The following is a 144179-nucleotide window of genomic DNA, read 5'->3' on the forward strand; positions in this document are numbered from 1 at the left end:
GGAGCATACGATAGAGGATAGGATAGGATGGAGCATACGATAGAGGATAGGATAGGATAGAATATAGGATTGGATTGAGGATAGGATAGGATAGAGGAGAGGATAGGATTGAGGATAGGATAGGATAGTGGATAGAATAGGATAGAGCATACGATAGAGGATAGGATAGGATAGAGGAGAGGATAGGATAGAGGAGAAGATAGGATAAGATAGAAGATAAGATAGGTTAGTGGATAGGTTAAGATAGAGGATAGGATGGAATAGAGGACAGGATAGGATAGAGGGTAAGATAGGATAGTGGATAGGATAGGATAGAGGATAGGATACGATACAGGATAGGATAGGATAGAGAATAGGATAGGATTGAGGATAGGATAGGATAGAGAATAGGATAGGATACATGGTATAATAGGGTGGAGGATCGGATAGGAGAGAGGATTGGATAGGGGATTGGATATGATAGAGGATAGTATAGGATATGAGATTGGATAGGATAGAGGATAGGATAGGATAGAGGATAGGATAGGACAGAGGATAGGATAGGATTGAGGATAGGATAGAGGATTGGAGAGGATAGAAGATAGGATACGATAGAGGATAGGATATGATAGAGGATAGGATAGGATAGAGGATAGGATAGGATAGTGGATAGGATACGATAGAGGATAGGATATGATAGAGGATAGGATAGGATAGAGGATAGGATAGGATAGTGGATAGGATAAGATAGAGGATAGGATAGAATAGAGGACAGGATAGGATAGAGGATAAGATAGGATAGTGGATAGGATAGGATAGAGAACAGGATAGGATAGAGGATAAGGTAGGATAGAGGATAGGATAGGATAGAGGATACGATAGGTTAGAGGATAGCATATGGTAGGGGATAGAATAGGATTGAGGATAGGATATGATAGTGGATAGGATAGGATAGAGCATACGATAGAGGATAGGATAGGATAGGATAGGATGGAGAATAAGATAGGATACATGGTATTATAGGATAGAGGATAGGATAGGGGATTGGATAGGATAGAGGATAGGATTGGATTGAGGATAGGATAGGATAGAGGATAGAATAGGATAGATGATAGGATAGCATAGAGGATAGGATAGCATAGAGGATAGAATACGATAGAGGATAGGATAGGATAGAGGAGAGGATAGGGTAGAGGAGAGGATAGGATAAGGTAGAGGATAAGATAGGATAGTGGATAGGATAAGATAGAGGATAGGATGGAATAGAGGACAGGATAGGATAGAGGATAGGATAGAGGATAGGATACGATAGAGGATAGGATAGGATAGAGTATAGGATTGGATTGAGGATAGGATAGGATAGAGGATAAAATAGGATAGAGGATAGGATAGGATAGAGGAGAGGATAGGATAGAGGAGAAGATAGGATAAGATAGAAGATAAGATAGGTTAGTGGATAGGTTAAGATAGAGGATAGGATGGAATAGAGGACAGGATAGGATAGAGGGTAAGATAGGATAGAGGATAGGATAGGATTGAGGATAGGATAGGATTGAGGATAGGATAGAGGATAGGATAGGATGGAGCATACGATAGAGGATAGGATAGGATGGAGCATACGATAGAGAATAGGATAGGATAGAATATAGGATTGGATTGAGGATAGGATAGGATAGAGGAGAGGATAGGATTGAGGATAGGATAGGATAGTGGATAGAATAGGATAGAGCATACGATAAAGGATAGGATAGGATAGGATAGGATAGAGAATAGGATAGGGTACATGGTATTATAGGGTAGAGGATAGGATAGGATAGAGGATTGAATAGTGGATTGGATAGGATAGAGGATAGGATAGGATAGAGCATACGATAGAGGATAGGATACGATAGAGCATACGATAGATACGTTAGGATAAATAATAGGATAGGATAGAGGATAGGATAGAGGATTGGATAGGATAGAGGATAGGATACGATAGAGGATAGGATTGGATAGAGGATAGGATTGGATTGAGGATAGGATAAGATAGAGGATAGAATAGTATAGAGGATAGGATAGGATAGAGGAGAGGATAGGATAGAGGATAGAATAGGATAGATGATAGGATAGCATAGAGGATAGGACAGCATAGAGGATAGAATACGATAGAGGATAGGATAGGATAGAGGAGAGGATAGGGTAGAGGAGAGGATAGGATAAGGTAGAGGATAAGATAGGATAGTGGATAGGATAAGATAGAGGATAGGATGGAATAGAGGACAGGATAGGATAGAGGATAGGATAGAGGATAGGATACGATAGAGGATAGGATAGGATAAAGTATAGGATTGGATTGAGGATAGGATAGGATAGAGGATAAAATAGGATAGAGGATAGGATAGGATAGAGGAGAGGATAGGATAGAGGAGAAGATAGGATAAGATAGAAGATAAGATAGGTTAGTGGATAGGTTAAGATAGAGGATAGGATGGAATAGAGGACAGGATAGGATAGAGGGTAAGATAGGATAGAGGATAGGATAGGATTGAGGATAGGATAGGATTGAGGATAGGATAGAGGATAGGATAGGATGGAGCATACGATAGAGGATAGGATAGGATGGAGCATACGATAGAGGATAGGATAGGATAGAATATAGGATTGGATTGAGGATAGGATAGGATAGAGGAGAGGATAGGATTGAGGATAGGATAGGATAGTGGATAGAATAGGATAGAGCATACGATAAAGGATAGGATAGGATAGGATAGGATAGAGAATAGGATAGGATACATGGTATTATAGGGTAGAGGATAGGATAGGATAGAGGATAGGATACGATAGAGGATAGGATATGATAGATGATAGGATTGGGTTGAGGATAGATAGGATAGAGGATAGGATAGGATAGAGGATAAGATAGGATAGAGGATAGGATAGGATAGTGGATAGGATACGATAGAGGATAGGATATGATAGAGGATAGGATAGGATAGAGGATAGGATAGGATAGTGGATAGGATAAGATAGAGGATAGGATAGAATAGAGCATACGATAGAGGATAGGATAGGATAGGATAGGATGGAGAATAAGATAGGATACATGGTATTATAGGATAGAGGATAGGATAGGGGATTGGATAGGATAGAGGATAGGATTGGATTGAGGATAGGATAGGATAGAGGATAGAATAGGATAGATGATAGGATAGCATAGAGGATAGGATAGCATAGAGGATAGAATACGATAGAGGATAGGATAGGATAGAGGAGAGGATAGGGTAGAGGAGAGGATAGGATAAGGTAGAGGATAAGATAGGATAGTGGATAGGATAAGATAGAGGATAGGATGGAATAGAGGACAGGATAGGATAGAGGATAGGATAGAGGATAGGATACGATAGAGGATAGGATAGGATAGAGTATAGGATTGGATTGAGGATAGGATAGGATAGAGGATAAAATAGGATAGAGGATAGGATAGGATAGAGGAGAGGATAGGATAGAGGAGAGGATAGGATAGAGGAGAAGATAGGATAAGATAGAAGATAAGATAGGTTAGTGGATAGGTTAAGATAGAGGATAGGATGGAATAGAGGACAGGATAGGATAGAGGGTAAGATAGGATAGAGGATAGGATAGGATTGAGGATAGGATAGGATTGAGGATAGGATAGAGGATAGGATAGGATGGAGCATACGATAGAGGATAGGATAGGATGGAGCATACGATAGAGGATAGGATAGGATAGAATATAGGATTGGATTGAGGATAGGATAGGATAGAGGAGAGGATAGGATTGAGGATAGGATAGGATAGTGGATAGAATAGGATAGAGCATACGATAGAGGATAGGATAGGATAGAGGAGAGGATAGGATAGAGGAGAAGATAGGATAAGATAGAAGATAAGATAGGTTAGTGGATAGGTTAAGATAGAGGATAGGATGGAATAGAGGACAGGATAGGATAGAGGGTAAGATAGGATAGTGGATAGGATAGGATAGAGGATAGGATACGATACAGGATAGGATAGGATAGAGAATAGGATAGGATTGAGGATAGGATAGGATAGAGAATAGGATAGGATACATGGTATAATAGGGTGGAGGATCGGATAGGAGAGAGGATTGGATAGGGGATTGGATATGATAGAGGATAGTATAGGATATGAGATTGGATAGGATAGAGGATAGGATAGGATAGAGGATAGGATAGGACAGAGGATAGGATAGGATTGAGGATAGGATAGAGGATTGGAGAGGATAGAAGATAGGATACGATAGAGGATAGGATATGATAGAGGATAGGATAGGATAGAGGATAGGATAGGATAGTGGATAGGATACGATAGAGGATAGGATATGATAGAGGATAGGATAGGATAGAGGATAGGATAGGATAGTGGATAGGATAAGATAGAGGATAGGATAGAATAGAGGACAGGATAGGATAGAGGATAAGATAGGATAGTGGATAGGATAGGATAGAGAACAGGATAGGATAGAGGATAAGGTAGGATAGAGGATAGGATAGGATAGAGGATACGATAGGTTAGAGGATAGCATATGGTAGGGGATAGAATAGGATTGAGGATAGGATATGATAGTGGATAGGATAGGATAGAGCATACGATAGAGGATAGGATAGGATAGGATAGGATGGAGAATAAGATAGGATACATGGTATTATAGGATAGAGGATAGGATAGGGGATTGGATAGGATAGAGGATAGGATTGGATTGAGGATAGGATAGGATAGAGGATAGAATAGGATAGATGATAGGATAGCATAGAGGATAGGATAGCATAGAGGATAGAATACGATAGAGGATAGGATAGGATAGAGGAGAGGATAGGGTAGAGGAGAGGATAGGATAAGGTAGAGGATAAGATAGGATAGTGGATAGGATAAGATAGAGGATAGGATGGAATAGAGGACAGGATAGGATAGAGGATAGGATAGAGGATAGGATACGATAGAGGATAGGATAGGATAGAGTATAGGATTGGATTGAGGATAGGATAGGATAGAGGATAAAATAGGATAGAGGATAGGATAGGATAGAGGAGAGGATAGGATAGAGGAGAAGATAGGATAAGATAGAAGATAAGATAGGTTAGTGGATAGGTTAAGATAGAGGATAGGATGGAATAGAGGACAGGATAGGATAGAGGGTAAGATAGGATAGAGGATAGGATAGGATTGAGGATAGGATAGGATTGAGGATAGGATAGAGGATAGGATAGGATGGAGCATACGATAGAGGATAGGATAGGATGGAGCATACGATAGAGGATAGGATAGGATAGAATATAGGATTGGATTGAGGATAGGATAGGATAGAGGAGAGGATAGGATTGAGGATAGGATAGGATAGTGGATAGAATAGGATAGAGCATACGATAAAGGATAGGATAGGATAGGATAGGATAGAGAATAGGATAGGGTACATGGTATTATAGGGTAGAGGATAGGATAGGATAGAGGATTGAATAGTGGATTGGATAGGATAGAGGATAGGATAGGATAGAGCATACGATAGAGGATAGGATACGATAGAGCATACGATAGATACGTTAGGATAAATAATAGGATAGGATAGAGGATAGGATAGAGGATTGGATAGGATAGAGGATAGGATACGATAGAGGATAGGATTGGATAGAGGATAGGATTGGATTGAGGATAGGATAAGATAGAGGATAGAATAGTATAGAGGATAGGATAGGATAGAGGAGAGGATAGGATAGAGGATAGAATAGGATAGATGATAGGATAGCATAGAGGATAGGATAGCATAGAGGATAGAATACGATAGAGGATAGGATAGGATAGAGGAGAGGATAGGGTAGAGGAGAGGATAGGATAAGGTAGAGGATAAGATAGGATAGTGGATAGGATAAGATAGAGGATAGGATGGAATAGAGGACAGGATAGGATAGAGGATAGGATAGAGGATAGGATACGATAGAGGATAGGATAGGATAAAGTATAGGATTGGATTGAGGATAGGATAGGATAGAGGATAAAATAGGATAGAGGATAGGATAGGATAGAGGAGAGGATAGGATAGAGGAGAAGATAGGATAAGATAGAAGATAAGATAGGTTAGTGGATAGGTTAAGATAGAGGATAGGATGGAATAGAGGACAGGATAGGATAGAGGGTAAGATAGGATAGAGGATAGGATAGGATTGAGGATAGGATAGGATTGAGGATAGGATAGAGGATAGGATAGGATGGAGCATACGATAGAGGATAGGATAGGATGGAGCATACGATAGAGGATAGGATAGGATAGAATATAGGATTGGATTGAGGATAGGATAGGATAGAGGAGAGGATAGGATTGAGGATAGGATAGGATAGTGGATAGAATAGGATAGAGCATACGATAAAGGATAGGATAGGATAGGATAGGATAGAGAATAGGATAGGATACATGGTATTATAGGGTAGAGGATAGGATAGGATAGAGGATTGAATAGTGGATTGGATAGGATAGAGGATAGGATAGGATAGAGCATACGATAGAGGATAGGATACGATAGAGCATACGATAGATACGTTAGGATAAATAATAGGATAGGATAGAGGATAGGATAGAGGATTGGATAGGATAGAGGATAGGATACGATAGAGGATAGGATTGGATAGAGGATAGGATTGGATTGAGGATAGGATAAGATAGAGGATAGAATAGTATAGAGGATAGGATAGGATAGAGGAGAGGATAGGATAGAGGAGAGGATAAGATAAGGTAGAGGATAAGATAGGATAGTGGATAGGATAAGATAGAGGATAGGATGGAATAGAGGACAGGATAGGATAGAGGGTAAGATAGGATAGCGGATAGGATACGATAGAGGATAGGATAGGATAGAAGATAGAATAGCATAGAGGATAGGATAGGATAGAGGAAAGGATAGGATTGAGGATAGCATAGAGGATTGGATAGGATAGAAGATAGGATACGATAGAGCATAGGATATGATAGAGGATAGGATAGGATAGAGGATAAGATAGGATAGTGGATAGGATAAGATAGAGGATAGGATAGAATAGAGGACAGGATAGGATAGAGGATAAGATAGGATAGTGGATAGGATAGGATAGAGGACAGGATAGGATAGAGGATAAGGTAGGATAGAGGATAGGATAGGATAGAGGATACGATAGGATAGAGGATAGCATATGGTAGGGGATAGAATAGGATTGAGGATAGGATAGGATAGTGGATAGGATAGGATAGAGCATACGATAGAGGATAGGATAGGATAGGAGAGGATGGAGAATAAGATAGGATACATGGTATTATAGGATAGAGGATAGGATAGGAAAGAGGATTGAATAGTGGATTGGATAGGATAGAGGATAGGATAGGATAGAGCATACGATAGAGGATAGGATACATGGTATTATAGGGTAGAGGATAGGATAGGATAGAGGATTGAATAGTGGATTGGATAGGATAGAGGATAGGATAGGATAGAAGATAGAATAGCATAGAGGATAGGATAGGATAGAGGAAAGGATAGGATTGAGGATAGCATAGAGGATTGGATAGGATAGAAGATAGGATACGATAGAGCATAGGATATGATAGAGGATAGGATAGGATAGAGGATAAGATAGGATAGTGGATAGGATAAGATAGAGGATAGGATAGAATAGAGGACAGGATAGGATAGAGGATAAGATAGGATAGTGGATAGGATAGGATAGAGGACAGGATAGGATAGAGGAGAGGATAGGATAGAGGAGAAGATAGGATAAGATAGAAGATAAGATAGGTTAGTGGATAGGTTAAGATAGAGGATAGGATGGAATAGAGGACAGGATAGGATAGAGGGTAAGATAGGATAGAGGATAGGATAGGATAGAGGATAGGATACGATAGAGGATAGGATATGATAGATGATAGGATTGGGTTGAGGATAGATAGGATAGAGGATAGGATAGGATAGAGGATAAGATAGGATAGTGGATAGGATAGGATAGAGGATAGGATACGATACAGGATAGGATAGGATAGAGAATAGGATAGGATTGAGGATAGGATAGGATAGAGAATAGGATAGGATACATGGTATAATAGGGTGGAGGATCGGATAGGATAGAGGATTGGATAGGGGATTGGATATGATAGAGGATAGTATAGGATATGAGATTGGATAGGATAGAGGATAGGATAGGATAGAGGATAGGATAGGACAGAGGATAGGATAGGATTGAGGATAGGATAGAGGATTGGAGAGGATAGAAGATAAGATACGATAGAGGATAGGATATGATAGAGGATAGGATAGGATAGAGGATAGGATAGGATAGTGGATAGGATACGATAGAGGATAGGATATGATAGAGGATAGGATAGGATAGAGGATAGGATAGGATAGTGGATAGGATAAGATAGAGGATAGGATAGAATAGAGGACAGGATAGGATAGACGATAAGATAGGATAGTGGATAGGATAGGATAGAGAACAGGATAGGATAGAGGATAAGGTAGGATAGAGGATAGGATAGGATAGAGGATACGATAGGTTAGAGGATAGCATATGGTAGGGGATAGAATAGGATTGAGGATAGGATATGATAGTGGATAGGATAGGATAGAGCATACGATAGAGGATAGGATAGGATAGGATAGGATGGAGAATAAGATAGGATACATGGTATTATAGGATAGAGGATAGGATAGGGGATTGGATAGGATAGAGGATAGGATTGGATTGAGGATAGGATAGGATAGAGGATAGAATAGGATAGATGATAGGATAGCATAGAGGATAGGATAGCATAGAGGATAGAATACGATAGAGGATAGGATAGGATAGAGGAGAGGATAGGGTAGAGGAGAGAATAGGATAAGGTAGAGGATAAGATAGGATAGTGGATAGGATAAGATAGAGGATAGGATGGAATAGAGGACAGGATAGGATAGAGGATAGGATAGAGGATAGGATACGATAGAGGATAGGATAGGATAGAGTATAGGATTGGATTGAGGATAGGATAGGATAGAGGATAAAATAGGATAGAGGATAGGATAGGATAGAGGAGAGGATAGGATAGAGGAGAAGATAGGATAAGATAGGTTAGTGGATAGGTTAAGATAGAGGATAGGATGGAATAGAGGACAGGATAGGATAGAGGGTAAGATAGGATAGAGGATAGGATAGGATTGAGGATAGGATAGGATTGAGGATAGGATAGAGGATAGGATAGGATGGAGCATACGATAGAGGATAGGATAGGATGGAGCATACGATAGAGGATAGGATAGGATAGAATATAGGATTGGATTGAGGATAGGATAGGATAGAGGATAGGATAGGATTGAGGATAGGATAGGATTGAGGATAGGATAGAGGATAGGATAGGATGGAGCATACGATAGAGGATAGGATAGGATGGAGCATACGATAGAGGATAGGATAGGATAGAATATAGGATTGGATTGAGGATAGGATAGGATAGAGGAGAGGATAGGATTGAGGATAGGATAGGATAGTGGATAGAATAGGATAGAGCATACGATAAAGGATAGGATAGGATAGGATAGGATAGAGAATAGGATAGGATACACGGTATTATAGGGTAGAGGATAGGATAGGATAGAGGATTGAATAGTGGATTGGATAGGATAGAGGATAGGATAGGATAGAGCATACGATAGAGGATAGGATACGATAGAGCATACGATAGATACGTTAGGATAAATAATAGGATAGGATAGAGGATAGGATAGAGGATTGGATAGGATAGAGGATAGGATACGATAGAGGATAGGATTGGATAGAGGATAGGATTGGATTGAGGATAGGATAAGATAGAGGATAGAATAGTATAGAGGATAGGATAGGATAGAGGAGAGGATAGGATAGAGGAGAGGATAGGATAAGGTAGAGGATAAGATAGGATAGTGGATAGGATAAGATAGAGGATAGGATGGAATAGAGGACAGGATAGGATAGAGGGTAAGATAGGATAGCGGATAGGATAGGATAGAGGATAGGATAGGATAGTAGATAGAATAGCATAGAGGATAGGATAGGATAGAGGAAAGGATAGGATTGAGGATAGCATAGAGGATTGGATAGGATAGAAGATAGGATACGATAGAGCATAGGATATGATAGAGGATAGGATAGGATAGAGGATAAGATAGGATAGTGGATAGGATAAGATAGAGGATAGGATAGAATAGAGGACAGGATAGGATAGAGGATAAGATAGGATAGTGGATAGGATAGGATAGAGGACAGGATAGGATAGAGGATAAGGTAGGATAGAGGATAGGATAGGATAGAGGATACGATAAGATAGAGGATAGCATATGGTAGGGGATAGAATAGGATTGAGGATAGGATAGGATAGTGGATAGGATAGGATAGAGCATACGATAGAGGATAGGATACGATAGAGCATACGATAGATACGTTAGGATAAATAATAGGATAGGATAGAGGATAGGATAGAGGATTGGATAGGATAGAGGATAAGATAGGATGGAGGATAGGATAGTATAGAGGATAGGATTGGATAGAGGAGAGGATAGGATAGAGGAGAAGATAGGATAAGATAGAAGATAAGATAGGTTAGTGGATAGGTTAAGATAGAGGATAGGATGGAATAGAGGACAGGATAGGATAGAGGGTAAGATAGGGTAGAGGATAGGATAGGATAGAGGATAGGATAGGATAGAGGATAGGATATGATAGAGGATAGGATAGGTTAGAGTATAGGATAGGATAGAAGATACGATATTATAGAGGAAAGGATATGATAGTGGATAGGATATGACAGAGGATAGGATAGGGGATTGAATAGGATAGAGGATAGAATACTATAGAGGATAGGACAGGATAGAGGATAGGATAGGGTGGAGGATAGGATAGAGGATTGGATAGGATAGATGATAGGATATGATAGAGGATAGGATATGATAGAGGATAGGATAGGATAGAGGATAAGATAGGATAGTGGATAGGATAAGATAGAGGATAGGATGGAATAGAGGACAGGATAGGATAGAGGGTAAGATAGGATAGCGGATAGGATAGGATAGAGGATAGGATAGGATAGAAGATAGAATAGCATAGAGGATAGGATAGGATAGAGGAAAGGATAGGATTGAGGATAGCATAGAGGATTGGATAGGATAGAAGATAGGATACGATAGAGCATAGGATATGATAGAGGATAGGATAGGATAGAGGATAAGATAGGATAGTGGATAGGATAAGATAGAGGATAGGATAGAATAGAGGACAGGATAGGATAGAGGATAAGATAGGATAGTGGATAGGATAGGATAGAGGACAGGATAGGATAGAGGATAAGGTAGGATAGAGGATAGGATAGGATAGAGGATACGATAGGATAGAGGATAGCATATGGTAGGGGATAGAATAGGATTGAGGATAGGATAGGATAGTGGATAGGATAGGATAGAGCATACGATAGAGGATAGGATAGGATAGGAGAGGATGGAGAATAAGGTAGGATACATGGTATTATAGGATAGAGGATAGGATAGGAAAGAGGATTGAATAGTGGATTGGATAGGATAGAGGATAGGATAGGATAGAGCATACGATAGAGGATAGGATACATGGTATTATAGGGTAGAGGATAGGATAGGATAGAGGATTGAATAGTGGATTGGATAGGATAGAGGATAGGATAGGATAGAAGATAGAATAGCATAGAGGATAGGATAGGATAGAGGAAAGGATAGGATTGAGGATAGCATAGAGGATTGGATAGGATAGAAGATAGGATACGATAGAGCATAGGATATGATAGAGGATAGGATAGGATATAGGATAAGATAGGATAGTGGATAGGATAAGATAGAGGATAGGATAGAATAGAGGACAGGATAGGATAGAGGATAAGATAGGATAGTGGATAGGATAGGATAGAGGACAGGATAGGATAGAGGAGAGGATAGGATAGAGGAGAAGATAGGATAAGATAGAAGATAAGATAGGTTAGTGGATAGGTTAAGATAGAGGATAGGATGGAATAGAGGACAGGATAGGATAGAGGGTAAGATAGGATAGAGGATAGGATAGGATAGAGGATAGGATACGATAGAGGATAGGATATGATAGATGATAGGATTGGGTTGAGGATAGATAGGATAGAGGATAGGATAGGATAGAGGATAAGATAGGATAGTGGATAGGATAGGATAGAGGATAGGATACGATACAGGATAGGATAGGATAGAGAATAGGATAGGATTGAGGATAGGATAGGATAGAGAATAGGATAGGATACATGGTATAATAGGGTGGAGGATCGGATAGGAGAGAGGATTGGATAGGGGATTGGATATGATAGAGGAGAGTATGGGATATGAGATTGGATAGGATAGAGGATAGGATAGGATAGAGGATAGGATACGATAGAGGATAGGATATGATAGATGATAGGATTGGGTTGAGGATAGATAGGATAGAGGATAGGATAGGATAGAGGATAAGATAGGATAGTGGATAGGATAGGATAGAGGATAGGATACGATACAGGATAGGATAGGATAGAGAATAGGATAGGATTGAGGATAGGATAGGATAGAGAATAGGATAGGATACATGGTATAATAGGGTGGAGGATCGGATAGGAGAGAGGATTGGATAGGGGATTGGATATGATAGAGGAGAGTATGGGATATGAGATTGGATAGGATAGAGGATAGGATAGGATAGAGATTAGGATAGGACAGAGGATAGGATAGGATTGAGGATAGGATAGAGGATTGGAGAGGATAGAAGATAGGATACGATAGAGGATAGGACATGATAGAGGATAGGATACGATAGAGGATAGGATATGATAGATGATAGGATTGGGTTGAGGATAGATAGGATAGAGGATAGGATAGGATAGAGGATAAGATAGGATAGTGGATAGGATAGGATAGAGGATAGGATACGATACAGGATAGGATAGGATAGAGAATAGGATAGGATTGAGGATAGGATAGGATAGAGAATAGGATAGGATACATGGTATAATAGGGTGGAGGATCAGATAGGATAGAGGATTGGATAGGGGATTGGATATGATAGAGGATAGTATAGGATATGAGATTGGATAGGATAGAGGATAGGATAGGATAGAGGATAGGATAGGACAGAGGATAGGATAGGATTGAGGATAGGATAGAGGATTGGAGAGGATAGAAGATAGGATACGATAGAGGATAGGATATGATAGAGGATAGGATAGGATAGAGGATAGGATAGGATAGTGGATAGGATACGATAGAGGATAGGATATGATAGAGGATAGGATAGGATAGAGGATAGGATAGGATAGTGGATAGGATAAGATAGAGGATAGGATAGAATAGAGGACAGGATAGGATAGACGATAAGATAGGATAGTGGATAGGATAGGATAGAGAACAGGATAGGATAGAGGATAAGGTAGGATAGAGGATAGGATAGGATAGAGGATACGATAGGTTAGAGGATAGCATATGGTAGGGGATAGAATAGGATTGAGGATAGGATATGATAGTGGATAGGATAGGATAGAGCATACGATAGAGGATAGGATAGGATAGGATAGGATGGAGAATAAGATAGGATACATGGTATTATAGGATAGAGGATAGGATAGGGGATTGGATAGGATAGAGGATAGGATTGGATTGAGGATAGGATAGGATAGAGGATAGAATAGGATAGATGATAGGATAGCATAGAGGATAGGATAGCATAGAGGATAGAATACGATAGAGGATAGGATAGGATAGAGGAGAGGATAGGGTAGAGGAGAGAATAGGATAAGGTAGAGGATAAGATAGGATAGTGGATAGGATAAGATAGAGGATAGGATGGAATAGAGGACAGGATAGGATAGAGGATAGGATAGAGGATAGGATACGATAGAGGATAGGATAGGATAGAGTATAGGATTGGATTGAGGATAGGATAGGATAGAGGAGAGGATAGGATTGAGGATAGGATAGGATAGTGGATAGAATAGGATAGAGCATACGATAAAGGATAGGATAGGATAGGATAGGATAGAGAATAGGATAGGATACACGGTATTATAGGGTAGAGGATAGGATAGGATAGAGGATTGAATAGTGGATTGGATAGGATAGAGGATAGGATAGGATAGAGCATACGATAGAGGATAGGATACGATAGAGCATACGATAGATACGTTAGGATAAATAATAGGATAGGATAGAGGATAGGATAGAGGATTGGATAGGATAGAGGATAGGATACGATAGAGGATAGGATTGGATAGAGGATAGGATTGGATTGAGGATAGGATAAGATAGAGGATAGAATAGTATAGAGGATAGGATAGGATAGAGGAGAGGATAGGATAGAGGAGAGGATAGGATAAGGTAGAGGATAAGATAGGATAGTGGATAGGATAAGATAGAGGATAGGATGGAATAGAGGACAGGATAGGATAGAGGGTAAGATAGGATAGCGGATAGGATAGGATAGAGGATAGGATAGGATAGAAGATAGAATAGCATAGAGGATAGGATAGGATAGAGGAAAGGATAGGATTGAGGATAGCATAGAGGATTGGATAGGATAGAAGATAGGATACGATAGAGCATAGGATATGATAGAGGATAGGATAGGATAGAGGATAAGATAGGATAGTGGATAGGATAAGATAGAGGATAGGATAGAATAGAGGACAGGATAGGATAGAGGATAAGATAGGATAGTGGATAGGATAGGATAGAGGACAGGATAGGATAGAGGATAAGGTAGGATAGAGGATAGGATAGGATAGAGGATACGATAGGATAGAGGATAGCATATGGTAGGGGATAGAATAGGATTGAGGATAGGATAGGATAGTGGATAGGATAGGATAGAGCATACGATAGAGGATAGGATAGGATAGGAGAGGATGGAGAATAAGATAGGATACATGGTATTATAGGATAGAGGATAGGATAGGAAAGAGGATTGAATAGTGGATTGGATAGGATAGAGGATAGGATAGGATAGAGCATACGATAGAGGATAGGATACATGGTATTATAGGGTAGAGGATAGGATAGGATAGAGGATTGAATAGTGGATTGGATAGGATAGAGGATAGGATAGGATAGAAGATAGAATAGCATAGAGGATAGGATAGGATAGAGGAAAGGATAGGATTGAGGATAGCATAGAGGATTGGATAGGATAGAAGATAGGATACGATAGAGCATAGGATATGATAGAGGATAGGATAGGATATAGGATAAGATAGGATAGTGGATAGGATAAGATAGAGGATAGGATAGAATAGAGGACAGGATAGGATAGAGGATAAGATAGGATAGTGGATAGGATAGGATAGAGGACAGGATAGGATAGAGGAGAGGATAGGATAGAGGAGAAGATAGGATAAGATAGAAGATAAGATAGGTTAGTGGATAGGTTAAGATAGAGGATAGGATGGAATAGAGGACAGGATAGGATAGAGGGTAAGATAGGATAGAGGATAGGATAGGATAGAGGATAGGATACGATAGAGGATAGGATATGATAGATGATAGGATTGGGTTGAGGATAGATAGGATAGAGGATAGGATAGGATAGAGGATAAGATAGGATAGTGGATAGGATAGGATAGAGGATAGGATACGATACAGGATAGGATAGGATAGAGAATAGGATAGGATTGAGGATAGGAAAGGATAGAGAATAGGATAGGATACATGGTATAATAGGGTGGAGGATCGGATAGGAGAGAGGATTGGATAGGGGATTGGATATGATAGAGGATAGTATGGGATATGAGATTGGATAGGATAGAGGATAGGATAGGATAGAGATTAGGATAGGACAGAGGATAGGATAGGATTGAGGATAGGATAGAGGATTGGAGAGGATAGAAGATAGGATACGATAGAGGATAGGACATGATAGAGGATAGGATACGATAGAGGATAGGATATGATAGATGATAGGATTGGGTTGAGGATAGATAGGATAGAGGATAGGATAGGATAGAGGATAAGATAGGATAGTGGATAGGATAGGATAGAGGATAGGATACGATACAGGATAGGATAGGATAGAGAATAGGATAGGATTGAGGATAGGATAGGATAGAGAATAGGATAGGATACATGGTATAATAGGGTGGAGGATCAGATAGGATAGAGGATTGGATAGGGGATTGGATATGATAGAGGATAGTATAGGATATGAGATTGGATAGGATAGAGGATAGGATAGGATAGAGGATAGGATAGGACAGAGGATAGGATAGGATTGAGGATAGGATAGAGGATTGGAGAGGATAGAAGATAGGATACGATAGAGGATAGGATATGATAGAGGATAGGATAGGATAGAGGATAGGATAGGATAGTGGATAGGATACGATAGAGGATAGGATATGATAGAGGATAGGATAGGATAGAGGATAGGATAGGATAGTGGATAGGATAAGATAGAGGATAGGATAGAATAGAGGACAGGATAGGATAGACGATAAGATAGGATAGTGGATAGGATAGGATAGAGAACAGGATAGGATAGAGGATAAGGTAGGATAGAGGATAGGATAGGATAGAGGATACGATAGGTTAGAGGATAGCATATGGTAGGGGATAGAATAGGATTGAGGATAGGATATGATAGTGGATAGGATAGGATAGAGCATACGATAGAGGATAGGATAGGATAGGATAGGATGGAGAATAAGATAGGATACATGGTATTATAGGATAGAGGATAGGATAGGGGATTGGATAGGATAGAGGATAGGATTGGATTGAGGATAGGATAGGATAGAGGATAGAATAGGATAGATGATAGGATAGCATAGAGGATAGGATAGCATAGAGGATAGAATACGATAGAGGATAGGATAGGATAGAGGAGAGGATAGGGTAGAGGAGAGAATAGGATAAGGTAGAGGATAAGATAGGATAGTGGATAGGATAAGATAGAGGATAGGATGGAATAGAGGACAGGATAGGATAGAGGATAGGATAGAGGATAGGATACGATAGAGGATAGGATAGGATAGAGTATAGGATTGGATTGAGGATAGGATAGGATAGAGGATAAAATAGGATAGAGGATAGGATAGGATAGAGGAGAGGATAGGATAGAGGAGAAGATAGGATAAGATAGGTTAGTGGATAGGTTAAGATAGAGGATAGGATGGAATAGAGGACAGGATAGGATAGAGGGTAAGATAGGATAGAGGATAGGATAGGATTGAGGATAGGATAGGATTGAGGATAGGATAGAGGATAGGATAGGATGGAGCATACGATAGAGGATAGGATAGGATGGAGCATACGATAGAGGATAGGATAGGATAGAATATAGGATTGGATTGAGGATAGGATAGGATAGAGGAGAGGATAGGATTGAGGATAGGATAGGATAGTGGATAGAATAGGATAGAGCATACGATAAAGGATAGGATAGGATAGGATAGGATAGAGAATAGGATAGGATACATGGTATTATAGGGTAGAGGATAGGATAGGATAGAGGATTGAATAGTGGATTGGATAGGATAGAGGATAGGATAGGATAGAGCATACGATAGAGGATAGGATACGATAGAGCATACGATAGATACGTTAGGATAAATAATAGGATAGGATAGAGGATAGGATAGAGGATTGGATAGGATAGAGGATAGGATACGATAGAGGATAGGATTGGATAGAGGATAGGATTGGATTGAGGATAGGATAAGATAGAGGATAGAATAGTATAGAGGATAGGATAGGATAGAGGAGAGGATAGGATAGAGGAGAGGATAGGATAAGGTAGAGGATAAGATAGGATAGTGGATAGGATAGGATAGAGGATAGGATATGATAGAGGATAGGATAGGATATGAGATTGGATAGGATAAAGGATAGGAAAGGATAGAGGATAGGATAGGATAGAGGATAGGATAGGACAGAGGATAGGATAGGGGATTGGATAGGATAGAGGATAGAATACGATAGAGGATAGGATAGGATAGATAATAGGATAGGATAGAGGATAGGATATGATAGAGAATAGGATAGGGTAGAGAATAGGATAGGATAGAGGATAGAATAGAGGATAGGATACAATAAGAGGATAGGATAGGATAGAGGATAAGATAGGATGGAGGATAGGATAGGATAGAGGATAGGATAGGATAGAGGAGAGGATAGGATAGAGGAGAAGATAGGATAAGATAGAAGATAAGATAGGTTAGTGGATAGGTTAAGATAGAGGATAGGATGGAATAGAGGACAGGATAGGATAGAGGGTAAGATAGGATAGAGGATAGGATAGGATAGAGGATAGGATACGATAGAGGATAGGATATGATAGATGATAGGATTGGGTTGAGGATAGATAGGATAGAGGATAGGATAGGATAGAGGATAAGATAGGATAGTGGATAGGATCGGATAGAGGATAGGATACGATACAGGATAGGATAGGATAGAGAATATGATAGGATTGGGGATAGGATACGATACAGGATAGGATAGGATAGAGAATAGGATAGGATTGAGGATAGGATAGGATAGAGAATAGGATAGGATACATGGTATAATAGGGTGGAGGATCGGATAGGAGAGAGGATTGGATAGGGGATTGGATATGATAGAGGATAGTATAGGATATGAGATTGGATAGGATAGAGGATAGGATAGGATAGAGGATAGGATAGGACAGAGGATAGGATAGGATTGAGGATAGGATAGAGGATTGGAGAGGATAGAAGATAGGATACGATAGAGGATAGGACATGGTAGAGGATAGGATACGATAGAGGATAGTATATGATAGATGATAGGATTGGGTTGAGGATAGATAGGATAGAGGATAGGATAGGATAGAGGATAAGATAGGATAGTGGATAGGATAGGATAGAGGATAGGATACGATACAGGATAGGATAGGATAGAGAATAGGATAGGATAGAGTATAGGATAGGATTGAGGATAGGATAGAGGATTGGATCGGATAGAAGATAGGATACGGAAGAGGATAGGATATGATAGATGATAGGATTGGATTGAGGATAGATAGGATAGAGGATAGAATAGCATAGAGGATAGGATGGCATAGAGGATAGGATAGGATGGAGGATAGGATAGGATAGAGGATAGGTTACGATAGAAGATACGACATTATAGAGGAAAGGATAGGATAGAGAATAGGATACGATAGAGGATAGGATAGAGGATAGGATAGGATAGAAGATAAGATAGGATAGTGGATAGGATAAGATAGAGGATAGGATAGAATAGAGGACAGGATAGGATAGGGGATAAGATAGGATAGAGGATAGGATAGGATAGAGGATAAGATAGGTTAGAGGATAGGATAGGATTGAGGATAGGATAGATGATAGGATACGAAAGAGGATAGGATAGGGTAGAGAATAGGATAGGATAGAGGATAGGATAGGATAGAGGGTAGGATAGAGGATTGGATAGGTTAGAGGATAGGATAGGATAGAGGATAGGATAAGTAAGAGGATAGGATAGGATAGATTATAGGATAGAGGAAAGGATAGGATTGAGGATGGGATAGGATAGAGGATAGGATAGGATAGAGGATAGGATAGGATAGAGGACAGGATAGGATAGAGGATAGGATACGATAAGAGGATAGGATAGGATAGAGGATAGGATAGGATTGAGGATAGGATAGGATAGAGGATAGGATAGGATACAGGATAGGATAGGATAGAGGATAGAATAGGATATAGGATAGGATAGCATAGAGGATAGGATAGGATAGAGGATAGGATAGGATAGAGGATAGGATAGGATAGAGGATAGGATAGGATAGAGCATACGATAGAGGATAGGATAGGATAGAGGAGAGGATAGGATAGAGGATATTATAGGATAGAGGATAGGATAGGATAGAGGATAGGATAGGATAGAAGATAGGATAGGATAGAGGATAGGATAGGATAGAGGATAGGATAGGATAGAGAATAGAGGATAGGATAGGATAGAGTATAGGATAGGATTGAGGATTGGATAGGATAGTGGATAGGATATGATAGAGGATAGGTTAGGATTGAGGTTAGGATAGGATAGTGATATAGGATAGGATAGAGCATACGATAAAGGATAGGATAGGGTAGGATAGAGAATAGCATAGGATACATGGTATTATAGGGTAGAGGATAGGATAGGATAGAGGATAGGATAGGGGATTGGATAGCAAAGCGGATAGGATAGGATAGAGCATACGATAGAGGATAGGATAGAGGATAGGATAGAGGACTGGATAGGATAGAGGATAGGATTTGATTGAGGATAGATAGGATAGAGGATAGAATAGGATAGAGGATAGGATAGCATAGAGGATAGGATAGGATAGAGGATAGGATATGATTGGGGATAGGATAGAGGATTGGATAGGATAGAAGATAGGATAGGATGGAGGATACTATAGGATAGATTATAGGATAGGATTGAGGATAGGATAGGAATGAGGATAGGATAGGATTGAGGATAGGATTGGATAGAGGATAGGTTAGGATAGAGGATAGGATAGGATAGAGGATAAGATAGGATAGTGGATAGGATAAGATAGAGGATAGGATAGAATAGAGGACAGGATAGGATAGAGGATAAGATAGGATAGAGGATAGGATAGGATAGAGGATAAGATAGGTTAGAGGATAGGATAGGATTGAGGATAGGATAGATGATAGGATACGATAGAGGATAGGATAGGGTAGAGAATAGGATAGGATAGAGGATAGGATAGGATAGAGGGTAGGATAGAGGATTGGATAGGTTAGAGGATAGGATAGGATAGAGGATAGGATAAGTAAGAGGATAGGATAGGATAGATTATAGGATAGAGGAAAGGATAGGATTGAGGATGGGATAGGATAGAGGATAGGATAGGATAGAGGATAGGATAGGATAGAGGACAGGATAGGATAGAGGATAGGATACGATAAGAGGATAGGATAGGATAGAGGATAGGATAGGATTGAGGATAGGATAGGATAGAGGATAGGATAGGATACAGGATAGGATAGGATAGAGGATAGAATAGGATATAGGATAGGATAGCATAGAGGATAGGATAGGATAGAGGATAGGATAGGATAGAGGATAGGATAGGATAGAGGATAGGATAGGATAGAGCATACGATAGAGGATAGGATAGGATAGAGGAGAGGATAGGATAGAGGATATTATAGGATAGAGGATAGGATAGGATAGAGGATAGGATAGGATAGAAGATAGGATAGGATAGAGGATAGGATAGGATAGAGGATAGGATAGGATAGAGAATAGAGGATAGGATAGGATAGAGTATAGGATAGGATTGAGGATTGGATAGGATAGTGGATAGGATATGATAGAGGATAGGTTAGGATTGAGGTTAGGATAGGATAGTGATATAGGATAGGATAGAGCATACGATAAAGGATAGGATAGGGTAGGATAGAGAATAGCATAGGATACATGGTATTATAGGGTAGAGGATAGGATAGGATAGAGGATAGGATAGGGGATTGGATAGCAAAGCGGATAGGATAGGATAGAGCATACGATAGAGGATAGGATAGAGGATAGGATAGAGGACTGGATAGGATAGAGGATAGGATTTGATTGAGGATAGATAGGATAGAGGATAGAATAGGATAGAGGATAGGATAGCATAGAGGATAGGATAGGATAGAGGATAGGATATGATTGGGGATAGGATACAGGATTGGATAGGATAGAAGATAGGATAGGATGGAGGATACTATAGGATAGATTATAGGATAGGATTGAGGATAGGATAGGAATGAGGATAGGATAGGATTGAGGATAGGATTGGATAGAGGATAGGTTAGGATAGAGGATAGGATAGGATTGAGGATAGGATAGGATTGAGGATAGGATAGGATAGAGGATAGGATAGGATAGAGGATAGGATAGGATTGAGGAGAGGATAGGATATGAGATTGGATAGGATAGAGGATAGGATTGGATAGAGGATAGGATAGGATAGAGGATAGGATAGGATAGAGGATAGGATACGATATTATAGAGGATAGGATACGATATTATAGAGGAAAGGATAGGATAGAGAATAGGATAGGATAGAGGATAGGATAGAGGATAGGATAGAGGATATTATACGATAAGAGGATAGAGGATAGGATACGATAAGAGGATATTAAAGGATAGAGGAGAGGATAGGATTGAGGATAGGATAGGATAGGGAATAGGATAGGGGACTGGATAGGATAAAGGATAGGATAGGATAGAGCATACGATAGAGGATAGGATAGGATAGAGGATAGGATAGGATAGAGGATAGGATAAGATAGAGGATAGGATAGGATAGAAGATAGGATAGGATAGAGGATAGGATAGGGGATTGATAGGATAGAGATTAGGATAGGATAGAGGATATTATAGGATAGACGATAGGATAGGATAGAGGATAGGATAGGATTGAGGATAGGATAGGATAGAGGATAAGATAGGATAGAGGATAGGATAGGATAGAGGATAGGATAGGATAGAGGATAGGATATGATAGAGGATAGGTTAGGATTGAGGTTAGGATAGGATAGTGGATAGGATAGGATAGAGCATACGATAGAGGATAGGATAGGGTAGGATAGAGAATAGTATAGGATACATGGTATTATAGGGTAGAGGTTAGGATAGGATTTAGGATAGGATAGGATTGAGGATAGGATAGGATAGAGGATAAGATAGGATAGAGGATAGGATAGGATAGAGGATAGGATAGGATAGAGGATAGGAATGGATAGAGGATACTATAGGATAGATTATAGGATAGGATTGAGGATAGCATAGGAATGAGGATAGGATAGGATTGGATAGAGGATAGGATAGGATAGAAGATAGGATAGGATTCAGGATAGGATAGGATTGAGGATAGGATAGGATAGAGGATAAGATAGGATAGAGGATAGGATAGGATAGAGGATAGGATAGGATAGAGGATAGGATATGATAGAGGATAGGTTAGGATTGAGGTTAGGATAGGATAGTGGATAGGATAGGATAGAGCATACGATAGAGGATAGGATAGGGTAGGATAGAGAATAGTATAGGATACATGGTTTTATAGGGAAGAGGATAGGATAGGATAGAGGATAGGATAGGGGATTGGATAGCATAGAGGATAGGATAGGATAGAGCATACGATAGAGGATAGGATAGGATAGAGGATAGGATAGAGGATTGGATAGGATAGAGGATAGGATAGGGTAGAGGATAGGATTGAATTGAGGATTGATAGGATAGAGGATAGAATAGGATAGAGGATAGGATAGCATAGAGGATAGGATAGGATAGAGGATAGGATATGATTGGGGATAGGATAGAGGATTGGATACGATAGAAGATAGGATACGATAGAGGATAGGATATGATAGAGGATAGGATAGGATATGAGATTGGATAGGATAGAGGATGCGATAGGATAGAGGATAATAAAGGATAGAGGATAGGATAGGATAGAGGATAGTATAGGATACAGGATAGGATAGGATAGAGGATAGGACAGGATAGAGGATAGGATAGGATAGAGGATAGGATACGATAAGAGGATAGAATACAATAAGAGGATAGGATAAGATAGAGGATAGGATAGAATAGAGGACAGGATAGGATAGAGGATAAGATAGGATAGAGGATAGGATAGGATAGAGGATAGGATAGGATAGAGGATAGAATATGATAGAGGATAGGTTAGGATTGAGGTTAGGATAGGATAGTGGATAGGATAGGATAGAGGATAGGATAGGATAGATGAATAGGATAGGATAGAGGATAGGATAGGATAGAGAATAGGGTAGAAGATAGGATACGATAGAGGATAGGATATGATAGATGATAGGATTGGATTGAGGATAGATAGGATAGAGGATAGAATAGGATAGAGGATAGGATACGATAGAGGATAAGATATGATAGAGGATAGGATAGGATATGAGATTGGATAGGATAGGATATGAGATTGGAAAGGATATGAGATTGGATAGGATAGAAGATAGGATACGATAGAGGATAGGATATGATAGATGATAGGATTGGATTGAGGATAGATACGATAGAGGATAGAATAGGATAGAGGATAGGTTACGATAGAGGATAAGATATGATAGAGGATAGGATAGGATATGAGATTGGATAGGATAGGATATGAGATTGGATAGGATATGAGATTGGATAGGGTAGGATAGAGGATAGGATACGATAGAAGATACGATATTATAGAGGATAGGATAGGATAGAGAAGAGGATAGGATATAGGATAGGATAGGAAAGAGGATAGGATAGGATTGAGGATAGGATAGGATAGAGGATAGGAGATAATAGAAGAGAGGATAGGATAGAGGATAGGATAGGATAGAAGAGGGGATAGGATAGAGGATAGGATAAAATAGAAGATAGGATAGAATAGAGGTCAGGATAGGATAGAGGATAAGATAGGATAGAGGATAGGATAGGATAGAGGATAGGATAGGATAGAGGATAGGATACGGTAGAGGATAGGATACGATAAGAGGATAGAATACAATAAGAGGATAGGATAAGATAGAGGATAGGATAGAATAGAGGACAGGATAGGATAGAGGATAAGATAGGATAGAGGATAGGATAGGATAGAGGATAGGATAGGATAGAGGATAGAATATGATAGAGGATAGGTTAGGATTGAGGTTAGGATAGGATAGTGGATAGGATAGGATAGAGGATAGGATAGGATAGATGAATAGGATAGGATAGAGGATAGGATAGGATAGAGAATAGGGTAGAAGATAGGATACGATAGAGGATAGGATATGATAGATGATAGGATTGGATTGAGGTTAGATAGGATAGAGGATAGAATAGGATAGAGGATAGGATACGATAGAGGATAAGATATGATAGAGGATAGGATAGGATATGAGATTGGATAGGATAGGATATGAGATTGGAAAGGATATGAGATTGGATAGGATAGAAGATAGGATACGATAGAGGATAGGATATGATAGGTGATAGGATTGGATTGAGGATAGATACGATAGAGGATAGAATAGGATAGAGGATAGGTTACGATAGAGGATAAGATATGATAGAGGATAGGATAGGATATGAGATTGGATAGGATAGGATATGAGATTGGATAGGATATGAGATTGGATAGGGTAGGATAGAGGATAGTATACGATAGAAGATACGATATTATAGAGGATAGGATAGGATAGAGAAGAGGATAGGATATAGGATAGGATAGGAAAGAGGATAGGATAGGATTGAGGATAGGATAGGATAGAGGATAGGAGATAATAGAAGAGAGGATAGGATAGAGGATAGGATAGGATAGAAGAGGGGATAGGATAGAGGATAGGATAAAATAGAAGATAGGATAGAATAGAGGTCAGGATAGGATAGAGGATAAGATAGGATAGAGGATAGGATAGGATAGAGGATAGGATAGGATAGAGGATAGGATACGGTAGAGGATAGGATATGATAGAGGATAGGATAGGATAGAGTATAGGATAGGATTGAGGATAGGATAGAGGATTGGATCGGATAGAAGATAGGATACGGAAGAGGATAGGATATGATAGATGATAGGATTGGATTGAGGATAGATAGGATAGAGGATAGAATAGCATAGAGGATAGGATGGCATAGAGGATAGGATAGGATGGAGGATAGGATAGGATAGAGGATAGGTTACGATAGAAGATACGACATTATAGAGGAAAGGATAGGATAGAGAATAGGATACGATAGAGGATAGGATAGAGGATAGGATAGGATAGAAGATAAGATAGGATAGTGGATAGGATAAGATAGAGGATAGGATAGAATAGAGGACAGGATAGGATAGAGGATAAGATAGGATAGAGGATAGGATAGGATAGAGGATAAGATAGGTTAGAGGATAGGATAGGATTGAGGATAGGATAGATGATAGGATACGATAGAGGATAGGATAGGGTAGAGAATAGGATAGGATAGAGGATAGGATAGGATAGAGGGTAGGATAGAGGATTGGATAGGTTAGAGGATAGGATAGGATAGAGGATAGGATAAGTAAGAGGATAGGATAGGATAGATTATAGGATAGAGGAAAGGATAGGATTGAGGATGGGATAGGATAGAGGATAGGATAGGATAGAGGATAGGATAGGATAGAGGACAGGATAGGATAGAGGATAGGATACGATAAGAGGATAGGATAGGATAGAGGATAGGATAGGATTGAGGATAGGATAGGATAGAGGATAGGATAGGATACAGGATAGGATAGGATAGAGGATAGAATAGGATATAGGATAGGATAGCATAGAGGATAGGATAGGATAGAGGATAGGATAGGATAGAGGATAGGATAGGATAGAGGATAGGATAGGATAGAGCATACGATAGAGGATAGGATAGAGGATAGGATAGAGGACTGGATAGGATAGAGGATAGGATTTGATTGAGGATAGATAGGATAGAGGATAGAATAGGATAGAGGATAGGATAGCATAGAGGATAGGATAGGATAGAGGATAGGATATGATTGGGGATAGGATAGAGGATTGGATAGGATAGAAGATAGGATAGGATGGAGGATACTATAGGATAGATTATAGGATAGGATTGAGGATAGGATAGGAATGAGGATAGGATAGGATTGAGGATAGGATTGGATAGAGGATAGGTTAGGATAGAGGATAGGATAGGATTGAGGATAGGATAGGATTGAGGATAGGATAGGATAGAGGATAGGATAGGATAGAGGATAGGATAGGATTGAGGAGAGGATAGGATATGAGATTGGATAGGATAGAGGATAGGATTGGATAGAGGATAGGATAGGATAGAGGATAGGATAGGATAGAGGATAGGATACGATATTATAGAGGAAAGGATAGGATAGAGAATAGGATAGGATAGAGGATAGGATAGAGGATAGGATAGAGGATATTATACGATAAGAGGATAGAGGATAGGATACGATAAGAGGATATTAAAGGATAGAGGAGAGGATAGGATTGAGGATAGGATAGGATAGGGAATAGGATAGGGGACTGGATAGGATAGAGGATAGGATAGGATAGAGCATACGATAGAGGATAGGATAGGATAGAGGATAGGATAAGATAGAGGATAGGATAGGATAGAAGATAGGATAGGATAGAGGATAGGATAGGGGATTGATAGGATAGAGATTAGGATAGGATAGAGGATATTATAGGATAGACGATAGGATAGGATAGAGGATAGGATAGGATTGAGGATAGGATAGGATAGAGGATAAGATAGGATAGAGGATAGGATAGGATAGAGGATAGGATAGGATAGAGGATAGGATATGATAGAGGATAGGTTAGGATTGAGGTTAGGATAAGATAGTGGATAGGATAGGATAGAGCATACGATAGAGGATAGGATAGGGTAGGATAGAGAATAGTATAGGATACATGGTATTATAGGGTAGAGGTTAGGATAGGATTTAGGATAGGATAGGATTGAGGATAGGATAGGATAGAGGATAAGATAGGATAGAGGATAGGATAGGATAGAGGATAGGATAGGATAGAGGATAGGAATGGATAGAGGATACTATAGGATAGATTATAGGATAGGATTGAGGATAGCATAGGAATGAGGATAGGATAGGATTGGATAGAGGATAGGATAGGATAGAAGATAGGATAGGATTCAGGATAGGATAGGATTGAGGATAGGATAGGATAGAGGATAAGATAGGATAGAGGATAGGATAGGATAGAGGATAGGATAGGATAGAGGATAGGATATGATTGGGGATAGGATAGAGGATTGGATACGATAGAAGATAGGATACGATAGAGGATAGGATATGATAGAGGATAGGATAGGATATGAGATTGGATAGGATAGAGGATGCGATAGGATAGAGGATAATAAAGGATAGAGGATAGGATAGGATAGAGGATAGTATAGGATACAGGATAGGATAGGATAGAGGATAGGACAGGATAGAGGATAGGATAGGATAGAGGATAGGATACGATAAGAGGATAGAATACAATAAGAGGATAGGATAAGATAGAGGATAGGATAGAATAGAGGACAGGATAGGATAGAGGATAAGATAGGATAGAGGATAGGATAGGATAGAGGATAGGATAGGATAGAGGATAGAATATGATAGAGGATAGGTTAGGATTGAGGTTAGGATAGGATAGTGGATAGGATAGGATAGAGGATAGGATAGGATAGATGAATAGGATAGGATAGAGGATAGGATAGGTTAGAGAATAGGGTAGAAGATAGGATACGATAGAGGATAGGATATGATAGATGATAGGATTGGATTGAGGATAGATAGGATAGAGGATAGAATAGGATAGAGGATAGGATACGATAGAGGATAAGATATGATAGAGGATAGGATAGGATATGAGATTGGATAGGATAGGATATGAGATTGGAAAGGATATGAGATTGGATAGGATAGAAGATAGGATACGATAGAGGATAGGATATGATAGATGATAGGATTGGATTGAGGATAGATACGATAGAGGATAGAATAGGATAGAGGATAGGTTACGATAGAGGATAAGATATGATAGAGGATAGGATAGGATATGAGATTGGATAGGATAGGATATGAGATTGGATAGGATATGAGATTGGATAGGGTAGGATAGAGGATAGGATACGATAGAAGATACGATATTATAGAGGATAGGATAGGATAGAGAAGAGGATAGGATATAGGATAGGATAGGAAAGAGGATAGGATAGGATTGAGGATAGGATAGGATAGAGGATAGGAGATAATAGAAGAGAGGATAGGATAGAGGATAGGATAGGATAGAAGAGGGGATAGGATAGAGGATAGGATAAAATAGAAGATAGGATAGAATAGAGGTCAGGATAGGATAGAGGATAAGATAGGATAGAGGATAGGATAGGATAGAGGATAGGATAGGATAGAGGATAGGATACGGTAGAGGATAGGATATGATAGAGGATAGGATAGGATAGAGTATAGGATAGGATTGAGGATAGGATAGAGGATTGGATCGGATAGAAGATAGGATACGGAAGAGGATAGGATATGATAGATGATAGGATTGGATTGAGGATAGATAGGATAGAGGATAGAATAGCATAGAGGATAGGATGGCATAGAGGATAGGATAGGATGGAGGATAGGATAGGATAGAGGATAGGTTACGATAGAAGATACGACATTATAGAGGAAAGGATAGGATAGAGAATAGGATACGATAGAGGATAGGATAGAGGATAGGATAGGATAGAAGATAAGATAGGATAGTGGATAGGATAAGATAGAGGATAGGATAGAATAGAGGACAGGATAGGATAGAGGATAAGATAGGATAGAGGATAGGATAGGATAGAGGATAAGATAGGTTAGAGGATAGGATAGGATTGAGGATAGGATAGATGATAGGATACGATAGAGGATAGGATAGGGTAGAGAATAGGATAGGATAGAGGATAGGATAGGATAGAGGGTAGGATAGAGGATTGGATAGGTTAGAGGATAGGATAGGATAGAGGATAGGATAAGTAAGAGGATAGGATAGGATAGATTATAGGATAGAGGAAAGGATAGGATTGAGGATGGGATAGGATAGAGGATAGGATAGGATAGAGGATAGGATAGGATAGAGGACAGGATAGGATAGAGGATAGGATACGATAAGAGGATAGGATAGGATAGAGGATAGGATAGGATTGAGGATAGGATAGGATAGGGGATAGGATAGGATACAGGATAGGATAGGATAGAGGATAGAATAGGATATAGGATAGGATAGCATAGAGGATAGGATAGGATAGAGGATAGGATAGGATAGAGGATAGGATAGGATAGAGGATAGGATAGGATAGAGCATACGATAGAGGATAGGATAGGATAGAGGAGAGGATAGGATAGAGGATATTATAGGATAGAGGATAGGATAGGATAGAGGATAGGATAGGATAGAAGATAGGATAGGATAGAGGATAGGATAGGATAGAGGATAGGATAGGATAGAGAATAGAGGATAGGATAGGATAGAGTATAGGATAGGATTGAGGATTGGATAGGATAGTGGATAGGATATGATAGAGGATAGGTTAGGATTGAGGTTAGGATAGGATAGTGATATAGGATAGGATAGAGCATACGATAAAGGATAGGATAGGGTAGGATAGAGAATAGCATAGGATACATGGTATTATAGGGTAGAGGATAGGATAGGATAGAGGATAGGATAGGGGATTGGATAGCAAAGCGGATAGGATAGGATAGAGCATACGATAGAGGATAGGATAGAGGATAGGATAGAGGACTGGATAGGATAGAGGATAGGATTTGATTGAGGATAGATAGGATAGAGGATAGAATAGGATAGAGGATAGGATAGCATAGAGGATAGGATAGGATAGAGGATAGGATATGATTGGGGATAGGATAGAGGATTGGATAGGATAGAAGATAGGATAGGATGGAGGATACTATAGGATAGATTATAGGATAGGATTGAGGATAGGATAGGAATGAGGATAGGATAGGATTGAGGATAGGATTGGATAGAGGATAGGTTAGGATAGAGGATAGGATAGGATTGAGGATAGGATTGGATTGAGGATAGGATAGGATAGAGGATAGGATAGGATAGAGGATAGGATAGGATTGAGGAGAGGATAGGATATGAGATTGGATAGGATAGAGGATAGGATTGGATAGAGGATAGGATAGGATAGAGGATAGGATAGGATAGAGGATAGGATACGATATTATAGAGTAAAGGATAGGATAGAGAATAGGATAGGATAGAGGATAGGATAGAGGATAGGATAGAGGATATTATACGATAAGAGGATAGAGGATAGGATACGATAAGAGGATATTAAAGGATAGAGGAGAGGATAGGATTGAGGATAGGATAGGATAGGGAATAGGATAGGGGACTGGATAGGATAGAGGATAGGATAGGATAGAGCATACGATAGAGGATAGGATAGAAGATAGGATAGGATAGAGGATAGGATAAGATAGAGGATAGGATAGGATAGAAGATAGGATAGGATAGAGGATAGGATAGGGGATTGATAGGATAGAGATTAGGATAGGATAGAGGATATTATAGGATAGACGATAGGATAGGATAGAGGATAGGATAGGATTGAGGATAGGATAGGATAGAGGATAAGATAGGATAGAGGATAGGATAGGATAGAGGATAGGATAGGATAGAGGATAGGATATGATAGAGGATAGGTTAGGATTGAGGTTAGGATAAGATAGTGGATAGGATAGGATAGAGCATACGATAGAGGATAGGATAGGGTAGGATAGAGAATAGTATAGGATACATGGTATTATAGGGTAGAGGTTAGGATAGGATTTAGGATAGGATAGGATTGAGGATAGGATAGGATAGAGGATAAGATAGGATAGAGGATAGGATAGGATAGAGGATAGGATAGGATAGAGGATAGGAATGGATAGAGGATACTATAGGATAGATTATAGGATAGGATTGAGGATAGCATAGGAATGAGGATAGGATAGGATTGGATAGAGGATAGGATAGGATAGAAGATAGGATAGGATTCAGGATAGGATAGGATTGAGGATAGGATAGGATAGAAGATAAGATAGGATAGAGGATAGGATAGGATAGAGGATAGGATAGGATAGAGGATAGGATATGATAGAGGATAGGTTAGGATTGAGGTTAGGATAGGATAGTGGATAGGATAGGATAGAGCATACGATAGAGGATAGGATAGGGTAGGATAGAGAATAGTATAGGATACATGGTTTTATAGGGAAGAGGATAGGATAGGATAGAGGATAGGATAGGGGATTGGATAGCATAGAGGATAGGATAGGATAGAGCATACGATAGAGGATAGGATAGGATAGAGGATAGGATAGAGGATTGGATAGGATAGAGGATAGGATAGGGTAGAGGATAGGATTGAATTGAGGATTGATAGGATAGAGGATAGAATAGGATAGAGGATAGGATAGCATAGAGGATAGGATAGGATAGAGGATAGGATATGATTGGGGATAGGATAGAGGATTGGATAGGATAGAGGATAGAATATGATAGAGGATAGGTTAGGATTGAGGTTAGGATAGGATAGTGGATAGGATAGGATAGAGGATAGGATAGGATAGATGAATAGGATAGGATAGAGGATAGGATAGGATAGAGAATAGGGTAGAGGATTGGATAGGATAGAGGATAGGATACGATAGAGGATAATATAGGATAGAGTATAGGATTGGATTGAGGATAGGATAGGATAGAGGATAGAATAGGATAGAGGATAGGATAGGATAGAGGATAGTATAGGGGATTGATAGGATAGAGATTAGGATAGGATAGAGGATAGGATAGGAAAGAGAATAGGGTAGAGGATTGGATAGGATAGAGGATAGGATACGATAGAGGATAATATAGGATAGAGTATAGGATAGGATAGAGGATAGGATAGGATAGAGGATAGGATAAGATAGAGGATAGGATAGGATAGAAGATAGGATAGGATAGAGGATAAGATAGGATAGAGGATAGGATAGGATAGAGGATAGGATAGGATAGAGGATAGGATATGATAGAGGATAGGTTAGGATTGAGGTTAGGATAGGATAGTGGATAGGATAGGATAGAGCATACGATAGAGGATAGGATAGGGTAGGATAGAGAATAGTATAGGATACATGGTATTATAGGGTAGAGGTTAGCATAGGATAGAGGATAGGATAGGGGATTGGATAGCATAGAGGATAGGATAGGATAGAGCATACGATAGAGGATAGGATAGGATAGAGGATAGGATAGAGGATAGGATAGAGGATTGGATAGGATAGAGGATAGGATTGGATTGAGGATAGGATATGATAGAGGCTAGAATAGGATAGAGGATAGGAATGGATAGAGGATACTATAGGATAGATTATAGGATAGGATTGAGGATAGCATAGGAATGAGGATAGGATAGGATTGGATAGAGGATAGGATAGGATTGGATAGAGGATAGGATAGGATAGAAGATAGGATAGGATTCAGGATAGGATAGGATTGAGGATAGGATAGGATAGAGGATAAAATAGGATAGAGGATAGGATAGGATAGAGGATAGGATAGGATAGAGGATAGGTTAGGATTGAGGTTAGGATAGGATAGTGGATAGGATAGGATAGAGCATACGATAGAGAATAGGATAGGGTAGGATAGAGAATAGTATAGGATACATGGTATTATAGGGAAGAGGATAGGATAGGATAGAGGATAGGATAGGGGATTGGATAGCATGGAGGATAGGATAGGATAGAGCATACGATAGAGGATAGGATAGGATAGAGGATAGGATAGAGGATAGCATAGAGGATAGGATAGAGGATTGGATAGGATAGAGGATAGGAGAGGATAGAGGATAGGATTGGATTGAGGATAGATAGGATAGAGGATAGAATAGGATAGAGGATAGGATAGCATAGAGGATAGGATAGGATAGAGGATAGGATATGATTGGGGATAGGATAGAGGATTGGATACGATAGAAGATAGGATACGATAGAGGATAGGATATGATAGAGGATAGGATAGGATATGAGATTGGATAGGATAGAGGATGCGATAGGATAGAGGATAGGACAGGATAGAGGATAGGATAGGATAGAGGATAGGATATGATTGGGGATAGGATAGGATGGAGGATAGGATAGAGGATTGGATAGGATAGAAGATAGGATACGATAGAGGATAGGATAGGATAGAGGATAGGATAGGATTGAGGATAGGGTAGGATAGAGGATTGGATAGGATAGAGGATATTATAGGATAGAGGATATTATAGGATAGAGGATAGGATAGGATGGAGGATAGGTTAGGATAGAGGATAAGATAGGATAGAGGATAAAATAGGGGATTGGATAGGATAGAGGATAGGAGACGATAGAGGATAGGATAGGATTGATGATAGGATAGGAAAGATTACAGGATAGGATACAGGATACGATATTATAGAGGATAGGATACGATAGAGGATAGGATAGGATAGAGGATAGGATAGAATAGAGGATAGGATAGGATAGAGGATAGGATTGGATTAAGGGTAGGTAGGATAGAGGATAGAATAGGACAGAGGATAGGATAGCATAGAGGATAGGATAGGATAGAGGATAGGATATGATTGGGGATAGGATAGAGGATTGGATAGGAAAGAAGATAGGATAGAGAATAGGATAGGATAGAGGATAGGATAGAGGATAGGATAGAGGATAGGATACGATACGAGGATAGGATAGGATAGAGGATAGGATAGGATTGAGGATAGGATAGGATAGAGGATAGGATAGGATACAGGATAGGATAGGATAGAGGATAGAATAGGATAGAGGATAGGATAGCATAGAGGATAGGATAGGATAGAGGATAGGATAGGATGGAGGATAGGACAGAGGATTGGATAGGATAGAAGATAGGATACGATAGAGGATAGGATAGGATAGAGGATAGGATAGGATTGAGGATAGGATAGGATAGAGGATAGGATAGGATAGAGGATAGGATAGGATAGAGGATAGGATACGGATAGAGGATAGGATAGTATAGAGGATAGGATAGAGGATAGGATAGAGGATTGGATAGGATAGAGGATATTATAGGATAGAGGATAGGATAGGATAGCGGATAGGATAGTATGTAGTATACGATAGAATTGAGGATAGGATAGGGTTGAGGATAGGATAGAATAGAGGATAGGAGAAGATAGAGGATAGGATAGGATAGAGGATAGGATACGATAGAGGATAGGATAGAGAATAGGATAGGATAGAGGATAGGGGATTGGATCGGATACAGGATAGGAGACGGTAGAGGATTGGATAGGATAGAGGATATTATAGGATAGAGGATATTATAGGATAGAGGATAGGATAGGATGGAGGATAGGATAGGATAGAGGATAAGATAGGATAGAGGATAAAATAGGGGATTGGATAGGATAGAGGATAGGAGACGATAGAGGATAGGATAGGATTGATGATAGGATAGGAAAGATTACAGGATAGGATACAGGATACGATATTATAGAGGATAGGATACGATAGAGGATAGGATAGGATAGAGGATAGGATAGAATAGAGGATAGGATAGGATAGAGGATAGGATTGGATTAAGGGTAGATAGGATAGAGGATAGAATAGGACAGAGGATAGGATAGCATAGAGGATAGGATAGGATAGAGGATAGGATATGATTGGGGATAGGATAGAGGATTGGATAGGATAGAAGATAGGATAGAGAATAGGATAGGATAGAGGATAGGATAGAGGATAGGATAGAGGATAGGATACGATACGAGGATAAGATAGGATAGAGGATAGGATAGGATTTAGGATAGGATAGGATAGAGGATAGGATAGGATACAGGATAGGATAGGATAGAGGATAGAATAGGATAGAGGATAGGATAGCATAGAGGATAGGATAGGATAGAGGATAGGATAGGATGGAGGATAGGACAGAGGATTGGATAGGATAGAAGATAGGATACGATAGAGGATAGGATAGGATAGAGGATAGGATAGGATTGAGGATAGGATAGGATAGAGGATAGGATAGGATAGAGGATAGGATAGGATAGAGGATAGGATACGGATAGAGGATAGGATAGGATAGAGGATAGGATAGAGGATAGGATAGAGGATTAGATAGGATAGAGGATATTATAGGATAGAGGATAGGATAGGATAGCGGATAGGATAGTATGTAGTATACGATAGAATTGAGGATAGGATAGGGTTGAGGATAGGATAGAATAGAGGATAGGAGAAGATAGAGGATAGGATAGGATAGAGGATAGGATACGATAGAGGATAGGATAGAGAATAGGATAGGATAGAGGATAGGGGATTGGATCGGATACAGGATAGGAGACGGTAGAGGATTGGATAGGATAGAGGATATTATAGGATAGAGGATAGGATAGGATGGAGGATAGGATAGGATAGAGGATAGGATTGGATTGAGGATAGATAGGATAGAGGATAGAATAGGATAGAGGATAGGATAGCATAGAGGATAGGATAGGATAGAGGATAGGATATGATTGGGGATAGGATAGAGGATTGGATAGGATAGAAGATAAAGTAGAAAAGAATAGGATAGGATAGAGGATAGGATAGAGGATAGGATACGATAAGGGGATAGGATAGGATAGAGGATAGGATAGGATTGAGGATAGGATAGGATAGAGGATAGGATAGGATACAGGATAGGATAGGATAGAGGATAGAATAGGATAGAGGATAGGATAGCATAGAGGATAGGATAGGATAGAGGATAGGATAGGATGGAGGATAGGATAGAGGATTGGATAGGATAGAAGATAGGATACGATAGAGGATAGGATAGGATAGAGGATAGGATAGGATTGAGGATAGGGTAGGATAGAGGATAGGATAGGATACAGGATAGGATAGAATAGAGGATAGAATAGGATAGAGGATAGGATAGCATAGAGGATAGGATAGGATAGAGGATAGGACAGGATGGAGGATAGGATAGAGGATTGGATAGGATAGAAGATAGGATACGATAGGGGATAGGATAGGATAGAGGATAGGATAGGATTGAGGATAGGGTAGGATAGAGGATAGGATAGTATACAGGATAGGATAGGATAGAGGATAGAATAGGATAGAGGATAGGATAGCATAGAGGATAGGATAGGATATGAGATTGGATAAGATAGAGGATAGGACAGGATAGAGGATTGGATACGATAGAAGATAGGATAGAGAATAGGATAGGATAGAGGATAGGATAGGATAGAGGATAGGATAGGATAGAGGATAGGATACGATAGAGGATAGGATAGGATATAGGATAGGATAGGATAGAGGATAGGATAGGATAGAGGATAGGATAGGATAGAGGATTGGATAGGATAGAGGATAACATAGGATAGAGGATAGGATAGGATTGAGGATAGGAGAGGAAAGAGAACAGGATAGGATACAGGATACGATATTATAGAGGATACGATATTATAGAGGATAGGATAGGATAGAGGATAGGATAGGATAGAGGATAGGATAGGATAGAGGATAGGATAGGATAGAGGATAGGATAGGATAGAGGATAGGATAGGATAGAGGATAGGATAGGATAGAGGATAGGATAGGATAGAGGATAGGATAGGATAGTGGATAGGATAGGATAGAGGATAGGATAGGATAGAGGATAGGATTGGATTAAGGGTAGATAGGATAGAGGATAGAATAGGACAGAGGATAGGATAGCATAGAGGATAGGATAGGATAGAGGATAGGATATGATTGGGGATAGGATAGAGGATTGGATAGGAAAGAAGATAGGATAGAGAATAGGATAGGATAGAGGATAGGATAGAGGATAGGATAGAGGATAGGATACGATACGAGGATAGGATAGGATAGAGGATAGGATAGGATTGAGGATAGGATAGGATAGAGGATAGGATAGGATACAGGATAGGATAGGATAGAGGATAGAATAGGATAGAGGATAGGATAGCATAGGGGATAGGATAGGATAGAGGATAGGATAGGATGGAGGATAGGACAGAGGATTGGATAGGATAGAAGATAGGATACGATAGAGGATAGGATAGGATAGAGGATAGGATAGGATTGAGGATAGGATAGGATAGAGGATAGGATAGGATAGAGGATAGGATAGGATAGAGGATAGGATAGAGGATAGGATACGGATAGAGGATAGGATAGGATAGAGGATAGGATAGAGGATAGGATAGCATAGAGGATAGGATAGGATAGAGGATAGGATATGATTGGGGATAGGATAGAGGATTGGATAGGATAGAAGATAGGATAGAGAATAAGATAGGATAGAGGATAAAATAGGGGATTGGATAGGATAGAGGATAGGAGACGATAGAGGATAGGATAGGATTGATGATAGGATAGGAAAGATTACAGGATAGGATACAGGATACGATATTATAGAGGATAGGGTACGATAGAGGATAGGATAGGATATGATTGGGGATAGGATAGAGGATTGGATAGGATAGAAGATAGGATAGAGAATAGGATAGGATAGAGGATAGGATAGAGGATAGGATAGAGGATAGGATACGATACGAGGATAGGATAGGATAGAGGATAGGATAGGATTTAGGATAGGATAGGATAGAGGATAGGATAGGATACAGGATAGGATAGGATAGAGGATAGAATAGGATAGAGGATAGGATAGCATAGAGGATAGGATAGGATAGAGGATAGGATAGGATGGAGGATAGGACAGAGGATTGGATAGGATAGAAGATAGGATACGATAGAGGATAGGATAGGATAGAGGATAGGATAGGATTGAGGATAGGATAGGATAGAGGATAGGATAGGATAGAGGATAGGATAGGATAGAGGATAGGATACGGATAGAGGATAGGATAGGATAGAGGATAGGATAGAGGATTGGATAGGATAGAGGATAGGATTGGATAGAGGATAGGATAGGATAGAGGATAGGATAGGATAGAGGATAGGATACGGATAGAGGATAGGATAGAGGATTGGATAGGATAGAGGATATTATAGGATAGAGGATAGGATAGGATAGCGGATAGGATAGTATGGAGTATACGATAGAATTGAGGATAGGATAGGGTTGAGGATAGGATAGGATAGAGGATAGGAGAAGATAGAGGATAGGATACGATAGAGGATAGGATAGAGAATAGGATAGGATAGAGGATAGAGGATAGGATAGGATTGAGGATAGGATAGGATAGAGGATAGGATAGGATACAGGATAGGATAGGATAGAGGATAGAATAGGATAGGGGATAGGATAGCATAGAGGATAGGATAGGATAGAGGATAGGATAGGATGGAGGACAGGATAGAGGATTGGATAGGATAGAAGATAGGATACGATAGAGGATAGGATAGGATAGAGGATAGGATAGGATTGAGGATAGGGTAGGATAGAGGATAGGATAGGATAGAGGATAGGATAGGATGGAGGATAGGATAGAGGATTGGATAGGATAGAAGATAGGATACGATAGAGGATAGGATATGATAGAGGATAGGATAGGATATGAGATTGGATAGGATAGAGGATAGGATAGGATAGAGGATTGGATAGGATACAGGATAGGATAGGATAGAGGATAGAATAGGATAGAGGATAGGATAGCATAGAGGATAGGATAGGATAGAGGATAGGATAGGATAGAGGATAGGATAGGATACAGGATAGGATAGGATAGAGGATAGAATAGGATAGAGGATAGGATAGCATAGAGGATAGGATAGCATACAGGATAGGATAGGATAGAGGATAGGATAGGATGGAGGATAGGATAGAGGATTGGATAGGATAGAAGATAGGATACGATAGAGGATAGGATATGATAGAGGATAGGATAGGATATGAGATTGGATAGGATAGAGGATAGGATAGGATAGAGGATTGGATACGATAGAAGATAGGATAGAGAATAGGATAGGATAGAGGATAGGATACGATAAGAGGATAGGATAGGATAGAGGATAGGATAGGATTGAGGATAGGATAGGATAGAGGATAGGATAGGATACAGGATAGGATAGGATAGAGGATAGAATAGGATATAGGATAGGATAGCATAGAGGATAGGATAGGATAGAGGATAGGCTAGGATGGAAGATAGGATAGAGGATTGGATAGGATAGAAGATAGGATACGATAGAGGTTAGGTTATGATAGAGGATAGGATAGGATATGAGATTGGATAGGATAGAGGATGCGATAGGATAGAGGATAGGACAGGATAGAGGATAGGATAGGATAGAGGATAGTATAGGATACAGGATAGGATAGGATAGAGGATAGGACAGGATAGAGGATAGGATAGGATAGAGGATAGGATACGGATAGAGGATAGGATAGGATAGTGGATATTATATAATAGAGGATAGGATAGGATAGCGGATAGGATAGTATGGAGTATACGATAGAATTGAGGATAGGATAGGGTTGAGGATACGATAGGATAGAGGATAGGAGAAGATAGAGGATAGGATAGGATAGAGGATAGGATACGGTAGAGGATAGGATAGAGAATACGATAGGATAGAGGATAGGGGATTGGATCGGATACAGGATAGGAGACGGTAGAGGATTGGATAGGATAGAGGATAGGATAGGATAGAGGATATTATAGGATAGAGGATATAATAGGATGGAGGATAGGATAGTGTAGAGGATAAGATAGGATAGAGGATAACATAGGGGATTGGATAGGATAGAGGATAGGAGACGATAGAGGATAGGATAGCATTGATGATAGGATAGGAAAGATTACAGGATAGGATACAGGATACGAAATTATAGAGGATAGGATAGGATAGAGGATAGGATAGGATATAGGATAGGATAGGATAGAGGATAGGCTAGGATAGAGGATAGGATAGGATAGAGGATTGGATAGGATAGAGGATACCATAGGATAGAGGATAGGATAGGATTGAGGATAGGATAGGAAAGAGGACAGGATAGGATACAGGATACGATATTATAGAGGATACGATATTATAGAGGATAGGATAGGATAGAGAATAGGATAGAGAATAGGATAGGATAGAGGATAGGGGATTGGATCGGATACAGGATAGGAGACGGTAGAGGATTGGATAGGATAGAGGATATTATTGGATAGAGGATAGGATAGGATGGAGGATAGGATAGGATAGAGGATAGGATAGGATAGAGGATAGGATAGGATAGAGGATAGGATAGGATAGAGGATAGGATAGGATAGAGGATAGGATAGGATAGAGGATAGGATAGGATAGAGGATAGGATAGGATAGAGGATAGGATAGGATAGAGGATAGGATAGGATAGAGGATACGATATTATAGAGGATACGATATTATAGAGGATAGGATACGATAGAGGATAGGATAGGATAGAGGATAGGATAGGATAGAGGATAGGATAGGATAGGATAGAGGATAGGATAGGATAGGATAGAGGATAGGATAGGATAGGATAGAGGATAGGATAGGATATAGGATAGGATAGGATAGATGATAGGATAGGATAGAGGATAGGATAGGATAGAGGATAGGATAGGATAGAGGATAGGATAGGATAGAGGATAGGATAGGATAGATGATAGGATAGGATGGAGGATAGGACAGGATAGAGGATAGGATACGGATAGAGGATAGGATAGAATAGAGGATAGGATAGAGGATAGGATAGAGGATTGGATAGGATAGAGGATAGGATAGGATAGTTGATAGGATAGGATACAGGATAGGATAGGATAGAGGATAGGATAGGATAGAGGATAGGATAGTATAGAGGATACGATAGGATAGAGGAAAGGATAGGACAGAGGATTGGATACGGATAGAGGATAGGATAGAATAGAGGATAGGATGGAGGATAGGATAGGATAGAGGATAGGATAGGATAGGATAGAGGATAGGATAGGATATAGGATAGGATAGGATAGATGATAGGATAGGATAGAGGATAGGATAGGATAGAGGATAGGATAGGATAGAGGATAGGATAGGATAGAGGATAGGATAGGATATAGGATAGGATAGGAAAGAGGATAGGATAGGATTGAGGATAGGAGAGGATAGAGCAGATGATAGAGCATAGGAAAGAATTGAAGATAGGATAGGATAGAATATAGGATAGGATAGAGAATAGGCTAGGATAGATGATATTATAGGATAGAGGATAGGATAGGATGGAGGATAGGATAGGATAGAGGATAGGATAGGATGGAGGTTAGGATAAAATAGAGGATAAGATAGGATAGAGGATACCATAGGGGATTGGATAGGATAGAGGAGAGGAGACCATAGAGGATAGGATAGGATTGATGATAGGATAGGAAAGATTACAGGATAGGATACAGGATACGATATTATAGAGGATACGATATTATAGAGGATAGGATACGATAGAGGATAGGATAGGATAGAGGATAGGATAGGATAGAGGATAGGATAGGATAGAGGATAGGATAGGATAGAGGATAGGATAGGATAGTTGATAGGATAGGATACAGGATAGGATAGGATAGAGGATAGGATAGGATAGAGGATAGGATAGGATAGAGGATAGGATACGATAGAGGATAGGATAGGATAGAGGATAGGATAGGATAGAGGATAGGATAGGATAGTTGATAGGATAGGATACAGGATAGGATAGGATAGAGGATAGGATAGGATAGAGGATAGGATAGTATAGAGTTTACGATAGGATAGAGGATAGGATAGGACAGAGGATTGGATACGGATAGAGGATAGGATAGAATAGAGGATAGGATAGAGGATAGGATAGAGGATAGGATAGAGGATTGGATAGGATAGAGGATAGGATAGGATAGTTGATAGGATAGGATACAGGATAGGATAGGATAGAGGATAGGATAGGATAGAGGATAGGATAGAGGATATGATAGGATATAGGATAGGATAGGATAGAGGATAGGATAGGATAGAGGATAGGATAGGATAGAGGATTGGCTAGGATAGAGGATACCAAAGGATAGATGATAGGATAGGATAGAGGATAGGATAGGATAGAGGATAGGATAGGAGAGAGGATAGGATAGGACAGAGGATAGGATAGGATAGAGGATAGGATAGGATAGAGGATAGGATAGGATGGAGGATAGGATAGGATAGTTGATAGGATAGGATAGGATAGAGGATAGGATAGGATAGTTGATAGGATAGGATACAGGATAGGATAGGATAGAGGATAGGATAGGATAGAGGATAGGATAGGATAGAGGATAGGAGACGATAGAGGATAGGATAGGATAGAGGATAGGATAGGATAGATGATATTATAGGATAGAGGATAGGATAGGATGGAGGATAGGATAGGATAGAGGATAATATATAGGATTGGATAGGATAGAGGATAGGATCGGATAGAGGATAGGAGACGATTGAGGATAGGAGAGGATAGAGCAGATGATAGAGCATAGGAAAGAATTGAGGATAGGATAGGATAGAATATAGGATAGGATAGAGAATAGGATAGGATAGATGATATTATAGGATAGAGGATAGGATAGGATGGAGGATAGGATACGATAGAGGATAGGATATAGGATTGGATAGGATAGACGATAGCATAGGATAGAGGATAGGATAGGATAGAGGATCGGATAGGATAGAGGATAGGATAGGATAGAGGATTGGATAGGATAGAGGATAGGATAGGATAGAGGATAGGACAGGATAGAGGATAGGATAGGATAGAGGATAGGATAGAATAGAGGATAGTATAGGATAGAGGATAGGATAGGACAGAGGATAGGATAGGATACAGGATACGATATTATAGAGGATAGGATAGGATACAGGATACGATATTATAGAGGATACGATATTATAGAGGATAGGATAGGATAGAGGATAGGATACGATAAAGGATAGGATAGGATGGAGGATAGGATAGTATAGCGGATAGGATAGTATGGAGTATACGATAGAATTGAGGATAGGATAGGGTTGAGGATAGGATAGGATAGAGGATAGGAGAAGATAGAGGATAGGATAGGATAGAGGATAGGATACGATAGAGGATAGGATAGAGAAAAGGATAGGATAGAGGATAGGGGATTGGATCGGATACAGGATAGGAAACCGTAGAGGATTGGATAGGATAGAGGATAGGATAGGATAGAGGATATTATAGGATAGAGGATAGGATAGGATGGAGGATAGGATAGGATAGAGGATAAGATAGGATAGAGGATAACATAGTTGATTGGATAGGATAGAGAATAGGAGACCATAGAGGATAGGATAGGATTGATGATAGGATAGGAAAGATTACAGGATAGGATACAGTATACGATATTATAGAGAATACGATATTATAGAGGATACGATATTATAGAGCATAGGATAGGATAGAGGATAGGATAGGATACAGGATAGGATGGGATAGACTATAGGATAGGATAGGATAGGATAGAGGATAGGATAGGATAGAGGATAGGATAGGATAGAGGATAGGATAGGACAGAGGATAGGATAGGATAGAGGATAGGATAGGATAGGATAGAGGATAGGATAGGATAGTTGATAGAATAGGATACAGGATAGGATAGGATAGAGGATAGGATAGGATAGAGGATAGGATAGGATAGAGGATAGGATAGGATAGAGGATAGGATAGGATATAGGATAGGATAGGATAGGGGATACCAAAGGATAGAGGATAGGATAGGACTGAGGATAGGATAGGAAAGAGGACAGGATAGGATACAGGATACGATATTATAGAGGATACGATATTATAGAGGATAGGATAGGATAGAGGATAGGATAGGATTGAGGATAGGAGAGGATAGTGCACACGATAGAGCATAGGCAAGAATTCAGGATAGGATAGAATAGAATATAGGACAGGATAGAGAATAGGATACGATAGATGATGTTATAGGATAGAGGATAGGATAGGATAGAGGATATTATAGGACAGAGGATAGGATAGGATAGAGGATAGGATATTATAGAGGATAGGATAGGATAGAGGATAACATAGGGGATTGGATAGCATAGAGGATAGGAGACGATAGAGGATAGGATAGGATAGAGGATAGGATAGGATAGATCATATTATAGGATAGAGGCTAGGATAGTATGGAGGATAGGATAGGATAGAGGATAGGATATATGATTGGATAGGATAGAGGATAGGATCGGATAGAGGATAGGATAGGATTGAGGATAGGAGAGGATAGAGCAGATGATAGAGCATAGGAAAGAATTCAGGATAGGATAGGATAGAATATAGGATAGGATAGAGAATAGGATATAATAGATGATATTATAGGATAGAGGATATGATAGGATGGAGGATAGGATAGGATAGAGGATAGGATAGGATAGAGGATTGGATAGGATAGAGGATGGGACAGGATAGAGGATAGGATAGGATAGAGGATAGGATAGGATAGAGGATAGGACAGGATGGAGGATAGGATAGGATAGAGGATAGGATAGAATAGAGGATAGTATAGGATAGAGGATAGGATAGGACAGAGGATAGGATAGGATACAGGATACGATATTATAGAGGATAGGATAGGATACAGGATACGATATTATAGAGGATACGATATTATAGAGGATAGGATAGGATAGAGGATAGGATAGGATAGAGGATAGGTTAGGATAGAGGATATTATGGGACAGAGGATAGGATAGGATAGAGGATATTATAGGATAGAGGATAGAATAGGATGGAGGATAGGATAGGATAGAGGATAGGATAGGATAGAGGATAGGATAGGATAGAGGATTGGATAGGATAGAGGATAGGATAGGATAGAGGATAGGATAGGATAGAGGATAGGATAGGATAGAGGATAGGATAGGATAGAGGATAGGATAGGATAGAGGATAGGATAGGATCGAGGATAGGATAGGATAGTGGATAGGAGAAGATAGAGGATAGGATAGGATAGTGGATAGGATACGATAGAGGATAGGATAGAGAAGAGGATACGATAGAGGATGGGGGATTGGGTCGGATACAGAATAGGAGACGGTATAGGATTGGATAGGATAGAGGATAGGATAGGATAGAGGATAGCATAGGATAGAGGATAGGATAGGATAGAGGATAACATAGGATAGAGGATAGGATAGGATAGAGGATAGGATAGGATAGAGGATAGGATAGGATAGAGGATAGGATAGGATAGAGGATAGGATAGGATAGAGGATAGGATAGGATAGAGGATAGGATAGGATAGAGGATAGGTTACGATAGAGGATAGGATAGAGGATAGGATAGAGTATTGGATAGGACAGAGGATATTATAGGATAGTGGATAGGATAGTATAGCGGATAGGATAGGATGGAGTATACGATAGAATTGAGGGTAGGATAGGGTTGAGGATAGGATAGGATCGAGGATAGGAGAAGATAGAGGATAGGATAGGATAGAGGATACGATACGATAGAGGATAGGATAGAGAATAGGATAGGATAGAGGATAGGATAGAGAATAGGACAGGATAGAGGATAGGGGATTGGATCGGATACAGGATAGGAGACGGTAGAGGATTGGATAGGATAGAGGATAGGATAGGATAGAGGATATTATAGGATAGAGGATAGAATAGGATGGAGGATAGGATAGGATAGAGGATAGGATAGGATAGAGGATAGGATAGGATAGAGGATTGGATAGGATAGAGGATAGGATAGGATAGAGGATAGGATAGGATAGAGGATATGATAGGATAGAGGATAGGATAGGATAGAGGATAGGATAGGATAGATGATATTATAGGAAAGAGGATAGGATATGATAGAGGATACAATATTATAGAGGATAGGATAGGATAGAGCATAGGATAGGATAGAGGATAGGATAGGATAGAGGATAGGATAGGATAGAGGATAGGATAGGATAGAGGATAGGATAGGATAGAGGATAGGATAGGATAGAGGATAGGATAGGATAGAGGATAGGGGATTGGGTCGGATACAGGATAGGAGACGGTAGAGGATTGGATAGGATAGAGGATAGGATAGGATAGAGGATATTATAGGATAGAGGATAGAATAGGATGGAGGATAGGATAGGATAGAGGATAGGATAGGATAGAGGATATGTTAGGATAGAGGATAGGATAGGATAGAGGATAGGATAGGATAGATGATATTATAGGATAGAGGATAGGATATGATAGAGGATACGATATTATAGAGGATAGGATAGGATAGGGGATAACATAGGGGATTGGATAGGATAGAGGATAGGATAGGATAGAGGATAGGATAGGATAGAGGATAGGATAGGATAGATGATATTATAGGATATAGGATAGGATATGATAGAGGATACGATATGATAGAGGATACGATATTATAGAGGATAGGATAGGATAGGGGATAACATAGGGGATTGGATAGGATAGAGGATAGGATAGGATTGATGATAGGATAGGAAAGAGGACAGGATAGGATACAGGATACGATATTATAGAGGATATGATATTATAGAGGATAGGATAGGATAGAGGATAGGATAGGATAGAGGATAGGATAGGATAGAGGATAGGATAGGATCGAGGATAGGATAGGATAGAGGATAGGAGAAGATAGAGGATAGGATAGGATAGTGGATAGGATACGATAGAGGATAGCATAGAGAAGAGGATACGATAGAGGATGGGGGATTGGGTCGGATACAGAATAGGAGACGGTAGAGGATTGGATAGGATAGAGGATAGGATAGGATAGAGGATAGCATAGGATAGAGGATAGGATAGGATAGAGGATAACATAGGATAGAGGATAGGATAGGATAGAGGATAGGATAGGATAGAGGATAGGATAGGATAGAGGATAGGATAGGATAGAGGATAGGATAGGATAGAGGATAGGTTACGATAGAGGATAGGATAGAGGATATTATAGGATAGTGGATAGGATAGTATAGCGGATAGGATAGGATGGAGTATACGATAGAATTGAGGGTAGGATAGGGTTGAGGATAGGATAGGATCGAGGATAGGAGAAGATAGAGGATAGGATAGGATAGAGGATACGATACGATAGAGGATAGGATAGAGAATAGGATAGGATAGAGGATAGGATAGAGAATAGGATAGGATACGATAGAGGATAGGATAGGATAGAGGATAGGTTAGGATAGAGGATATTATGGGACAGAGGATAGGATAGGATAGAGGATATTATAGGATAGAGGATAGAATAGGATGGAGGATAGGATAGGATAGAGGATAGGATAGGATAGAGGATAGGATAGGATAGAGGATATGATAGGATAGAGGATAGGATAGGATAGAGGGTAGGATAGGATAGATGATATTATAGGAAAGAGGATAGGATATGATAGAGGATACAATATTATAGAGGATAGGATAGGATAGAGCATAGGATAGGATAGAGGATAGGATAGGATAGAGGATAGGATAGGATAGAGGATAGGATAGGATAGAGGATAGGATAGGATCGAGGATAGGATAGGATAGTGGATAAGATAGGATAGAGGATAACATAGGGGATTGGATAGGATAGAGGATACCACAGGATAGAGGATAGGATAGGATTGAGGATAGGATAGGAAAGAGGACAGGATAGTGTACAGGATATGATATTATAGAGGATACGATATTATAGAGGATAGGATAGGATAGAGGATAGGATAGGATAGAGGATAGGATAGGATAGAGGATAGGATAGGATAGAGGATAGGATAGGATAGAGGATAGGATAGGATAGAGGATAGGATAGGATAGAGTATAGGAGAAGATAGAGGATAGGATAGGATAGTGGATAGGATACGATAGAGGATAGGATAGAGAAGAGGATACGATAGAGGATAGGGGATTGGATCGGATACAGGATAGGATAGGATAGAGGATAGCATAGGATAGAGGATAGGATAGGATAGAGGATAACATAGAGGATTGGATAGGATAGAGGATAGGATAGGATAGAGGATAAGATAGGATAGAGGATAGGATAGGATAGAGGATAGGATAGGATAGAGCAGGATAGGATAGAGCAGGATGGGTTAGAGGATAGGATAGAGGATAGGATAGAGGATTGGATAGGATAGAGGATAGGATAGGATAGCGGATAGGATACGATGGAGTATAGGATAGAATTGAGGATAGGATAGGGTTGAGGAGAGGATAGGAAAGAGGACAGGATAGGATAGAGGATTGGATAGGATAGAGGATAGGATAGGATAGAGGATAGCATAGGATAGAGCATAGGATAGGATAGAGGATAACATAGGGGAATGGATAGGATAGAGGATAGGAGACGATAGAGGACATGATAGGTTTGATGATAGGATAGGAAAGAGGACAGGATAGGATACTGGATACGATATTATAGAGGATACGATATTATAGAGGATAGGATAGGATAGAGGATAGGATAGGATAGAGGATAAGATAGGATAGAGGATAGGATAGGATAGAGGATAGGATAGGATAGAGCAGGATAGGATAGAGGATAGGATAGCATAGAGGATAGGATAGGATAGAGGATAGGATAGGATGGAGGATAGGATAGAGGATTGGATAGGATAGAAGATAGGATACGATAGAGGATAGGATATGATAGAGGATAGGATAGGATATGAGATTGGATAGGATAGAGGATAGGATAGGATAGAGGATTGGATACGATAGAAGATAGGATAGAGAATAGGATAGGATAGAGGATAGGATACGATAAGAGGATAGGATAGGATAGAGGATAGGATAGGATTGAGGATAGGATAGGATAGAGGATAGGATAGGATACAGGATAGGATAGGATAGAGGATAGAATAGGATATAGGATAGGATAGCATAGAGGATAGGATAGGATAGAGGATAGGATAGGATGGAGGATAGGATAGAGGATTGGATAGGATAGAAGATAGGATACGATAGAGGATAGGATATGATAGAGGATAGGATAGGATATGAGATTGGATAGGATAGAGGATGCGATAGGATAGAGGATAGGATAGGATAGCGGATAGGATACGATGGAGTATAGGATAGAATTGAGGATAGGATAGGGTTGAGGATAGGATAGGAAAGAGGACAGGATAGGATAGAGGATTGGATAGGATAGAGGATAGGATAGGATAGAGGATAGCATAGGATAGAGCATAGGATAGGATAGAGGATAACATAGGGGAATGGATAGGATAGAGGATAGGAGACGATAGAGGACATGATAGGTTTGATGATAGGATAGGAAAGAGGACAGGATAGGATACTGGATACGATATTATAGAGGATACGATATTATAGAGGATAGGATAGGATAGAGGATAGGATAGGATAGAGGATAAGATAGGATAGAGGATAGGATAGGATAGAGGATAGGATAGGATAGAGCAGGATAGGATAGAGGATAGGATAGCATAGAGGATAGGATAGGATAGAGGATAGGATAGGATGGAGGATAGGATAGAGGATTGGATAGGATAGAAGATAGGATACGATAGAGGATAGGATATGATAGAGGATAGGATAGGATATGAGATTGGATAGGATAGAGGATAGGATAGGATAGAGGATTGGATACGATAGAAGATAGGATAGAGAATAGGATAGGATAGAGGATAGGATACGATAAGAGGATAGGATAGGATAGAAAATAGGATAGGATTGAGGATAGGATAGGATAGAGGATAGGATGGGATAGAGGATAACATAGGGGATTGGATAGGATAGAGGATAGGAGACGATAGAGGACATGATAGGTTTGATGATAGGATAGGAAAGAGGACAGGATAGGATACTGGATACGATATTATAGAGGATACGATATTATAGAGGATAGGATAGGATAGAGGATAGGATAGGATAGAGGATAAGATAGGATAGAGGATAGGATAGGATAGAGGATAGGATAGGATAGAGCAGGATAGGATAGAGCAGGATAGGTTAGAGGATAGGATAGAGGATAGGATAGAGGATTGGATAGGATAGAGGATAGGATAGGATATGAGATTGGATAGGATAGAGGATGCGATAGGATAGAGGATAGGACAGGATAGAGGATAGGATAGGATAGAGGATAGGATAGGATAGAGGATAGGATAGGATAGAGGATAGGATAGGATAGAGGATAGTATAGGATAGAGGATTGGATAGGATAGAGGATAGGATAGGATAGAGGATAGGATAGGATAGAGGATAGGACAGGATAGAGGATAGGATACGGATAGAGGATAGGATAGGATAGAGGATAGGATAGAGGATAGGATAGAGGATAGGATAGAGGATTGGATAGGATAGAGGATATTATAGGATAGAGGATAGGATAGGATAGCGGATAGGATAGTATGGAGTATACGATAGAATTGAGGATAGGATAGGGTTGAGGATAGGATAGGATAGAGGATAGGATAGGATGGAGGATAGGATAGGATAGAGGATAGGATAGGATAGAGGATAGGATTGGATTGAGGATAGATAGGATAGAGCATAGAATAGGATAGAGGATAGGATAGCATAGAGGATAGGATAGGATAGAGGATAGGATATGATTGGGGATAGGATAGAGGATTGGATAGGATAGAAGATAGGATAGAGAATAGGATAGGATAGAGGATAGGATAGAGGATAGGATACGATAAGAGGATAGGATAGGATAGAGGATAGGATAGGATTGAGGATAGGATAGGATAGAGGATAGGATAGGATACAGGATAGGATAGGATAGAGGATAGAATAGGATAGAGGATAGGATAGCATAGAGGATAGGATAGGATAGAGGATAGGATAGGATGGAGGATAGAATAGAGGATTGGATAGGATAGAAGATAGGATACGATAGAGGATAGGATATGATAGAGGATAGGATACGATAGAGGATAGGATATGATAGAGGATAGGATAGGATATGAGATTGGATAGGATAGAGGATGCGATAGGATAGAGGATAGGACAGGATAGAGGATAGGATAGGATAGAGGATAGTATAGGATACAGAATAGGATAGGATAGAGGATAGGACAGGATAGAGGATAGGATAGGATAGAGGATAGGATACGGATAGAGGATAGGATAGGATAGTGGATATTATATAATAGAGGATAGGATAGGATAGCGGATAGGATAGTATGGAGTATACGATAGAATTGAGGATAGGATAGGGTTGAGGATACGATAGGATAGAGGATAGGAGAAGATAGAGGATAGGATAGGATAGAGGATAGGATACGGTAGAGGATAGGATAGAGAATAGGATATAATAGAGGATAGGGGATTGGATCGGATACAGGATAGGAGACGGTAGAGGATTGGATAGGATAGAGGATAGGATAGGATAGATGATGTTATAGGATAGAGGATAGGATAGGATGGAGGATAGGACAGGATAGAGGATAGGATAGGATAGATGATAGGATAGGATAGAGGATAGGATAGGATAGAGGATATTATAGGACAGAGGATAGGATAGGATAGAGGATAGGATATTATAGAGGATAGGATAGGATAGAGGATAACATAGGGGATTGGATAGCATAGAGGATAGGAGACGATAGAGGATAGGATCGGATAGAGGATAGGATAGGATAGATGATATTATAGGATAGAGGATAGGATAGGATGGAGGATAGGATAGGATAGAGGATAGGATAGGATTGAGGATAGGAGAGGATAGAGCAGATGATAGAGCATAGGAAAGAATTGAAGATAGGATAGGATAGAATATAGGATAGGATAGAGAATAGGATAGGATAGATGATATTATAGGATAGAGGATAGGATAGGATGGAGGATAGGATAGGATAGAGGATAGGATAGGATGGAGGTTAGGATAGGATAGAGGATAAGATAGGATAGAGGATAACATAGGGGATTGGATAGGATAGAGGAGAGGAGACCATAGAGGATAGGATAGGATTGATGATAGGATAGGAAAGATTACAGGATAGGATACAGGATACGGTATTATAGAGGATACGATATTATAGAGGATAGGATACGATAGAGGATAGGATAGGATAGAGGATAGGATAGGATAGAGGATAGGATAGGATAGGATAGAGGATAGGATAGGATATAGGATAGGATAGGATAGAGGATAGAATAGGATATAGGATAGGATAGCATAGAGGATAGGATAGGATAGAGGATAGGCTAGGATGGAGGATAGGATAGAGGATTGGATAGGATAGAAGATAGGATACGATAGAGGATAGGATATGATAGAGGATAGGATAGGATATGAGATTGGATAGGATAGAGGATGCGATAGGATAGAGGATAGGACAGGATAGAGGATAGGATAGGATAGAGGATAGTATAGGATACAGGATAGGATAGGATAGAGGATAGGACATGATAGAGGATAGGATAGGATAGAGGATAGGATACGGATAGAGGATAGGATAGGATAGTGGATATTATATAATAGAGGATAGGATAGGACAGCGGATAGGATAGTATGGAGTATACGATAGAATTGAGGATAGGATAGGGTTGAGGATACGATAGGATAGAGGATAGGAGAAGATAGAGGATAGGATAGGATAGAGGATAGGATACGGTAGAGGATAGGATAGAGAATAGGATAGGATAGAGGATAGGGGATTGGATCGGATACAGGATAGGAGACGGTAGAGGATTGGATAGGATAGAGGATAGGATAGGATAGAGGATATTATAGGATAGAGGATATAATAGGATGGAGGATAGGATAGGATAGAGGATAAGATAGGATAGAGGATAACATAGGGGATTGGATAGGATAGAGGATAGGATACGATAGAGGATAGGATAGGATATAGGATAGGATAGGATAGAGGATAGGATAGGATAGAGGATAGGATAGGATAGAGGATTGGATAGGATAGAGGATACCATAGGATAGAGGATAGGATAGGATTGAGGATAGGATAGGAAAGAGGACAGGATAGGATACAGGATACGATATTATAGAGGATACGATATTATAGAGGATAGGATAGGATAGAGGATAGGATAGAGACTAGGATAGGATAGAGGATAGGGGATTGGATCGGATACAGGATAGGAGACGGTAGAGGATTGGATAGGATAGAGGATATTATAGGATAGAGGATAGGATAGGATGGAGGATAGGATAGGATAGAGGATAAGATAGGATAGAGGATAAAATAGGGGATTGGATAGGATAGAGGATAGGAGACGATAGAGGATAGGATAGGATTGATGATAGGATAGGAAAGATTACAGGATAGGATACAGGATACGATATTATAGAGAATAGGATAGGATAGAGGATAGGATAGGATGGAGGATAGGATAGGATAGAGGATAGGATAGCATAGAGGATAGGATTGGATTGAGGATAGATAGGATAGAGGATAGAATAGGATAGAGGATAGGATAGGACAGAGGACAGGATAGGATAGAGGATAGGATAGGATAGAGGATAGGATAGGATAGGATAGAGGATAGGATAGGATAGTTGATAGGATAGGATAGGATAGAGGATAGGATAGGATAGAGGATAGGATAGGATAGAGGATAGGATAGGATAGAGGATAGGATAGGATAGAGGATAGGATAGGATAGAGGATAGGATAGGATAGAGGATAGGATAGGATAGAGGATAGGATAGGATAGAGGATAGGATAGGATAGAGGATAGGATAGGATAGAGGATAGGATAGGATAGGATAGAGGATAGGATAGGATAGAGGATAGGATAGGATAGAGGATAGGATAGGATAGAGGATAGGATAGGATAGAGGATAGGATAGGATAGAGGATAGGATAGGATAGAGGATAGGATAGGATAGAGGATAGGATAGGATAGAGGATAGGATAGGATAGATGATGTTATAGGATAGAGGATAGGATAGGATGGAGGATAGGACAGGATAGAGGATAGGATAGGATAGATGATAGGATAGGATAGAGGATAGGATAGGATAGAGGATATTATAGGACAGAGGATAGGATAGGATAGAGGATAGGATATTATAGAGGATAGGATAGGATAGAGGATAACATAGGGGATTGGATAGCATAGAGGATAGGATAGGATAGAGGATAGGATAGGATAGATGATATTATAGGATAGAGGATAGGATAGGATGGAGGATAGGATAGGATAGAGGATAGGATAGGATTGAGGATAGGAGAGGATAGAGCAGATGATAGAGCATAGGAAAGAATTGAAGATAGGATAGGATAGAATATAGGATAGGATAGAGAATAGGATAGGATAGATGATATTATAGGATAGAGGATAGGATAGGATGGAGGATAGGATAGGATAGAGGATAGGATAGGATGGAGGTTAGGATAGGATAGAGGATAAGATAGGATAGAGAATAACATAGGGGATTGGATAGGATAGAGGAGAGGAGACCATAGAGGATAGGATAGGATTGATGATAGGATAGGAAAGATTACAGGATAGGATACAGGATACGATATTATAGAGGATACGATATTATAGAGGATAGGATACGATAGAGGATAGGATAGGATAGAGGATAGGATAGGATAGATGATAGGATAGGATAGGATAGAGGATAGGATAGGATATAGGATAGGATAGGATAGGGGATAGAATAGGATATAGGATAGGATAGAGGATAGGATAGGACAGAGGGTAGTATAGGATAGAGGATAGGATAGGATAGAGGATAGGATACGATAAAGGATTGGATAGGGTAGAGGATACGATAGGATAGAGGATAGGATAGGATAGAGGATAGGATAGGATAGAGGATAGGATAGGACAGAGGATAGGATAGGATAGAGGATACGATAGGATAGAGGATATGATAGGATAGAGGATAGGATAGGATAGAGGATAGGATAGGATAGATGATATTATAGGAAAGAGGATAGGATATGATAGAGGATACGATATTACATAGGATAGAATAGGATAGGGGATAACATAGGGGATTGGATAGGATAGAGGATAGGATAAGATTGATGATAGGATAGGAAAGAGGACAGGATAGGATACAGGATACGATATTATAGTGGATATGATATTATAGAGGAGAGGATAGGATAGTATGGAGTATACGATAGAATTGAGGATAGGATAGGGTTGAGGATAGGATAGGACAGAGGGTAGGAGAAGATAGAGGATAGGATAGGATAGAGTATAGGATACGATAGAGGATAGGATAGAGAATAGGATAGGATAGAGGATAGGGGATTGGATCGGATACAGGATAGGAGACGGTAGAGGATTGGATAGGATAGAGGATAGGATAGGATAGAGGATATTATAGGATAGAGGATAGGATAGGATAGGGAATAGGATAGGATAGACGATATTATAGGAAAGAGGATAGGATATGATAGAGGATACGATATTATAGAGGATAGGATAGACGATAACATAGGGGATTGGATAGGATAGAGAATAGGATAGGATAGAGGATAGGATAGGATAGAGGATAGGATACGATAGAGGATAGGATAGGATTGAGGATAGGAGAGTATAGAGCAGATGATAGAGCATAGGCAATAATTGAGGATAGGATAGGATAGAATATACGATAGGATCGAGAATAGGATAGGATAGATGATATTATAGGATAGAGGATAGGATAGGATGGAGGATAGGATAGGATAGAGGATAGGATAGGATGGAGGTTAGGATAGGATAGAGGATAGGATAGGATAGAGGATAGGATACGATAGAGGATAGGATAGGATTGAGGATAGGAGAGTATAGAGCAGATGATAGAGCATAGGCAATAATTGAGGATAGGATAGGATAGAATATACGATAGGATCGAGAATAGGATAGGATAGATGATATTATAGGATAGAGGATAGGATAGGATGGAGGATAGGATAGGATAGAGGATAGGATAGGATGGAGGTTAGGATAGGATAGAGGATAATATAGGATAGAGGATAACATAGGGGATAGGATAGGATAGAGTATAGGAGAAGATAGAGGATAGGATAGGATAGTGGATAGGATACGATAGAGGATAGGATAGAGAAGAGGATACGATAGAGGATAGGGGATTGGATCGGATACAGGATAGGAGACGGTAGAGGATTGGATAGGATAGAGGATAGGATAGGATAGAGGATAGCAGAGGATAGAGGATAGGATAGGATAGAGGATAACATTGGGGATTGGATAGGATAGAGGATAGGAGACGATAGAGGACATGATAGGTTTGATGATAGGATAGGAAAGAGGACAGGATAGGATACTGGATACGATATTATAGAGGATACGATATTATAGAGGATAGGATAGGATAGAGGATAGGATAGGATAGAGGATAAGATAGGATAGAGGATAGGATAGGATAGAGGATAGGATAGGATAGAGCAGGATAGGATAGAGGATAGGATAGAGGATTGGATAGGATAGAGGATATTATAGGATAGAGGATAGGATAGGATAGCGGATAGGATAGGATGGAGTATAGGATAGAATTGAGGATAGGATAGGGTTGAGGATAGGATAGGAAAGAGGACAGGATAGGATAGAGGATAGGAGAAGATAGAGGGTAGGATAGGATAGAGTATAGGATACGATAGAGGATAGGATAGAGAATAGGATAGGATAGAGGATAGGGGATTGGATCGGATACAGGATAGGAGACGGTAGAGTATTGGATAGGATAGAGGATAGGATAGGATAGAGGATAAGATAGGATAGAGGATAGGATAGGATAGAGGATAGGATAGGATAGAGCAGGATAGGATAGAGGATAGGATAGAGGATAGGATAGAGGATAGGATAGAGGATTGGATAGGATAGAGGATATTATAGGATAGAGGATAGGATAGGATAGCGGATAGGTTAGGATGGAGTATAGGATAGGATTGAGGATAGGATAGGGTTGAGGATAGGATAGGAAAGAGGACAGGATAGGATAGAGGATAGGATAGGATAGAGGATAGGATAGGATAGAGGATACGATACGATAGAGGATAGGATAGAGAATAGGATAGGATAGAGGATAGGGGATTGGATCGGATACAGGATAGGAGACGGTAGAGGATTGGATAGGATAGAGGATAGGATAGGATAGATGATAGAATAGGATAGAGGATAGGATAGGATAGGGAAATGGATAGGATAGACGATATTATAGGAAAGAGGATATGATATGATAGAGGATACGATATTATAGAGGATAGGATAGACGATAACATAGGGGATTGGATAGGATAGAGAATAGGATAGGATAGAGGATAGGATAGGATAGAGGATAGGATACGATAGAGTATTGGATAGGATAGAGGATAGGATAGGATAGAGGATAGGATAGGATAGAGGATAGGATAGGATAGAGGATATTATAGGATAGAGGATAGGATAGGATGGAGGATAGGATAGGATAGAGGATAAGATAGGATAGAGGATTGGATAGGATAGAAGATGCGATAGGGTTGAGGATAGGATAGGATAGAGCATAGGATAGGATATAGGATAGGATAGGATAGAGGATAGGATAGGATAGAGGATAGGATAGGATAGAGGATTGGATAGGATAGAGGATAGGATAGGATATAGGATAGGATAGGATAGAGGATATGATAGGAGAGAGGATAGGATAGGATAGAGGATAGGATAGGATAGATGATATTATAGGAAAGAGGATAGGATATGATAGAGGATACGATATTATAGAGGATAGGATAGGATAGAGGATAGGATAGGATAGCGGATAGGATAGGATGGAGTATACGATAGAATTGAGGATAGGATAGGGTTGAGGATAGGATAGGATCGAGGATAGGAGAAGATAGAAGATAGGATAGGATAGAGGATACGATACGATAGAGGATAGGATAGATAATAGGATAGGATAGAGGATAGGGGATTTGATCGGAAACAGGATAGGAGACGGTAGAGGATTGGATAGGATAGAGGATAGGATAGGATAGAGGATAGGATAGGATAGAGGATTGTATAGGATAGAGAATGCGATAGGATACAGGATACGATATTATAGAGGATAGGATAGGATAGAGGATAGGATAGGATAAAGGATAGGATAGGATAGAGGATAGGATATGATAGAGGATAGGATAGGATAGAGGATAGGGTAGAGGATAGTATAGTGGATTGGATAGGATAGAGGATAGGATAGGATAGAGGATAGGATAGGATAGAGGATTGTATAGGATAGAGGATGCGATAGAATACAGGATACGATATTATAGAGGATAGGATAGGATAGAGGATAGGATATGATAGAGGATAGGATAGGATAGAGGATAGGGTAGAGGATAGTATAGTGGATTGGATAGTATAGAGGATAGGATAGGATAGCGGATAGGATAGGATGGAGTATAGGATAGAATTGAGGATAGGATAGGATAGAGGATAGGATAGGATAGAGGATAGGATAGGATAGAGGATAGGATAGGATAGAGGATAGGATAGGATAGAGGATAGGATAGGATAGAGGATAGGATCGGATAGAGGATAGGATAGGATAGAGGATAGGATAGGATAGAGCATAGGATAGGATATAGGATAGGATAGGATAGAGGATAGGATAGGATAGAGGATAGGATAGGATAGATGATTGGATAGGATAGAGGATAGGATAGGATAGAGGATAGGATAGGATAGAGGATATGATAGGAGAGATGATAGGATAGGATAGAGGATATGATAGGATAGAGGGTAGGATAGGATAGAGGATAGGATAGGATAGATGATATTATAAGAAAGAGGATAGGATATGATAGAGGATACGATATTATAGAGGATAGGATAGATGATATTATAAGAAAGAGGATAGGATATGATAGAGGAAACGATATTATAGAGGATAGGATAGGATAGGGGATAACATAGGGGATTGGATAGGATAGAGTATAGGATAGGATTGATGATAGGATAGGAAAGAGGACAGGATATAATAAAGGATAGGATAGGATAGAGGATAGGATAGGATAGAGGATAGGATAGGATAGAGGATAGGATAGGATAGAGGATAGGATAGGATAGATGATAGGATAGGATAGAGGATAGGATTGGATAGAGGATAGGATAGGATAGAGGATAGGATAGGATAGAGGATAGGATTGGATAGAGGATAAGATAGGATAGAGGATAACATAGGGGATTGGATAGGATAGATGATATTAGACGATAGAGGATAGGACAGGATTGATGATAGGATAGGAAAGATTACAGGATAGGATACAGGATACGATATTATAGAGGATACGACATTATAGAAGATAGGATAGAATAGAGGATAGGATAGGATAGAGGATAGGATAGGATAGAGGATAGGATAGGATAGAGGATAGGATAGGATATAGGATAGGATAGGATAGAGGATAGGATAGGATAGAGGATAGGATAGGATAGAGGATTGGATAGGATAGAGGATACCATAGGATAGAGGATAGGATAGGATTGCGGATAGGATAGTAAATAGGACAGGATAGGATACAGGATACGATATTATAGAGGATAGGATAGGATAGAGAATAGGATAGGATAGAGGATAGGATAGGATAGAGGATAGGATAGGGCAGAGGATAGGATACGGATAGAGGATAGGATAGAATAGAGGATAGGATAGAGGATAGGATAGAGGATTGGATAGGATAGAGGATATTATAGGATAGACGATAGGATAGGATAGCGGATAGGATAGTATGGAGTATACGATAGAATTGAGGATAGGATAGGGTTGAGGATAGGATAGGGTTGAGGATAGGATAGGATAGAGGATAGGAGAAGATAGAGGATAGGATAGAGAATAGGATAGGGTAGAGGATACGGGATTGGATCGGATACAGGATAGGAGACGGTAGAGGATTGGATAGGATAGAGGATAGGATAGGATGGAGGATAGGATAGGATAGAGGATAAGACAGTTTAGAGGATAACATAGGGGATTGGATAGGATAGAGGATAGGAGACGATAGAGGATAGGAAAGATTACAGGATAGGATACAGGATACGATATTATAGAGGATACGATATTATAGAGGATAGGATAGGATAGAGGATAGGATAGGATAGAGGATAGGATAGGATAGAGGATAGGATAGGATAGACGATAGGATAGGACAGAGGATAGGATAGGATAGAGGATAAGATAATATAGAGGATAAGATGGGATACAGGATAGGATAGGATAGAGGATAGGATAGGATAGAGGATAGGATAGGATAGAGGATAGGATAGGATAGAGGATAGGATAGGATAGTGGATAGGATAGGATAGAGGATAGGATAGGATAGAGGATAGGATAGGATATAGGATAGGATAGGATAGAGGATAGGATAGGATAGAGGATAGGATAGGATAGAGGATTGGATAGGATAGAGGATAGGATAGGATAGAGGATAGGATAGGATAGAGGATATGATAGGATAGAGGATAGGATAGGATAGAGGATAGGATAGGATAGAGGATAGGATAGGATAGATGATATTATAGGAAAGAGGATAGGATATGATAGAGGATACAATATTATAGAGGATAGGATAGGATAGAGCATAGGATAGGATAGAGGATAGGATAGGATAGAGGATAGGATAGGATAGAGGATAGGATAGGATAGAGGATAGGATAGGATAGAGGATAGGGGATTGGATCGGATACAGGATAGGAGACGGTAGAGGATTGGATAGGATAGAGGATAGGATAGGATAGAGGATATTATAGGATAGAGGATAGAATAGGATGGAGGATAGGATAGGATAGAGGATAGGATAGGATAGAGTATATGTTAGGATAGAGGATAGGATAGGATAGAGGATAGGATAGGATAGATGATATTATAGGATAGAGGATAGGATATGATAGAGGATACGATATTATAGAGGATAGGATAGGATAGGGGATAACATAGGGGATTGGATAGGATAGAGGATAGGATAGGATTGATGATAGGATAGGAAAGAGGACAGGATAGGATACAGGATACGATATTATAGAGGATATGATATTATAGAGGATAGGATAGGATAGAGGATTGGATAGGATAGAGGATAGGATAGGATAGAGGATAGGATAGGATCGAGGATAGGATAGGATAGTGGATAGGAGAAGATAGAGGATAGGATAGGATAGTGGATAGGATACGATAGAGGATAGGATAGAGAAGAGGATACGATAGAGGATGGGGGATTGGGTCGGATACAGAATAGGAGACGGTAGAGGATTGGATAGGATAGAGGATAGGATAGGATAGAGGATAGGATAGGATAGAGGATAGGTTACGATAGAGGATAGGATAGAGGATAGGATAGAGTATTGGATAGGACAGAGGATATTATAGGATAGTGGATAGGATAGTATAGCGGATAGGATAGGATGGAGTATACGATAGAATTGAGGGTAGTATAGGGTTGAGGATAGGATAGGATCGAGGATAGGAGAAGATAGAGGATAGGATAGGATAGAGGATACGATACGATAGAGGATAGGATAGAGAATAGGATAGGATAGAGGATAGGATAGAGAATAGGATAGGATAGAGGATAGGGGATTGGATCGGATACAGGATAGGAGACGGTAGAGGATTGGATAGGATAGAGGATAGGATAGGATAGAGGATATTATAGGATAGAGGATAGAATAGGATGGAGGATAGGATAGGATAGAGGATAGGATAGGATAGAGGATAGGATAGGATAGAGGATTGGATAGGATAGAGGATAGGATAGGATAGAGGATAGGATAGGATAGAGGATATGATAGGATAGAGGATAGGATAGGATAGAGGATAGGATAGGATAGATGATATTATAGTAAAGAGGATAGGATATGATAGAGGATACAATATTATAGAGCATAGGATAGGATAGAGGATAGGATAGGATATAGGATATAGGATAGGATAGGATAGAGGATAGGATAGGATAGAGGATAGCATAGGATAGAGGATTGGATAGGATAGAGGATAGGATAGGATAGAGGATAGGATAGGATAGAGGATATGATAGGATAGAGGATAGGATAGGATAGAGGATAGGATAGGATAGATGATATTATAGGAAAGAGGATAGGATATGATAGAGGATACAATATTATAGAGGATAGGATAGGATAGGGGATAACATAGGGGATTGGATAGGATAGAGGATAGGATAGGATAGAGGATAGGATAGGAAAGAGGACAGGATAGGATACAGGATACGATATTATAGAGGATATGATATTATAGAGGATAGGATAGGATAGAGGATAGGATAGGATAGAGGATAGGATAGGATAGAGGATAGGATAGGATCGAGGATAGGATAGGATAGAGGATAGGAGAAGATAGAGGATAGGATAGGATAGTGGATAGGATACGATAGAGGATAGGATAGAGAAGAGGATACGATAGAGGATGGGGGATTGGGTCGGATACAGAATAGGAGACGGTAGAGGATTGGATAGGATAGAGGATAGGATAGGATAGAGGATAGCATAGGATAGAGGATAGGATAGGATAGAGGATAGGATAGGATAGAGGATAGGATAGGATAGAGGATAGGATAGGATAGAGGATAGGATAGGATAGAGGATAGGATAGGATAGAGGATAGGTTACGATAGAGGATAGGATAGAGGATAGGATAGAGTATTGGATAGGATAGAGGATATTATAGGATAGTGGATAGGATAGTATAGCGGATAGGATAGGATGGAGTATACGATAGAATTGAGGGTAGGATAGGGTTGAGGATAGGATAGGATCGAGGATAGGAGAAGATAGAGGATAGGATAGGATAGAGGATACGATACGATAGAGGATAGGATAGAGAATAGGATAGGATAGAGGATAGGAAAGAGAATAGGATAGGATAGAGGATAGGGGATTGGATCGGATACAGGATAGGAGACGGTAGAGGATTGGATAGGATAGAGGATAGGATAGGATAGAGGATATTATAGGATAGAGGATAGAATAGGATGGAGGATAGGATAGGATAGAGGATAGGATAGGATAGAGCATAGGATAGGATAGAGGATTGGATAGGATAGAGGATAGGATAGGATAGAGGATAGGATAGGATAGAGGATATGATAGGATAGAGGATAGGATAGGATAGAGGATAGGATAGGATAGATGATATTATAGGAAAGAGGATAGGATATGATAGAGGATACAATATTATAGAGGATAGGATAGGATAGAGCATAGGATAGGATAGAGGATAGGATAGGATAGAGGATAGGATAGGATAGAGGATAGGATAGGATAGAGGATAGGATAGGATAGAGGATAGGATAGGATAGAGGATAGGGGATTGGATCGGATACAGGATAGGAGACGGTAGAGGATTGGATAGGATAGAGGATAGGATAGGATAGAGGATATTATAGGATAGAGGATAGAATAGGATGGAGGATAGGATAGGATAGAGGATAGGATAGGATAGAGGATATGTTAGGATAGAGGATAGGATAGGATAGAGGATAGGATAGGATAGAGGATAGGATAGGACAGAGGATAGGATAGGATAGAGGATATGATAGGATAGAGGATATGATAGGATAGAGGATAGGATAGGATAGAGGATAGGATAGGATAGATGATATTATAGGAAAGAGGATAGGATATGATAGAGGATACGATATTACATAGGATAGGATAGGATAGGGGATAACATAGGGGATTGGATAGGATAGAGGATAGGATAAGATTGATGATAGGATAGGAAAGAGGACAGGATAGGATACAGGATACGATATTATAGAGGATATGATATTATAGAGGAGAGGATAGGATAGTATGGAGTATACGATAGAATTGAGGATAGGATAGGGTTGAGGATAGGATAGGACAGAGGGTAGGAGAAGATAGAGGATAGGATAGGATAGAGGATAGGATACGATAGAGGATAGGATAGAGAATAGGATAGGATAGAGGATAGGGGATTGGATCGGATACAGGATAGGAGACGGTAGAGGATTGGATAGGATAGAGGATAGGATAGGATAGAGGATATTATAGGATAGAGGATAGGATAGGATGGAGGATAGGATAGGATAGAGGATAAGATAGGATAGAGGATAACATAGGGGATTGGATAGGATAGAGGATAGGAGACGATAGAGGACATGATAGGTTTGATGATAGGATAGGAAAGAGGACAGGATAGGATACTGGATACGATATTATAGAGGATACGATATTATAGAGGATAGGATAGGACAGAGGATAGGATAGGATAGAGCAGGATAGGATAGAGGATAGGATAGAGGATAGGATAGAGGATAGGATAGAGGATAGGATAGAGGATAGGATAGAGGATAGGATAGAGGATTGGATAGGATAGAGGATATTATAGGATAGAGGATAGGATAGGATAGCGGATAGGATAGGATGGAGTATAGGATAGAATTGAGGATAGGATGGGGTTGAGGATAGGATAGGAAAGAGGACAGGATAGGATAGAGGATAGGATAGGATAGAGGATAGGATAGGATAGAGGATACGATACGATAGAGGATAGGATAGAGGATAGGATAGAGGATAGGATAGAGGATAGGATAGAGGATAGGATAGAGGATTGGATAGGATAGAGGATAGGATAGGATAGAGGATAGGATAGGATAGAGGATAGGATAGGATAGAGGATAGGATAGGATAGAGGATAGGATAGGATAGAGGATAGGGGATTGGATCGGATACAGGATAGGAGACGGTAGAGGATTGGATAGGATAGAGGATAGGATAGGATAGAGGATATTATAGGATAGAGGATAGAATAGGATGGAGGATAGGATAGGATAGAGGATAGGATAGGATAGAGGATATGTTAGGATAGAGGATAGGATAGGATAGAGGATAGGATAGGATAGAGGATAGGATAGGACAGAGGATAGGATAGGATAGAGGATATGATAGGATAGAGGATATGATAGGATAGAGGATAGGATAGGATAGAGGATAGGATAGGATAGATGATATTATAGGAAAGAGGATAGGATATGATAGAGGATACGATATTACATAGGATAGGATAGGATAGGGGATAACATAGGGGATTGGATAGGATAGAGGATAGGATAAGATTGATGATAGGATAGGAAAGAGGACAGGATAGGATACAGGATACGATATTATAGAGGATATGATATTATAGAGGAGAGGATAGGATAGTATGGAGTATACGATAGAATTGAGGATAGGATAGGGTTGAGGATAGGATAGGACAGAGGGTAGGAGAAGATAGAGGATAGGATAGGATAGAGGATAGGATACGATAGAGGATAGGATAGAGAATAGGATAGGATAGAGGATAGGGGATTGGATCGGATACAGGATAGGAGACGGTAGAGGATTGGATAGGATAGAGGATAGGATAGGATAGAGGATATTATAGGATAGAGGATAGGATAGGATGGAGGATAGGATAGGATAGAGGATAAGATAGGATAGAGGATAACATAGGGGATTGGATAGGATAGAGGATAGGAGACGATAGAGGACATGATAGGTTTGATGATAGGATAGGAAAGAGGACAGGATAGGATACTGGATACGATATTATAGAGGATACGATATTATAGAGGATAGGATAGGACAGAGGATAGGATAGGATAGAGCAGGATAGGATAGAGGATAGGATAGAGGATAGGATAGAGGATAGGATAGAGGATAGGATAGAGGATAGGATAGAGGATAGGATAGAGGATTGGATAGGATAGAGGATATTATAGGATAGAGGATAGGATAGGATAGCGGATAGGATAGGATGGAGTATAGGATAGAATTGAGGATAGGATGGGGTTGAGGATAGGATAGGAAAGAGGACAGGATAGGATAGAGGATAGGATAGGATAGAGGATAGGATAGGATAGAGGATACGATACGATAGAGGATAGGATAGAGAATAGGATAGGATAGAGGATAGGGGATTGGATCGGATACAGGATAGGAGACGGTAGAGGATTGGATAGGATAGAGGATAGGATAGGATAGATGATAGAATAGGATAGAGAATAGGATAGGATAGGGAATAGGATAGGATAGACGATATTATAGGAAAGAGGATAGGATATGATAGAGGATACGATATTATAGAGGATAGGATAGACGATAACATAGGGGATTGGATAGGATAGAGAATAGGATAGGACAGAGGATAGGATAGGATAGAGGATAGGATACGATAGAGGATAGGATAGGATTGAGGATAGGAGAGTATAGAGCAGATGATAGAGCATAGGCAATAATTGAGGATAGGATAGGATAGAATATAGGATAGGATAGAGAATAGGATAGGATAGATGATGTTATAGGATAGAGGATAGGATAGGATGGAGGATAGGACAGGATAGAGGATAGGATAGGATAGAGGATAGGATAGGATAGAGGATAGGTTAGGATAGAGGATATTATGGGACAGAGGATAGGATAGGATAGAGGATAGGATATTATAGAGGATAGGATAGGATACAGGATAACATAGGGGATTGGATAGCATAGAGGATAGGATAGGATAGAGGATAGGATAGGATACATGATATTATAGGATAGAGGATAGGATAGGATGGAGGATAGGATAGGATAGAGGATAGGATAGGATAGTGGATAAGATAGGATAGAGGATAACATAGGGGATTGGATAGGATAGAGGATACCAAAGGATAGAGGATAGGATAGGTTTGAGGATAGGATAGGAAAGAGGACAGGATAGTATACAGGATATGGTATTATAGAGGATACGATATTATAGAGGATAGGATAGGATAGAGGATAGGATAGGATAGAGGATAGGATAGGGTTGAGGATAGGAGAGTATAGAGCAGATGATAGAGCATAGGAAAGAATTGAGGATAGGATAGGATAGAATATACGATAGGATCGAGAATAGGATAGGATAGATGATATTATAGGATAGAGGATAGGATAGGATGGAGGATAGGATAGGATAGAGGATAGGATAGGATGGAGGTTAGGATAGGATAGAGGATAGGATAGGATAGAGGATAGGATAGGATAGATGATATTATAGTAAAGAGGATAGGATATGATAGAGGATACAATATTATAGAGCATAGGATAGGATAGAGGATAGGATAGGATATAGGATATAGGATAGGATAGGATAGAGGATAGGATAGGATAGAGGATAGCATAGGATAGAGGATTGGATAGGATAGAGGATAGGATAGGATAGAGGATAGGATAGGATAGAGGATATGATAGGATAGAGGATAGGATAGGATAGAGGATAGGATAGGATAGATGATATTATAGGAAAGAGGATAGGATATGATAGAGGATACAATATTATAGAGGATAGGATAGGATAGGGGATAACATAGGGGATTGGATAGGATAGAGGATAGGATAGGATAGAGGATAGGATAGGAAAGAGGACAGGATAGGATACAGGATACGATATTATAGAGGATATGATATTATAGAGGATAGGATAGGATAGAGGATAGGATAGGATAGAGGATAGGATAGGATAGAGGATAGGATAGGATCGAGGATAGGATAGGATAGAGGATAGGAGAAGATAGAGGATAGGATAGGATAGAGGATAGGATAGGATAGAGGATAGGATAGGATAGAGGATAGGATAGGATAGAGGATAGGATAGGATAGAGGATAGGATAGGATAGAGGATAGGATAGGATAGAGGATAGGATAGGATAGAGGATAGGATAGGATAGAGGATAGGTTACGATAGAGGATAGGATAGAGGATAGGATAGAGTATTGGATAGGATAGAGGATATTATAGGATAGTGGATAGGATAGTATAGCGGATAGGATAGGATGGAGTATACGATAGAATTGAGGGTAGGATAGGGTTGAGGATAGGATAGGATCGAAGATAGGAGAAGATAGAGGATAGGATAGGATAGAGGATACGATACGATAGAGGATAGGATAGAGAATAGGATAGGATAGAGGATAGGAAAGAGAATAGGATAGGATAGAGGATAGGGGATTGGATCGGATACAGGATAGGAGACGGTAGAGGATTGGATAGGATAGAGGATAGGATAGGATAGAGGATATTATAGGATAGAGGATAGAATAGGATGGAGGATAGGATAGGATAGAGGATAGGATAGGATAGAGCATAGGATAGGATAGAGGATTGGATAGGATAGAGGATAGGATAGGATAGAGGATAGGATAGGATAGAGGATATGATAGGATAGAGGATAGGATAGGATAGAGGATAGGATAGGATAGATGATATTATAGGAAAGAGGATAGGATATGATAGAGGATACAATATTATAGAGGATAGGATAGGATAGAGCATAGGATAGGATAGAGGATAGGATAGGATAGAGGATAGGATAGGATAGAGGATAGGATAGGATAGAGGATAGGATAGGATAGAGGATAGGATAGGATAGAGGATAGGGGATTGGATCGGATACAGGATAGGAGACGGTAGAGGATTGGATAGGATAGAGGATAGGATAGGATAGAGGATATTATAGGATAGAGGATAGAATAGGATGGAGGATAGGATAGGATAGAGGATAGGATAGGATAGAGGATATGATAGGATAGAGGATAGGATAGGATAGAGGATAGGATAGGATAGAGGATAGGATAGGACAGAGGATAGGATAGGATAGAGGATATGATAGGATAGAGGATATGATAGGATAGAGGATAGGATAGGATACAGGATAGGATAGGATAGATGATATTATAGGAAACAGGATAGGATATGATAGAGGATACGATATTACATAGGATAGGATAGGATAGGGGATAACATAGGGGATTGGATAGGATAGAGGATAGGATAAGATTGATGATAGGATAGGAAAGAGGACAGGATAGGATACAGGATACGATATTATAGAGGATATGATATTATAGAGGAGAGGATAGGATAGTATGGAGTATACGATAGAATTGAGGATAGGATAGGGTTGAGGATAGGATAGGACAGAGGGTAGGAGAAGATAGAGGATAGGATAGGATAGAGTATAGGATTCGATAGAGGATAGGATAGAGAATAGGATAGGATAGAGGATAGGGGATTGGATCGGATACAGGATAGGAGACGGTAGAGGATTGGATAGGATAGAGGATAGGATAGGATAGATGATATTATAGGATAGAGGATAGGATAGGATGGAGGATAGGATAGGATAGAGGATAAGATAGGATAGAGGATAACATAGGGGATTGGATAGGATAGAGGATAGGAGACGATAGAGGACATGATAGGTTTGATGATAGGATAGGAAAGAGGACAGGATAGGATACTGGATACGATATTATAGAGGATACGATATTATAGAGGATAGGATAGGACAGAGGATAGGATAGGATAGAGCAGGATAGGATAGAGGATAGGATAGAGGATAGGATAGAGGATAGGATAGAGGATAGGATAGAGGATAGGATAGAGGATAGGATAGAGGATTGGATAGGATAGAGGATATTATAGGATAGAGGATAGGATAGGATAGCGGATAGGATAGGATGGAGTATAGGATAGAATTGAGGATAGGATGGGGTTGAGGATAGGATAGGAAAGAGGACAGGATAGGATAGAGGATAGGATAGGATAGAGGATAGGATAGGATAGAGGATACGATACGATAGAGGATAGGATAGAGAATAGGATAGGATAGAGGATAGGGGATTGGATCGGATACAGGATAGGAGACGGTAGAGGATTGGATAGGATAGAGGATAGGATAGGATAGATGATAGAATAGGATAGAGAATAGGATAGGATAGGGAATAGGATAGGATAGACGATATTATAGGAAAGAGGATAGGATATGATAGAGGATACGATATTATAGAGGATAGGATAGACGATAACATAGGGGATTGGATAGGATAGAGAATAGGATAGGACAGAGGATAGGATAGGATAGAGGATAGGATACGATAGAGGATAGGATAGGATTGAGGATAGGAGAGTATAGAGCAGATGATAGAGCATAGGCAATAATTGAGGATAGGATAGGATAGAATATAGGATAGGATAGAGAATAGGATAGGATAGATGATGTTATAGGATAGAGGATAGGATAGGATGGAGGATAGGACAGGATAGAGGATAGGATAGGATAGAGGATAGGATAGGATAGAGGATAGGTTAGGATAGAGGATATTATGGGACAGAGGATAGGATAGGATAGAGGATAGGATATTATAGAGGATAGGATAGGATACAGGATAACATAGGGGATTGGATAGCATAGAGGATAGGATAGGATAGAGGATAGGATAGGATACATGATATTATAGGATAGAGGATAGGATAGGATGGAGGATAGGATAGGATAGAGGATAGGATAGGATAGTGGATAAGATAGGATAGAGGATAACATAGGGGATTGGATAGGATAGAGGATACCAAAGGATAGAGGATAGGATAGGTTTGAGGATAGGATAGGAAAGAGGACAGGATAGTATACAGGATATGGTATTATAGAGGATACGATATTATAGAGGATAGGATAGGATAGAGGATAGGATAGGATAGAGGATATGATAGGGTTGAGGATAGGAGAGTATAGAGCAGATGATAGAGCATAGGAAAGAATTGAGGATAGGATAGGATAGAATATACGATAGGATCGAGAATAGGATAGGATAGATGATATTATAGGATAGAGGATAGGATAGGATGGAGGATAGGATAGGATAGAGGATAGGATAGGATGGAGGTTAGGATAGGATAGAGGATAAGATAGGATAGAGGATAACATAGGGGATTGGATAGGATAGAGGATAGGAGACCATAGAGGATAGGATAGGATTGATGATAGGATAGGAAAGATTACAGGATAGGATACAGGATACGATATTATAGAGGATACGATATTATAGAGGATAGGATTAGGATAGAGGATAGGATAGGATAGTGGATAAGATAGGATAGAGGATAACATAGGGGATTGGATAGGATAGAGGATACCAAAGGATAGAGGATAGGATAGGTTTGAGGATAGGATAGGAAAGAGGACAGGATAGTATACAGGATATGGTATTATAGAGGATACGATATTATAGAGGATAGGATAGGATAGAGGATAGGATAGGATAGAGGATAGGATAGGATAGAGGATAGGATAGGAGAGAGGATAGGATAGGACAGAGGATAGGATAGGATAGAGGATAGGATGGGATAGAGGATAGGATAGGATAGAGGATAGGATAGGATAGAGGATAGGATAGGATAGAGTATAGGAGAAGATAGAGGATAGGATAGGATAGTGGATAGGATACGATAGAGGATAGGATAGAGAAGAGGATACGATAGAGGATAGGGGATTGGATCGGATACAGGATAGGAGACGGTAGAGGATTGGATAGGATAGAGGATAGGATAGGATAGAGGATAGCATAGGATAGAGGATAGGATAGGATAGAGGATAACATTGGGGATTGGATAGTATAGAGGATAGGAGACGATAGAGGACATGATAGGTTTGATGATAGGATAGGAAAGAGGACAGGATAGGATACTGGATACGATATTATAGAGGATACGATATTATAGAGGATAGGATAGGATAGAGGATAGGATAGGATAGAGGATAAGATAGGATAGAGGATAGGATAGGATAGAGGATAGGATAGGATAGAGCAGGATAGGATAGAGGATAGGATAGAGGATAGGATAGAGGATTGGATAGGATAGAGGATATTATAGGATAGAGGATAGGATAGGATAGCGGATAGGATAGGATGGAGTATAGGATAGAATTGAGGATAGGATAGGGTTGAGGATAGGATAGGAAAGAGGACAGGATAGGATAGAGGATAGGAGAAGATAGAGGGTAGGATAGGATAGAGTATAGGATACGATAGAGGATAGGATAGAGAATAGGATAGGATAGAGGATAGGGGATTGGATCGGATACAGGATAGGAGACGGTAGAAGATTGGATAGGATAGAGGATAGTATAGGATAGAGGATAAGATAGGATAGAGGATAGGATAGGATAGAGGATAGGATAGGATAGAGCAGGATAGGATAGAGGATAGGATAGAGGATAGGATAGAGGATTGGATAGGATAGAGGATATTATAGGATAGAGGATAGGATAGGATAGCGGATAGGTTAGGATGGAGTATAGGATAGAATTGAGGATAGGATACGGTTGAGGATAGGATAGGAAAGAGGACAGGATAAGATAGAGGATAGGATAGGATAGAGGATAGGATAGGATAGAGGATACGATACGATAGAGGATAGGATAGAGAATAGGATAGGATAGAGGATAGGATACGATAGAGGATTGGATAGGATAGAGGATAGGATAGGATAGAGGATAGGATAGGACAGAGGATAGGATAGGATAGAGAATACGATAGGATAGAGGATATGATAGGATAGAGGATAGGATAGGATAGAGGATAGGATAGGATAGATGATATTATAGGAAAGAGGATAGGATATGATAGAGGATACGATATTACAGAGGATAGGATAGGATAGGGGATAACATAGAGGATAGGATAGGACAGAGGATAGGAGAAGATAGAGGATAGGATAGGATAGATTATAGGATACGATAGAGGATAGGATAGGATGGAGGATAGGATAGGATAGAGGATAAGATAGGATAGAGGATAACATAGGATAGAGGATAGGATAGGATAGAGGATAGGATAGAGGATAGGATAGAGGATAGGATAGAGGATAGGATAGAGGATAGGATAGAGGATAGGATAGAGGATAGGATAGAGGATAGGATAGAGGATTGGATAGGATAGAGGATATTATAGGATAGAGGATAGGATAGGATAGCGGATAGGATAGGATGGAGTATAGGATAGAATTGAGGATAGGATAGGGTTGAGGATAGGATAGGAAAGAGGACAGGATAGGATAGAGGATAGGATAGGACAGAGGATAGGATAGGATAGAGGATACGATACGATAGAGGATAGGATAGAGAATAGGATAGGATAGGATAGGGAATTGGATAGGATAGACGATATTATAGGAAAGAGGATATGATATGATAGAGGATACGATATTATAGAGGATAGGATAGACGATAACATAGGGGATTGGATAGGATAGAGAATAGGATAGGATAGAGGATAGGATAGGATAGAGGATAGGATACGATAGAGGATTGGATAGGATAGAGGATAGGATAGGATAGAGGATAGGATAGGATTGAGGATAGGATAGGAAAGAGGACAGGATAGGATAGAGGATAGGATAGGATAGAGGATAGGATAGGACAGAGGATAGGATAGGATAGAGGATAGGATAGGATAGAGGATAGGATACGATAGAGGATTGGATAGGATAGAGGATAGGATAGGATAGAGGATAGGATAGGACAGAGGATAGGATAGGATAGAGAATACGATAGGATAGAGGATATGATAGGATAGAGGATAGGATAGGATAGAGGATAGGATAGGATAGATGATATTATAGGAAAGAGGATAGGATATGATAGAGGATACGATATTACAGAGGATAGGATAGGATAGGGGATAACATAGAGGATAGGATAGGACAGAGGATAGGAGAAGATAGAGGATAGGATAGGATAGAGTATAGGATACGATAGAGGATAGGATAGGATGGAGGATAGGATAGGATAGAGGATAAGATAGGATAGAGGATAACATAGGATAGAGGATAGGATAGGATAGAGGATAGGATAGAGGATAGGATAGAGGATAGGATAGAGGATAGGATAGAGGATAGGATAGAGGATAGGATAGAGGATAGGATAGAGGATAGGATAGAGGATAGGATAGAGGATTGGATAGGATAGAGGATATTATAGGATAGAGGATAGGATAGGATAGCGGATAGGATAGGATGGAGTATAGGATAGAATTGAGGATAGGATAGGGTTGAGGATAGGATAGGAAAGAGGACAGGATAGGATAGAGGATAGGATAGGACAGAGGATAGGATAGGATAGAGGATACGATACGATAGAGGATAGGATAGAGAATAGGATAGGATAGAGGATAGGGGATTGGATCGGATACAGGATAGGAGACGGTAGAGGATTGGATAGGATAGAGGATAGGATAGGATAGATGATAGAATAGGATAGAGGATAGGATAGGATAGGGAATTGGATAGGATAGACGATATTATAGGAAAGAGGATATGATATGATAGAGGATACGATATTATAGAGGATAGGATAGACGATAACATAGGGGATTGGATAGGATAGAGAATAGGATAGGATAGAGGATAGGATAGGATAGAGGATAGGATACGATAGAGGATTGGATAGGATAGAGGATAGGATAGGATAGAGGATAGGATAGGATTGAGGATAGGATAGGAAAGAGGACAGGATAGGATAGAGGATAGGATAGGATAGAGGATAGGATAGGACAGAGGATAGGATAGGATAGAGGATAGGATAGGATAGAGGATAGGATACGATAGAGGATTGGATAGGATAGAGGATAGGATAGGATAGAGGATAGGATAGGACAGAGGATAGGATAGGATAGAGAATACGATAGGATAGAGGATATGATAGGATAGAGGATAGGATAGGATAGAGGATAGGATAGGATAGATGATATTATAGGAAAGAGGATAGGATATGATAGAGGATACGATATTACAGAGGATAGGATAGGATAGGGGATAACATAGAGGATAGGATAGGACAGAGGATAGGAGAAGATAGAGGATAGGATAGGATAGAGTATAGGATACGATAGAGGATAGGATAGGATGGAGGATAGGATAGGATAGAGGATAAGATAGGATAGAGGATAACATAGGATAGAGGATAGGATAGGATAGAGGATAGGATAGAGGATAGGATAGAGGATAGGATAGAGGATAGGATAGAGGATAGGATAGAGGATAGGATAGAGGATAGGATAGAGGATAGGATAGAGGATAGGATAGAGGATTGGATAGGATAGAGGATATTATAGGATAGAGGATAGGATAGGATAGCGGATAGGATAGGATGGAGTATAGGATAGAATTGAGGATAGGATAGGGTTGAGGATAGGATAGGAAAGAGGACAGGATAGGATAGAGGATAGGATAGGACAGAGGATAGGATAGGATAGAGGATACGATACGATAGAGGATAGGATAGAGAATAGGATAGGATAGAGGATAGGGGATTGGATCGGATACAGGATAGGAGACGGTAGAGGATTGGATAGGATAGAGGATAGGATAGGATAGATGATAGAATAGGATAGAGGATAGGATAGGATGGGGAATAGGATAGGATAGACGATATTATAGGAAAGAGGATAGGATATGATAGAGGATACGATATTATAGAGGATAGGATAGACGATAACATAGGGGATTGGATAGGATAGAGAATAGGATAGGATAGAGGATAGGATAGGATAGAGGATAGGATACGATAGAGGATAGGATAGGATTGAGGATAGGAGAGTATAGAGCAGATGATAGAGCATAGGCAAGAATTGAGGATAGGATAGAATAGAATATAGGATAGGATAGATGATGTTATAGGATAGAGGACAGGATAGGATGGAGGATAGGACAGGATAGAGGATAGGATAGGATGGAGGTTAGGATAGGATAGAGGATAAGATAGGATAGAGGATAACGTAGGGGATTGGATAGGATAGAGGATAGGAGACCATAGAGGATAGGATAGGATTGATGATAGGATAGGAAAGATTACAGGATAGGATACAGGATACGATATTATAGAGGATACGATATTATAGAGGATAGGATAGGATAGAGGATAGGATAGGATAGTGGATAAGATAGGATAGAGGATAACATAGGGGATTGGATAGGATAGAGGATACCAAAGGATAGAGGATAGGATAGGATTGAGGATAGGATAGGAAAGAGGACAGGATAGTGTACAGGATATGATATTATAGAGGATACGATATTATAGAGGATAGGATAGGATAGAGGATAGGATAGGATAGACTATAGGATAGGATACAGGATAGGATAGGAGAGATGATAGGATAGGACAGAGGATAGGATAGGATAGAGGATAGGATAGGATAGAGTATAGGATAGGATAGAGGATAGGATAGGATAGAGCAGGATAGGTTAGAGGATAGGATAGAGGATAGGATAGAGGATTGGATAGGATAGAGGATATTATAGGATAGAGGATAGGATAGGATAGCGGATAGGATAGGATGGAGTATAGGATAGAATTGAGGATAGGATAGGGTTGAGGATAGCATAGGATAGAGGATAGGATAGGATAGAGGATAACATAGGGGATTGGATAGGATAGAGGATAGGAGACGATAGAGGACATGATAGGTTTGATGATAGGATAGGAAAGAGGACAGGATAGGATACTGGATACGATATTATAGAGGATACGATATTATAGAGGATAGGATAGGATAGAGGATAGGATAGGATAGAGGATAAGATAGGATAGAGGATAGGATAGGATAGAGGATAGGATAGGATAGAGCAGGATAGGTTAGAGGATAGGATAGAGGATAGGATAGAGGATTGGATAGGATAGAGGATATTATAGGATAGAGGATAGGATAGGATAGCGGATAGGATAGGATGGAGTATAGGATAGAATTGAGGATAGGATAGGGTTGAGGATAGGATAGGAAGAGGACAGGATAGGATAGAGGATAGGATAGGATAGAGGATAGGATAGGATAGAGGATACGATACGATAGAGGATAGGATAGGGAATAGGATAGGATAGAGGATAGGGGATTGGATCGGATACAGGATAGGAGACGGTAGAGGATTGGATAGGATAGAGGATAGGATAGGATAGATGATAGAATAGGATAGAGGATAGGATAGGATAGGGAATAGGATAGGATAGACGATATTATAGGAAAGAGGATAGGATATGATAGAGGACACGATATTATAGAGGATAGGATAGACGATAACATAGGGGATTGGATAGGATAGAGAATAGGATAGGATAGAGGATAGGATAGGATAGAGGATAGGTTACGATAGAGGATTGGATAGGATAGAGGATACGATAGGATAGAGGATAGGATAGGATTGAGGATAGGATAGAAAAGAGGACAGGATAGGATAGAGGATAGGATAGGATAGAGGATAGGATAGGACAGAGGATAGGATAGGATAGAGGATAGGATAGGATTGAGGATAGGAGAGGATAGAGCAGATGATAGAGCATAGGAAAGAATTGAAGATAGAATAGGATAGAATATAGGATAGGATAGAGAATAGGATAGGATAGATGATATTATAGGATAGAGGATAGTATAGGATGGAGGATAGGATAGGATAGAGGATAGGATAGGATGGAGGTTAGGATAGGATAGAGGATAAGATAGGATAGAGGATAACATAGGGGATTGGATAGGATAGAGGAGAGGAGACCATAGAGGATAGGATAGGATTGATGATAGGATAGGAAAGATTACAGGATAGGATACAGGATACGATATTATAGAGGATACGATATTATAGAGGATAGGATACGATAGAGGATAGGATAGGATAGAGGATAGGATAGGATAGAGGATAGGATAGGATAGGATAGAGGATAGGATAGGATATAGGATAGGATAGGATAGAGGATAGGATAGGATAGAGGATAGGATAGGATAGAGGATAGGTTACGATAGAGGATAGGATAGAGGATAGGGGATTGGATCGGATACAGGATAGGATACGGTAGAGGATTGGATAGGCTAGAGGATATTAGAGAATAGAGGATAGGATAGGATGGAGGATAGAATAGGATAGAGGATAAGATAGGTTAGAGGATAACATAGGGGATTGGATAGTATAGAGTATAGGATAGGAAAGTTGATATGATAGGATACAGGATAGGATAGGATAGAGGATAGGATAGGATAGAGGATAGGATAGGATAGAGGATAGGATAGGATAGAGGATAGGATAGGATAGAGGATAGGATAGGATAGAGGATAGGATAGGATAGAGGATAGGATAGGATACAGGATAGGATAGGATAGAGGATAGGATAGGATAGACGATAGGATAGGATAGAGGATAGGATAGGATAGAGGATAGGATAGGATAGAGGATAGGATAGGATAGAGGATAGGATAGGATAGAGGATAGGATAGGATAGAGGATAGGATAGGATAGAGGATAGGATAGGATAGAGGAGAGGATAGGAGAGAGGATAGGATAGGACAGAGGATAGGATAGGATAGAGGATAGGATATTATAGAGGATAGGATAGGATAAATGATATTATAGGATAGAGGATAGGAGACGATAGAGGACTGGATAGGTTTGATGATAGGATAGGAAAGAGGACAGGATAGGATACAGGATACGATATTATAGAGGATACGATATTATAGAGGGTAGGATAGGATAGAGGATAGGATAGGATAGAGCAGGATAGGATAGAGGATAGGATAGAGGATAGGATAGAGGATGGGATAGAGGATAGGATAGAGGATAGGATAGAGGATAGGATAGAGGATTGGATAGGATAGAGGATATTATAGGATAGAGGATAGGATAGGATAGCGGATAGGATAGGATGGAGTATAGGATAGAATTGAGGATAGGATAGGGTTGAGGATAGGATAGGAAAGAGGACAGGATAGGATAGAGGATAGGATAGGATGGAGGATAGGATAGGATAGAGGATAGAATAGGATAGAGGATGGGATAGGGTAGGGAATAGGATAGGATAGACGATAATATAGGAAAGAGGATAGGATATGATGGAGGATACGATATTATAGAGGATAGGATAGGATAGACGATAACATAGGGGATTGGATAGGATAGAGGTTAGGATACGATAGAGGATTGGATAGGATAGAGGATACGATAGGATAGAGGATATGATTGGATTGAGGATAGGATAGGAAAGAGGACAGGATAGGATAAGGGATACGATATTATGGAGGATACGATATTATAGTGGATAGGATAGGATAGGATAGAGGATAGGATAGGACAGATGATATTATAGGATAGAGGATAGGATAGGATGGAGGATAGGATAGGATAGATGATAAGATAGGATAGAGGATAGGATAGGATAGAGGGTAGGGTAGGATAGAGGATATGATTGGATTGAGGATAGGATAGGAAAGAGGACAGGATAGGATAAGGGATACGATATTATAGAGGATACGATATTACAGAGGATAGGATAGGATAGAGGATAGGATAGGATAGAGGATAGGATAGGATAGAGGATAGGATAGGATAGAGGATACGATAGGATAGAGGATAGGATAGGATAGAGGATAGGATAGGATATAGGATAGGATAGGATAGAGGATAGGATATGATAGAGGATAGGATAAGATAGAGGATTGAATAGGATAGAGGATAGGATAGAATAGAGGATAGGATAGGATAGAGCATAGGATAGGATATAGGATAGGATAGGATAGAGGATAGGATAGGATAGAGGATAGTATAGGATAGAGGATAACATAGGGGATTGGATAGGATAGAGGATAGGAGACGATAGATGACTGGATAGGTTTGATGATAGGATAGGAAAGAGGACAGGATAGGATACAGGATACGATATTATAGAGGATACGATATTATAGAGGATAGGATAGGATAGAGGATAGGATAGGATAGAGCAGGATAGGATAGAGGATAGGATAGAGGATAGGATAGAGGATGGGATAGAGGATAGGATAGAGGATAGAATAGAGGATATGATAGAGGATTGGATAGGATAGAGGATATTATAGGATAGAGGATAGGATAGGATAGCGGATAGGATAGGATGGAGTATAGGATAGAATTGAGGACAGGATAGGGTTGAGCATAGGATAGGAAAGAGGACAGGATAGGATAGAGGATAGGATAGGATAGAGGATAGGATAGGATAGAGGATAGGATAGGATAGAGGATATTATAGGATAGAGGATAGGATAGGATGGAGGATAGGATAGGATAGAGGATAAGATAGGATAGAGGATAGGATACTACAGACGATAGGATAGGATACAGGATACGATATTATAGAGGATAATATAGGATAGAGGATTGGATAGGATAGAGGATAGGATAGGATAGAGAATAGGATAGGGTAGAGGATAGGATAGGGTAGAGGATAGGATAGGATAGAGGATAGGATAGGATAGAAGATAGGATACGATAGAGGATAGGATATGATAGAGGATAGGATAGGATATAAGATTGGATAGGATAGAGGATAGGATAGGATAGGGGATAGGATAGGATAGAGGATAGGATAAGATAGAGGATAGGATAGGATAGAGGATAGGATAGATGATAGGATAGCATAGAGGATAGGATAGGATAGAGGATAGGACTGGATTGAGGGTAGCACAGAAGATAGGATAGGATAGAGGATAGGATAGCATTGAGGATAGGATAGGATAGTGGATAGGATAAGATAGAGGATAGGGTAGAATAGAGTACAGGATAGGATATAGGATAAGATAGGATAGAGGATAGGATAGGATATGAGATTGAATAGGATAGAGGATAGGATAGGATAGAGGATAGGATAGGATAGAGGATAAGATAGAGGATTGGATAGGATAGAGGATAGGATACGATAGAGGATAGGATACAATAGAGTATAGGATTGGATTGAGGATAGGATAGGATAGAGGATAGGATAGGATAGAGGATAGGATAGGATAGAGGATAGGGTAGAGGATAGGATAGAGGATAGGATAGGATAGGATAGAGGATAGGAGACGATAGAGGACATGATAGGTTTGATGATAGGATAGGAAAGAGGACAGGATAGGATACTGGATACGATATTATAGAGGATACGATATTATAGAGGATAGGATAGGATAGAGGATAGGATAGGATAGAGGATAAGATAGGATAGAGGATAGGATAGGATAGAGGATAGGATAGGATAGAGCAGGATAGGTTAGAGGATAGGATAGAGGATAGGATAGAGGATTGGATAGGATAGAGGATATTATAGGATAGAGGATAGGATAGGATAGCGGATAGGATAGGATGGAGTATAGGATAGAATTGAGGATAGGATAGGGTTGAGGATAGGATAGGAAGAGGACAGGATAGGATAGAGGATAGGATAGGATAGAGGATAGGATAGGATAGAGGATACGATACGATAGAGGATAGGATAGGGAATAGGATAGGATAGAGGATAGGGGATTGGATCGGATACAGGATAGGAGACGGTAGAGGATTGGATAGGATAGAGGATAGGATAGGATAGATGATAGAATAGGATAGAGGATAGGATAGGATAGGGAATAGGATAGGATAGACGATATTATAGGAAAGAGGATAGGATATGATAGAGGACACGATATTATAGAGGATAGGATAGACGATAACATAGGGGATTGGATAGGATAGAGAATAGGATAGGATAGAGGATAGGATAGGATAGAGGATAGGTTACGATAGAGGATTGGATAGGATAGAGGATACGATAGGATAGAGGATAGGATAGGATTGAGGATAGGATAGAAAAGAGGACAGGATAGGATAGAGGATAGGATAGGATAGAGGATAGGATAGGACAGAGGATAGGATAGGATAGAGGATAGGATAGGATTGAGGATAGGAGAGGATAGAGCAGATGATAGAGCATAGGAAAGAATTGAAGATAGAATAGGATAGAATATAGGATAGGATAGAGAATAGGATAGGATAGATGATATTATAGGATAGAGGATAGTATAGGATGGAGGATAGGATAGGATAGAGGATAGGATAGGATGGAGGTTAGGATAGGATAGAGGATAAGATAGGATAGAGGATAACATAGGGGATTGGATAGGATAGAGGAGAGGAGACCATAGAGGATAGGATAGGATTGATGATAGGATAGGAAAGATTACAGGATAGGATACAGGATACGATATTATAGAGGATACGATATTATAGAGGATAGGATACGATAGAGGATAGGATAGGATAGAGGATAGGATAGGATAGAGGATAGGATAGGATAGGATAGAGGATAGGATAGGATATAGGATAGGATAGGATAGAGGATAGGATAGGATAGAGGATAGGATAGGATAGAGGATAGGTTACGATAGAGGATAGGATAGAGGATAGGGGATTGGATCGGATACAGGATAGGATACGGTAGAGGATTGGATAGGCTAGAGGATATTAGAGAATAGTGGATAGGATAGGATGGAGGATAGAATAGGATAGAGGATAAGATAGGATAGAGGATAACATAGGGGATTGGATAGTATAGAGTATAGGATAGGAAAGTTGATATGATAGGATACAGGATAGGATAGGATAGAGGATAGGATAGGATAGAGGATAGGATAGGATAGAGGATAGGATAGGATAGAGGATAGGATAGGATAGAGGATAGGATAGGATAGAGGATAGGATAGGATAGAGGATAGGATAGGATACAGGATAGGATAGGATAGAGGATAGGATAGGATAGACGATAGGATAGGATAGAGGATAGGATAGGATAGAGGATAGGATAGGATAGAGGATAGGATAGGATAGAGGATAGGATAGGATAGAGGATAGGATAGGATAGAGGATAGGATAGGATAGAGGATAGGATAGGATAGAGGAGAGGATAGGAGAGAGGATAGGATAGGACAGAGGATAGGATAGGATAGAGGATAGGATATTATAGAGGATAGGATAGGATAAATGATATTATAGGATAGAGGATAGGAGACGATAGAGGACTGGATAGGTTTGATGATAGGATAGGAAAGAGGACAGGATAGGATACAGGATACGATATTATAGAGGATACGATATTATAGAGGGTAGGATAGGATAGAGGATAGGATAGGATAGAGCAGGATAGGATAGAGGATAGGATAGAGGATAGGATAGAGGATGGGATAGAGGATAGGATAGAGGATAGGATAGAGGATAGGATAGAGGATTGGATAGGATAGAGGATATTATAGGATAGAGGATAGGATAGGATAGCGGATAGGATAGGATGGAGTATAGGATAGAATTGAGGATAGGATAGGGTTGAGGATAGGATAGGAAAGAGGACAGGATAGGATAGAGGATAGGATAGGATGGAGGATAGGATAGGATAGAGGATAGAATAGGATAGAGGATGGGATAGGGTAGGGAATAGGATAGGATAGACGATAATATAGGAAAGAGGATAGGATATGATGGAGGATACGATATTATAGAGGATAGGATAGGATAGACGATAACATAGGGGATTGGATAGGATAGAGGTTAGGATACGATAGAGGATTGGATAGGATAGAGGATACGATAGGATAGAGGATATGATTGGATTGAGGATAGGATAGGAAAGAGGACAGGATAGGATAAGGGATACGATATTATGGAGGATACGATATTATAGTGGATAGGATAGGATAGGATAGAGGATAGGATAGGACAGATGATATTATAGGATAGAGGATAGGATAGGATGGAGGATAGGATAGGATAGATGATAAGATAGGATAGAGGATAGGATAGGATAGAGGGTAGGGTAGGATAGAGGATATGATTGGATTGAGGATAGGATAGGAAAGAGGACAGGATAGGATAAGGGATACGATATTATAGAGGATACGATATTACAGAGGATAGGATAGGATAGAGGATAGGATAGGATAGAGGATAGGATAGGATAGAGGATAGGATAGGATAGAGGATACGATAGGATAGAGGATAGGATAGGATAGAGGATAGGATAGGATATAGGATAGGATAGGATAGAGGATAGGATATGATAGAGGATAGGATAAGATAGAGGATTGAATAGGATAGAGGATAGGATAGAATAGAGGATAGGATAGGATAGAGCATAGGATAGGATATAGGATAGGATAGGATAGAGGATAGGATAGGATAGAGGATAGTATAGGATAGAGGATAACATAGGGGATTGGATAGGATAGAGGATAGGAGACGATAGATGACTGGATAGGTTTGATGATAGGATAGGAAAGAGGACAGGATAGGATACAGGATACGATATTATAGAGGATACGATATTATAGAGGATAGGATAGGATAGAGGATAGGATAGGATAGAGCAGGATAGGATAGAGGATAGGATAGAGGATAGGATAGAGGATGGGATAGAGGATAGGATAGAGGATAGAATAGAGGATATGATAGAGGATTGGATAGGATAGAGGATATTATAGGATAGAGGATAGGATAGGATAGCGGATAGGATAGGATGGAGTATAGGATAGAATTGAGGACAGGATAGGGTTGAGCATAGGATAGGAAAGAGGACAGGATAGGATAGAGGATAGGATAGGATAGAGGATAGGATAGGATAGAGGATAGGATAGGATAGAGGATATTATAGGATAGAGGATAGGATAGGATGGAGGATAGGATAGGATAGAGGATAAGATAGGATAGAGGATAGGATACTACAGACGATAGGATAGGATACAGGATACGATATTATAGAGGATAATATAGGATAGAGGATTGGATAGGATAGAGGATAGGATAGGATAGAGAATAGGATAGGGTAGAGGATAGGATAGGGTAGAGGATAGGATAGGATAGAGGATAGGATAGGATAGAAGATAGGATACGATAGAGGATAGGATATGATAGAGGATAGGATAGGATATAAGATTGGATAGGATAGAGGATAGGATAGGATAGGGGATAGGATAGGATAGAGGATAGGATAAGATAGAGGATAGGATAGGATAGAGGATAGGATAGATGATAGGATAGCATAGAGGATAGGATAGGATAGAGGATAGGACTGGATTGAGGGTAGCACAGAAGATAGGATAGGATAGAGGATAGGATAGCATTGAGGATAGGATAGGATAGTGGATAGGATAAGATAGAGGATAGGGTAGAATAGAGTACAGGATAGGATATAGGATAAGATAGGATAGAGGATAGGATAGGATATGAGATTGAATAGGATAGAGGATAGGATAGGATAGAGGATAGGATAGGATAGAGGATAAGATAGAGGATTGGATAGGATAGAGGATAGGATACGATAGAGGATAGGATACAATAGAGTATAGGATTGGATTGAGGATAGGATAGGATAGAGGATAGGATAGGATAGAGGATAGGATAGGATAGAGGATAGGGTAGAGGATAGGATAGAGGATAGGATAGGATAGGATAGAGGATAGAAGAGACGATATTATAGAGGAAAGGACAGGATAGAGAATAGGATAGGATGGAGGATAGGATAGAGGATAGGATACGATAAGAGGATAAGATATTATAGAGGATAGGATAGGATTGAGGATAGGATAGGATAGGGGATATGATATGATAGATGATAGGATAGGATAGAGGATAGGATAGGATAGATTATAGGGTATGATAGAGGATAGGATAGGATAGAGGATAGAATAGGATAGAGGATAGGATAGGATAAAGGATAAGGTAGGATAGAGGATAGAATACGATAGAGGATAGGATAGGACAGAGGATAGGATAGGATAGTGGATAAGATAGGATAGAGGAGAGGATAGGATAGAGGATAGGATAGGATAGATTATTGGGTATGATAGAGGATAGGATGGGATTGAGGATAGGATAGGATAGTGGATAGGATAGGATAGAGCATACGATAGAGGATAGGATAGGATAGAGGATAGGATAGGATAGATCATAGGATAGGATAGAGGATAGGATAGAGGATAGGATAGGACAGAGCATACGGTAGAGGATAGGATAGGATAGAGAATAGGATAGGACAGAGGATATGATAGGATAGAGGACAGGATAGAGGATTGGATAGGATAGAGGATAGGATACGATAAAGGATAGGATAGGATAGAGTATAGGATTGGATTGAGGATAGATAGGATAGAGGGTAGAATAGGATAGAGGATAGGATAGCATAGAAGATAGGATACGATAGAGGATAGGATATGATAGAGGATAGGATAGGATATAAGATTGGATAGGATAGAGGATAGGATAGGATAGAGGATAGGATAGGATAGAGGATAGGATAGGATAGAGGATAGGATAGATGATAGGATAGCATAGAGGATAGGATAGGATAGAGGATAGGACTGGATTGAGGGTAGCATAGAAGATAGGATAGGATAGAGGATAGGATAGCATTGAGGATAGGATAGGATAGTGGATAGGATAAGATAGAGGATAGGATAGAATAGAGTACAGGATAGGATATAGGATAAGATAGGATAGAGTATAGGATATGGTAGAGGATAAGATAGGATGGTTGATAGGATAAGATAGAGGATAGGATAGAATAGAGGACAGGATAGGATAGAGGATAAGATAGGATAGAGGATAGGATAGGATAGAGGATAGGATAGGATAAAGGATAGAATAGGAAAGAGGATAGGATAGCATAGAGGATAGGATAGGATAGAGGATAGGATAGGATAGAGGATAGGATAGGATAGAGGATAGGATAGGATAGAGGATAGGATAGGATAGAGGATAGGATAGGATAGAGGATAGGATAGGATAGAGGATAGGATAGGATAGAGGATAGGATAGGATAGAGGATAGGATAGGATAGAGGATAGGATAGGATAGAGGATAGGATAGGATAGAGGATAGGATAGGATATGAGATTGAATAGGATAGAGGATAGGATAGGATAGAGGATAGGATAGGATAGAGGATAGGATAGAGGATTGGATAGGATAGAGGATAGGATACGATAGAGGATAGGATACAATAGAGTATAGGATTGGATTGAGGATAGGATAGGATAGAGGATAGAATAGGATAGAGAATAGGATAGGATTGAGGAGAGGATAGGATAGAGGATAGGATAGGATAGAGGATAGGATAGGATAGAGGATAGGGTAGAGCATAGGATAGAGGATAGGATAGGATAGGATAGAGGATAGAAGAGACGATATTATAGAGGAAAGGACAGGATAGAGAATAGGATAGGATGGAGGATAGGATAGAGGATAGGATACGATAAGAGGATAAGATAGGATAGAGGATAGGATAGGATTGATTATAGGATAGGATAGGGGATATGATATGATAGATGATAGGATAGGATAGAGGATAGGATAGGATAGAGGATAGGATAGGATAGAGGATAGGATAGGATAGAGGATAGGATAGGATAGACGATAGGATAGGATAGAGGATAGGATATGATAGATGATAGGATAGGATGGAGGATAGGATAGGATAGGATAGAGGATAGGATAGGATAGACGATAGGATGGGATAGAGGATAGGATACGATAGAAGAGACGATATTTTGGAGGAAAGGATAGGATAGAGAATAGGATAGGATGGAGGATAGGATAGAGAATAGGATACGATAAGAGGATAGGATAGGATAGAGGATAGGATAGGATTGAGGATAGGATAGGATAGAGTATAGGATATGATAGATGATAGGATAGGATAGAGGATAGGATAGAGGATAGGATAGGATAGAGGATAGGATAGGATAGAGGATAGGATAGGATAGACGATACGATAGGATAGAGGATAGGATATGATAGATGATAGGATAGGATAGAGGATAGAGGATAGGATAGGATAGGATTGAGGATAGGATAGGAGAGAGGATAGGATAGGATAGAGGATACGATAGGATAGAGGATAGGACAGGATTGAGGATAGGATAGAGGATTGGATAGGATAGAAGATAGAACACGATAGAGGATAGGATATGATAGAGGATAGGATAGGATAGAGGATTGGATAGGGGATTGGATAGGATAGAGGATTGGATAGGGGATTGGATAGGATAGAGCATTGGATAGGGGATTGGATAGGATAGAGGATAGGATAAGATTGGGCATACGATAGAGGATAGCATAGGATAGAGGATAGGATAGGATAGAGAATAGGATAGGATAGAGGATAGGATAGGATAGAGTATAGGATAGGATAGAGGATAGGATATGATAGAGGATAGGATAGAGGATTGGTTAGAATAGAGGATTGGATAGGGGATTGGATAGGATAGAGGATAGGATAAGATAGGGCATACGATAGAGGATAGGATAGGATAGAGGATGGGATAGGATAGAGGATAGGATAGGATAGAGGATAGGATACGATAGAGGATAGGATAGGATAGAGGATAGGATTGGATTGAGGATAGACAGGATAGAGGATATAATAGGATAGAGGATAGGATAGGATAGTGGATAAGATAGGATAGAGGAGAGGATAGGATAGTGGATAGGATAGGATAGATTATAGGGTATGATAGAGGATAGGATAGGATAGAGGATAGAATAGGATAGAGGATAGGATAGGATAAAGGATAAGGTAGGATAGAGGTTAGAATACGATAGAGGATAGGATAGGACAGAGGATAGGATAGGATAGTGGATAAGATAGGATAGAGGAGAGGGCAGGATAGAGGATAGGATAGGATAGATTATTGGGTATGATAGAGGATAGGATGGGATTGAGGATAGGATAGGATAGTGGATAGGATAGGATAGAGCATACGATAGAGGATAGATAAGGATAGAGGATAGGATAGGATAGATCATAGGATAGGATAGAGGATAGGATAGAGGATAGGATAGGACAGAGCATACGGTAGAGGATAGGATAGGATAGAGAATAGGATAGGACAGAGGATATGATAGGATAGAGGACAGGATAGAGGATTGGATAGGATAGAGGATAGGATACGATAAAGGATAGGATAGGATAGAGTATAGGATTGGATTGAGGATAGATAGGATAGAGGGTAGAATAGGATAGAGGATAGGATAGCATAGAAGATAGGATACGATAGAGGATAGGATATGATAGAGGATAGGATAGGATATAAGATTGGATAGGATAGAGGATAGGATAGGATAGGGGATAGGATAGGATAGAGGATAGGATAAGATAGAGGATAGGATAGGATAGAGGATAGGATAGATGATAGGATAGCATAGAGGATAGGATAGGATAGAGGATAGGACTGGATTGAGGGTAGCACAGAAGATAGGATAGGATAGAGGATAGGATAGCATTGAGGATAGGATAGGATAGTGGATAGGATAAGATAGAGGATAGGATAGCATAGAGTACAGGATAGGATATAGGATAAGATAGGATAGAGGATAGGATATGGTAGAGGATAAGATAGGATAGTTGATAGGATAAGATAGAGGATAGGATAGAATAGAGGACAGGATAGGATAGAGGATAAGATAGGATAGAGGATAGGATAGGATAGAGGATAGGATAGGATAAAGGATAGAATAGGAAAGAGGATAGGATAGCATAGAGGATAGGATAGGATAGAGGATAGGATAGGATAGAGGATAGGATAGGATAGAGGATAGGATAGGATAGAGGATAGGATAGGATAGAGGATAGGATAGGATAGAGGATAGGATAGGATAGAGGATAGGATAGGATATGAGATTGAATAGGATAGAGGATAGGATAGGATAGAGGATAGGATAGGATAGAGGATAGGATAGAGGATTGGATAGGATAGAGGATAGGATACGATAGAGGATAGGATACAATAGAGTATAGGATTGGATTGAGGATAGGATAGGATAGAGGATAGAATAGGATAGAGAATAGGATAGGATTGAGGAGAGGATAGGATAGAGGATAGGATAGGATAGAGGATAGGATAGGATAGAGGATAGGGTAGAGGATAGGATAGAGGATAGGATAGGATAGAGGATAGGATAGGATAGAGGATAGGATAGGATAGAGGATAGGATAGGATAGACGATAGGATAGGATAGAGGATAGGATATGATAGATGATAGGATAGGATGGAGGATAGGATAGGATAGGATAGAGGATAGGATACGATAGAGGATAGGATTGGATAGAGGATAGGATTGGATTGAGGATAGGATAAGATAGAGGATAGAAGAGTATAGAGGATAGGATAGGATAGAGGAGAGGATAGGATAGAGGAGAGGATAGGATAAGGTAGAGGATAAGATAGGATAGTGGATAGGATAAGATAGAGGATAGGATGGAATAGAGGACAGGATAGGATAGAGGGTAAGATAGGATAGCGGATATGATAGGATAGAGGATAGGATAGGATAGAAGATAGAATAGCATAGAGGATAGGATAGGATAGAGGAAAGGATAGGATTGAGGATAGCATAGAGGATTGGATAGGATAGAAGATAGGATACGATAGAGCATAGGATATGATAGAGGATAGGATAGGATAGAGGATAAGATAGGATAGTGGATAGGATAAGATAGAGGATAGGATAGAATAGAGGACAGGATATGATAGAGGATAGGATAGGATAGAGGATAGGATAGGATAGACGATACGATAGGATAGAGGATAGGATATGATAGATGATAGGATAGGATAGAGGATAGAGGATAGGATAGGATAGGATTGAGGATAGGATAGGAGAGAGGATAGGATAGGATAGAGGATACGATAGGATAGAGGATAGGACAGGATTGAGGATAGGATAGAGGATTGGATAGGATAGAAGATAGAACACGATAGAGGATAGGATATGATAGAGGATAGGATAGGATAGAGGATTGGATAGGGGATTGGATAGGATAGAGGATTGGATAGGGGATTGGATAGGATAGAGCATTGGATAGGGGATTGGATAGGATAGAGGATAGGATAAGATTGGGCATACGATAGAGGATAGCATAGGATAGAGGATAGGATAGGATAGAGAATAGGATAGGATAGAGGATAGGATAGGATAGAGTATAGGATAGGATAGAGGATAGGATATGATAGAGGATAGGATAGAGGATTGGTTAGAATAGAGGATTGGATAGGGGATTGGATAGGATAGAGGATAGGATAAGATAGGGCATACGATAGAGGATAGGATAGGATAGAGGATGGGATAGGATAGAGGATAGGATAGGATAGAGGATAGGATACGATAGAGGATAGGATAGGATAGAGGATAGGATTGGATTGAGGATAGACAGGATAGAGGATATAATAGGATAGAGGATAGGATAGGATAGTGGATAAGATAGGATAGAGGAGAGGATAGGATAGTGGATAGGATAGGATAGATTATAGGGTATGATAGAGGATAGGATAGGATAGAGGATAGAATAGGATAGAGGATAGGATAGGATAAAGGATAAGGTAGGATAGAGGTTAGAATACGATAGAGGATAGGATAGGACAGAGGATAGGATAGGATAGTGGATAAGATAGGATAGAGGAGAGGGCAGGATAGAGGATAGGATAGGATAGATTATTGGGTATGATAGAGGATAGGATGGGATTGAGGATAGGATAGGATAGTGGATAGGATAGGATAGAGCATACGATAGAGGATAGATAAGGATAGAGGATAGGATAGGATAGATCATAGGATAGGATAGAGGATAGGATAGAGGATAGGATAGGACAGAGCATACGGTAGAGGATAGGATAGGATAGAGAATAGGATAGGACAGAGGATATGATAGGATAGAGGACAGGATAGAGGATTGGATAGGATAGAGGATAGGATACGATAAAGGATAGGATAGGATAGAGTATAGGATTGGATTGAGGATAGATAGGATAGAGGGTAGAATAGGATAGAGGATAGGATAGCATAGAAGATAGGATACGATAGAGGATAGGATATGATAGAGGATAGGATAGGATATAAGATTGGATAGGATAGAGGATAGGATAGGATAGGGGATAGGATAGGATAGAGGATAGGATAAGATAGAGGATAGGATAGGATAGAGGATAGGATAGATGATAGGATAGCATAGAGGATAGGATAGGATAGAGGATAGGACTGGATTGAGGGTAGCACAGAAGATAGGATAGGATAGAGGATAGGATAGCATTGAGGATAGGATAGGATAGTGGATAGGATAAGATAGAGGATAGGATAGCATAGAGTACAGGATAGGATATAGGATAAGATAGGATAGAGGATAGGATATGGTAGAGGATAAGATAGGATAGTTGATAGGATAAGATAGAGGATAGGATAGAATAGAGGACAGGATAGGATAGAGGATAAGATAGGATAGAGGATAGGATAGGATAGAGGATAGGATAGGATAAAGGATAGAATAGGAAAGAGGATAGGATAGCATAGAGGATAGGATAGGATAGAGGATAGGATAGGATAGAGGATAGGATAGGATAGAGGATAGGATAGGATAGAGGATAGGATAGGATAGAGGATAGGATAGGATAGAGGATAGGATAGGATAGAGGATAGGATAGGATATGAGATTGAATAGGATAGAGGATAGGATAGGATAGAGGATAGGATAGGATAGAGGATAGGATAGAGGACTGGATAGGATAGAGGATAGGATACGATAGAGGATAGGATACAATAGAGTATAGGATTGGATTGAGGATAGGATAGGATAGAGGATAGAATAGGATAGAGAATAGGATAGGATTGAGGAGAGGATAGGATAGAGGATAGGATAGGATAGAGGATAGGATAGGATAGAGGATAGGGTAGAGGATAGGATAGAGGATAGGATAGGATAGAGGATAGGATAGGATAGAGGATAGGATAGGATAGAGGATAGGATAGGATAGACGATAGGATAGGATAGAGGATAGGATATGATAGATGATAGGATAGGATGGAGGATAGGATAGGATAGGATAGAGGATAGGATACGATAGAGGATAGGATTGGATAGAGGATAGGATTGGATTGAGGATAGGATAAGATAGAGGATAGAAGAGTATAGAGGATAGGATAGGATAGAGGAGAGGATAGGATAGAGGAGAGGATAGGATAAGGTAGAGGATAAGATAGGATAGTGGATAGGATAAGATAGAGGATAGGATGGAATAGAGGACAGGATAGGATAGAGGGTAAGATAGGATAGCGGATATGATAGGATAGAGGATAGGATAGGATAGAAGATAGAATAGCATAGAGGATAGGATAGGATAGAGGAAAGGATAGGATTGAGGATAGCATAGAGGATTGGATAGGATAGAAGATAGGATACGATAGAGCATAGGATATGATAGAGGATAGGATAGGATAGAGGATAAGATAGGATAGTGGATAGGATAAGATAGAGGATAGGATAGAATAGAGGACAGGATATGATAGAGGATAAGATAGGATAGTGGATAGGATAGGATAGAGGATAGGATAGGATAGAGGAGAGGATAGGATAGAGGAGAAGATAGGATAAGATAGAAGATAAGATAGGTTAGTGGATAGGTTAAGATAGAGGATAGGATGGAATAGAGGACAGGATAGGATAGAGGGTAAGATAGGATAGAGGATAGGATAGGATAGAGGATAGGATACGATAGAGGATAGGATATGATAGATGATAGGATTCGGTTGAGGATAGATAGGATAGAGGATAGGATAGGATAGAGGATAAGATAGGATAGTGGATAGGATAGGATAGAGGATAGGATACGATACAGGATAGGATAGGATAGAGTATAGGATAGGATTGAGGATAGGATAGGATAGAGAATAGGATAGGATACATGGTATAATAGGGTGGAGGATCGGATAGGAGAGAGGATTGGATAGGGGATTGGATATGATAGAGGATAGTATAGGATATGAGATTGGATAGGATAGAGGATAGGATGGGATAGAGGATAGGATAGGACAGAGGATAGGATAGGATTGAGGATAGGATAGAGGATTGGAGAGGATAGAAGATAGGATACGATAGAGGATAGGACATGATAGAGGATAGGATACGATAGAGGATAGGATATGACAGATGATAGGATTGGGTTGAGGATAGATAGGATAGAGGATAGGATAGGATAGAGGATAAGATAGGATAGTGGATAGGATAGGATAGAGGATAGGATACGATACAGGATAGGATAGGATAGAGAATAGGATAGGATTGAGGATAGGATAGGATAGAGAATAGGATAGGATACATGGTATAATAGGGTGGAGGATCGGATAGGATAGAGGATTGGATAGGGGATTGGATATGATAGAGGATAGTATAGGATATGAGATTGGATAGGATAGAGGATAGGATAGGATAGAGGATAGGATAGGACAGAGGATAGGATAGGATTGAGGATAGGATAGAGGATTGGAGAGGATAGAAGATAGGATACGATAGAGGATAGGATATGATAGAGGATAGGATAGGATAGAGGATAGGATAGGATAGTGGATAGGATACGATAGAGGATAGGATATGATAGAGGATAGGATAGGATAGAGAATAGGATAGGATACATGGTATTATAGGGTAGAGGATAGGATAGGATAGAGGATAGGATAGAGGATTGGATAGGATAGATGATAGGATATGATAGAGGATAGGATATGATAGAGGATAGGATAGGATAGAGGATAAGATAGGATAGTGGATAGGATAAGATAGAGGATAGGATAGAATACAGGACAGGATAGGACAGAGGATAAGATAGGATGGAGGATAGGATAGGATAGAGGATAGGATATGATAGAGGATAGGATAGGATATGAGATTGGATAATATAAAGGATAGGAAAGGATAGAGGATAGGATAGGATAGAGGATAGGATAGGACAGAGGATAGGATAGGGGATTGGATAGGATAGAGGATAGAATACGATAGAGGATAGGATAATATAGAGGATAGGATAGGATAGAGGATAAGATAGGATAGTAGATAGGATAAGATAGAGGATATGATAGAATAGAGGACAGGATAGGACAGAGGATAAGATAGGATAGAGGATAGGATAGGATAGAGGATAGGATAGGATAGAGGATAGGATCGGATTGAGGATAGGATAGGATAGAGGATAGAATAGGATAGAGGATTGGATAGGATAGAGGATAGGATACGATAGAGGATAGGATAGGATAGAGGATAGGATTGGATTGAGTATAGGAGAGGTTAGAGGATAGGATAGGGGATTGGATACGATAGAGGATAGAATACTATAGAGGATAGGACAGGATAGAGGATAGGACAGGATAGAGGATAAGATAGGATAGAGGATACGATAGGATAGAGGATAGGATACGATAGAGGATAGGATATGATAGATGATAGGATTGGGTTGAGGATAGATAGGATAGAAGATAGAATAGGATAGAGGATAGGATAGCATAGAGGATTGGATAGGATAGAGGATAGGATACGATAGAGGATAGGATAGGATAGAGGATAGGATATTATAGAGGATTGGATAGGATAGAAGATAGGATACGATAGAGGATAGGACATGATAGAGGATAGGATAGGATATGAGATTGGATAGGATAGAGGATAGGATAGGATAGAGGACAGGATAGGATAGTGGATAGGATAAGATAGAGGATAGGATAGAATAGAGGGCAGGATAGGATAGAGGATAGGATAGGATCGAGGATAGGATAGGATAGATGATAAGATAGGATAGAGGATACGATAGGATAGAGGATAGGATACGATAGAGGATAGGATATGATAGATGATAGGATTGGGTTGAGGATAGATAGGATAGAAGATAGAATAGGATAGAGGATAGGATAGCATAGAGGATTGGATAGGATAGAGGATAGGATACGATAGAGGATAGGATAGGATAGAGGATAGGATATTATAGAGGATTAGATAGGATAGAAGATAGGATACGATAGAGGATAGGACATGATAGAGGATAGGATAGGATATGAGATTGGATAGGATAGAGGATAGGATAGGATAGAGGACAGGATAGGATAGAGGATAAGATAGGATAGAGGATAGGATAGGATAGAGGATAGGATAGGATAGAGGATAGGATACGGTAGAGGATAGGATATGATAGAGGATAGGATAGGATAGAGTATAGGATAGGATAGAAGATACGATATTATAGAGGAAAGGATATGATAGTGGATAGGATAGGACAGAGGATAGGATAGGGTTTGAACAGGATAGAGGATAGAATACTATAGAGGATAGGACAGGATAGAGGATAGGATAGGATAGAGGATAGGATTGGATAGATGATAGATAGGATAGAGGATAGAAGAGGATAGAGGATAGGATAGCATAGAGGATAGGATAGGATAGAGGATAGGATAGGATTGAGGATAGGATAGAGGATTGGATAGGATAGAAGATAGGATACGATAGAGGATAGGATATGATAGATGATAGGATTGGATTGAGGATAGATACGATAGAGGATAGAATAGGATAGAGGATAGGATACGATAGAGGATAAGATATGATAGAGGATAGGATAGGATATGAGATTGGATAGGATAGGATATGAGATTGGATAGGGTAGGATAGAGGATAGGATACGATAGAAGATACGATATTATAGAGGATAGGATAGGATAGAGAAGAGGATAGGATATAGGATAGGATAGGAAAGAGGATAGGATAGGATTGAGGATAGGATAGGATAGAGGATAGGAGATAATAGAAGAGAGGTTAGGATAGAGGATAGGATAGGATAGAAGAGGGGATAGGATAGAGGATAGGATAAAATAGAAGATAGGATAGAATAGAGGACAGGATAGGATAGAGGATAAGATAGGATAGAGGATAGGATAGGATAGAGGATAGGATACGGTAGAGGATAGGATATGATAGAGGATAGGATAGGATAGAGTATAGGATAGGATTGAGGATAGGATAGAGGATTGGATCGGATAGAAGATAGGATACGGAAGAGGATAGGATATGATAGATGATAGGATTGGATTGAGGATAGATAGGATAGAGGATAGAATAGCATAGAGGATAGGATGGCATAGAGGATAGGATAGGATGGAGGATAGGATAGGATAGAGGATAGGTTACGATAGAAGATACGACATTATAGAGGAAAGGATAGGATAGAGAATAGGATACGATAGAGGATAGGATAGAGGATAGGATAGGATAGAGGATAAGATAGGATAGTGGATAGGATAAGATAGAGGATAGGATAGAATAGAGGACAGGATAGGATAGAGGATAAGATAGGATAGAGGATAGGATAGGATAGAGGATAAGATAGGTTAGAGGATAGGATAGGATTGAGGATAGGATAGATGATAGGATACGATAAGAGGATAGGATAGGATAGAGGATAGGATAGGTTTGAGGATAGGATAGGATAGAGGATAGGATAGGATAGAGGAGAGGATAGGATAGAGGAGAGGATAGGATAAGATAGAAGATAAGATAGGATAGTGGATAGGATAAGATAGAGGAGAGGATGGAATAGAGAACAGGATAGGATAGAGGGTAAGATAGGATAGAGGATAGGATAGGATAGAGGATAGGATAGGATAGAGGATAGGATAGAGGATAGGATAGGATAGAGGATAGGATAGGGGATTGGATAGGATAGAGGATAGGGTAGGATAGAGCATACGAAAGAGGATAGGATACGATAGAGGATAGGATAGGGTAGAGAATAGGATAGGATAGAGGATAGGATAGGATAGAGGGTAGGATAGAGGATTGGATAGGTTAGAGGATAGGATAGGATAGAGGATAGGATAAGTAAGAGGATAGGATAGGATAGATTATAGGATAGAGGAAAGGATAGGATTGAGGATGGGATAGGATAGAGGATAGGATAGGATAGAGGATAGGATAGGATAGAGGACAGGATAGGATAGAGGATAGGATACGATAGAGGATAGGATAGGATAGAGTATAGGATAGGATAGAGGATAGGATTGGATTGAGGATAGGATAGGATAGGATAGAGAATAGAATAGGATAGAGGATAGGATAGGATAGAGGATACTATAGAGGTATGGATAGGATACAGGATAGGATACGATAGAGGATAGGATAGGATAGAGGATAGGATTGGATTGATGAGAGGATAGGATAGAGGATAGAATAGGATAGAGGATAGGATAGCATGGAGGATAGGATAGGATGGAGGACAGGATAGGATTGAGGATAGGATAGAGGATTGGATAGGATAGAGGACAGGATAGTATAGAGGATAGGATATGATACAGGATAGGATAGGATTGAGGATAGGATAGGATAGAGAATAGGATAGGATAAGGTAGAGGATAAGATATGATAGTGGATAGGATAAGATAGAGGATAGGATGGAATAGAGTACAGGATACGATAGAGGGTAAGATAGGATAGAGGATAGGATAGGATAGAGGATAGGATAGGATAGAAGATAGAATAGCATAGAGGATTGGATAGGATAGAAGATAGGATACGATAGAGGTTAGGATATGATAGAGGATAGGATAGGATAGAGGATAAGATAGGATAGAGCATAGGATAGAGGATTGGATAGGATAGAGGATAGGATACGATAGAGGATAGGATAGGATAGAGGATAGGATTGGATAGAGGATAGGATAGTATAGCGGATAGGATAGGATAGAGGACAGGATAGGATAGAGGATAGGATAGGATAGAGGATAGGATAGAGGATTGGATAGGGTAGAGGATAGGATAAGATAAAGGATAGGATAGGATAGAGGATAGGATCGGATTGTAGATAGGATAGGATAGAGGATAGAATAGGATAGAGGATTGGATAGGATAGAGGATAGGATACGATAGAGGATAGGATAGGATAGAGGATAGGATTGGATTGAGTATAGGAGAGGTTAGAGGATAGGATAGGGGATTGGATACGATAGAGGATAGAATACTATAGAGGATAGGACAGGATAGAGGATAGGATAGGATAGAGGATAAGATAGGATAGTGGATAGGATAAGATAGAGGATAGGATAGAATAGAGGGCAGGATAGGATAGAGGATAGGATAGGATCGAGGATAGGATAGGATAGATGATAAGATAGGATAGAGGATACGATAGGATAGAGGATAGGATACGATAGAGGATAGGATATGATAGATGATAGGATTGGGTTGAGGATAGATAGGATAGAAGATAGAATAGGATAGAGGATAGGATAGGATAGAGGATAGGATAGGATAGAGGATAGGATAGGATAGAGGATAGGATAGAGGATAGGATAGGATAGAGGATAGGATAGGATAGAGGATAGGATAGGATAGAGGATAGGATAGGATACATGATAGGATAGGATAGAGGATAGGATACAGGACAGGATAGGATAGAGGATAGGATAGGATAGTGGATAGGATTGGATTGAGGATAGGAGAGGATAGAGGATAGGATAGGAGATTGGATACGATAGATGATAGGATACGATAGAGGATAGGATAGGATAGAGTATAGGATTGGATTGAGGATAGGAGAGGATAGAGGATAGGATAGGAGATTGGTTACGATAGTGGCTAGTATACGATATAGCATACGATAGAGGATAGGATACGATATAGCATACGATAGAGGATAGGATAGCATAGAGGATTGGATAGGATAGAGGATAGGATACGATAGAGGATAGGATAGGATAGAGGATAGGATATTATAGAGGATTGGATAGGATAGAAGATAGGATACGATAGAGGATAGGACATGATAGAGGATAGGATAGGATATGAGATTGGATAGGATAGAGGATAGGATAGGATAGAGGACAGGTTAGGATAGAGGATAAGATAGGATAGAGGATAGGATAGGATAGAGGATAGGATAGGATAGAGGATAGGATACGGTAGAGGATAGGATATGATAGAGGATAGGATAGGATAGAGTATAGGATAGGATAGAAGATACGATATTATAGAGGAAAGGATATGATAGTGGATAGGATAGGACAGAGGATAGGATAGGGTTTGAATAGGATAGAGGATAGAATACTATAGAGGATAGGACAGGATAGAGGATAGGATAGGATAGAGGATAGGATTGGATAGATGATAGATAGGATAGAGGATAGAAGAGGATAGAGGATAGGATAGCATAGAGGATAGGATAGGATAGAGGATAGGATATGATACAGGATAGGATAGGATTGAGGATAGGATAGGATAGAGAATAGGATAGGATAAGGTAGAGGATAAGATATGATAGTGGATAGGATAAGATAGAGGATAGGATGGAATAGAGTACAGGATACGATAGAGGGTAAGATAGGATAGAGGATAGGATAGGATAGAGGATAGGATAGGATAGAAGATAGAATAGCATAGAGGATTGGATAGGATAGAAGATAGGATACGATAGAGGTTAGGATATGATAGAGGATAGGATAGGATAGAGGATAAGATAGGATAGAGCATAGGATAGAGGATTGGATAGGATAGAGGATAGGATACGATAGAGGATAGGATAGGATAGAGGATAGGATTGGATAGAGGATAGGATAGTATAGCGGATAGGATAGGATAGAGGACAGGATAGGATAGAGGATAGGATAGGATAGAGGATAGGATAGAGGATTGGATAGGGTAGAGGATAGGATAAGATAAAGGATAGGATAGGATAGAGGATAGGATCGGATTGTAGATAGGATAGGATAGAGGATAGAATAGGATAGAGGATTGGATAGGATAGAGGATAGGATACGATAGAGGATAGGATAGGATAGAGGATAGGATTGGATTGAGTATAGGAGAGGTTAGAGGATAGGATAGGGGATTGGATACGATAGAGGATAGAATACTATAGAGGATAGGACAGGATAGAGGATAGGATAGGATAGAGGATAAGATAGGATAGTGGATAGGATAAGATAGAGGATAGGATAGAATAGAGGGCAGGATAGGATAGAGGATAGGATAGGATCGAGGATAGGATAGGATAGATGATAAGATAGGATAGAGGATACGATAGGATAGAGGATAGGATACGATAGAGGATAGGATATGATAGATGATAGGATTGGGTTGAGGATAGATAGGATAGAAGATAGAATAGGATAGAGGATAGGATAGGATAGAGGATAGGATAGGATAGAGGATAGGATAGGATAGAGGATAGGATAGAGGATAGGATAGGATAGAGGATAGGATAGGATAGAGGATAGGATAGGATAGAGGATAGGATAGGATACATGATAGGATAGGATAGAGGATAGGATACAGGACAGGATAGGATAGAGGATAGGATAGGATAGTGGATAGGATTGGATTGAGGATAGGAGAGGATAGAGGATAGGATAGGAGATTGGATACGATAGATGATAGGATACGATAGAGGATAGGATAGGATAGAGTATAGGATTGGATTGAGGATAGGAGAGGATAGAGGATAGGATAGGAGATTGGTTACGATAGTGGCTAGTATACGATATAGCATACGATAGAGGATAGGATACGATATAGCATACGATAGAGGATAGGATAGCATAGAGGATTGGATAGGATAGAGGATAGGATACGATAGAGGATAGGATAGGATAGAGGATAGGATATTATAGAGGATTGGATAGGATAGAAGATAGGATACGATAGAGGATAGGACATGATAGAGGATAGGATAGGATATGAGATTGGATAGGATAGAGGATAGGATAGGATAGAGGACAGGTTAGGATAGAGGATAAGATAGGATAGAGGATAGGATAGGATAGAGGATAGGATAGGATAGAGGATAGGATACGGTAGAGGATAGGATATGATAGAGGATAGGATAGGATAGAGTATAGGATAGGATAGAAGATACGATATTATAGAGGAAAGGATATGATAGTGGATAGGATAGGACAGAGGATAGGATAGGGTTTGAATAGGATAGAGGATAGAATACTATAGAGGATAGGACAGGATAGAGGATAGGATAGGATAGAGGATAGGATTGGATAGATGATAGATAGGATAGAGGATAGAAGAGGATAGAGGATAGGATAGCATAGAGGATAGGATAGGATAGAGGATAGGATAGGATTGAGGATAGGATAGGATAGAGGATAAGATAGGATAGTAGATAGGATAAGATAGAGGATATGATAGAATAGAGGACAGGATAGGACAGAGGATAAGATAGGATAGAGGATAGGATAGGATAGAGGATAGGATAGGATAGAGGATAGGATCGGATTGAGGATAGGATAGGATAGAGGATAGAATAGGATAGAGGATTGGATAGGATAGAGGATAGGATACGATAGAGGATAGGATAGGATAGAGGATAGGATTGGATTGAGTATAAGAGAGGTTAGAGGATAGGATAGGGGATTGGATACGATAGAGGATAGAATACTATAGAGGATAGGACAGGATAGAGGATAGGATAGGATAGAGGATAAGATAGGATAGAGGATACGATAGGATAGAGGATAGGATACGATAGAGGATAGGATATGATAGATGATAGGATTGGGTTGAGGATAGATAGGATAGAAGACAGAATAGGATAGAGGATAGGATAGCATAGAGGATTGGATAGGATAGAGGATAGGATACGATAGAGGATAGGATAGGATAGAGGATAGGATATTATAGAGGATTGGATAGGATAGAAGATAGGATACGATAGAGGATAGGACATGATAGAGGATAGGATAGGATATGAGATTGGATAGGATAGAGGATAGGATAGGATAGAGGACAGGATAGGATAGTGGATAGGATAAGATAGAGGATAGGATAGAATAGAGGGCAGGATAGGATAGAGGATAGGATAGGATCGAGGATAGGATAGGATAGATGATAAGATAGGATAGAGGATACGATAGGATAGAGGATAGGATACGATAGAGGATAGGATATGATAGATGATAGGATTGGGTTGAGGATAGATAGGATAGAAGATAGAATAGGATAGAGGATAGGATAGCATAGAGGATTGGATAGGATAGAGGATAGGATACGATAGAGGATAGGATAGGATAGAGGATAGGATATTATAGAAGATTGGATAGGATAGAAGATAGGATACGATAGAGGATAGGACATGATAGAGGATAGGATAGGATATGAGATTGGATAGGATAGAGGATAGGATAGGATAGAGGACAGGATAGGATAGAGGATAAGATAGGATAGAGGATAGGATAGGATAGAGGATAGGATAGGATAGAGGATAGGATAGGATAGAGGATAGGATACGGTAGAGGATAGGATATGATAGAGGATAGGATAGGATAGAGTATAGGATAGGATAGAAGATACGATATTATAGAGGAAAGGATATGATAGTGGATAGGATAGGACAGAGGATAGGATAGGGTTTAAACAGGATAGAGGATAGAATACTATAGAGGATAGGACAGGATAGAGGATAGGATAGGATAGAGGATAGGATTGGATAGATGATAGATAGGATAGAGGATAGAAGAGGATAGAGGATAGGATAGCATAGAGGATAGGATAGGATAGAGGATAGGATAGGATTGAGGATAGGATAGAGGATTGGATAGGATAGAAGATAGGATACGATAGAGGATAGGATATGATAGATGATAGGATTGGATTGAGGATAGATAGGATAGAGGATAGAATAGGATAGAGGATAGGATACGATAGAGGATAAGATATGATAGAGGATAGGATAGGATATGAGATTGGATAGGATAGGATATGAGATTGGATAGGATATGAGATTGGATAGGATAGAAGATAGGATACGATAGAGGATAGGATATGATAGATGATAGGATTGGATTGAGGATAGATACGATAGAGGATAGAATAGGATAGAGGATAGGATACGATAGAGGATAAGATATGATAGAGGATAGGATAGGATATGAGATTGGATAGGATAGGATATGAGATTGGATAGGATATGAGATTGGATAGGGTAGGATAGAGGATAGGATACGATAGAAGATACGATATTATAGAGGATAGGATAGGATAGAGAAGAGGATAGGATAGAGGATACGATAGGATAGAGGATAGGATACGATAGAGGATAGGATATGATAGATGATAGGATTGGGTTGAGGATAGATAGGATAGAAGATAGAATAGGATAGAGGATAGGATAGGATAGAGGATAGGATAGGATAGAGGATAGGATAGGATAGAGGATAGGATAGGATAGAGGATAGGATAGGATACAGGATAGGATAGGATAGAGGATAGGATACAGGATAGGATAGGATAGAGGATAGGATAGGATAGAGGATAGGATAGGATAGAGGATAGGATAGGATAGAGGATAGGATAGGATAGAGGATAGGATAGGATAGAGGATAGGATAGGATAGAGGATAGGATAGGATAGAGGATAGGATAGGATAGAGGATAGGATAGGATAGAGGATAGGATAGGATAGAGGATAGGATAGGATAGAGGATAGGATAGGATAGAGGATAGGATAGGATAGAGGATAGGATAGGATAGAGGATAGGATAGGATAGAGGATAAGATAGGATAGTGGATAGGATTGGATTGAGGATAGGAGAGGATAGAGGATAGGATAGGAGATTGGATACGATAGATGATAGGATACGATAGAGGATAGGATAGGATAGAGTATAGGATTGGATTGAGGATAGGAGAGGATAGAGGATAGGATAGGAGATTGGTTACGATAGTGGCTAGGATACGATATAGCATACGATAGAGGATAGGATACGATATAGCATACGATAGAGGATAGGATAGCATAGAGGATTGGATAGGATAGAGGATAGGATACGATAGAGGATAGGATAGGATAGAGGATAGGATATTATAGAGGATTGGATAGGATAGAAGATAGGATACGATAGAGGATAGGACATGATAGAGGATAGGATAGGATATGAGATTGGATAGGATAGAGGATAGGATAGGATAGAGGACAGGATAGGATAGAGTATAAGATAGGATAGAGGATAGGATAGGATAGAGGATAGGATAGGATAGAGGATAGGATACGGTAGAGGATAGGATATGATAGAGGATAGGATAGGATAGAGTATAGGATAGGATAGAAGATACGATATTATAGAGGAAAGGATATGATAGTGGATAGGATAGGACAGAGGATAGGATAGGGTTTGAATAGGATAGAGGATAGAATACTATAGAGGATAGGACAGGATAGAGGATAGGATAGGATAGAGGATAGGATTGGATAGATGATAGATAGGATAGAGGATAGAAGAGGATAGATAATAGGATAGCATAGAGGATAGGATAGGATAGAGGATAGGATAGGATTGAGGATAGGATAGGATAGAGGATAAGATAGGATAGTAGATAGGATAAGATAGAGGATATGATAGAATAGAGGACAGGATAGGACAGAGGATAAGATAGGATAGAGGATAGGATAGGATAGAGGATAGGATAGGATAGAGGATAGGATCGGATTGAGGATAGGATAGGATAGAGGATAGAATAGGATAGAGGATTGGATAGGATAGAGGATAGGATACGATAGAGGATAGGATAGGATAGAGGATAGGATTGGATTGAGTATAGGAGAGGTTAGAGGATAGGATAGGGGATTGGATACGATAGAGGATAGAATACTATAGAGGATAGGACAGGATAGAGGATAGGATAGGATAGAGGATAAGATAGGATAGAGGATACGATAGGATAGAGGATAGGATACGATAGAGGATAGGATATGATAGATGATAGGATTGGGTTGAGGATAGATAGGATAGAAGATAGAATAGGATAGAGGATAGGATAGCATAGAGGATTGGATAGGATAGAGGATAGGATACGATAGAGGATAGGATAGGATAGAGGATAGGATATTATAGAGGATTGGATAGGATAGAAGATAGGATACGATAGAGGATAGGACATGATAGAGGATAGGATAGGATATGAGATTGGATAGGATAGAGGATAGGATAGGATAGAGGACAGGATAGGATAGTGGATAGGATAAGATAGAGGATAGGATAGAATAGAGGGCAGGATAGGATAGAGGATAGGATAGGATCGAGGATAGGATAGGATAGATGATAAGATAGGATAGAGGATACGATAGGATAGAGGATAGGATACGATAGAGGATAGGATATGATAGATGATAGGATTGAGTTGAGGATAGATAGGATAGAAGATAGAATAGGATAGAGGATAGGATAGCATAGAGGATTGGATAGGATAGAGGATAGGATACGATAGAGGATAGGATAGGATAGAGGATAGGATATTATAGAAGATTGGATAGGATAGAAGATAGGATACGATAGAGGATAGGACATGATAGAGGATAGGATAGGATATGAGATTGGATAGGATAGAGGATAGGATAGGATAGAGGACAGGATAGGATAGAGGATAAGATAGGATAGAGGATAGGATAGGATAGAGGATAGGATAGGATAGAGGATAGGATACGGTAGAGGATAGGATATGATAGAGGATAGGATAGGATAGAGTATAGGATAGGATAGAAGATACGATATTATAGAGGAAAGGATATGATAGTGGATAGGATAGGACAGAGGATAGGATAGGGTTTAAACAGGATAGAGGATAGAATACTATAGAGGATAGGACAGGATAGAGGATAGGATAGGATAGAGGATAGGATTGGATAGATGATAGATAGGATAGAGGATAGAAGAGGATAGAGGATAGGATAGCATAGAGGATAGGATAGGATAGAGGATAGGATAGGATTGAGGATAGGATAGAGGATTGGATAGGATAGAAGATAGGATACGATAGAGGATAGGATATGATAGATGATAGGATTGGATTGAGGATAGATAGGATAGAGGATAGAATAGGATAGAGGATAGGATACGATAGAGGATAAGATATGATAGAGGATAGGATAGGATATGAGATTGGATAGGATAGGATATGAGATTGGATAGGATATGAGATTGGATAGGATAGAAGATAGGATACGATAGAGGATAGGATATGATAGATGATAGGATTGGATTGAGGATAGATACGATAGAGGATAGAATAGGATAGAGGATAGGATACGATAGAGGATAAGATATGATAGAGGATAGGATAGGATATGAGATTGGATAGGATAGGATATGAGATTGGATAGGATATGAGATTGGATAGGGTAGGATAGAGGATAGGATACGATAGAAGATACGATATTATAGAGGATAGGATAGGATAGAGAAGAGGATAGGATATAGGATAGGATAGGAAAGAGGATAGGATAGGATTGAGGATAGGATAGGATAGAGGATAGGAGATAATAGAAGAGAGGATAGGATAGAGGATAGGATAGGATAGAAGAGGGGATAGGATAGAGGATAGGATAAAATAGAAGATAGGATAGAATAGAGGACAGGATAGGATAGAGGATAAGATAGGATAGAGGATAGGATAGGATAGAGGATAGGATACGGTAGAGGATAGGATATGATAGAGGATAGGATAGGATAGAGTATAGGATAGGATTGAGGATAGGATAGAGGATAGGATAGGATAGAGGATAAGATAGGATAGTGGATAGGATAAGATAGAGGATAGGATAGAATAGAGGACAGGATAGGATAGAGGATAAGATAGGATAGAGGATAGGATAGGATAGAGGATAAGATAGGTTAGAGGATAGGATAGGATTGAGGATAGGATAGATGATAGGATACGATAGAGGATAGGATAGGATAGAGGACAGGATAGGATAGAGGATAGGATACGATAGAGGATAGGATAGGATAGAGTATAGGATAGGATAGAGGATAGGATTGGATTGAGGATAGGATAGGATAGGATAGAGAATAGAATAGGATAGAGGATAGGATAGGATAGAGGATACTATAGAGGTATGGATAGGATACAGGATAGGATACGATAGAGGATAGGATAGGATAGAGGATAGGATTGGATTGATGAGAGGATAGGATAGAGGATAGAATATGATAGAGGATAGGATAGCATGGAGGATAGGATAGGATGGAGGATAGGATAGGATTGAGGATAGGATAGAGGATTGGATAGGATAGAGGACAGGATAGTATAGAGGATAGGATATGATACAGGATAGGATAGGATTGAGGATAGGATAGGATAGAGAATAGGATAGGATAAGGTAGAGGATAAGATATGATAGTGGATAGGATAAGATAGAGGATAGGATGGAATAGAGTACAGGATACGATAGAGGGTAAGATAGGATACAGGATAGGATAGGATAGAGGATAGGATAGGATAGAAGATAGAATAGCATAGAGGATTGGATAGGATAGAAGATAGGATACGATAGAGGTTAGGATATGATAGAGGATAGGATAGGATAGAGGATAAGATAGGATAGAGCATAGGATAGGATAGAGGATAGGATAGGATAGAGGATAGGATAGGATAGAGGATAGGATAGGATAGAGGATAGGATAGGATAGAGGATAGGATAGGATAGAGGATAGGATAGGATAGAGGATAGGATAGGATAGAGGATAGGATAGGATATGAGATTGGATAGGATATGAGATTGGATAGGATAGAGGATAGGATAGGATAGAGGATAGGATAGGATACAGGATAGGATAGGATAGAGGATAGTATAGGATAGAGGATCGGATACGATAGAGGATAGGATAGGATAGAGGATAGGATAGGATAGAGGATAAGATAGGATAGTGGATAGGATTGGATTGAGGATAGGAGAGGATAGAGGATAGGATAGGAGATTGGATACGATAGATGATAGGATACGATAGAGGATAGGATAGGATAGAGTATAGGATTGGATTGAGGATAGGAGAGGATAGAGGATAGGATAGGAGATTGGTTACGATAGAGGCTAGGATACGATATAGCATACGATAGAGGATAGGATACGATATAGCATACGATAGAGGATAGGATAGCATAGAGGATTGGATAGGATAGAGGATAGGATACGATAGAGGATAGGATAGGATAGAGGATAGGATATTATAGAGGATTGGATAGGATAGAAGATAGGATACGATAGAGGATAGGACATGATAGAGGATAGGATAGGATATGAGATTGGATAGGATAGAGGATAGGATAGGATAGAGGACAGGATAGGATAGAGGATAAGATAGGATAGAGGATAGGATAGGATAGAGGATAGGATAGGATAGAGGATAGGATACGGTAGAGGATAGGATATGATAGAGGATAGGATAGGATAGAGTATAGGATAGGATAGAAGATACGATATTATAGAGGAAAGGATATGATAGTGGATAGGATAGGAGAGAGGATAGGATAGGGTTTGAATAGGATAGAGGATAGAATACTATAGAGGATAGGACAGGATAGAGGATAGAAGAGGATAGAGGATAGGATAGCATAGAGGATAGGATAGGATAGAGGATAGGATAGGATTGAGGATAGGATAGAGGATTGGATAGGATAGAAGATAGGATACGATAGAGGATAGGATATGATAGATGATAGGATTGGATTGAGGATAGATAGGATAGAGGATAGAATAGGATAGAGGATAGGATACGATAGAGGATAAGATATGATAGGGGATAGGATAGGATATGAGATTGGATAGGATAGGATATGAGATTGGATAGGATATGAGATTGGATAGGATAGAAGATAGGATACGATAGAGGATAGGATATGATAGATGATAGGATTGGATTGAGGATAGATACGATAGAGGATAGAATAGGATAGAGGATAGGATACGATAGAGGATAAGATATGATAGAGGATAGGATAGGATATGAGATTGGATAGGATAGGATATGAGATTGGATAGGATATGAGATTGGATAGGATATGAGATTGGATAGGGTAGGATAGAGGATAGGATACGATAGAAGATACGATATTATAGAGGATAGGATAGGACAGAGGATAGGATAGGGGATTGGATAGGATAGAGGATAGAATGCGATAGAGGATAGGATAGGATAGAGGATAGGATACGATAGATGATACGATATTATAGAGGAAAGGATAGGATAGAGAATAGGATAGGATAGAGGATAGGATAGTATAGAGGATATAATAGGATTGGGGATAGGATAGGATACAGGATAGAATAGGATAGAGGATAGGATAGCATAGAGGATAGGATAGGATACAGGAAAGGATAGGATTGAGGATAGGATAGGATAGTGGATTGGATAAGATAGAGGATAGGATAGAATAGAGGGCAGGATACGATAGAGGATAAGATAGGATAGAGGATAGGATAGGATAGAGGATAGGATAGGATAGAGGAGAGGAGAGGATAGAGGATAAGATAGGATAGTGGATAGGATAAGATAGAGGATAGGATAGAGTAGAGGACAGGATAGGAGAGAGGATAAGATAGGATAGAGGATAGGATAGGATAGAGGATAGGATACGATAGAGGATAGGATAGGACAGAGGATAGGATTGGTTTGAGGATAGGATAGGATAGAGGATAGAATAGGATAGAGGATAGGATAGCATAGAGGATAGGATAGCATAGAGGATAGGATAGCATAGAGGATAGGATAGGATGGAGGATAGGATAAGATTGAGGATAGGATAGAGGATTGGATAGGATAGATGATAGGATACGATAGAGGATAGGATATGATAGAGGATAGGATAGGATATGAGATTGGATAGGATATGAGATTGGATAGGATAGGATAGAGGATAAGATAGGATAGAGGATAGGATACGATAGAAGATACGATATTATAGAGGATAGGATAGGACAGAGGATAGGATAGGGGATTGGATAGGATAGAGGATAGAATACGATAGAGGATAGGATAGGATGGAGGATAGGATAGGGTAGAGGATAAGATAGGATAGTGGATAGGATAAGATAGAGGATAGGATAGAATAGAGGACAGGATAGGATAGAGGATAGGATAGGATAGAGGATAAGATAGGATAGAGGATAGGATAGGATAGAGGATAGGATAGGATAGAGAATAAGATAGGATACATGGTATAATAGGGTAGAAGATCGGATAGGATAGAGGATTGGATAGGGGATTGGATAGGATAGAGGATAGTATAGGATAGAGGATAGGATAGGATAGATGATAGGATAGGATAGAGGATAGGATAGGATAGAGGATAGGATAGGATAGAGGATAGGATAGGATAGAGGATAGGATAGGATACAGGATAGGATAGGATAGAGGATAGGATACAGGATAGGATAGGATAGAGGATAGGATAGGATAGAGGATAGGATAGGATAGAGGATAGGATAGGATAGAGGATAGGATAGGATAGAGGATAGGATAGGATAGAGGATAGGATAGGATAGAGGATAGGATAGGATAGAGGATAGGATAGGATAGAGGATAGGATAGGATAGGATAGAGGATAGGAAAGGATAGAGGATAAGATAGGATAGTGGATAGGATTGGATTGAGGATAGGAGAGGATAGAGGATAGGATAGGAGATTGGATACGATAGAGGCTAGGATACGATGTAGCATACGATAGAGGATAGGATACGATATAGCATACGATAGAGGAGAGGATAGCATAGAGGATAGGATAGGATAGAGGATAGGATAGGGGGTTGGTTAGGATAGAGGATAGGATATGATAGAGGATAGGATAGGATTGAGGATAGGATAGGATAGTTGATAGGATAGGATAGAGGGTAGGATAGAGGATTGGATAGGATAGAGGACTGGATAGGGTAGAGGATAGGATAAGATAGAGGATAGGATAGGATAGAGGATAGGATTGGATTGAGGATAGGATAGGATAGAGAATAGAATAGGATAGAGGATTGGATAGGATAGAGGATAGGATACGATAGAGGATAGGATTGGATTGAGGATAGGATAGGATAGAGAATAGAATAGGATAGAGGATTGGATACGATAGAGGATAGGATACGATAGAGGATAGGATAGGATAGAGTATAGGATTGGATTGAGGATAGGAGAGGATAGAGGATAGGATAGGAGATTGGTTACGATAGAGGCTAGGATACGATATAGCATACGATAGAGGATAGGATACGATATAGCATACGATAGAGGATAGGATAGCATAGAGGATAGGATAGGATAGAGGATAGGATAGGGGGTTGGTTAGGATAGAGGATAGGATATGATAGAGGATAGGATAGGATTGAGGATAGGATAGGATAGTTGATAGGATAGGATAGAGGGTAGGATAGAGGATTGGATAGGATAGAGGACTGGATAGGGTAGAGGATAGGATAAGATAGAGGATAGGATAGGATAGAGGATAGGATTGGGGGTTGGATAGGATAGTTGATAGGATAGGATAGAGAATACTATAGAGGATAGGATAGGATAGGATAGGATAGAGGATGGGATATGATAGAGGATAGGATAGGATACGAGATTGGATAGGATATGAGATTGGATAGGATATGAGATTGGATAGGATAGAGGATAGGATAGGATAGAGGACAGGATAGGATAGAGGATAAGATAGGGTAGAGGATAGGATAGGATATGAGATTGGATAGGATAGGATATGAGATTGGAAAGGATATGAGATTGGATAGGGTAGGATAGAGGATAGGATACGATAGAAGATACGATATTATAGAGGAAAGGATAGGATAGAGAATAGGATAGGATAGAGGATAGGATAGTATAGAGGATATAATAGGATTGGGGATAGGATAGGATACAGGATAGAATAGGATAGAGGATAGGATAGCATAGAGGATAGGATAGGATATAGGATAGGATAGGATTGAGGATAGGATAGGATAGAGGAGAGGATAGGATAGAGGAGAGGATAGGATAAGATAGAAGATAAGATAGGATAGTGGATAGGATAAGATAGAGGAGAGGATGGAATAGAGAACAGGACAGGATAGAGGGTAAGATAGGATAGAGGATAGGATAGGATAGAGGATAGGATAGGATAGAGGATAAGATAGGATAGTGGATAGGATAAGATAGAGGATAGGATAGAATAGAGGACAGGATAGGATAGAGGATAAGATAGGATAGAGGATAGGATAGGATAGAGGATAAGATAGGTTAGAGGATAGGATAGGATTGAGGATAGGATAGATGATAGGATACGATAAGAGGATAGGATAGGATAGAGGATAGGATAGGTTTGAGGATAGGATAGGATAGAGGATAGGATAGGATAGAGGAGAGGATAGGATAGAGGAGAGGATAGGATAAGATAGAAGATAAGATAGGATAGTGGATAGGATAAGATAGAGGAGAGGATGGAATAGAGAACAGGACAGGATAGAGGGTAAGATAGGATAGAGGATAGGATAGGATAGAGGATAGGATAGAGGATAGGATAGGATAGAGGATAGGATAGGGGATTGGATAGGATAGAGGATAGGGTAGGATAGAGCATACGAAAGAGGATAGGATACGATAGAGGATAGGATAGGGTAGAGAATAGGATAGGATAGAGGATAGGATAGGATAGAGGATAGGATAGGATAGAGGGTAGGATAGAGGATTGGATAGGTTAGAGGATAGGATAGGATAGAGGATAGGATAAGTAAGAGGATAGGATAGGATAGATTATAGGATAGAGGAAAGGATAGGATTGAGGATGGGATAGGATAGAGGATAGGATAGGATAGAGGATAGGATAGGATAGAGGACAGGATAGGATAGAGGATAGGATACGATAGAGGATAGGATAGGATAGAGTATAGGATAGGATAGAAGATAGGATTGGATTGAGGATAGGATAGGATAGGATAGAGGATAGGATAGGATAGAGGATATTATAGAGGTATGGATAGGATAGAGGATAGGATACGATAGAGGATAGGATAGGATAGAGGATAGGATTGGATTGAGGAGAGGATAGGATAGAGGATAGAATAGGATAGAGGATAGGATAGGATAGAGGATAGGATAGGATACATGGTATTATAGGGTAGAGGATAGGATAGGGTAGAGGATAGGATAGGGGATTGGATAGGATAGAGGATAGGATAGGATAGAGCATACGATAGTGGATAGGATAGGATAGAGGATAGGATAGGATAGAGTATATTATTGGATTGAGGATAGGATAGGATAGTGGATAGGATAAGATAAGGATAGGATAGAATAGAGTACAGGATAGGATAGAGGATAGGATACAGGATTGGATAGGACAGAGGATAGGATAGGATAGAGCATACGATAGTGGATAGGATAGGATAGAGGATAGGATAGGATAGAGAATATTATAATATAGAAGATAGGATAGGATAGAGGATAGGATAGAGGATTGGATAGGATAGAGGATAGGATACGATAGAGGATAGGATAGGATAGAGTATAGGATTGGATTGAGGATAGGATAGGATAGTGGATAGGATAAGATAGAGGATAGGATAGGATAGACGATAGGATAGGATAGAGGATAGGATATGATAGATGATAGGATAGGATAGAGGATAGGATAGGATAGGATTGAGGATGGAAGAGACGATATTATAGAGGAAAGGGCAGGATAGAGAATAGGATAGGATGGAGGATAGGATAGAGGATAGGATATGATAGATGATAGGATAGGATAGAGGATAGGATAGGATAGGATAGAGGATAGGATAGTATAGACGATAGGATGGGATAGAGGATAGGATACGATAGAAGAGACGATATTTTGGAGGAAAGGATAGGATAGAGAATAGGATAGGATGGAGGATAGGATAGAGAATAGGATACGATAAGAGGATAGGATAGGATAGAGGACAGGATAGGATTGAGGATAGGATAGGATAGAGGATAGGATATGATAGATGATAGGATAGGATAGAGGATAGGATAGAGGATAGGATAGGATAGAGGATAGGATAGGATAGAGGATAGGATAGAATAGAGGATAGGATAGGATAGACGATACGATAGGATAGAGGATAGGATATGATAGATGATAGGATAGGATAGAGGATAGAGGATAGGATAGGATAGGATTGAGGATAGGATAGGATTGAGGATAGGATAGGAGAGAGGATAGGACAGGATAGAGGATACTATAGGATAGAGGATACGATAGGATTGAGGATAGGATAGGGATGAGGATAGGATAGGATTGAGGATAGGATAGGAATGAGGATAGGATAGGATTGAGGATAGGATAGGGGATTGGATAGGATGGAGGATCGGACAGGATGGAGGATAGGATAGGATAGAGGATAGGATAGGATAGACGATAGGATAGGATAGAGGATAGGATATGATAGATGATAGGATAGGATAGAGGATAGGATAGGATAGGATTGAGGATAGGATAGGATTGAGGATAGGATAGGAGAGAGGATAGGATAGGATAGAGGACAGGATAGAGGATAGGATAGGATAGGATAGAGGATAGAAGAGACGATATTATAGAGGAAAGGATAGGATAGAGAATAGGATAGGATGGAGGATAGGATAGAGGATAGGATACTATAAGAGGATAGGATAGGATAGAGGATAGGATAGCATAGAGGATAGGATAGGATAGAGGATTGGATAGGGGATTGGATAGGATAGAGGATTGGATAGGGGATTGGATAGGATAGAGCATTGGATAGGGGATTGGATAGGATAGAGGATAGGATAAGATAGGGCATACGATAGAGGATAGGATAGGATAGAGGATAGGATAGGATAGAGAATAGGATAGGATAGAGGATAGGATAGGATAGAGGATAGGATACGATAGAGGATAGGATATGATAGAGGGTAGCATAGAATAGAGGACAGGATAGGATAGAGTATAAGATAGGATAGAGGATAGGATAGGATAGAGTATAGGATAGGATAGAGGATAGGATATGATAGAGGATAGGATAGAGGATTGGATAGGATAGAGGATTGGATAGGGGATTGGATAGGATAGAGGATAGGATAAGATAGGGCATACGATAGAGGATAGGATAGGATAGAGGATAGGATTGGATTGAGGAGAGGATAGGATAGAGGATAGAATAGGATAGAGGATAGGATAGGATAGAGGATAGGATAGGATACATGGTATTATAGGGTAGAGGATAGGATAGGGTAGAGGATAGGATAGGGGATTGGATAGGATAGAGGATAGGATAGGATAGAGCATACGATAGTGGATAGGATAGGATAGAGGATAGGATAGGATAGAGTATATTATTGGATTGAGGATAGGATAGGATAGTGGATAGGATAAGATAAGGATAGGATAGAATAGAGTACAGGATAGGATAGAGGATAGGATACAGGATTGGATAGGACAGAGGATAGGATAGGATAGAGCATACGATAGTGGATAGGATAGGATAGAGGATAGGATAGGATAGAGAATATTATAATATAGAAGATAGGATAGGATAGAGGATAGGATAGAGGATTGGATAGGATAGAGGATAGGATACGATAGAGGATAGGATAGGATAGAGTATAGGATTGGATTGAGGATAGGATAGGATAGTGGATAGGATAAGATAGAGGATAGGATAGGATAGACGATAGGATAGGATAGAGGATAGGATATGATAGATGATAGGATAGGATAGAGGATAGGATAGGATAGGATTGAGGATGGAAGAGACGATATTATAGAGGAAAGGGCAGGATAGAGAATAGGATAGGATGGAGGATACGATAGAGGATAGGATGGGATAGAGGATAGGATACGATAGAAGAGACGATATTTTGGAGGAAAGGATAGGATAGAGAATAGGATAGGATGGAGGATAGGATAGAGAATAGGATACGATAAGAGGATAGGATAGGATAGAGGACAGGATAGGATTGAGGATAGGATAGGATAGAGGATAGGATATGATAGATGATAGGATAGGATAGAGGATAGGATAGAGGATAGGATAGGATAGAGGATAGGATAGGATAGAGGATAGGATAGGATAGACGATACGATAGGATAGAGGATAGGATATGATAGATGATAGGATAGGATAGAGGATAGAGGATAGGATAGGATAGGATTGAGGATAGGATAGGATTGAGGATAGGATAGGAGAGAGGATAGGACAGGATAGAGGATACTATAGGATAGAGGATACGATAGGATTGAGGATAGGATAGGGATGAGGATAGGATAGGATTGAGGATAGGATAGGAATGAGGATAGGATAGGATTGAGGATAGGATAGGGGATTGGATAGGATGGAGGATCGGACAGGATGGAGGATAGGATAGGATAGAGGATAGGATAGGATAGACGATAGGATAGGATAGAGGATAGGATATGATAGATGATAGGATAGGATAGAGGATAGGATAGGATAGGATTGAGGATAGGATAGGATTGAGGATAGGATAGGAGAGAGGATAGGATAGGATAGAGGACAGGATAGAGGATAGGATAGGATAGGATAGAGGATAGAAGAGACGATATTATAGAGGAAAGGATAGGATAGAGAATAGGATAGGATGGAGGATAGGATAGAGGATAGGATACTATAAGAGGATAGGATAGGATAGAGGATAGGATAGCATAGAGGATAGGATAGGATAGAGGATTGGATAGGGGATTGGATAGGATAGAGGATTGGATAGGGGATTGGATAGGATAGAGCATTGGATAGGGGATTGGATAGGATAGAGGATAGGATAAGATAGGGCATACGATAGAGGATAGGATAGGATAGAGGATAGGATAGGATAGAGAATAGGATAGGATAGAGGATAGGATAGGATAGAGGATAGGATACGATAGAGGATAGGATATGATAGAGGGTAGCATAGAATAGAGGACAGGATAGGATAGAGTATAAGATAGGATAGAGGATAGGATAGGATAGAGTATAGGATAGGATAGAGGATAGGATATGATAGAGGATAGGATAGAGGATTGGATAGGATAGAGGATTGGATAGGGGATTGGATAGGATAGAGGATAGGATAAGATAGGGCATACGATAGAGGATAGGATAGGATAGAGGATAGGATAGGATAGAGGATAGGATACGATAGAGGATAGGATAGGATAGAGGATAGGATTGGATTGAGGATAGACAGGATAGAGGATATAATAGGATAGAGGATAGGATAGCATAGAGGATAGGATAGGATAGAGGATAGGACAGGATTGAGGATAGGATAGGATAAAGGATAAGGTAGGATACAGGATAGAATACGATAGAGGATAGGATAGGATAGTGGATAAGATAGGATAGAGGAGAGGATAGGATAGTGGATAGGATAGGATAGATTATAGGGTATGATAGAGGATAGGATAGGATAGAGGATAGAATAGGATAGAGGATAGGATAGGATAGAGAATATTATAATATAGAAGATAGGATAGGATAGAGGATAGGATAGAGGATTGGATAGGATAGAGGATAGGATACGATAGAGGATAGGATAGGATAGAGTATAGGATTGGATTGAGGATAGGATAGGATAGTGGATAGGATAAGATAGAGGATAGGATAGGATAGACGATAGGATAGGATAGAGGATAGGATATGATAGATGATAGGATAGGATAGAGGATAGGATAGGATAGGATTGAGGATGGAAGAGACGATATTATAGAGGAAAGGGCAGGATAGAGAATAGGATAGGATGGAGGATAGGATAGAGGATAGGATATGATAGATGATAGGATAGGATAGAGGATAGGATAGGATAGGATAGAGGATAGGATAGTATAGACGATAGGATGGGATAGAGGATAGGATACGATAGAAGAGACGATATTTTGGAGGAAAGGATAGGATAGAGAATAGGATAGGATGGAGGATAGGATAGAGAATAGGATACGATAAGAGGATAGGATAGGATAGAGGACAGGATAGGATTGAGGATAGGATAGGATAGAGGATAGGATATGATAGATGATAGGATAGGATAGAGGATAGGATAGAGGATAGGATAGGATAGAGGATAGGATAGGATAGAGGATAGGATAGGATAGACGATACGATAGGATAGAGGATAGGATATGATAGATGATAGGATAGGATAGAGGATAGAGGATAGGATAGGATAGGATTGAGGATAGGATAGGATTGAGGATAGGATAGGAGAGAGGATAGGACAGGATAGAGGATACTATAGGATAGAGGATACGATAGGATTGAGGATAGGATAGGGATGAGGATAGGATAGGATTGAGGATAGGATAGGAATGAGGATAGGATAGGATTGAGGATAGGATAGGGGATTGGATAGGATGGAGGATCGGACAGGATGGAGGATAGGATAGGATAGAGGATAGGATAGGATAGACGATAGGATAGGATAGAGGATAGGATATGATAGATGATAGGATAGGATAGAGGATAGGATAGGATAGGATTGAGGATAGGATAGGATTGAGGATAGGATAGGAGAGAGGATAGGATAGGATAGAGGACAGGATAGAGGATAGGATAGGATAGGATAGAGGATAGAAGAGACGATATTATAGAGGAAAGGATAGGATAGAGAATAGGATAGGATGGAGGATAGGATAGAGGATAGGATACTATAAGAGGATAGGATAGGATAGAGGATAGGATAGCATAGAGGATAGGATAGGATAGAGGATTGGATAGGGGATTGGATAGGATAGAGGATTGGATAGGGGATTGGATAGGATAGAGCATTGGATAGGGGATTGGATAGGATAGAGGATAGGATAAGATAGGGCATACGATAGAGGATAGGATAGGATAGAGGATAGGATAGGATAGAGAATAGGATAGGATAGAGGATAGGATAGGATAGAGGATAGGATACGATAGAGGATAGGATATGATAGAGGGTAGCATAGAATAGAGGACAGGATAGGATAGAGTATAAGATAGGATAGAGGATAGGATAGGATAGAGTATAGGATAGGATAGAGGATAGGATATGATAGAGGATAGGATAGAGGATTGGATAGGATAGAGGATTGGATAGGGGATTGGATAGGATAGAGGATAGGATAAGATAGGGCATACGATAGAGGATAGGATAGGATAGAGGATAGGATAGGATAGAGGATAGGATACGATAGAGGATAGGATAGGATAGAGGATAGGATTGGATTGAGGATAGACAGGATAGAGGATATAATAGGATAGAGGATAGGATAGCATAGAGGATAGGATAGGATAGAGGATAGGACAGGATTGAGGATAGGATAGGATAAAGGATAAGGTAGGATACAGGATAGAATACGATAGAGGATAGGATAGGATAGTGGATAAGATAGGATAGAGGAGAGGATAGGATAGTGGATAGGATAGGATAGATTATAGGGTATGATAGAGGATAGGATAGGATAGAGGATAGAATAGGATAGAGGATAGGATAGGATAAAGGATAAGGTAGGATAGAGGATAGAATACGATAGAGGATAGGATAGGACAGAGGATAGGATAGGATAGTGGATAAGATAGGATAGATGAGAGGATAGGATAGAGGATAGGATAGGATAGATTATTGGGTATGATAGAGGATAGGATGGGATTGAGGATAGGATAGGATAGTGGATAGGATAGGATAGAGCATACGATAGAGGATAGGATAGGATAGAGGATAGGATAGGATAGATCATAGGATAGGATAGAGGATAGGATAGAGGATAGGAAAGGACAGAGCATACGGTAGAGGATAGGATAGGATAGAGAATAGGATAGGACAGAGGATATGATAGGATAGAGGACAGGATAGAGGATTGGATAGGATAGAGGATAGGATACGATAAAGGATAGGATAGGATAGAGTATAGGATTGGATTGAGGATAGATAGGATAGAGGGTAGAATAGGATAGAGGATAGGATAGCATAGAAGATAGGATACGATAGAGGATAGGATATGATAGAGGATAGGATAGGATATAAGATTGGATAGGATAGAGGATAGGATAGAATAGAGTACAGGATAGGATATAGGATAAGATAGGATAGAGGATAGGATATGGTAGAGGATAAGATAGGATAGTTGATAGGATAAGATAGAGGATAGGATAGAATAGAGGACAGGATAGGATAGAGGATAAGATAGGATTGAGGATAGGATAGGATAGAGGATAGGATAGGATAGAGGATAGGATAGAGGATAGGATAGAGGATAGGATAGGATAGGATAGAAGATATTATAGGATAGAGGATAGGATTGAATTGAGGATAGGATAGGATAGAGGATAGGATAGGATAGAGGATAGGATAGGATAGTGGATAGGATAGGATAGAGGATAGGATAGGATAGAGGATAGGATAGGATAGAGGATAGGATAGAGGATAGGATAGAGGATAGGATAGAGGATAGGATAGAGGATAGGATAGGATAGGATAGAGGATAGGATAGGATAGGATAGAGGATATTATAGGATAGAGGATAGGATTGAATTGAGGATAGGATTGGATAGAGGATAGGATAGGATAGAGAATTGGATAGGATAGTTGATAGGATAGGATAGCGGATAGGATAGGGGATTGATAGGATAGAGATTAGGATGGGATAGAGGATAGGATAGGATAGAGGATAGGATAGGATAGAGGATGGGTTAGGATAGAGAATAGGATAGGATAGAGGGTAGGTTAGGATAGAGGATAGGATAGAGGATAGGATAGAGGATAGGATAGGATAGGATAGAGAATAGGATAGGATACATGGTATTATAGGGTAGAGGATAGGATAGGGTAGAGGATAGAATACAGGATTGGATAGGATAGAGGATAGGAAACGATAGAGGATAGGATAGGATAGAGTATAGGATTGGATTGACGATAGGATAGGATAGAGGATAGAATAGGATAGAGGATAGGATAGGATAGAGGATAGGATAGGATACATGGTATTATAGGGTAGAGGATAGGATAGGGTAGAGGATAGGATAGGGGATTGGATAGGATAGAGGATAGGATAGGATAGAGCATACGATAGTGGATAGGATAGAATAGAGGATAGGATAGGATAGAGTATATTACTGGATTGAGGATAGGATAGGATAGTGGATAGGATAAGATAGAGGATAGGATAGGATTGAGGATAGGATAGGAGAGGGGATAGGATAGGATAGAGGATACGATATTATGGGGGATAGGATAGGATAGAGGATAGGATAGGATAGAGGATAGAATTGCGGATAGGATAGGATAGGGGATAGGATAGGATAGAGGATAGGATATGATAGAGGATAGGATAGGATAGAGGATAGGATACGATAGAAGATACGATATTATATAGGGGAGGATAGGATAGAGAATAGGATAGGATAGAAGATACTATATTATAGGGGAAATGATAGGGTAGAGGATAGGATAGGACAAAGGATATAATAGGGGATTGGATAGGATAGAGGATAGAATACGATAGAGGAAAGGATAGGATAGAGGATAGGATAGGATAGAGGATAGGATAGGATAGAGGATAGGATATGACAGAGGATAGGATAGGATTGAGGATAGGAAAGGATAGAGGATAGGATAGAATTGAGGCTAGGATAGGATAGAGGATACGATAGGATAGAGGGTAGGATAGGATAGAGGGTAGGATAGGATAGAGGATACGATAGAGGATTGGATAGGATAGAGGATAGGATACGATAGTGAATAGGATAGGATAGGATAGAGAATAGGATTGGATAGATGATATTACAGGATAGAGGATAGGATAGGATAGAGGATACCATATTATGGAGGATAGGATAGGATAGACGATAGGATAGGATAGAGGAAAGAATTGCGGATTGGATAGCATAGAGGATAGGATATGATAGAGGATAGGATAGGATTGAGGATAGGATAGGATAGAGGATAGGATAGGATAGAGGATAGGATAGAGGATAGGATAGGATAGGATAGAAGATATTATAGGATAGAGGATAGGATTGAATTGAGGATAGGATAGGATAGAGGATAGGATAGGATAGAGGATAGGATAGGATAGTGGATAGGATAGGATAGACGATAGGATAGGATAGAGGATAGGATAGGATAGAGGATAGGATAGAGGATAGGATAGAGGATAGGATAGAGGATAGGATAGAGGATAGGATAGGATAGGATAGAGGATAGGATAGGATAGGATAGAGGATATTGTAGGATAGAGGATAGGATTGAATTGAGGATAGGATTGGATAGAGGATAGGATAGGATAGAGAATTGGATAGGATAGTTGATAGGATAGGATAGCGGATAGGATAGGGGATTGATAGGATAGAGATTAGGATGGGATAGAGGATAGGATAGGATAGAGGATAGGATAGGATAGAGGATAGGATAGGATAGAGAATAGGATAGGATAGAGGGTAGGTTAGGGTAGAGGATAGGATAGAGGATAGGATAGAGGATAGGATAGGATAGGATAGAGAATAGGATAGGATACATGGTATTATAGGGTAGAGGATAGGATAGGGTAGAGGATAGAATACAGGATTGGATAGGATAGAGGATAGGAAACGATAGAGGATAGGATAGGATAGAGTATAGGATTGGATTGAGGATAGGATAGGATAGAGGATAGAATAGGATAGAGGATAGGATAGGATAGAGGATAGGATAGGATACATGGTATTATAGGGTAGAGGATAGGATAGGGTAGAGGATAGGATAGGGGATTGGATAGGATAGAGGATAGGATAGGATAGAGCATACGATAGTGGATAGGATAGGATAGAGGATAGGATAGGATAGAGTATATTATTGGATTGAGGATAGGATAGGATAGTGGATAGGATAAGATAGAGGATAGGATAGAATAGAGTACAGGATAGGATAGAGGATAGGATACAGGATTGGATAGGACAGAGGATAGGATAGGATAGAGCATACGATAGTGGATAGGATAGGATAGAAGATAGGATAGGATAGAGAATATTATAATATAGAAGATAGGATAGGATAGAGGATAGGATAGAGGATTCGATAGGATAGAGGATAGGATACGATAGAGGATAGGATAGGATAGAGTATAGGATTGGATTGAGGATAGGATAGGATAGTGGATAGGATAAGATAGAGGATAGGATAGGATAGACGATAGGATAGGATAGAGGATAGGATATGATAGATGATAGGATAGGATAGAGGATAGGATAGGATAGGATTGAGGATGGAAGAGACGATATTATAGAGGAAAGGACAGGATAGAGAATAGGATAGGATGGAGGATAGGATAGAGAATAGGATACGATAAGAGGATAGGATAGGATAGAGGACAGGATAGGATTGAGGATAGGATAGGATAGAGGATAGGATATGATAGATGATAGGATAGGATAGAGGATAGGATAGAGGATAGGATAGGATAGAGGATAGGATAGGATAGAGGATAGGATAGGATAGAGGATAGGATAGGATAGACGATACGATAGGATAGAGGATAGGATATGATAGATGATAGGATAGGATAGAGGATACTATAGGATAGAGGATACGATAGGATTGAGGATAGGATAGGAATGAGGATAGGATAGGATTGAGGATAGGATAGGAATGAGGATAGGATAGGATTGAGGATAGGATAGGGGATTGGATAGGATGGAGGATCGGACAGGATGGAGGATAGGATAGGATAGAGGATAGGATAGGATAGACGATAGGATAGGATAGAGGATAGGATATGATAGATGATAGGATAGGATAGAGGATAGGATAGGATAGGATTGAGGATAGGATAGGATTGAGGATAGGATAGGAGAGAGGATAGGATAGGATAGAGGATAGGATAGAGGATAGGATAGGATAGGATAGAGGATAGAAGAGACGATATTATAGAGGAAAGGATAGGATAGAGAATAGGATAGGATGGAGGATAGGATAGAGGATAGGATACTATAAGAGGATAGGATAGGATAGAGGATAGGATAGCATAGAGGATAGGATAGGATAGAGGATAGGACAGGATTGAGGATAGGATAGAGGATTGGTTAGGATAGAAGATAGAACACGATAGAGGATAGGATATGATAGAGGATAGGATAGGATAGAGGATTGGATAGGGGATTGGATAGGATAGAGGATTGGATAGGGGATTGGATAGGATAGAGCATTGGATAGGGGATTGGATAGGATAGAGGATAGGATAAGATAGGGCATACGATAGAGGATAGGATAGGATAGAGGATAGGATAGGATAGAGAATAGGATAGGATAGAGGATAGGATAGGATAGAGGATAGGATACGATAGAGGATAGGATATGATAGAGGGTAGCATAGAATAGAGGACAGGATAGGATAGAGGATAAGATAGGATAGAGGATAGGATAGGATAGAGTATAGGATAGGATAGAGGATAGGATATGATAGAGGATAGGATAGAGGATTGGATAGGATAGAGGATGGGATAGGGGATTGGATAGGATAGAGGATAGGATAAGATAGGGCATACGATAGAGGACAGGATAGGATAGAGGATAGGATAGGATAGAGGATAGGATACGATAGAGGATAGGATAGGATAGAGGATAGGATTGGATTGAGGATAGACAGGATAGAGGATATAATAGGATAGAGGATAGGATAGCATAGAGGATAGGATAGGATAGAGGATAGGACAGGATTGAGGATAGGATAGGATAAAGGATAAGGTAGGATACAGGATAGAATACGATATAGGATAGGATAGGATAGTGGATAAGATAGGATAGAGGATAGGATAGGATAGAGGATAGGATAGAGGATAGGATAGAGGATAGGATAGGATAGGATAGAAGATATTATAGGATAGAGGATAGGATTGAATTGAGGATAGGATAGGATAGAGGATAGGATAGGATAGAGGATAGGATAGGATAGTGGATAGGATAGGATAGAGGATAGGATAGGATAGAGGATAGGATAGGATAGAGGATAGGATAGAGGATAGGATAGAGGATAGGATAGAGGATAGGATAGGATAGGATAGAGGATAGGATAGGATAGGATAGAGGATATTATAGGATAGAGGATAGGATTGAATTGAGGATAGGATTGGATAGAGGATAGGATAGGATAGAGAATTGGATAGGATAGTTGATAGGATAGGATAGCGGATAGGATAGGGGATTGATAGGATAGAGATTAGGATGGGATAGAGGATAGGATAGGATAGAGGATAGGATAGGATAGAGGATGGGTTAGGATAGAGAATAGGATAGGATAGAGGGTAGGTTAGGATAGAGGATAGGATAGAGGATAGGATAGAGGATAGGATAGGATAGGATAGAGAATAGGATAGGATACATGGTATTATAGGGTAGAGGATAGGATAGGGTAGAGGATAGAATACAGGATTGGATAGGATAGAGGATAGGAAACGATAGAGGATAGGATAGGATAGAGTATAGGATTGGATTGACGATAGGATAGGATAGAGGATAGAATAGGATAGAGGATAGGATAGGATAGAGGATAGGATAGGATACATGGTATTATAGGGTAGAGGATAGGATAGGGTAGAGGATAGGATAGGGGATTGGATAGGATAGAGGATAGGATAGGATAGAGCATACGATAGTGGATAGGATAGGATAGAGGATAGGATAGGATAGAGTATATTACTGGATTGAGGATAGGATAGGATAGTGGATAGGATAAGATAGAGGATAGGATAGGATTGAGGATAGGATAGGAGAGGGGATAGGATAGGATAGAGGATACGATATTATGGGGGATAGGATAGGATAGAGGATAGGATAGGATAGAGGATAGAATTGCGGATAGGATAGGATAGGGGATAGGATAGGATAGAGGATAGGATATGATAGAGGATAGGATAGGATAGAGGATAGGATACGATAGAAGATACGATATTATATAGGGGAGGATAGGATAGAGAATAGGATAGGATAGAAGATACTATATTATAGGGGAAATGATAGGGTAGAGGATAGGATAGGACAAAGGATATAATAGGGGATTGGATAGGATAGAGGATAGAATACGATAGAGGAAAGGATAGGATAGAGGATAGGATAGGATAGAGGATAGGATAGGATAGAGGATAGGATATGACAGAGGATAGGATAGGATTGAGGATAGGAAAGGATAGAGGATAGGATAGAATTGAGGCTAGGATAGGATAGAGGATACGATAGGATAGAGGGTAGGATAGGATAGAGGGTAGGATAGGATAGAGGATACGATAGAGGATTGGATAGGATAGAGGATAGGATACGATAGTGAATAGGATAGGATAGGATAGAGAATAGGATTGGATAGATGATATTACAGGATAGAGGATAGGATAGGATAGAGGATACCATATTATGGAGGATAGGATAGGATAGACGATAGGATAGGATAGAGGAAAGAATTGCGGATTGGATAGCATAGAGGATAGGATATGATAGAGGATAGGATAGGATTGAGGATAGGATAGGATAGAGGATAGGATAGGATAGAGGATAGGATAGAGGATAGGATAGGATAGGATAGAAGATATTATAGGATAGAGGATAGGATTGAATTGAGGATAGGATAGGATAGAGGATAGGATAGGATAGAGGATAGGATAGGATAGTGGATAGGATAGGATAGACGATAGGATAGGATAGAGGATAGGATAGGATAGAGGATAGGATAGAGGATAGGATAGAGGATAGGATAGAGGATAGGATAGAGGATAGGATAGGATAGGATAGAGGATAGGATAGGATAGGATAGAGGATATTGTAGGATAGAGGATAGGATTGAATTGAGGATAGGATTGGATAGAGGATAGGATAGGATAGAGAATTGGATAGGATAGTTGATAGGATAGGATAGCGGATAGGATAGGGGATTGATAGGATAGAGATTAGGATGGGATAGAGGATAGGATAGGATAGAGGATAGGATAGGATAGAGGATAGGATAGGATAGAGAATAGGATAGGATAGAGGGTAGGTTAGGGTAGAGGATAGGATAGAGGATAGGATAGAGGATAGGATAGGATAGGATAGAGAATAGGATAGGATACATGGTATTATAGGGTAGTGGATAGGATAGGGTAGAGGATAGAATACAGGATTGGATAGGATAGAGGATAGGAAACGATAGAGGATAGGATAGGATAGAGTATAGGATTGGATTGAGGATAGGATAGGATAGAGGATAGAATAGGATAGAGGATAGGATAGGATAGAGGATAGGATAGGATACATGGTATTATAGGGTAGAGGATAGGATAGGGTAGAGGATAGGATAGGGGATTGGATAGGATAGAGGATAGGATAGGATAGAGCATACGATAGTGGATAGGATAGGATAGAGGATAGGATAGGATAGAGTATATTATTGGATTGAGGATAGGATAGGATAGTGGATAGGATAAGATAGAGGATAGGATAGAATAGAGTACAGGATAGGATAGAGGACAGGATACAGGATTGGATAGGATAGACGATACGATAGGATAGAGGATAGGATATGATAGATGATAGGATAGGATAGAGGATAGAGGATAGGATAGGATAGGATTGAGGATAGGATAGGAGAGAGGATAGGAATAGGATAGAGGATACTATAGGATAGAGGATACGATAGGATTGAGGATAGGATAGGAATGAGGATAGGATAGGATTGAGGATAGGATAGGAATGAGGATAGGATAGGATTGAGGATAGGATAGGGGATTGGATAGGATGGAGGATCGGACAGGATGGAGGATAGGATAGGATAGAGGATAGGATAGGATAGACGATAGGATAGGATAGAGGATAGGATATGATAGATGATAGGATAGGATAGAGGATAGGATAGGATAGGATTGAGGATAGGATAGGATTGAGGATAGGATAGGAGAGAGGATAGGATAGGATAGAGGATAGGATAGAGGATAGGATATGATAGGATAGAGGATAGAAGAGACGATATTATAGAGGAAAGGATAGGATAGAGAATAGGATAGGATGGAGGATAGGATAGAGGATAGGATACTATAAGAGGATAGGATAGGATAGAGGATAGGATAGCATAGAGGATAGGATAGGATAGAGGATAGGACAGGATTGAGGATAGGATAGAGGATTGGTTAGGATAGAAGATAGAACACGATAGAGGATAGGATATGATAGAGGATAGGATAGGATAGAGGATTGGATAGGGGATTGGATAGGATAGAGGATAGGATAGGATAAAGGATAAGGTAGGATAGAGGGTAGAATACGATAGAGGATAGGATAGGACAGAGGATAGGATAGGATAGTGGATAAGATAGGATAGAGGAGAGGATAGGATAGAGGATAGGATAGGATAGATTATTGGGTATGATAGAGGATAGGATGGGATTGAGGATAGGATAGGATAGTGGATAAGATAGGATAGAGGAGAGGATAGGATAGTGGATAGGATAGGATAGATTATAGGGTATGATAGAGGATAGGATAGGATAGAGGATAGAATAGGATAGAGGATAGGATAGGATAAAGGATAAGGTAGGATAGAGGGTAGAATACGATAGAGGATAGGATAGGACAGAGGATAGGATAGGATAGTGGATAAGATAGGATAGAGGATAGGATATGGAAGAGGATAAGATAGGATAGTTGATAGGATAAGATAGAGGATAGGATAGAATAGAGGACAGGATAGGATAGAGGATAAGATAGGATAGAGGATAGGATAGGATAGAGGATAGGATAGTATAAAGGATAGAATAGGAAAGAGGATAGGATAGCATAGAGGATAGGATAGGATAGAGGTAGGATAGGATAGAGGATAGGATAGGATAGAGGATAGGATAGGATAGAGGATAGGATAGGATAGAGGATAGGATAGGATAGAGGATAGGATAGAGGATTGGATAGGATACAGGATAGGATACGGTAGAGGATAGGATACAATAGAGCATAGGATTGGATTGAGGATAGGATAGGATAGAGGATAGAATAGGATAGAGAATAGGATAGGATTGAGGAGAGGATAGGATAGAGGATAGGATAGGATAGAGGATAGGATAGGATAGAGGATAGGATACGATAGAGGATAGGATAGGATAGAGGATAGGATTGGATTGAGGATAGACAGGATAGAGGATATAATAGGATAGAGGATAGGATAGGATAGACGATAGGATAGGATAGAGGATAGGACAGGATTGAGGATAGGATAGGATAAAGGATAAGGTAGGATACAGAATAGAATACGATAGAGGATAGGATAGGATAGTGGATAAGATAGGATAGAGGAGAGGATAGGATAGTGGATAGGATAGGATAGATTATAGGGTATGATAGAGGATAGGATAGGATAGTGGATAGAATAGGATAGAGGATAGGATAGGATAAAGGATAAGGTAGGATAGAGGATAGAATACGATACAGGATAGGATAGGACAGAGGATAGGATAGGATAGTGGATAAGATAGGATAGAGGAGAGGATAGGATAGAGGATAGGATAGGATAGATTATTGGGTATGATAGACGATAGGATGGGATTGAGGATAGGATAGGATAGTGGATAGGATAGGATAGAGCATACGACAGAGGATAGGATAGGATAGAGGATAGGATAGGATAGATCATAGGATAGGATAGAGGATAGGATAGAGGATAGGATAGGACAGAGCATACGGTAGAGGATAGGATAGGATAGAGAATAGGATAGGACAGAGGATATGATAGGATAGAGGACAGGATAGAGGATTGGATAGGATAGAGGATAGGATACGATAAAGGATAGGATAGGATAGAGTGTAGGATTGGATTGAGGATAGATAGGATAGAGGGTAGAATAGGATAGAGGATAGGATAGCATAGAAGATAGGATACGATAGAGGATAGGATATGATAGAGGATAGGATAGGATACAAGACTGGATAGGATAGAGGATAGGATAGGATAGAGGATAGGATAGGATAGAGGATAGGATAGGATAGAGGATAGGATAGGATAGAGGATAGGATAGGATAGAGGATAGGATAGGATAGAGGATAGGATAGGATAGAGGATAGGATAGATGATAGGATAGCATAGAGGATAGGATAGGATAGAGGATAGGACTGGATTGAGGGTAGCATAGAAGATAGGATAGGATAGAGGATAGGATAGCATTGAGGATAGGATAGGATAGTGGATAGGATAAGATAGAGGATAGGATAGAATAGAGTACAGGATAGGATATAGGATAAGATAGGATAGAGGATAGGATATGGTAGAGGATAAGATAGGATAGTTGATAGGATAAGATAGAGGATAGGATAGAATAGAGGACAGGATAGGATAGAGGATAAGATAGGATAGGGGATAGGATAGGATAGAGGATAGGATAGGATAAAGGATAGAACAGGAAAGAGGATAGGATAGCATAGAGGATAGGATAGGATAGAGGATAGGATAGGATAGAGGATAGGATAGGATATGAGATTGAATAGGATAGAGGATAGGATAGGATAGAGGATAGGATAGAGGATTGGATAGGATAGAGGATAGGATACGATAGAGGATAGGATACAATAGAGTATAGGATTGGATTGAGGATAGGATAGGATAGAGGATAGAATAGGATAGAGAATAGGATAGGATTGAGGAGAGGATAGGATAGAGGATAGGATAGGATAGAGGATAGGATAGGATAGAGGATAGGATAGGATAGTGGATAGGATAGGATAGAGGATAGGATAGGATAGAGGATAGGATAGGATAGAGGATAGGATAGAGGATAGGATAGAGGATAGGATAGAGGATATGATAGGATAGGATAGAGGATAGGATAGGATAGGATAGAGGATATTATAGGATAGAGGATAGGATTGAATTGAGGATAGGATTGGATAGAGGATAGGATAGGATAGAGAATTGGATAGGATAGTTGATAGGATAGGATAGCGGATAGGATAGGGGATTGATAGGATAGAGATTAGGATGGGATAGAGGATAGGATAGGATAGAGGATAGGATAGGATAGAGGATAGGATAGGATAGAGAATAGGATAGGATAGAGGGTAGGTTAGGATAGAGGATAGGATAGAGGATAGGATAGAGGATAGGATAGGATAGGATAGAGAATAGGATAGGATACATGGTATTATAGGGTAGAGGATAGGATAGGGTAGAGGATAGAATACAGGATTGGATAGGATAGAGGATAGGAAACGATAGAGGATAGGATAGGATAGAGCATACGATAGTGGATAGGATAGGATAGAGGATAGGATAGGATAGAGTATATTATTGGATTGAGGATAGGATAGGATAGTGGATAGGATAAGATAGAGGATAGGATAGAATAGAGTACAGGATAGGATAGAGGATAGGATACAGGATTGGATAGGACAGAGGATAGGATAGGATAGAGCATACGATAGTGGATAGGATAGGATAGAAGATAGGATAGGATAGAGTATATTATAATATAGAAGATAGGATAGGATAGAGGATAGGATAGAGGATTGGATAGGATAGAGGATAGGATACGATAGAGGATAGGATAGGATAAAGTATAGGATTGGATTGAGGATAGGATAGGATAGTGGATAAGATAAGATAGAGGGTAGGATAGAATAGAGGACATGATAGGATAGTGGATAGGACACGATAGAAGATACGATATTAGATGAAAGGATAGGATAGAGGATAGGATATGATAGATGATAGGATAGGATAGAGGATAGGATACGATAGAGGATAGGATAGGATAGAGGATAGGATGGGATGGAGGATAGGATAGGATAGACGATAGGATAGGATAGAGGATAGGATATGATAGATGATAGGATAGGATAGAGGATAGGATAGGATAGGATTGAGGATAGGATAGGATTGAGGATAGGATAGGAGAGAGGATAGGACAGGATAGAGGATAGTATAGGATAGAGGATACGATAGGATTGAGGATAGGATAGGAATGAGGATAGGATAGGATTGAGGATAGGATAGGAATGAGGATATGATAGGATTGAGGATAGGATACGATAGAAGATAGCATACGATAGAGGATAGGATAGGATATGAGATTGAATAGGATAGAGGATAGGATAGGATAGAGGATAGGATAGGATAGAGGATAGGATAGAGGATTGGATAGGATAGAGGATAGGATACGATACAGGATAGGATACAATAGAGTATAGGATTGGATTGAGGATAGGATAGGTTAGAGGATAGAATAGGATAGAGAATAGGATAGGATTGAGGAGAGGATAGGATAGAGGATAGGATAGGGTAGAGGATAGGATAGGATAGAGGATAGGGTAGAGGATAGGATAGAGGATAGGATAGGATAGGATAGAGGATAGAAGAGACGATATTATAGAGGAAAGGATAGGATAGAGAATAGGATAGGATGGAGGATAGGATAGAGGATAGGATACGATAAGAGGATAAGATAGGATAGAGGATAGGATAGGATTGAGGATAGGATAGGATAGGGGATATGATATGATAGATGATAGGATAGGATAGAGTATAGGATTGGATTGAGGATAGGATAGGATAGAGGATAGAATAGGATAGAGAATAGGATAGGATTGAGGAGAGGAGAGGATAGAGGATAGGATAGGATAGAGGATTGGATAGGGGATTGGATAGGATAGAGGATTGGATAGGGGATTGGATAGGATAGAGCATTGGATAGGGGATTGGATAGGATAGAGGATTGGATAGGGGATTGGATAGGATAGAGCATTGGATAGGGGATTGGATAGGATAGAGGATAGGAAACGATAGAGGATAGGATAGGATAGAGTATAGGATTGGATTGAGGATAGGATAGGATAGAGGATAGAATAGGATAGAGGATAGGATAGGATAGAGGATAGGATAGGATACATGGTATTATAGGGTAGAGGATAGGATAGGGTAGAGGATAGGATAGGGGATTGGATAGGATAGAGGATAGGATAGGATAGAGCATACGATAGTGGATAGGATAGGATAGAGGATAGGATAGGATAGAGTATATTATTGGATTGAGGATAGGATAGGATAGTGGATAGGATAAGATAGAGGATAGGATAGGATTGAGGATAGGATAGGAGAGGGGATAGGATAGGATAGAGGATACGATATTATGGGGGATAGGATAGGATAGAGGATAGGATAGGATAGAGGATAGAATTGCGGATAGGATAGGATAGGGGATAGGATAGGATAGAGGATAGGATATGATAGAGGATAGGATAGGATAGAGGATAGGATACGATAGAAGATACGATATTATATAGGGGAGGATAGGATAGAGAATAGGATAGGATAGAAGATACTATATTATAGGGGAAATGATAGGGTAGAGGATAGGATAGGACAAAGGATATAATAGGGGATTGGATAGGATAGAGGATAGAATACGATAGAGGATAGGATAGGATAGAGGATAGGATAGAGGATAGGATAGAGGATAGGATAGGATAGGATAGAAGATATTATAGGATAGAGGATAGGATTGAATTGAGGATAGGATAGGATAGAGGATAGGATAGGATAGAGGATAGGATAGGATAGTGGATAGGATAGGATAGAGGATAGGATAGAGGATTGGATAGGATAGAGGATAGGATACTATAAGAGGATAGGATAGGATAGAGGATAGGATAGGATTGAGGATAGCATAGGATAGAGGATATGATATGATAGATGATAGGATAGGATAGAGGATAGGATAGGATAGAGGATAGGATAGGATAGAGGATAGGATATGATAGATGATAGGATAGGATAGAGGATAGGATAGGATAGGATTGAGGATAGGATAGGATTGAGGATAGGATAGGAGAGAGGATAGGATAGGATAGAGGATAGGATAGAGGATAGGATAGGATAGGATAGAGGATAGAAGAGACGATATTATAGAGGAAAGGATAGGATAGAGAATAGGATAGGATGGAGGATAGGATAGAGGATAGGATACTATAAGAGGATAGGATAGGATTGAGGATAGGATAGGAATGAAGATAGGATAGGATTGAGGATAGGATAGGGGATTGGATAGGATGGAGGATCGGACAGGATGGAGGATAGGATAGGATAGGATTGAGGATAAGATAGGATAGAGGTAGGATAGGATAGAGTATAAGACTGGATAGAGGATAGGATAGAGGATAAGATAGGATAGAGGATAAGATAGGATTGAGGATAGGATAGGATTCAGGAGAGGATAGGATAGAGGATAGGATAGGATAGAGGATAGGATAGGATAGAGGATAGGATAGGATAGAGGATAGGATAGGATAGAGGATAGGTTAGGATAGAGGATAGGATATGATAGATGATAGGATAGGATTGAGGATAGGATAGGAGAGGGGATAGGATAGGATAGAGCATACGATATTATGGGGGATAGGATAGGATAGAGGATAGGATAGGATAGAGGATAGAATTGCGGATAGGATAGGATAGGGGATAGGATAGGATAGAGGATAGGATATGATAGAGGATAGGATAGGATAGAAGATAGGATACGATAGAAGATACGATATTATATAGGGGAGGATACGATAGAGAATAGGATAGGATAGAAGATACTATATTATAGGGGAAATGATAGGGTAGAGGATAGGATAGGACAAAGGATATAATAGGGGATTGGATAGGATAGAGGATAGAATACGATAGAGGATAGGATAGGATAGAGTATAGGATAGGATAGAGGATAGGATAGGATAGAGGATAGGATATGACAGAGGATAGGATAGGATTGAGGATAGGATAGTATAGAGGATAGGATAGAATTGAGGCTAGGATAGGATAGAGGATACGATAGGATAGAGGGTAGGATAGGATACAGGATGCGATAGAGGATTGGATAGGATAGAGGATAGGATACGATAGTGAATAGGATAGGATAGGATAGAGAATAGGATTGGATAGATGATATTACAGGATAGAGGATAGGATAGGATAGAGGATACCATATTATGGAGGATAGGATAGGATAGACGATAGGATAGGATAGAGGAAAGAATTGCGGATTGGATAGCATAGAGGATAGGATATGATAGAGGATAGGATAGGATTGAGGATAGGATAGGATAGAGGATAGGATAGGATAGAGGATAGGATAGAGGATAGGATAGGATAGGATAGAAGATATTATAGGATAGAGGATAGGATTGAATTGAGGATAGGATAGGATAGAGGATAGGATAGGATAGAGGATAGGATAGGATAGTGGATAGGATAGGATAGAGGATAGGATAGGATAGAGGATAGGATAGGATAGAGGATAGGATAGAGGATAGGTTAGAGGATAGGATAGAGGATAGGATAGGATAGGATAGAGGATAGGATAGGATAGGATAGAGGATATTATAGGATAGAGGATAGGATTGAATTGAGGATAGGATTGGATAGAGGATAGGATAGGATAGAGAATTGGATAGGATAGTTGATAGGATAGGATAGCGGATAGGATAGGGGATTGATAGGATAGAGATTAGGATGGGATAGAGGATAGGATAGGATAGAGGATAGGATAGGGTAGAGGATAGGATAGGATAGAGGATAGGATAGGATAGAGGATAGGATAGGATATGAGATTGAATAGGATAGAGGATAGGATAGGATAGAGGATAGGATAGGATAGAGGATGGGATAGAGGATTGGATAGGATAGAGGATAGGATAGGATAGAGGATAGGATACTATAAGAGGATAGGATAGGATAGAGGATAGGATAGCATAGAGGATAGGATAGGATAGAGGATAGGGCAGGATTGAGGATAGGATAGAGGATTGGATAGGATAGAAGATAGAACACGATAGAGGATAGGATATGATAGAGGATAGGATAGGATAGAGGATTGGATAGGGGATTGGATAGGATAGAGGATTGGATAGGGGATTGGATAGGATAGAGCATTGGATAGGGGATTGGATAGGATAGAGGATAGGATAAGATAGGGCATACGATAGAGGATAGGATAGGATAGAGGATAGGATAGGATAGAGAATAGGATAGGATAGAGGATAGGATAGGATAGAGGATAGGATACGATAGAGGATAGGATATGATAGAGGGTAGCATAGAATAGAGGACAGGATAGGATAGAGGATAAGATAGGATAGAGGATAGGATAGGATAGAGTATAGGATAGGATAGAGGATAGGATATGATAGAGGATAGGATAGAGGATTGGATAGGATAGAGGATTGGATAGGGGATTGGATAGGATAGAGGATAGGATAAGATAGGGCATACGATGGAGGATAGGATAGGATAGAGGATAGGATAGGATAGAGGATAGGATAGGATAGAGGATAGGATAGGATAGAGGATAGGATACGATAGAGGATAGGATAGGATAGAGGATAGGATTGGATTGAGGATAGACAGGATAGAGGATATAATAGGATAGAGGATAGGATAGCATAGAGGATAGGATAGGATAGAGGATAGGACAGGATTGAGGATAGGATAGGATAAAGGATAAGGTAGGATACAGGATAGAATACGATAGAGGATAGGATAGGATAGTGGATAAGATAGGATAGAGGAGAGGATAGGATAGTGGATAGGATAGGATAGATTATAGGGTATGATAGAGGATAGGATAGGATAGAGGATAGAATAGGATAGAGGATAGGATAGGATAAAGGATAAGGTAGGATAGAGGATAGAATACGATAGAGGATAGGATAGGGCAGAGGATAGGATAGGATAGTGGATAAGATAGGACAGAGGAGAGGATAGGATAGAGGATAGGATACGATAGATTATTGGGTATGATAGAGGATAGGATGGGATTGAGGATAGGATAGGATAGTGGATAGGATAGGATAGAGCATACGATAGAGGATAGGATAGGATAGATCATAGGATAGGATAGAGGATAGGATAGAGGATAGGAAAGGACAGAGCATACGGTAGAGGATAGGATAGGATAGAGAATAGGATAGGATAGAGGACAGGATAGAGGATTGGATAGGATAGAGGATAGGATACGATAAAGGATAGGATAGGATAGAGTATAGGATTGGATTGAGGATAGATAGGATAGAGGGTAGAATAGGATAGAGGATAGGATAGCATAGAAGATAGGATACGATAGAGGATAGGATATGATAGAGGATAGGATAGGATATAAGATTGGATAGGATAGAGGATAGGATAGGATAGAGGATAGGATATAATAGAGGATAGGATAGGATAGAGGATAGGATAGATGATAGGATAGCATAGAGGATAGGATAGGATAGAGGATAGGACTGGATTGAGGGTAGCATAGAAGATAGGATAGGATAGAGGATAGGATAGCATTGAGGATAGGATAGGATAGTGGATAGGATAAGATAGATGATAGGATAGAATAGAGTACAGGATAGGATATAGGATAAGATAGGATAGAGGATAGGATATGGTAGAGGATAAGATAGGATAGTTGATAGGATAAGATAGAGGATAGGATAGAATAGAGGACAGGATAGGATAGAGGATAAGATAGGATAGAGGATAGGATAGGATAGAGGATAGGATAGGATAAAGGATAGAATAGGAAAGAGGATAGGATAGCATAGAGGATAGGATAGGATAGAGGATAGGATAGGATAGAGGATAGGATAGGATAGAGGATAGGATAGGATAGAGGATAGGATAGGATAGAGGATAGGATAGGATAGAGGATAGGATAGGATATGAGATTGAATAGGATAGAGGATAGGATAGGATAGAGGATAGGATAGGATAGAGGATAGGATAGAGGATTGGATAGGATACAGGATAGGATACGATAGAGGATAGGATACAATAGAGTATAGGATTGGATTGAGGATAGGATAGGATAGAGGATAGAATAGGATAGAGAATAGGATAGGATTGAGGAGAGGATAGGATAGAGGATAGGATAGGATAGAGGATAGGATAGGATAGAGGATAGGGTAGAGGATAGGATAGAGGATAGGATAGGATAGGATAGAGGATAGAAGAGACGATATTATAGAGGAAAGGACAGGATAGAGAATAGGATAGGATGGAGGATAGGATAGAGGATAGGATACGATAAGAGGATAAGATAGGATAGAGGATAGGATAGGATTGAGGATAGGATAGGATAGGGGATATGATATGATAGATGATAGGATAGGATAGAGGATAGGATAGAGGATAGGATAGGATAGAGGATAGGATAGGATAGAGAATAGGATACGATAAGAGGATAGGATAGGATAGAGGATAGGATAGGATTGAGGATAGGATAGGATAGAGGATAGGATATGATAGATGATAGGATAGGATAGAGGATAGGATAGAGGATAGGATAGGATAGAGGATAGGATAGGATAGAGGATAGGATAGGATAGAGGATAGGATAGGATAGACGATACGATAGGATAGGGGATAGGATATGATAGATGATAGGATAGGATAGAGGATAGAGGATAGGATAGGATAGGATTGAGGATAGGATAGGATTGAGGATAGGATAGGATTGAGGATAGGATAGGAATGAGGATAGGATAGGATTGAGGATAGGATACGATAGAAGATAGCATACGATAGAGGATAGGATATGATAGAGGATAGGATAGGATATGAGATTGAGTAGGATAGAGGATAGGATAGGATAGAGGATAGGATAGGATAGAGGATAGGATAGAGGATTGGATAGGATAGAGGATAGGATACGATAGAGGATAGGATACAATAGAGTATAGGATTGGATTGAGGATAGGATAGGATAGAGGATAGGATAGGATAGGATAGAGGATAGAAGAGACGATATTATAGAGGAAAGGATAGGATAGAGAATAGGATAGGATGGAGGATAGGATAGAGGATAGGATACTATAAGAGGATAGGATAGGATAGAGGATAGGATAGGATTGAGGATAGGATAGGATAGAGGATATGATATGATAGATGATAGGATAGGATAGAGGATAGGATAGGATAGAGGATAGGATAGGATAGAGGATAGGATAGGATAGAGGATAGGATAGGATAGACGATAGGATAGGATAGAGGATAGGATATGATAGATGATAGGATAGGATAGAGGATAGGATAGGATAGGATTGAGGATAGGATAGGATTGAGGATAGGATAGGAGAGAGGATAGGATAGGATAGAGGATAGGATAGGATAGGATAGAGGATAGAAGAGACGATATTATAGAGGAAAGGATAGGATAGAGAATAGGATAGGATGGAGGATAGGATAGAGGATAGGATACTATAAGAGGATAGGATAGGATTGAGGATAGGATAGGAATGAAGATAGGATAGGATTGAGGATAGGATAGGGGATTGGATAGGATGGAGGATCGGACAGGATGGAGGATAGGATAGGATAGGATTGAGGATAAGATAGGATAGAGGATAGGATAGGATAGAGTATAGGACTGGATAGAGGATAGGATAGAGGATAAGATAGGATAGAGGATAAGATAGGATTGAGGATAGGATAGGATAGAGGATAAGATAGGATTGAGGATAGGATAGGATTCAGGAGAGGATAGGATAGAGGATAGGATAGGATAGAGGATACGCTATTATGGGGGATAGGATAGGATAGAGGATAGGATAGGATAGAGGATAGAATTGCGGATAGGATAGGATAGGGGATAGGATAGGATAGAGGATAGGATATGATAGAGGATAGGATAGGATAGAGGATAGGATACGATAGAAGATACGATATTATATAGGGGAGGATAGGATAGAGAATGGGATAGGATAGAAGATACTATATTATAGGGGAAATGATAGGGTAGAGGATAGGATAGGACAAAGGATATAATAGGGGATTGGATAGGATAGAGGATAGAATACGATAGAGGATAGGATAGGATAGAGGATAGGATAGGATAGAGGATAGGATAGGATAGAGGATAGGATAGGATAGAGGATAGGATAGGATAGAGGAGAGGATATGACAGAGGATAGGATAGGATTGAGGATAGGATAGGATAGAGGATAGGATAGAATTGAGGCTAGGATAGGATAGAGGATACGTTAGGATAGAGGGTAGGATAGGATAGAGGGTAGGATAGGATAGAGGATACGATAGAGGATTGGATAGGATAGAGGATAGGATACGATAGTGAATAGGATAGGATAGGATAGAGAATAGGATTGGATAGATGATATTACAGGATAGAGGATAGGATAGGATAGAGGATACCATATTATGGAGGATAGGATAGGATAGACGATAGGATAGGATAGAGGAAAGAATTGCGGATTGGATAGCATAGAGGATAGGATATGATAGAGGATAGGATAGGATTGAGGATAGGATAGGATAGAGGATAGGATAGGATAGAGGATAGGATAGAGGATAGGATAGGATAGGATAGAAGATATTATAGGATAGAGGATAGGATTGAATTGAGGATAGGATAGGATAGAGGATAGGATAGGATAGAGGATAGGATAGGATAGAGGATACGATAGGATAGAGGATAGGATAGGATAGAGGATAGGATAGGATAGAGGATAGGATAGAGGATAGGATAGAGGATAGGATAGAGGATAGGATAGAGGATAGGATAGAGGATAGGATAGAGGATAGGATAGAGGATAGGATAGGATAGGATAGAGGATATTATAGGATAGAGGATAGGATTGAATTGAGGATAGGATTGGATAGAGGATAGGATAGGATAGAGAATTGGATAGGATAGTTGATAGGATAGGATAGCGGATAGGATAGGGGATTGATAGGATAGAGATTAGGATGGGATAGAGGATAGGATAGGATAGAGGATAGGATAGGATAGAGGATAGGATAGGATAGAGAATAGGATAGGATAGAGGGTAGGTTAGGATAGAGGATAGGATAGAGGATAGGATAGAGGATAGGATAGGATAGGATAGAGAATAGGATAGGATACATGGTATTATAGGTTAGAGGATAGGATAGGGTAGAGGATAGAATACAGGATTGGATAGGATAGAGGATAGGAAACGATAGAGGATAGGATAGGATAGAGTATAGGATTGGATTGAGGATAGGATAGGATAGAGGATAGAATAGGATAGAGGATAGGATAGGATAGAGGATAGGATAGGATACATGGTATTATAGGGTAGAGGATAGGATAGGGTAGAGGATAGGATAGGGGATTGGATAGGATAGAGGATAGGATAGGATAGAGCATACGATAGTGGAAAGGATAGGATAGAGAATAGGATAGGATGGAGGATAGGATAGAGGATAGGATACTATAAGAGGATAGGATAGGATTGAGGATAGGATAGGAATGAAGATAGGATAAGATTGAGGATAGGATAGGGGATTGGATAGGATGGAGGATCGGACAGGATGGAGGATAGGATAGGATAGGATTGAGGATAAGATAGGATAGAGGATAGAATAGGATAGAGTATAGGACTGGATAGAGGATAGGATAGAGGATAAGATAGGATAGAGGATAAGATAGGATTGAGGATAGGATAGGATTCAGGAGAGGATAGGATAGAGGATAGGATAGGATAGAGGATACGATATTATGGGGGATAGGATAGGATAGAGGATAGGATAGGATAGAGGATAGAATTGCGGATAGGATAGGATAGGGGATAGGATAGGATAGAGGATAGGATATGATAAAGGATAGGATAGGATAGAGGATAGGATACGATAGAAGATACGATATTATATAGGGGAGGATAGGATAGAGAATGGGATAGGATAGAAGATACTATATTATAGGGGAAATGATAGGGTAGAGGATAGGATAGGACAAAGGATATAATAGGGGATTGGATAGGATAGAGGATAGAATACGATAGAGGATAGGATAGGATAGAGGATAGGATAGGATAGAGGATAGGATAGGATAGAGGATAGGATATGACAGAGGATAGGATAGGATTGAGGATAGGATAGGATAGAGGATAGGATAGAATTGAGGCTAGGATAGGATAGAGGATACGTTAGGATAGAGGGTAGGATAGGATAGAGGGTAGGATAGGATAGAGGATACGATAGAGGATTGGATAGGATAGAGGATAGGATACGATAGTGAATAGGATAGGATAGGATAGAGAATAGGATTGGATAGATGATATTACAGGATAGAGGATAGGATAGGATAGAGGATACCATATTATGGAGGATAGGATAGGATAGACGATAGGATAGGATAGAGGAAAGAATTGCGGATTGGATAGCATAGAGGATAGGATATGATAGAGGATAGGATAGGATTGAGGATAGGATAGGATAGAGGATAGGATAGGATAGAGGATAGGATAGAGGATAGGATAGAGGATAGGATAGGATAGGATAGAAGATATTATAGGATAGAGGATAGGATTGAATTGAGGATAGGATAGGATAGAGGATAGGATAGGATAGAGGATAGGATAGGATAGAGGATACGATAGGATAGAGGATAGGATAGGATAGAGGATAGGATAGGATAGAGGATAGGATAGAGGATAGGATAGAGGATAGGATAGAGGATAGGATAGAGGATAGGATAGAGGATAGGATAGGATAGGATAGAGGATATTATAGGATAGAGGATAGGATTGGATAGAGGATAGGATAGGATAGAGAATTGGATAGGATAGTTGATAGGATAGGATAGCGGATAGGATAGGGGATTGATAGGATAGAGATTAGGATGGGATAGAGGATAGGATAGGATAGAGGATAGGATAGGATAGAGGATAGGATAGGATAGAGAATAGGATAGGATAGAGGGTAGGTTAGGATAGAGGATAGGATAGAGGATAGGATAGAGGATAGGATAGGATAGGATAGAGAATAGGATAGGATACATGGTATTATAGGTTAGAGGATAGGATAGGGTAGAGGATAGAATACAGGATTGGATAGGATAGAGGATAGGAAACGATAGAGGATAGGATAGGATAGAGTATAGGAATGGATTGAGGATAGGATAGGATAGAGGATAGAATAGGATAGAGGATAGGATAGGATAGAGGATAGGATAGGATACATGGTATTATAGGGTAGAGGATAGGATAGGGTAGAGGATAGGATAGGGGATTGGATAGGATAGAGGATAGGATAGGATAGAGCATACGATAGTGGATAGGATAGGATAGAGGACAGGATAGGATAGAGTATATTATTGGATTGAGGATAGGATAGGATAGTGGATAGGATAAGATAGAGGATAGGATAGAATAGAGTACAGGATAGGATAGAGGATAGGATACAGGATTGGATAGGACAGAGGATAGGATAGGATAGAGCATACGATAGTGGATAGGATAGGATAGAGGATAGGATAGGATAGAGAATATTATAATATAGAAGATAGGATAGGATAGAGGATAGGATAGAGGATTGGATAGGATAGAGGATAGGATACGATAGAGGATAGGATAGGATAGAGTATAGGATTGGATTGAGGATAGGATAGGATAGTGGATAGGATAAGATAGAGGGTAGGATAGAATAGAGGACATGATAGGATAGTGGATAGGACACGATAGAAGATACGATATTATAGAGGAAAGGATAGGATAGAGGATAGGATATGATAGAGGATAGGTTAGGATAGAGGATAGGATAGGATAGAGGATAGGATAGGATAGACGATAGGATAGGATAGAGGATAGGATATGATAGTGGATAGGATAGGATAGAGGATAGGATAGGA

Source organism: Halictus rubicundus, unplaced genomic scaffold (genome assembly GCF_050948215.1).
Source record: "Halictus rubicundus isolate RS-2024b unplaced genomic scaffold, iyHalRubi1_principal scaffold0213, whole genome shotgun sequence".
In the NCBI taxonomy this organism is placed as follows: domain Eukaryota; kingdom Metazoa; phylum Arthropoda; class Insecta; order Hymenoptera; family Halictidae; genus Halictus; species Halictus rubicundus.